This window comes from Perca flavescens, chromosome 2 (genome assembly GCF_004354835.1).
Source record: "Perca flavescens isolate YP-PL-M2 chromosome 2, PFLA_1.0, whole genome shotgun sequence".
Classification (NCBI taxonomy): domain Eukaryota; kingdom Metazoa; phylum Chordata; class Actinopteri; order Perciformes; family Percidae; genus Perca; species Perca flavescens.
In genome coordinates, this window is record NC_041332.1 from 30,924,705 (window position 1) to 31,044,899 (window position 120,195).

Below are 120,195 nucleotides of genomic sequence, written 5' to 3' on the forward strand. Positions count from 1 at the left end.
CCCAAGAGTGAAAACTGAAAGTGTAACCAGATTCTGTAAATTCACATGCTGCTGCGTATATGTACGACAATAACATACTGTATATACTGCAGAACTGCAGAGGGGTAGTCTGCTCGCAAATGCATATTATATTACTCTAAACAAGACCAGTATCAGTCTTCTCATCTAACCCACACTTAGTTTTTGTGCATTTCCCAGGATAGTTCAACATGTTGGCTACTTTTTTACACTTCGGTTTTTGTTAGGATTAAACAAAACACAAAGGCATTCCATGTTCACTAGCAGGCTTTAGAGGTGCCCGGAAAGGTTTTGTTACCTTTGGACGAGTCTATATCGATTCAATTCAATTTTATTTATAGTATCAATTCATAACAAGAGTTATCTCAAGACACTTTACAGATAGAGGAGGTCTAGACCACACTCGATAATTTACAAATACCCAACAATTACAGTAATTCAAGAGCAATCATTCAGTGCGACAGTGGCGAGGAAAAACTCCGATGACGTTTCATTTCCAGGATTTTTCAGGTGCCGCCGGAAATTCTTCCGGATGTCCCTCATTTCGGCCGGATGTCCGTCACCTTCCACTTCCTTTGTGTTGGCGTTCTAAACTCCGGCTGATTTCTGAGGACTATGGTTAACTGCTCCTCAGATCTCTGCAGGGTAAATCCAGACAGCTAGCTAGACTATCTTTCCAATCAGAGTTTTCTGTTGCACGACTAAAACAACTTTTGAACGTACACACGTTCCACCAAAACAAATTCCTCCCCGAGCCTATTTTGCAGAGGCACCGTGGTTCCGTCCGGAGCGTAGCGCCGCTCAAGACGATTGTGATTGGTTTAAAGAAATGGCAATGAACCAGAGCACGTTTTTCTCCCATCCCGGAATGCTGTGTGGACTAGCCAGACCCTCCTCCGCAGCGCTGTGGAGGAAGGTCTGGCAATGCGAGACTACCTTTGGACAGAGCTAGGCTAGCTGTTTCCCTGTCTTCAGTCTTTATGCTAAGCTAGGCTAAATGACTGTAGCTTCACATTTAACAAAATTGTGAAACACTTTTCTGTTTTGACAAAATATAAAAAGACAAAAATGCAATACACTAAAATAATAAAAAGACACAATTATCGTCAGTGCCCCTTTCTCTTCTTGGGTGACTAGATGGACTTTAAAAACAGGCCTAATAGGGCGAACAGTATGTTTACAGTACATTTTGAATGCACTACTGTGATCCATCTGGGGACCTCTCCAGGGACGGCCATCTTATTTGGCTTATGAACCAGTGAATAACAAAGAGCATCGAAATGCAACCAAGTCTGAGTCAAATGAAGAGTTTATAAACGAAAAAGGGGGTTATTGATTTCCCTGAGGACATGATGGAGGTTTGCATGCAGAGACTAATCTATTTCTCACCTTTTACTTTTCACTTGCACGCTCTCTTAAAGTAACACCACCAAATAAATAATGCAGTAATGTTAACTCTACCAAAAAGGTTGTGCCATATATAGCACAGTGTATTCTTGTGTCATTTCTTTTTTCTTTTTTTTTTCGTTAGGTAATTACGGAAGCTTCTACAACCAAGGGGCTCTGCTAAAATAATCTCCTGCTTTGCTTGAGGCAGCATGAAGACTTTATTTTCAGAGCACAGCAGTTTGTCTCCAGCTGCAGGGGTGATGTCAATTGTTTATTATTATTCTCATAATGTCCTCATGTCATTATCTACTCCCGCACACTGAAATTGTGTCAGGTACATTGTGTGACAAAATAATGCCCAAAATATTAGTTCTTTGGGTAGTAGTTCACTTTGCGATAATGCGTTCTCTTTTTGCGCACAGGCACATCTTAAGAACAGGGGCCACCAGCTCTGGGAGGGTCAGTGGCTTCACTTGAAGACACTACAGCAGGGTGGATATTGAATTATTCTAATCTCTCTCTTACAGTTAAGCTCTGCCTCAGGATTCAGATTCTACAGATTGGTTGGTGGGAGAAACAGATACCTGGGTGCTCTGTTGCTGCAGGCGCACTAAAAATCATCCTAATCTTGTCCTGATCTCTCTCCAGTTTCAAGTTGCAGGGGAACCTACAGCTTAAGACATTAGTCACAGGGGAAAGGAGAAGTAATTCACTGAGCACGCCAGTCTGTGCCCATTTCCTAACATCTCTCAACAACACGAGTGCGATCTTCAGCGGATTAATATGACTCCAAGAGGAAATTGAGCCTGCAGTGTGTTACATGAGAGGAAATGTGCAGCATACTGTATATACTTTCATAACGAGGCTTTTAGACAGAAGACTGGAGTGTCTTTCACACCAGTATGGCACAGGAGACGAATGAGCCAGCCTTCAAGCTATGACAATATACGCAGTCAGAGCGACATAAAGAAAAATCTCCAACAAAAAGCCTCCTAGATGTTATTCCCTCAGTGCCTCCTGATTTCAAGTTGTTGTAGAATTATCTCTGTACAAGTAAATTTAACTTATTATTACGGGACTGGCTGTGTTCCCCAATGCAAACACTATCCTCCCCATGCATATAAAGGGTCTATAAGGCACTAAGGCCTTACCCCCCCAGCAGCCAGGACTGCAAACACTAAGGTAAGATCAAAGCAGTGGAACCAGCCCTGGGCATCATCTGACCTGAATTCAATTAAAGCTTTACAGGCAGATCAGAGGGAAGGCTAAAAGAGAGAGGGAGAGAGAGAAGGAAAAGGCTGTTTCAGATACCTAACATTGTCTAGGACAAAGGTGGGAGTGAGATAGAGGGGAGACCAGGAGAGGAGAGAGAGATGATACATTACACACTTGCTCTCTGACACACAAGCTCAATCTTTCCCTCCCTCTCTCCCTCCCTCTTTTCCTTCTCTCTCTCTCTCTCTCTCACACACACACACACATGCACACACACCAAACCAAACCCATAGGTCTTGTTCGTTTACTCAGCCTGTGGGCAAATGTGACTTTAATGAGCCAGTGCTGAATGGACATTAGGCAGAGATTCTCACGCTGGACCACTGGCTCCAACAGCACCCGCTCTGCTCTGGCATTTTTTGGCAACCACTTCACAGCACGGTGTCAAGTTTAGTTGTTAACCACATGTTAGAGGAGTCGAATGGAGACATTTGCTTCTCTGATGCTCAAGTGTGCTGACTGATCACTATTCAAACTACAGTACACGGTGGTTTCTTAAAGGGTTCGAGAACACCAAGAACACGATCCATAATAAACGGAATGAACTGAGAAAGCCATAAAACAAATAAACACGCTGTGGGGTTGGTTGCTTAGAATTGTGGAGAGAATAAACAGGGCCAAACTGTAGGCAACACACTGAGCTGTGCATGCAAGGAATGACTGAGGCATCCGTGACGTCAGAGCTGAAGGTGTAAGACCCTGGATGCCTTTAGGGAGATCTGATACATCCCTACTTTCAAACTTTGTGGTTTTTCAAATGACTTTCAAGGGCTTTTGGTATAGGCTAATAAAAAAAGACCTGCAACCAAATGTGTTTCAATTGCCGTTTATAAAAAAATGCATCCAAATAGACTATGCTGAAGGATTAAATATAATTTAATATGGAATGGAATTGAATAATTCCATTAGACTAAGTGTTATCATGCTTGACAAATAACCAGATAAGCAGAAAGCCAAAGCATAAAGGCTAATAATCACAGACATCACTTTCTCCATCAGTTGTCGGTGTGACTTCCTTTCCCTCCGTCCTCCTCGGTAGCTCTGTCAATTATCCGAACAGCAGTAGCCGATGACGGCAAGAAAATCACGACTTTGTCATTTCTTTACTTTTTTTTTTTTTTTTTTTTGGTCTTCTTGCGCGCTCCTATCAGGGTTACGATATTTCCGATATCACCTGAAGGCAGCAACCGCACGCAACTCCACCTGAACCGTTGTGGAGGAGAGGAGCGAGGCAAACCATAGCCTACAGCTCTCTACTGTATCAAGCCACCAAGTGGGATGACTCTGAGCGCATCGGAACAGAAGGCTCTGAAAACTGTGAGGGACTGAAGAGGAATAAGGTGACGGATTCTCACAAACAGAAGCCTACCTCATCTGAGACATGCTCGCAAAGAACATTTCCCGAAAAACTGCCAGGATTTATGTGAAGTGAAGTTTGGAGCGGCAGCCGGGCGATCACCCAGCTGGTCTGGTGAGTAGCTTTGAGTAAAATTAGAACACATTGGCTCGTGGTTTTTGTGTCTAAATGAGGCTTTAAATGACTCTTAAAACTTTGTGCTCAACTCGGAGCACATTTTAAAAGAGTGTTTCTGCCCGACTTGTGCCAAACAACCAAATGCGCAAATACGCACGCTTAGCGCACTCAAACGCACCTGCACGCACGCACGCGCGCGCACGCACACACACACACACACACACACACACACACACACACACACACAGGCAGGAGCAGTACAAGTTGACAAGTTGTCAAGCTGCATGGAGCACACAGGCTTTCTGCAGGCGCACCAGCTGGATCGCTGCAGTCCGGGCGAGAGCAGTGAGACAGCGCCATCAATCGCATATCAGCCACACTCCTGTGCGCCTGTTAGAGGGAATGTAGTGCAGATTTTGGTCTGAGAAGCAGTCAGGATGGCTGTGCGACGAAAGGGGTTGATGGGATCAGCGCCTTCATGGCGAGTGTATATTTCCACCATCAGTCAGTCACCCTGCCCTAATGCCAAAATACAGATCCATGGGGCGCACCGCTGGACACTATACATTTCCAAGCCCTAACCCAGGCTAATAAAAAACGATAACATGAGAAGAAGATAATCTCCAGAATTGATAGAAAACGCCTGAATTGAAACCACACGCGCAAGGAACTTTGTATTTGCAATTTAGCTATTAATCATGGTGAGGGATGCCCTGAACTGCGATTTTATTTGCAAAATAGACTTTATCCACAATGTTTTATTGCTGACAACAACATTATGATGCGGGTTCACGGATCAAGTTTCAACACAGCGAGCAAAAAATATTGTCTAATTGACACTATATGTGTTTGTTTGTTTGTTTGTTTGTTGTGCTTGCCACCAGCTTAAGGTCAGAATACTGGACTCAGCTTTTTTATTTGTCACAAAAGAGCCTAGTCACGGCACATAAGTGATTTGGGCTGCAGCTGAGGAGGTGGATATTGGATTAACGTTAGTCCCATTTGAGCAGGGCGAGGTTTTGCCCTTTGTAAGGATATCTCACGTGCCGTAGCCTAACGTCAAGAGGACCTTCGTGTAGGTTATTAAAAAAATTCTTATGGTAATGATAAACAAAGATGAAGCAAAATACATCGAAACAAAACTAGAATTCATAGGGAGGAAAAAAAAGTCCCAACAGAGTCACATAGGGCTATTTCTAAATTAGCCTACATCTCTAAATGTCAATAACAATTTGAGCAGAAAATACATTACAAAAAAATAATGGCAGCTATATCATCTACTCAATTTTATAATCAACATGCCGTCACAAGTGGATGTGTAGGGGTTTAACAGTGTTGGTGATATAATTTATAATTTCAGTAAAAGGACACTCCTATGCTATTGGGGGTCCTAATTGGTTACAAGATTATGATTAATCTGATTTAGTTGAGCACAGGCTTTTGGCCTTTTTTCAGAATGTTATATATATATTTTTTTTATAAATTACAATGGTCAACCACAGCAAATCAAAGTAGCCTAGTGTACCCTGGTCCTGGGTTCACACAGCGGAAAGGTTTTATCCTGCTATCAGCCGGTAAGTAGATCCGGACGTGCGCAGCGCGGAGAGATACCAGGCAGCTCCAGTGTGGGAGAGAAAGGGAAGGAGTGAAGGAAAAGAGAGCGGCTGCCCCGGTGGTGGTAGATGGAGTAACGGAGAGGAGACAAGTCCACGTATTACCATGCCGAGATTTGGACTACATAAACTACATGCAAAACCTCCAAATATATGAGATTTATACTAGAAAAGGTACGTGAATTGTTGTCTTTGTACGCGGTGGTCCTTTAGCTCCTTTAGCGTTTAGCTTCGGCATCTGTAACGAGTAAAAAAAAAAGTTGAAATAGGTTAGGTCGGCTATTGTGAGCTGCGGGCTGTGAAAGAAACCAGTCGCCGCTGCTTTCACTACCTCTTTACGGGGAAGTTTAGCCTCAGCAAAACTATTGGTTTAGTGTCGTTTTGGACAGCACAGTGGCTTTTGTACGTTGTTATTTACCTTCACATTAGTTAATGCGTTGTTTTACGTTTTGTTGGAAAACTGTGGAGTGCTTTTTTTCCCCAAGCCAATCTCTTGCTCAGCGCACGGCTACCATCGTTCCATGAAGCGAATGGCTTTAGTTGGGGGATGGGGTTTGAAATTAAACAGTCTGGAGGCACCTAACTTATTTTCATGTAAAATTGTTTTTTTTTTCTTTTCTTCTCAGTGAAAACAGGTCACTGGTTAGAGGTTGCAGAGAAACAGAATTTAGCAAATGCTAAATATTGTGTTGTAGGCTATGTGTAAAAAAAAAAAAAATAAAGCTGAAGTTTTAGTTGGAATTTTTACAATGGTCGCCCACAAGCAGATGGTTCTTTTGTACCTGCAGGCGATAGTCTCAGATTTAAGGTATTTTCAGTTAGACTCTGTCACTTATTAACCCCATATAACGCATTGGTAACTAAACCCTGCACACGGGTCATTTTGACACGCCAAAAGTACATAATGTAGGTTTTATACTCAGCACTTTTGCGCAGACATCGCAACGTCTTGCTTTTATTCGTCTTTGTACGGACTCCCCAGCCAGCGCGAGACGTTGTAAAGCGGCTGTAAACGGGTGAATCTGCAATGTTAAAGCAGTTTCACAGTCATAACTCGATGACATAGAAAGGAGCACCCTTGTATTTGATTTACCACGGCAGCTTTTCTTACTAGCAGGAAAGTACATTTATTGTATTAGATAGTTGTTTTTTTGCTTTTGTAATTATTATTATTTTTTCTTTAATCCTGAGTGGGTGAGCAGAAATGCAATTTTTAATGCATTTGTCTACACGGGGAAAATAATGCAGCATTAAATGTGCAGTCTTACATTGAAACTACTTTGAAAAGGAAATTAAAGATTTACAGATGTTCTTATTGCCAGCTCTTTCTCTGAGCTCATTAAGCTGATGTTTGGATGAATGATGTTCTTCTGTTATTTAAGTGCACATATGGCATCTTGCATTGTGCAGACATCTTGTCACCTGACTGACCGCTCTGCTCTATCTTATTACCATATGGAAACCTATTTGGCTATTTATCAGTTCGGCCATCACTTGTCATGACATTTAAAAGGAGTCTGGGAAGGTGAAAGCAGTGATGAAAGGAAGACAGTTTTCAGCATTTACATCTTTTCATGAGGGATGATTGTAGAAAATGCTGATTTCATTTGGTTATTTGCGATTTTTTTTTTATTTGATTCATTGTAATTACAATTAGTTTGATGTACTAAAGGCACTTGCACGATACCGTGTTATGATACTAACAATTATGTTTTCTTTGTTTCCAGGTGGTTCTGTGAAGATCACGGTACGATAATGGGTAAGCACTTGGTTTCACTGCTTGTGCTGCTCCTGCAGCTCCTCTGTGGCTGCGCAGGGAACCAAAGGATGGCGAGGGCGCCCTCCATGCAATTCACCCACTCTGTTTACAATGCCACCATATATGAGAACTCTGCTGCTAAGACTTACTTGGAGAGTCACACCAAGATGGGGATCTATATCACAAACCCAGCCTGGGAGATACGGTACAAAATCATCTCTGGAGACAATGAGAACTTATTCAAAGCAGAGGACTACCTGCTGGGAGATTTCAGTTTTTTGCGAATAAGGACCAAAGGAGGCAGCACTGCCATTCTGAACCGGGAGGTTAAAGACCACTACATGCTGACTGTTAAAGCTTCAGAGAGGAGCTCTAGTTTTGAGTGTCGCACTAGAGTTAAGGTGCAGGTACAGGACACCAATGATCTGAGGCCTCTCTTCTCGCCAACATCCTACAGCATCTCGCTGCCAGAGAACACGGCCATACGCACAAGCGTGGCCAAAGTCACGGCCACGGATGCAGATATCGGTACCAACGGAGAATACTACTATAGTTTCAGGGAGTGGACGGACATGTTTGCCGTTCATCCAACAAGCGGTGTAGTGACACTGACCGGCAAACTCGACTACTCTGAGACAAAGCTGTACGACTTGGAGATCCTTGCAGTGGACAGAGGAATGAAGCTGTATGGCAGCAGTGGCTTCAGTAGCATGGCCAAACTCACAGTGAGGGTGGAGCAGGCCAATGAGCACGCACCGGTAATCACTGCCGCAACCTTGGCCCCCTCAGATGCAGACCATGACCCCACCTTTGCTATCGTGACAGTGGAGGACAGTGACCAGGGACCAAATGGCGAGATAGCCTCATTGAGTATTGTGGCTGGTGACCCTCTTCAGCAGTTCAAGGCTGTGAGAAGCAGCCCCGGGAGCAAGGAGTATAAAATAAAAGCTGTCAAAGATGTAGACTGGGACAGCCAGCCTTTTGGATACAACCTCACTTTACAGGCGAAGGACAAAGGCAGCCCCCCTCAATTTTCATCGGCTAAATTGGTACATGTCACTTCTGCACAGTTCAAAGTGGGCCCTCCTGTATTTGAAAAGGCCGTTTACAGAGTCAATCTAAGTGAATTTGCCCCTCTTCAAACACCTGTCACTATGGTAACAGCCGTGCCAAAGTATCCACAGCTAAAGTATGCCTTTAAACACAAATCTGACAGAAACAGATTTACTATCAATCCCGATACTGGCTTGATCAGCACTTCAGGACCAATCAATGCTGATTTTGCCCCCCGGTTTGAGCTAGACGTGATCACCAGTGACAAAAACGCGGCAACTAAAGTGATCGTTGATGTGATTGATGTGAATAACAATGCACCTGAGTTCCAGCAGACATCTTACAAGGCCAGTGTCGATGAGAATGTACCCATAGGGACCAGTGTGGTAACAGTGAAAGCCACTGATTTGGACACAGGCGATAATGGGTATGTGACCTACAGCATCACCAATATGAGCCCTCAGCCATTTGTCATCGACTACTTCTCTGGTGTCATCAGTACCTCGGAGGTCCTAGATTATGAGCTCATGCCAAGGATTTATAATCTCAAAGTCAGGGCGTCAGATTGGGGATCGCCTTACCGGAGAGAGGTGGAGGTATCAGTCACCATAACATTAAATAACCTGAATGACAATAAGCCCTTGTTTGAAAATGTAGACTGTGAAGTGACTGTGCCAAGAGATCACGGCGAGGGAGAGCAGATAACAACTGTGTCTGCCATAGATGCTGATGAGCTGCAGCTCGTACGGTACCATATTAAAGCTGGGAATGACTTGGATCTGTTCGAACTGAACCCAAACTCTGGCGTGCTTTCCCTGAAGCACACGCTGAGTGAGGGAGAGGCAGCTAAGGTTTCCTTTCATAGTTTACGAGTCATTGCGACGGACGGCGAACGCGAGACTCAGCCAATGGTCATGAACATAACTGTCATCACGGCACGCAAGCCCGTCCAGTTAAAATGTGTCGAAACTGGTATCGCTACCATGTTGGCTGAAAAGCTACTTCAGGGCAGCAAAATCCACACGCAAACCGAGCCGGATGACAACTTTATGGACTTTCACTCAGTCAACCGGTACGCTCCTCAGTTCGCAGAGTCTTTCCCTAGTGTTATTGAAGTTAAAGAGGACCTGCCTGTTGGGGCCCGGATTGTCCATTTGAGTGCCACGGACTCAGACAGCGGCTTCAATGGTAAACTAGTGTACGTTATTTCGGGAGGGGACACAGAAAGCCGCTTCAAAGTAGATATGGAAACCGGTTGGCTTTTGGTTTATTCTCCTCTTGACAGGGAAACGACAGACCAGTACACCCTCAACATCACAGTTTATGATCTTGGCTTACCACAGAAATCCTCATCACGCCTCTTGGGTGTTAAGATCCTAGATGCGAATGATAACAGCCCTCAGTTTTTGCAAGATTCGTATTCAGTTGAAATAAGTGAGAGCACAGCTGTCGGGACGGAAATCATCCAAGTGGATTCGACAGACAGGGATCAAGGAGATAATGGAGTCCTGAAGTATTCCATTTTGGGAGGCACAGATCATTTCGCGATCCACGAGGAGACCGGCGTTGTGACCGTGACAAAGCCGTTGGATCGCGAGCTCCATCCGGTTTATGTCTTGAAGATCGCCGCACGCGACCAGGCAGTGACCGAGCCACAGTTGGTGTCCACAGTGCCTCTTAAAATTACCTTGGAAGATGTGAACGATAATCCACCTAGATTTGTCCCCCCTAACTACCGTGTGAAGATAAGGGAAGACCTTCCTATCGGTACTGTAATTATGTGGCTGGAGGCTCACGATCCCGATATCGGACCTTCCAGTCAGGTACGATACAGCCTCATTGACAACGGAGACGGGAATTTTGAAGTAGACAAACTCAGCGGCGCCGTGCGGATCGTGCAAAATCTAGACTACGAGACAAAACAGGTGTACAACCTGACAGCAAAAGCTAAAGACAAAGGGAAGCCCATGTCCTTGTCGTCAACCTGCTTCATTGAGGTGGACGTAGTGGATGTGAACGAGAATCTCTACAGGCCTCTGTTCCGATCATTTGTGGAAAAGGGATTTATAAAAGAGGATGCGCTCGTCGGGACTTCGGTGATGACCGTATCAGCTGAAGATGAAGACAAAGGCCAAGACGGACAGATTCGATACTCCATACGAGATGGATCTGGCCTGGGGATATTTACCATAGATGAGGAAACTGGTAAGTCTCTTTTCTCTGTTCTCTGTTACTGTAGAGCCGTGTGAAACTTGTTTTTGTTGTTTGAAATATGGATGCATGAGCTGTAAAATAGTTTGCATAAGGAAAGTTTTATGCAGCTAGAGTTTATTCAGTTCATTTCATTGTGTGGAACAATGAGGTAAGGGAGTCTTCCAGGAGACGGGTAAGGTTCCTGATTCCAGTCATTTTTTCTCTCTTGACGGAAGAATTGACGGCAGGAGCAGATGGACCAGCTGTCTCTCAGACCTGTGTGGACATTCTTGAGTAGTTTTTGTGGTATTAAGAAGTTTCTAAGTGGTTTCACCTCCTCTTTTTGCAGCCCTTCTCTTACTGTATTAATACATACTCTTTTTTTTTTTTTTTTTTTATATTTTTAAATACTACCAATTTAGAAAATGGTCATGGTTTGTTGGTGCTAAGATTAAAACCTGTAATCCTGTAATTCTAATAGCATTTACAAATTTGAAGTTTTTTTTTTTTATACCAGCATATGAAGGCAGGATTTGCTTACAGGTTTCTTATTATGCTGCAGGAAATATGTTAATACTTGCTCAGCTGCCCAGAATGATTTTAACAGCTGACTCAAATTAGCTCAAAATAAGCAGTCTGGAATTCTAGGAGTTCCTACCCAAAACCTGGCAATCCCCTGATTTGGATGTTTTGGACTTGGCTTGCTGCCCTCCTTTTTAAAACTTAGTAACCACATTCTCGAGCAGCTTAATGTGACCCACCCCCCCATTTGAAATTACATTTTTTCTCTGCATTATACATATTTAATGTCTAAATGAGGCAGCGAATCTTAATGCATAATACATTGATTTCTCTTGGCACGTGTAACCTCAAAGGTTTATATCTACCGGTACATAGGAAAGCTGGCAATGCAACGTATTAGTGTGCTGCTGACCTGTACCGTTCTAAAAGTGGTTTCTATTTTAAGTTTAATGTTTATTAAGAATCCAATATATGTGAATTATTCAATAAGTTGACAGGAAGTCTCCTCTGTGAACCTGTTGGGGAAACACTTACTTCTGTCTGGTACATTTAGGATGAGGAGACTAGCCTTTATGAAGGATCTGTCCTACAGGGCTGTGTGTCAGCTGTGGTGTGTCTGTGATTGTTTCTGTGGTAGTGGTTGGATTCTGATTTGTAATGAGATTTTGCAGACGTGCTGCGAGCGTAAACTAGTGACTGTATTTGCCTTCGTGCAGGAATTACAAGTGCTGCTTCGTGATGTTGTAGTCCAGTTTTTTCCTATTTATGTACTAAATTGACTGTAATGGAAGTTGAATTTAGCAAGGAATAGTATAGATTTAAGATGGACTGCAGTGCTAGAGTATTAGCCACATGCAGGCCAGTGGTAGTCCATGTCAAACTCAAAATCTTGTGTAGGGTTACAGACACAGGGAGCCTGGTCTGATCTTCTACTTAATCCCAGAGGCCTATATTAAGTGATTATCAGGGGGTGCAATGATAGGATTGTCGTGGGTTGGGTCCTGTTATTATGGATTACATCTGAGGTCAGTAGACAACTAAATACAGCCAAGGTGGTAATGCCCCTCCTATGATTTCACTAGATGAAGTGTGTGGTTTGTAAGACTGCCATATATGCATTTAGACTATTTTTCTTCTAAAAAGGAAAATATAAGCAGGGGTGCACTCACCACTATATATTCAGTTCTGCAGCTGCATGTTGTGAATCTAAACCAGAATGTTCTAAAATAGTTAAAAATTGGAAAACAAATGAAAAAGCGGTGTAAGGAAAAATGCCAGGAGCCACACACCTTCAGTCATGGAATTTCTTTTTTAGGGTGGGAGGGAAGACTGTTCCAAGTCTTTTCCTGTTTTACTTGCCGTTTGTAAATCTAAACCCATGCAGTTTTGTTTGTTATGCGTACATCAGTTTGTTGCATGGTTTTTATCTATGCTGTTTTGTTGGGTTTGTTCTATCACCAGAGTATGAATCACTATTCTTAGTTTTAGATATTCCTCTTACAGTGGCATCCACAATAACACAGTAACAATACTAGTTTGTGGGTAACAAAGTGTTTCTGTGAAAAAAACATTGCACTCTGTGGTGTTTGATGCTAGAAGTAGGCTTAGTGAGTGATTCTCCTGGAGTAGGCGTAGCTAACAAATCTGAACATGGGTTGTATTTTAGAACAGGCTTGCTACCCACTTGACTGACGTTCCCAAACCACACAAGGAACAAACAGTGTTATTTGTTTGTGAGACATTGCGATTCAATTTAAAAGTGGTGATTGCTGTTTATTGAATGCCATCATGTTCTCATTTCCATCAATGCTGAGTAAAAGAAACCCTTTTATGCAAGCTTCTTTACCAGATATGGTTCCTTTTCTGTCAGACTGCTCGGGGAGTCCATGGCAACTGTTTGCCTGGACATTCTCTGTGTTATTAAAAGCTCTGTGGTCACTGGCTCAGTGCCATCTTAATTTAAACTTACTCTTATCAAGACTCTTTTCTGGGCCCTTCCCATGCTGCTGTAGACCAAATTTACCATTCCTCGCTTTAATTGGAAAACTTGCTAATAGTTAAAGTGAATTTTGACTGACAGAGACCTGAAAGACTCGGAGAAACAAAACGGAACTTTGATGTAGCCTACTGAAAGCACTCAGCAAGTGCTTATGTTTAACGTATTAACCAACTTTAGAAATAAAAGATGGACATTTTGCTGTTGAATATACAGTCCAGCATTAGCTTTTAACCATGGGTTTATTCAGCCAATCTTGAGAAATATATCTGCATCTCATAGTTTGCAAGACGTTTGAGCTCCTTTGCCACCCACCAGTGCACTTTGTTTCTCCACCATTTTATGCTGGGGGGGAAGCATACACTTTACTCGCGATGAGGGCTTGTATGCCAAGTGGCTGGCTACAGTTTTACATGTTTGGGCCCTTGAGGTCAACTGATATGGATTTTCAAGGGCTCATGCCAATTTTGAAAAGGCAAGTTTGGCAAATGAACAATGTATTGTCCTCTTCAGAATGGCTATAAAACCATGGAAAACTACTTTTAAAGATAGCTCTTTTAGACTAGACACAACCTCAGCTGACAGTATGGCTGCAGAGTAATCCAAAAGAGCACTGCATATTGTATGTGGGTCTTTAGTGAAGACAGTTGTGAGGATTGTAACTCCTTGTGCAGGGCCCAACTATAATATCGGTCTTGCACACAAAAGCTAAGATCAGTAGTAAAAATATCAAAGGATAGCCTGCACGAACAAACACTTCCAAAAGTTGCAGTAGTATCGAGATGAGCAATGAAACAATTCTGATCATGATGAAGCTAATCAAGTCTCCACTCCTCTAAGTACACACCTGACTCACATCCCCCCTGACACACCTTCAGACATCAACCAAAAGGATGAGGTTTTTTTAAAATGTATTGCCAATGAGTAACTGCCGTTTCATTTCCTTATGATGGGATGACTAAGGGAGAAATCAAGACACTGAGCCCTAACTGATCAAAAGCTCAGACTAGACAATTGCAGAAGAATGGGAAAGTCAAAGGGGAAAGAGCCAACTTCACATAAGGCCTTTTTCAGCCCATTTAGATAAACCATTGCACAACTTCGTCTCAGGCGGCAGGATGGGGGTATTCTTCAATAAAATGTTTCCTGAGCGTTTGAATTGAAGGATGTTGGACAGTGAAGTCCTTGGCTTTGCTAAACACTTCTTATAAATGAGCACTAAAACAGTAATGGGAAACGTGTTGCAGGGTGTGTTGGACGGCTAGCGAGGAATGATGGGCTGTGTAAAGGTGTAAAGGTACACTGCTGACAAGTGAAATTTTTTTTCTAAATCACACGAGGTCCCTAGATGATACTAATGCCGTGCGAATAGGGCTTTAGATTAGTTTAGCTACATAAATGTTAGGGGTGGCACGGTTTTAGGGTCACGGTTTTCGGTTCTGTACGGTTCTTGTTATTTTTTCTTTTAATCTTTAACACTCCAGAAATATACTTCAGCATATGATATATAGTTGAAATTAGCATATTGAATGCATGTTGCACAATGCTTGCACACAGTGGCAGTTCTATCTATTGTTTTATTTCTGCTGTCATCATAGGTAACATGAAATCCAAAATTTTCCCACACACCAGACTTATACGACGCTGGCGCATCCTCCAACTCTGGGCAGCCTTCCTTTTCTCTCCCACCTGACGCGACCTGCAGCACTCCGCCTCTCAAAATCTGACGAAAATCTTTTACACTGACCTTTGCCGATCAAAAAAACAGACAGATTCAGCAACGGCCTATTTCTCACTTAAAATGTTTTCAGAAACACGTTTCGGTGAACTATTTTCGTAAAATACGAGATTATATTCAGAACAAGACGCCATTAGAGTCTGTTTTGAAATTTTGGGAGCAGCAAGACCCACGTGACGTACGTCCAATCAGCTGCCATGGGTTGCGTTCGTCACGCTCATCCCGCTCGTCATTTCCGGTAACTACGGCAATAAGTGGTTAGTGCACATTAACAGTGTGCTGACGAACCGTGCGACGCACACACGCTTTGAACCGAGACAATCGAACCGAGACAATCGAACCGAACGGTTTGGATGTTTTTTCGTGAACCGTCCCACCCCCTAATAAATGTAGATATACATTGTATGCATTAACACCCAATCGTTGAGTGAATATCAACTAAAGTAGGCCACAGGACCAGTGACGGACTGGCCATCTGGAATTTGGGCAAATGCCAGAAGGGCCGCACCCCTATGGGCCACTACTGATAAAGTTATTTTATGCATGCAGCCGCAAGGTGCGTGGAAACATTAACTCGGAAGGCAGAGTTAGAAATTTCCAAGCTAGGTTGTTGACAAAAACAGGGCCGGTGTGTTGCAAATGCCAGGGCCATTTTTTGATCCCAGTCCGTCACTGCACAGGACAATCAATTTGTGCGTCTCCACTTGAAAGTAAAGAATAACTCAAGGCTATGTTGCCGTGGAGGTGATGGTATGGAGCTACAACACACAACTCACTTTGAAAATGTGCTCAAAAGCAAGTTGTGTCTCAGTTTGAAGTGAAATTATAATAGCACAGAATGTTCAGTCTAGATGAGACACAGACGTTGATTGTATAATGTATGCATTGCCCTTTCTTGTTGGATAATATATTCATTGCCCTTTCACTTGAATCTGTTTGCAGCCTGTGCTGTAAATGTGGTCTCTGTGAAAGCAAATGAAACAGTTTGATGCATAATGACAAAGTCCTGTTAGTGTGTTTTCCATTCCCCCCCAAAAAAAACTGCCAGTCCTTCACTTCTTTCCCCATTGTTCCCCATTCAAGGTAAACAGATTCTTGACAATAATGAAAAGACTTATGCTTGTATTTGTTTATGGTCAATCTTTTGGCATCAAAAGTGAGAACTGTTGCCCTCTGTCCCTTATTTTCCATCCAGTACCTATATGTTTGAGATAAAAGTGGGACAGCAAAGTGGCACATGATTCCAAGTAGTCTTTGCTTGAGTGCTGTTACTGTGGAGACGGGACCAGGAATGTGCAGCGGCACAAAGTTGATTGTAGGTTGCTAAATAGAAAACACACTTTCCCTAGTTAAAAGTATGTTGTTCTCTCAGTCCATTAAATCTTTTTAAAGAAACGTAAGGCTGCCTTGTGCAGAGGATGTGCTTCATTATGTGTTAATTCTTGTCATGCTAACACTATCATGAATTAGAGCTATACTCTCTATGTACTGTGGATAGTACTGCAGACTTTTCACTTTTAAAGCAGTGTTTTTTTTTTCTTCAATGGGCCCCAAGGAACATTCAGAAGTCCATAATGACGTTACCTACATTTGCTTATTTAATTTAGTAAAATTACAATGCTCAAAACCCGGTTTCATTAAACGGTTTGAGTTTGTTGTTATTTAATACTTGAAGCCACAGGTGCTAAACAGAACCACTGCCATGAACAGCATTGTATAGCATTACGGAGTACAAACAGAAGTGATATTTTGAAAACATTAGCATCTTTATATCGAAACAAATTGTGACATTTTCTGTGACATTCACATCTGAATCGTGAACCCCTACTCTTATCCTTTTATTCAAATTTCAGCAAAGTCCTATTTCAAGCATTTCATGCTGTCTGATACTTGACAAGAGCCCTGACCACAAATACATTAAGGTGTAGTGAAGTGTGTGTACTTACATACATTCCCCTGTCTGTCAACCAATAATTTGTTGACAGACACTAAAATTGGAGGGGGGGGGGCAAATTGGGGGGAATTTTTTTAAATTTTACCTACATTTATTTTTGCCAAATCTCTTAAAGATTAAAACTGTAGGATGTGGACACAGCAACATCACCACCTTCACAATATAATATAACCCAGAGACTTCTTTGCCTTGCTAAACAGTTTGAAATTTGGGGAAATTTGCCTGTTCACTTTAAGGCCGCAAGTTAGGCTAGATGAGAAGATCGATACCACTCGTGTTTGAATGGTTGATATGAAGCTACCACCATCAGCCGGTTAGCTTAGCTTAGCTTAAAGACTGGAACAGGTGGGAACTTTATATCTTGTTTGTTTAATCCGTAGATAAACTAAAGTGTAAAAACACCAGGTTGTGGTTTTACAGGGAGTTGTGTTTCCAATGTTTTTTTGGCTGGGCATAGTCTTGGAGTTGTTGTAACAGTGACGTTGCCAGGAAACCAGCAGGGACTCAAGCTATATAATAAATTAATTAGTAAGCTTCAGAGGTACTAGTAGGTGGATTTTGTCACCATACCTGTTTTTTAAGCTTATAGTGTTTTTTTGTTCAAACTTTTGTTGCGTGTGTTCGAGAGGTAGCCTAGCCTATCGAACTGCAGTCACGTTCTATGGTGATTGGCTTCGCTTCCTGGGTGGGAAGCCAACAGGAGATAATTTCCTGGTCAGTGCAGGGCAGATGACATGAATCTAACTCATATGAAGGGAACATTTTTTTAATTTGAGCTCAAAGTCTACATCCTCCTTCGGCCAGCTGGGGTTACCATGTACAATGGGAATATATATATATATATATATATATATATATATATATATATATAAAGAGAGAGAGAGAGAGAGAGAGAGAGAGAGAGAGAGAGAGAGATTTAGAGTAGGAAGATAGAAAAATATTTAGAGGGGTGGGGGTATAGATATGAATGAAGACGCACCCTGTGTTTCCCTCTTTGTGACCAAAGGCACAGGCAGAGAGCTAGGAGGTATTAGAACTACACCTACATAATACTGTGATATTGAATCAAGGAGTATTGCTCTAAGGCCTGTTCAAAGGCCTTTGCAATAACGCTGTTCCCAGTAACAATGTAAGCTTTGTATCGTCAGATAAGTCCCAAAAAGCTATCTCAACTGGAATTAATAGGCAATTTTCTTTTAAATGAGGAACGAAAAAAATATACAGACATGCATCACAGCAATGTAACAAGTGTATTGACAATCATTTTTCAGTCTCTTTCCAAGGCCAAATGCTTGTCATGTTTTCTCAAGGCACCCTTTTACATTATGGCTTATTAAGAAATTCAGAACTCATTATCTGTTAAAAAAAACAACCAATCAAAAACTATAGGATTACACTGATAGACTCAGGAGTGTTCTCCATTGTTAGGCTGGTGAAATGATGGAGCTTGTCTTGAGTACCATGTTCCATTTAGCCAGCTGTTGACAGCCATTTCTCTGTCGGTACTGACAGTATACAGCGTGCACAGTAATGCATGAAGTAGAAATGGCTCACTGGCTCAGTAGTCCGGGATATTGAAGGAGATAAGATAGACATGGCTTTTGTTTGATACTGTATCACCATTGTGATTATCTCTAGAGGCCTATCAGAATGTTTTATGGGCATTGTGTGCCCTTCAAACAAAACAAGAGGAATTGAAAAGAGACTTACAAGGCACTGTTCTTACAAAAAGTAAAAATAAAACAACAACCTTGATTTAAATGGCTATTTCATATTTAAATCTTTAGTACATTAAACATAGAACTGGACAGCATACCCACACGTAGCGGCACTAAACAGCCTTCTTTAGGGTAAAAAACAGAGGAATTAAGGTGAGCGAGAGAGAGAGAGCTATGACACTTACTGTAAGCCTGTTCACAGAAATGCATGTACAATAGCCTATTTTTTGCATGCAAATGTCACATGAAACGTATGGAAAACATAACATATAACTCTCACCATGATCACTTAAGATGATTTAAAATCTAATTCCAATATAAACGTCTCGGAAAAAGAAAAGTATTGCTAAAATAATCAGCCCAGTGTAGGGCTGGGTATCGTTCAGAATCTTTCGTTCCCAAGCCAATTTCGATACCTCAGTTTCGATACCGATTCCTGTTGAAAATCCATTTCAACATCAACAAAAATACATTAAACACAAAGCTTTTATTTTCCACCTTAATTGTGAATCAAAACAGTTATCAAAATTAAAAAAATCTGGTAAAACTGCTCACTCAGAGTAACATTAATAAAAGTGCCTTGCCTTGCAAGCTCAGCCTGTCAGTCAGGCATCAGGGCAGAGAAACCACCGTGGCTGCTTGTAAGAGGAAGTGTAACATCAACAGCACCGCGACCGCTTTCGGCTCACCATTAATATCATATCGCAGCAAACGCTGTCTGCGTGAAGTTTTAAAAAACTGTAACCACACTTGAAACCAACCGTGACTCTCTGTGACTTCAACAAAACTGCAGACAGTTTACTCCGTCTGCACCTCTCCGTGTGCGTGTGTGTGTGTGTCGGCCGGAGCTCCGCTCTGTGTAATATGCAGAGAGGACAGATAAGCTTGCGCTTACGAGCTCAGACGCTTTTGGAACCGAAATTTGGCACCGAAAGATAAAGAATTTTTCGATACTCATAGGATTGGAGTATTTTATTCAATACCATAAAAGTATTGACGTTCGGTACCCAGCCCTAGCCCAGTGTAAGTTCAAACTTAGCTTAGTTACAACGCGTTTACTACACATTGCTAAATTAAAATGGGTTGCACCACACAAAGTAGTTCTAATGTAGATATTAGTTGTTACTAAGTGTTGACACCCCACTAACTGCCAGGTGTAACGGTTGCATGGCTAACCGAATTAGCTGGCAAAGCTAACGTTAGCTCGCTAATATGGAATGTGGTCGACACATCAAAGTGCAGCTGAAAAATAAACAACTTTTGTTTAATTACAGTACCAGTCTAAAGTTTGGACCCACTTTCCCATTCAAGTGAATGGGAAAGTGGGTCCAAGCCTTTGACTGGTACTGTTTATGTTACAAAAACAACACAAGGTACCTGAAATAATAGAACTTTATGCTAGTGACGTTTTGTTAAATTACTTAGCTAGGTTCGCATAATCAAATATTTCTCACTCATGCTAAACTGCATGAATACTGCAAACTCATCTTTATTTTGAAACTAGCTAGTAATTAACTAACAACTTTGGAAAGACACACACTTAGCAAAACCATTACACACAAAATTAGTAACAGACTTACGAATAGACTACCCAGTCCATATGCATTTCTTTATTTACAGTAACTTACGGTTTTAAGAGTTTTTTTTGCCTTTGACTGTAAAAAAAACTCATCATATTGCACCGCTTTTATGAAATCCATGCTTCAGACAGTGCTTTGAATAATACAAAAACAAAACCTTGGACCATACTTTTTAGATCTATGACATTTTCAAAAGGTTTCAGGCATTGCAACAAGGCTTGATGTGTTTGAAGCACGGATCTTGGCTACAGATGTCTGGGATGATGTGATATTAAGTTGCTGGCTAACAGAAAGCTTACGTTAGGACTCTTTCTATTACACCGGGCCCTACAACGTGGTAGTGGAATTTGAAGCATTTTGCCCAGGACTGTGGAAAGAGAAGAGGGGATAAAGCACTGAGAAAGTTAATGTAAGCATGTGAGCGAGAGGCCTGAGAGGGCTGAGGAATGTGGGGTAGGGGTGAGCGGAATTACCGGTGGTAGTTCAAAGCAAACCCCGATTTTTCTGCAGAATGGACAAGGAAGTCCTGGAGTACGTTGAACCGGCAACACGTAATCACAACCTTTTGGGGGAATAATCAAATGCAAGTTCCCATAGTCGGGGTGAAATGAGAAAATCAGCACGACTGCCAATCTGGAATTTATGAGTCTTAATCTTGTATTGACAGCATATACTATATTTAGTACACTACTTTGTTTCACTTGACAACTTGTGACACGCAGTGAACAGTTTCGAGCAGATTTTCAAAAGCAAATGTCACCCTCTTCCAACTGTGGCTTCACTGTTACTGGAAGATGTTATAGAAGGAACTCATTATGTACAGGGCCTTGATTTAAGTACACTCATATATAAAATACCTGTTGGTCTTGATCATTTGAAATCCTTCTTTGGCTGTCTGAAGGCTCCACTACACTGCCACTGTGCTCAAGTAACTTTGAAGAACAAAGCCAGAGGGAAAAGAAAAGAGCAAGGAAAAAAAAAAGCGGAAAGCAGTTTTTTTTTCTTTTCTTCTTGTGGCCTACGGGCAGGTTTTGCTCCTGCCTCAGTGGGTAGGCTAGGTATATGGAATAGGTGTGGCAGCTAAATTCTTCACATTCATCTTTCATCTGCTTTGTTTGTAACTAGTCAGCCAAAGTCCGTGGCAGATAGCTTTTCATACTCTGTGCCGTTTTACACATTTTAGGTCAAGTTGTTCTGTTTTTGAGTCTCTTCAGAGATAATCATGGGCAAAATAAATTTTTAGTGTGCAAGTTGGCATTGGCATTTAGTTTGAAAAGGCGAAACTGTGGACAGTAATGTTCCTCTTGCAGCTGCAGTTGTATTCTTGTTGCAAGTTTTTAACTGCAACATGTGAAGTTATCTCCTTTATGCTGACAGAATCAGGGTGAAGAACTGGGAGCAAAACGCATGACACTGGAGAAAGTGGAATTGTTCTGCTAGGCTGGTTTCTGCCAGTCAAACACATGAGCAGTCAAGCATGGGCTTCTTCCTTGGCACAGGCGCAAAAGATTTCTCATACTTTCCCAATTTGTCTCTTATTTTCTCTTGTGCTTTGTCTTATTAGCACTCTGCTCTACTGTACCTGCTCTCCTCACACCAACCAACCCCTTTAACCATTTTCACCTTCATTGTTATCTTTAACTTTCTCTATTTCATGTCACCTTTTTCACCAGTTCCCCCTCTACGGGTGTCCCGAAAACATTTATCTTCCTATTCTTTTGTGTTTCTGCTCTGGATGCCTCACATTCACATCTGCGTTTCCTACTTATGTCTAACAATTGCTATTTCCTGCACATGGTTTCTTTCATTAGATATACACTCCAAGTTGTCAGCTTCAATAAGATCATAAATTAGTCAATAATGGATTATTTTATTTCTAAATTATTGTGAAAAATATCAGTATTTTTATTACATTTTTGTTAGTATCTGTTACACTGTTTCTCTCTGTGTATTGTCAGCTTCAAGCCATTAGTTCAACTATACAAAGTCATCTACTTTGCGTTCTTGATGTACTGGTCGAGGTTGTTTTTCGCCATGGGGTCCTTGGCTTTAGGAAACATTAGGGAGTTACTTATTTTCCCTTCCCTGCTTACCCCTCTTATTACACGCCTCAAGCTAAGTTGAGAGCACTATAATGATGACTAATAACAAGAGAGGATCCCAGGCCGAAAATGCAGGGACGCCAAAGTAAAGCGGGGCGAGAGAATAAATGAGCTATGCCACCAAACTCCCCTTCCGTGTTAAAATTGAGAATTTTGTGAGGAGCCATTTGGAGTGTTATCTCTTTTCTGAGAAATCTGTCTTTACCCAAGGCAAAAGGTGCTGCACTCCTTCCTCGCAGTTCATCACCTTAGAGTGGGTATACAAAGGCAGCAGCAGCAGCAAAGTCTATGTAAACTATTTGAACCTTTGAAATGTGTCCTTATGTGTATGGTTTTGTTGAGGCTCTCTTATCTGGGCGACCAGTTAGTGTGTTATAGATTCAGTCTAGAAAAAATGGACAATACCCATAACCGGTAATGATACGGGTGTGCTTAGGCCATCATTCACTTTTATTAGTTTACAGATAATAATACAATGAAATAAGCCATACATTTCCATTTCACTTATCAAGGTTATAGAGGTATCGCAAATACCACAAACATGAAAATGGTTGTTATTTAAAAGGTTGTCAGGGTTTCCATTGCCTGAAAGATATCTATGTGTTTATGTTGCCCTTCGCTGCCTTATATTGTTATTTGTGCTTGTTGAAATAATGGGACCTTACATGTGCAAGTAATTCAAATAATATGGTGTTTTTTCATTATCAACAGTTCATTTATTTTTATTTTTTTACAGTTTTGCCCTCTGAGGATTTTGCTTTTGTCCGCACTGTTTTTTAACAAAAGAAAAACATATGAAAATGTTAAATGCATAGCATCAATCAGTTTGTTTACAGTGATTACATTGAATAACCAATCAAGGTAACTGCTATATTATGGCATCCACATGCCTAACAAGTCCCTCTTTTTTGTTATTGTTAGATAGTCTATATTGCTTTGCATCAGGTTCACGTTGTGACATTTTTCCTGCTTGCATTGAATAATTCAAAAACCGTAGTCTGGTTATAATTGAATTATTAGTGGTCAAGTAAACACATTAGAAACACACAGCCTAGGCTTCTAACTGAAACACCCCTACACCTATTTAAACACACACATTGAAAAGGTGAGGCCTTGTAAGTGGGCCCGGGTGGGAATGAAAAGCACTAAAGCAAATTCACTTCTGTGAACTTTGCTGTTAGCTTTTCCTCAGAAAGATCAGAAAGAACATTCACGCTGCTTGCCAGTTTCTGCTTTTCAAACATTTTAACTAGTGTTCAAGTGGAGAGGTCAAGCATGTATGTCTGCATCCAACAGAACATTGTTTTAACAGTTAACCAATTACATAGCATTTTTTATGGCATTAAAACGCACCTTGTTGATACAAATTTTTTTTCTTTTGCCGTAGTGCATTGGGACATAATTACTCAAAACCTATATTCTCAGTCAGTCCCATCATTTCACATATCCCCCTTAGTTCTTTCAGTTTGCCAAACTGACCCATCCTCCACTTTTCCATTTAACCATTGTCAACTTATACAACTCACAGGTCTCTGAAAGCTCTTTTGTTTGCGCAGCTGAAGGCTACAGCCCCACATGGCAGTAAAGAAAAAAAAAAAAAAAAACTTCCCTGCCAGTGAATGTAAACAGGAGAACACTGACTGGTTGTTGTTAATGTACCACCATGACATGTTTCAGCCTTCAACCAACCTCCTATATCTGCAGTCTCAGCGGCAGCTGGCGTTCCAGCTTCTGTTCTCTTCATTGCTACAAATCGATCTCAGAGGTCACTGATAGTGCAGGCAGTGATGTAAAACTCGTGGCATGTGTTGCACATAAATATGTTCCCTGACATAACGCAGGCTTAAGACTATGTTTACGTCTTTTCCATCTCTCAGGTGTTATCCGAACACAAGAACTCTTGGATCATGAGACAACACCTCACTACTGGCTCACAGTCTACGCGATGGATCGCGGCGTGGTGCCGCTCTCTGCCTTTGTCGAGGTCTACGTCGAAGTGCAGGACGTCAACGACAATGCACCGCAAACCTCAGAACCGGTTTACTACCCTTCCGTCATGGAGAACTCCCCTAAAGATGTGTCAATCATCCAGATTAATGCGGTTGATCCAGACGCCAAGGCCAGCGATAAACTCACCTACAGGATCACCAGCGGCAATCCCCAGGGTTTCTTTGCCGTTAACGCCAAGACAGGTAAGATTGCTGTTACTGTGATGGAAATGAATCACTATAAATTGCTTCCTCAGAACAGGAAGTCCCTGCTCTGACTCATGAGGACATATTGTATTCCAAGAAAAATGATAACCTTGAACATGGCTGCTTACTTGAGAAAGAAACCTTTAACAACTACAAAGAGATCAGCTCATACTTTAAAGGCTAGCCCTATGTCCAGTGTACAGTCTATCTAACCATCTAAATGATAAATATTAAAAACAATAGCTTGTTGTACGATCGCAGGTCACATCTTATTCTTTTCATGTAAGCAGGGATCAGTCGGGATATAGTGACTGAAGCCAGCGACTACTTTAAATGTCACAAATGTAGCAAACATATATAAAGAATGATACTACATATTAAATGACTTGGGGCCAGGTTTTGAGATGTACTGTAGGGCATGGCTGACAGGCTAGTGAGCTGCTGTGAGGTTCCTGTTCCCTTTCTTGTGAAAAGGGAAGAGCAGTGTGAACACCATATGTTAGCCCAGGACAGGAGTGGCTTGAGCCTACAGGGTTTTTTTTTTTTCACTCTAAAGTGTATTCTCATATGGTACTCTGCAAATGGTGTGATGATTAATATTTCATTGGAGTCTTTTAAAGTTGCTGGAGCCAGCTATGTTTAGTTGAATAGCAGTGAAAATACTTCTAAAAGGTGAAAAAAAAAGAAGCTCCATGTACTCTACGTAAATCTTTTCAGATTTATTCTTGCAATGCTGGACTGGAGTGTGATTCCATTGAAGAATGTATTCTACACGTGTGCATAAACCCGCTCAGAGCCATTAGCTTTGTCAATATAGAACTATAAAATAAATCAAGAACAATAATCAGTTAGTGTGCACTTAATCAGTTAGTGTGAACTTAAATGGCAACTTCCATTTTGACTAACACAGATCACAGTAGCAACATGAGGTGGTTAAACTCTGTATGTCTCTGAACGTGCCAGTTACTTAATTAGTTATTCTTTCTTACCTAGCTTAGACGCAGCTTTGAATGCAAGTGCTCATTAAACTGAAATGAGGAATGGGCAGCCGAGCAGTTGCTCCAGTTTGTCCTCACTGACGTGTGTGTGGTCCTGTTTCCCAAGGTTGTCACATCAACAAACGAAAGAGTTATTTTCGTTGGAAGTGGCAATGTGAATTTTTCTGACCAAATAAGGATTTCTCATGTAGCATGCCTCCCAAACAAGCCTCACTGTAATGCAGGGAACTCCCCAATGGACAGGAAAAGAAAGACAAAATAAATGATGTGATAGGTATGCGCACACATAAGGTTGGTGTTTCATCTGCATGCATGACAAGATCAGCTTACATTATGCTGATAAGAACTCGGGGAGGCTGAAAACGCAAAGTGAAATTGAATATTTCTCTTTTGACAAAGCAGTCATACATAACGTAGGCAGACCTAATATCTTTACAATCATGTGTCTTCCAGATATATTCTTTTTTTGTGTGTGCGTGTGTGTTTTTGCCCTTCTATGGACGAGGAACCTGTGACAATATGGGACCATACCTAGAAAGGAATGTTTACACTGAAGCAGCTGATCTTGAACTGAATGGCATGGCATTGCCTTTTGGTATTTATTTTTGCTGAATAAAATTGCATCTTTATCTCTTTTCCCAGCGAAGATGAGTTCTTCGTAAAATATGCTTTGATTCTATTGCATACATAGTTTTCTTCATCCAGGCCTACAGTGAGTTATCACTTATTCAGCAGATGAAAGTCTTCTTAGCTCACATATCTGAAGTAATTATGAAGCGTAGGGTCAAATCCACTGTGGGCAGAAGCTCTTCGTAGTAGAATTGGCCGTGTCTTTCCGTGGTTCTCTTTTTCTCGTCAGAAGAGCTCTCTAAAAAAAACTGGTTTTACGGAGGACACTGAAGCATTAAAAAAAAGAGCCATTCACGCATATCAAAGCATGTTAAAACTTTTAACAGTGGGACACCGGAGCTCCTTGAGTCAAGTTAAACAAAGAGTGGGTTGGACAAAGACAACTTAATTAAATCCCTGCTTCGTTGCTTTGATTTTCTTCCTTCATTGTTTGTGAAGATTGCAGCAGAGAGTCGAGGAAGACAGGTGGGTGGGGAGAGAAAACAGGGAGCCAAGTGTAGCTGCTTACTAGAGAAGACAGTGATTTATGCAGAGTGCCAGTTAAAATGACAGTAACATGTTTACTAGCCAATGTTTTTTAGTTGAATTGAATGTCTTGAGGAACGATTACAAATTATATTTTATTTTCTATATCTGTGGTATTAAACAAGATGAAAATAGGCCTGATATCTCTCCACATTATCAACTCAATATGGCATTCCCACCGCATATTACAGGTTTTTGAAAATGTTTAAATTTACATGTAAGTCTCTGTAATTACATGTTCTAAAGTTGCATTGGAAGCATAGGCCCTTGGCATATCTACAAAGCTCTACAAAGGGGTGGGAAAAAGGAAAAGACGTTAAGGCCTATGTTTTGTGTGTGGGTTTTGGAACGTGCATGTGTTCCAAGCTAACTAGCTAGCCTTCTATCATGGACTACAGCCCTGTGCATACACTCAAGCTTCAAACACATATGAAGACTTCGCTTGACGCCTTGCGTGGCGTTGGATGCCTTTTTCCCGCACAGACCCACATTGACTCCGGAAAGCCCAGGATGAAAGGCTTAGGCCCACCTTATTTCTGCCAAGTAAACAAGTCCTGCTGTTTTGGCTGTTCTCTGACTTTAGTTTGTCATTAAAGTGCAAGGCCAGCTCTTCTCTCTAGCAGACACTACTGCAATCCCAACGTCAGAGAGCTTAGAACTTAACGTTTTGATATAGCTTTGCTTTCAAGGGGATTGGAACAAGTAGAGAGAAAACGAGGCAGAGCCACGTGGGGTGAAAATTGTGGCAGTCAGCTGGATATGAATTAAGTGTTCTAAAGCAGTATGAGATCAGTGAATTTGAATAATGCTGTTTGGGTCTGAAATTTTCAAAGATGAACCAGTGCTCAGTTGTGTGATGGCACAGATCCCATCCCACCCACAGACATGACAACGGTTGTTTTAGGCTCCCAAGCCTTGATTTGGTGGCTGAGAAGAATTGTATTCCCTGGATAAAAGACTCAGCAGGATATGGGCTGAGACAGACAGATAGATAATCGCGTGTGCTCTATGTAAAATGTGTAAATGTATTTAAATGCTGTTTATTACTTTGGGTACAAATTAGAGTGAGGATGGTTTGGCCATACACACACACACACACACACACACACACACACACATACACATTACTTTAGACAGCCAGTCTACTAGTTGTCTAGTTTTATTTCCTGTATGAAGGAGTTGTCATCTGAGGTTGTTGACATGAGTAGCCCACCTTTTCTGTGGGAGAGTGAGCAGTGTTCATTACCTGGTGAATCACTCTCTCTCTCTCTCTCTCTCTCTCTCTCTCTCTCTCTCTCTCTCTCTCTCTCCCCCTGAAATGCTGTTACTGTACTTAGACGTACTGGACTTTGAGCAAGAGCTCTTATGCCAGAACACACAAAGGGCAAAGAACACACACACACACACACACACACACACACACACACACACACACACACACACACACACACACACACACACACACACACACACACACACACACACACACACACACACACACACACACACACACACACACACACACACACACAGGAAGTTTGGTTTGTCATATCTAAGTTAAGGAGAGAGAGCTGGAGCAAAGATCACTCCGATAGCTATCTTATCTTGCTGAATGGTCATTAATCTGCTTCCTGTTGTATCTATTCTTCCTTTCCTTGTGTAGTATAAGTACTTTCTAAAGCTTCTCTAATTGTCCCAGTGTTGTCCATTGACTTTTTTTTCAAACATAGCTTAATTAGTCTGTGGTGACCTGACCTATAAGATTTTTGCTCAGAGCACCGAAAGCCTGTTGAAAACTCCACCGTATAATGATGGCGCCTCTCTGGATTCGTCACCAGACAATGGTGTAGTTATAGCGGACAAGGGCATGCCTTTAATAGGATATGGCTGTCTATACCTGATTATGTTGGCCCTTTTAATGGCAGCTTTCATTCCAGTGGTTATGCCCAAATAAAGAAAGATACACCCAGGTGAATTCTTACAGTCGTATTGAACAATTGTGGCCCATCCTTTTTCTTTGCCTGCATCCAGCAACTCATTGTCATCAATTTAAAAGGAGTGCCGTGCGTAATGCTTTGGCAAGCTTGGATACCTTTGACAGGTTTTATGTGCATTTGTCACCCCTGGGGTTGAATGAAAAGGTAAGGGAAAACAGCCACTGGGATTGCAGCTGCAAATCATGCATTTTTTTGGTGGGGCTTTTATCAACTTTCAGTAACGCCTTCTCTGTTTGAGGGAGAAAACACACACCCTTGTGTTTTCAGTGGTTTACCAAAGCCCCGACCACTATTAGGGGAAGTGAGATAGGAAATGGATACTTCCAACAACTTCCTGATGTTTCCGGTGATTTGGGGCCAAAACGATTGTTACAGCTCTCAAGAGAGATTGTGAAAAGAGAATGTGAAAATGAAAAATGTCTGATTGTCCTCTTAAAAACTTCAAAGAGCAGCCATGGTGGCTTAGTTGGCAAAGATTCAGTGTCACCACAGTATCTTTGAAACACATCCAATAACGTGACCTGATCTTTTTAATCTTGTCATTGTGGGTGTCCAATGTTTTCATTGAATCTTGCCTTATTTTTACGAACATGGAGCAGATACTTTAAATGAAGAAAATGCTATCAAAAATTTTGTGTGAAGATTTTCATGAAATTCCTGCAAAAGGGAGAGATAAGCTAACATTTACTCACCTCTGAGCTTTATAAAATCCCCACAGGAGAACTGTGATTTATTCAGTGCTGATAAGGCCCGTGTAACGCTTATCAGTTCAATTTTCTAAGCACAAACGGACATTTGGAAAAACAGAAAAATGGGTTCAAATATCCAATTTTTCATTTTTTTTCCACCTTGACAAATTAAAAAATTTGATCTTTAACCTGTTTTTCCAATTTTCTGTTTTTTATTCAGCGGATCAGAAATTGAGTCTGAGCTCCAATTATTCAATACTGCAATGGTATTCTCTTCCTCTGCTTTGCGGAATATGCAGGTCATTAACTGCATATGGACCAAAATGAAAAACTGATAGACTTTGTGTCAGAGGTGCTTGCAACTGATGGTTTCGAGTGGGGGGCGGGGCGTAGCTAGGCGGAACGAGGAAGAGAATACCATTGCAGTATTGAATAATTGGAGCCCAGACGCAATTTTGTAATTTTCTAAATTTCTGATACTCTGAATAAAAACAGAAAATTGGAAAAACAGTTAAAAGATCCAATTTTTTAATTTGTCAAGGCGGGGAAAAATTGGATATTGGAACCCATGTTTCTGTTTTTCCAAATGTCCGTTTGTGTTTAGAAAATTGAACTGATAAGCGTTACACTGACCCATCAACCTCATGACCTACATGTAAATAACAAAACAAGACCTGACCCAGTTTGTTCTTTCTGTGTAAAATGAAGCCTAGTAACTCTGACAACCTATTTGTTCCATTAGCACAGATCAAGTGACACCTTTTAATTAGACAATTGATTGGTTGGTTGGCTGGTATTTTGAAAGAAAGTTTTACTTGACAATGGCAAACCCGTCTGTGATTGCAGAGGCATCACTCACAAGACAGTGTATTGACAAATCTGTCACAGCAGAGACGCACTGCCATTAGTGTTACTGTTACAATAAGGTTGAGTAAGTTGAGCCAAAGCCTACAGATTAAACTGACATTATGATTACAGTGTGCAGTGTTTTAGTTTGAATTTTGTATCTCTTAAAAAATGTTCCTGATCAATTGTTAATGTGGAAGTGCAGTGAGATACCTCTGTTAAATGGACCAGGTCGCTCTTGTTGGTGCACATCAAAAAGCCTCACCTACTGTACTTAAGTGAACCGTACACACAAGCACTTAAAAGGTGAAAGGTGTAAAATTGCCTTGAAAAAATGAACAGTACAAAGCTACAACATGTGGACCACTGTGTGTGTGTGTGTGTGTGTGTGTGTGTGTGTGTGTGTGTGTGTGTGTGTGTGTGTGTGTGTGTGTGTGTGCAAATGTGTAGGCAGCAAAACATTTGACTGTATTCTTTTTGTATTCTTAGTATACTGTTGCCTTCAAATTGGTATATGTAATACCTTGTAGAGACCTGGTCAAACCATAAGTTGGCACAGTAAGTAAGTTAGTAAGTAAGTAAAGTTTATTTATAGAGCGCATTTCACAGATAAAAATCACAAAGCACTTTACACAGTGAATGTCATTCGTGCATCCTCTTAAAATATTTGGTTCTAGAAGTTTTTGTGATGTAGTGACTATTCGCAAGGCTAGTTGGTGAACTCGTGTTGCTGGCAAGCTAACACGCTAACCAGCCGGAAACATACTAGCGTTAGTTAGAAACAATAGCTCTTCAAGCTTCTTTGTATTATTTCTATAATGCAGTTTACTCCCCCAGGGCATTTTATTCTTTGGGTTGTACATCATTTCATTCAACAAAGAGTGTTACTGAAAAGGGAAGTTAAGCTTTTGAAGCTAACGAGCGTGCTTACTGTCAGTTAGCAGGCCCCAGTGAATTCAAAAGACGCAATTACCATCGACTCTCTTTCTTCAAACCATTCCTCTTTTGTGGAGCAGTTCAAACTCCAACAGAGGAGGTTAAATAAAAGTGGATGGTGCAACACAGCAAATAACCTACATTAACCTCCTCCATTTTGGACCCCTTGGCTCTTCCTTTCCCTCAAAGGTCAGTACTGTCAAGACACATTGCTATTGCTCAACAGCACCAATTTGTGGGTCAAACTCAACCAAAGTTAAACTCAGCATGAAAGATTTGCCCAGTTTTACTTTGCCTTAGCAAGCGAATCCACCTGTCATTCACTGTTTTAATGCGGGTGTGACCAACAGACAAAAATTGTAGTGTATGTATTTTAAGGTAATGCATTAATGTGCGTGTTTATGTATGAACTCACATATCTGTTGTAAAAAATGTGTTAAAGGACTTCATCCACCAATGAAAATTGTGCATATGTGGTCTCTCCATGCGAGTTCTACAGATCCTTGCTCAGGATTATATTTTGCATCAATTATCTGCCCTTCTAGAACTTGCTAGTTCAACCTTCAACATTTTTATGCTCTACTATAACCAAAAGTATTTGATTGACAGGTGGGCAGTGTAATTGGCCTTGCACATGTATTCTTAAGACATGACCACAACTATACTACTTAGGTGGCTTTACAAATTCAAAAAAAAATTGACTGATGAAAATTGACAGACCAATGTGAAATCTATGAGGGAGAGAAGGGAAAATCATTAAAACAAGACGCGTAACAAATAGCTATCAAAACCAAACTATCTGCCTGCGATCTCAACATGGGTACATTTCTCCCACACGGCCTCTTACCTATCTGTGATGCCTTGTCTTTAATACCACCCAGATTTTATGTGTACATATCAGAATTAACATCCGTCAAAACTACCAGTTAGTACGATGGTACCTCAGCTGCTCCACTGCTTCCAAGCATCCCATCCATTTACACAACTCCCCACAACATTCACTTTCACCAGCACTTGGGAACCTGAATCCCCCATAGCCCTAAGTCTTCCATGACGTGCTTGTCTTTTCGGATTACAAATAAACCTTGCATCTGTGAGGTGCTGAGATATCTCGATCCTAATGCAAACAGAGCTTCCGCACTAAATGCCTTTTACTCATTTTCACAAAGACCATATGTATGTATTAATGTGTTTGTATTAGCTTCTATGTCCTCTTGTTGGAGGAATTCTGTGTTTCTGGACGACAGAACAGGATCCCAGTTGGACTACACTGCCATTTAAATGGCATGCCAAGCATTGCTTTTCTTCTCAATAAAATACAACAGTCAGTAGCTCTCGTTCAGCAGCATTTTGGAGAGTCGGTTATAAAGAAAGCGACAAACAGCTCCTAGTTTAATGTACCAATCAATCCCTTTTTAAACTCCCAGAGTCCTTTGGACGTTGGTCTCCCACTGTTTTCATTCAAGAGAATAGATGGCATCACAAGCAGTGAAAACTGATACTTTTCACAGTGTTGTTTTAAGCTTGAGTAGCAGACACATGACTCATAATGAAGCTGTGAATATTGATATAGCTGTCTGGGGTTGAACGTTGGGTTTCGGGATAAGAAATGTTGCACTCTTTGGTCATTATTTTCCAGAAGAAATAGCAAGCATTTAAATAATTAATTTTCAAAACATAGTGTCAGTTCACAACAACAGTACTAAATATCTCGTGGACTTTAAAATTGCACAACAAGTCCTGCCACTGCAGACACCCAGCACATTCCCGATTGTCTAAAGTTATGACTAAATGTGTGTCGTATAAATATGTGTGTCACTCTAAAGACTGCTAATCACAGCAGTAATGCCTGGGTACGAACCGGCCCAACAATGTCCTAGACTCCTTAACTCCCTCCAGGCCTCCATTTTGGAGCAGCGGTTGTAGTGCTCAAGGACATGGTTGAGAGTGCCACCGCTGCTTTGCTGTTGTTTTTCTCCCCCTCTCAAAACAGCATGGCTATAATTACTGTCGGGCCAGCTCAGCCCACGCCTGAGGATGGCTTTTGTGTGTGTGTGTGTGTGTGTGTGTGTGTGTGTGTGTGTGTGTGTGTGTTTTGTGACAAAGGCTGCGGGGTTGGAAGTACAGACTTCTCTGGTGAGCTTTGGCTTACCAAGTAATCATTTTACAGTTCCTTAACATTTAGAGATAGAGAGGTATGCACCTTTATTGGCTGGAACACTATGGCCACCATAGATGATTGCGGAATGAGTTTATATAGATTTGAAGTTTAGAAAGTTTAGATTTTTTGGAAACAAGCAAGATCAGTGCTTGCATATTGGAGTGGGCGGCAAGTCCCGTGGTCAGAGATCTGGCAGCGAGCTGGCAGCATGCCACACAAAAATGGAAACAGAAGCAAACAAAAGCAGTTTTAAGCCACAACACAACATGCATCAAAATAGCTTTACTCATCCGCAGTCGATGCAAACATGTGTTTTTGCATTTGAGATGTTTGATTCTACTCCCAGACATCTCTACATCTCGAAGTGGATGCTGGTTTTATGCTCCATCCAAATCCTAAAATACTTCAACTTTTAAAAATACGAGAGAGCAGTAAAATTGAGCTTGCGGTTCAAACAATTTCACCAAGAGGCCATGCCCCCAAAACCGCTAAGCTGACTATTGTAAAGCTGATAATAGAGTGAATTAATCGATCAGTTTGTTGACAGAAAATAAATATGCAACTATTCTGAAAATCGATTAGCCTGATGGTTTAAAGTCATCTTACCAGAGAAAAATGATGAAGACAATATCTAGTTAACATATAGTTCCAGGTTTCTCCAATTAAACTAAATAGACTCCTCATTAGGTTTTAGGACATTTTTAACAATTGTCTGGAATTTTATGGACTAAAACAATGAATCTGTTAATAGAGACAATAATTGCCAGATTAATCACTAATGAAAATAATCAGCCCTAGACTACTCGGCACACCTGTGGAACACACTTTATGTGATGTGAAAAGTGGAACCTTGGACAGACCATATGATTAAAGGCAAATGCTTACCACATGACGGACTGTCTGTTGCATGTGAGATGTGTATAAAGAATACACAGTCTGGCAGAGAATGTTTCCGCCCTGCTGGGAGAAGGTCAGCACCCTTCTGTTGCCAAAGGCACAATTGCACCTGGAAAGGACAGCCGTACACGTTTGATATTAATGACACCTTGTCAACTGAACGGCTTCTCTTGACAATGGGATTTCTGCAGGGTGTAGTTAGTACATGAGACCTGAGGTACCTGTTGCTATTTTAACTTCAACTAACCACAGTGCACTAAGGACAAAATCCCTTTTCACTTCCTCTTTAGCTTTTTTTTTGCTTGCCCATGCACTCTTTCCAAATTTCCCATCCCTGTTTTCAGCTGGAGGTAGCAGAGCTATTTTTTGTGTCAGGCGGATAAAGAGAGAGAGAGAGAGAGAGAGAGAGAGAGAGAGAGAGAGAGAGAGAGAGAGAGATTACACCTCAACCAAAATATGCAAGAGTTTTGAGCAACAGTATACCCATAAACAAAAGGCATTCAGCGATGTGCTACCTGTGTCATTAACTCATCTTCCGGTGTGCCTGCTGTTACAGCATCAAGGTGTAAATTATGTTTGTGAATTGGGACTTCTCTGCAGTCTTTAGCTAACCCAAATTCCTATTCACCAGAGTGGGTTTGGAATTAAAGCCAGGTCTTTTTTGTGATTTCATTGGTTTTGCTGATGCTATGTTTGTTGCAGTGCTGTGCTTCTGTCCTGAGAGTATACTGTTTACATCACAAGCACTGTCTCTGTTATGATACTTAGCCAAGCGTTGATTAGGCAGCTGATTTGCAGAGGAATTATAAATCAGAGACTCGCTGTGGTTAGTATTCTGCTCTATAATGCATGCACAAAGGGAGAAGTTACCTAACACAGCACACAGGGGTGCTTAAAAACATGATCATCCATCAGCTTCAGCCTGGCTAAAGCACATGAATAATTAGTCAGCGTTGTCAGTTTTAATGTGGCACAGCAGAACTATTAGCTTTGATGGTAATAATCTACAGCTCGCTCACTCATGTAACCCATGCTGATCCCCTGCAAAACTTTCTGGCAGACATCACGCAACACTGCAAAGAGTAATTCCTGCAGGTCGTATAAATTGACCGAACTTAATTTGTGTTGCCAGTGTTGACACACCTTTTATCGCGGTGAGGCGGTGTATGTAACTTTGTTGAGAAAGAGGGGTGGAGGCAGGTTTTTTTCCTTGTGGTAATTAAAATGTGTCTTTCATATGAATATGAAATTTGCACCTGCAATGGTTGCCATTTCAAATGAATGTACAATTAATATTTAAATGTGTTGCCCAGCAATATGTAGCTATGTTAGATAAGCAGAGCAAAGAAATGAGTTGCATCTACAGGAAGTGTTTATAGTATTTTTGTTCCCAACATAATATCGGTAGACCTATATCTCTGCAGCTCACTGTGAAGATTAAATAAAGCCTAGGAAGGAGAGGATAAGAAAGGGGGAGAAAAAAGGGGGAGCAAAAGCGCCTCGCTCATATGCCTCAATTTGCTGTGCTGAAGGAGGGCTATTTCAGGACCTGTAAGTTGTGGCCTGCTATTCTCGTTGCAGGCATATGTGCCATTGATGGGTTTGGGTTTCTGAAATCCTTTGCTTTATGCTAATCAGGCGCAGTGTGGCAAGCAGGCGGCTCTGGTGCGGTTGAAGTTGGCATGTCTACTCTACACTCAGTGTCTCTGCAAAGTTGCAATTATATTGGTAGTGAGAACAGAACGCTGCTTATAACGTAGCCATGTAGCAATATCCTCCCCCCTCCCCCCCTTTTTCTTCTCTTGTTTGTGAATTTGATTCAAAATTGGATTAGCCAGGAACTAAAGACTCAAGCTTGTTTTATTTTCACTTTTGTCAAAGCTTGGCTCAACAAAGTCCCCTCTGTGCGATTGATCTTACGCAACGATCAATCCTCCTACTTAAAATGAACGATGGAGCTCAAAAAGACCGTTGGAAACCCTTCAACTTGCAGCAGGATCTTTTTCTAAAGTTTCCTTTTCTCTGTTTCAAAGAGTCCTCAGTACCGGGGGTGACGTCGGACTATTTATTCAGCTTGTCGAAGAATTAAAAGCAGGGTGTCGAGTCTGTGCTGCTGTTTGGAAACTATTTGCAGACCTTTGTGATATTTCACATATGTAAGGCAGTGTGGTGGGCTGTCTGGCAACGGGTTTGACCAAAAACAGGGAAGACCTACCGGGAGAGCACTCCTCCAGATGCAAACTTTTAACTCATAGGTGACTGATGAGGTAACCAACAGGGTTCCGATTATGTCACCCAACAGTGAGTGGGAGTTTAATTAATTGAATATTGCTTCATTGCCCCAGTGTTTTCTGAAAGTGTCTCTTTGGCCCACCATATAGCTTACTGACACTGGCTATTTGATGCCGATATCAATATTTGAGAGTTTAAGAAATCCAATATATTGTCAAACAATATATTGGCATTTCGGACAAGGATCCCTACAATTTGGTTATTAAAGAAGTGTGACCATGATTTGTGCTGAGTGGGACATGCTCGCTGATAGTTTCTAAGCTACCAAACATCTTTGGAGTTTCTGTTCTGTGACTCATTGTTTTAATCGGCCGACATACACTGACATCGATATATATATATCTGCAATAACAGTAGCCTCTGTTCAAGCATTTTCAGTGATATTTAGTTTGTGATTTAATGATTGCTTTGTCATTATATCTGCAATAACAGTAGCCTCTGTTCAAGCATTTTCAGTGATATTTAGTTTGTGATTTAATGATTGCTTTGTCATGTCAAATATTTTATAAAATAGAGCAGCAGAAATAGATTTGTTGTTGTTTCATGTAATTACTTCTATATGCGTATAATTCATATTATTATTGCTTGTCTCCACCAGGTCTGGTTACAACTACTTCAAGAAAACTGGACAGGGAGCAACAAGACGAGCACATTCTTGAGGTAAGCGCTTTACTTTGTCAAATTTTCAACTCTAAAGAAAAAGCTATGGACGGGTCAGTGGCAGCCTCTCTTATTTCTGTGAAAATGAATTACTGTCATTATAATTAGAAAGAATCTACATTTTCTGTCTCAGAGGTTTGGCATTTTCAGCCAAAGGCTAAGTGCCACATGTTTCCAACAAAAACAAGTCTTCTTGTATATGCAAGAAAAGGTCCCTTTGGAATCATTTCACCTAGAACTGATTTCCGGATGGGGTAGGAAGGGGAGGTGGAAGGTGTGTGGGAGATCCTGGTGACTGTTCCTTTGTTCTTTCCCACTGTTGCGTCTCGTGGATGGAGCAAGCTGGGACAGGAAACTGTTGTCAAACCATCAGATCAATGTCTTAACTTGTTGGTTTTAAATTGAGCTGGGCTCTGTTGTCTCCTGATCTGTTGTCCTCCCCTCTTTCTCGCCACAGATCCGAGGTTGATAATAGGCGTTTTAATTGTGTTTCCGGTGATGACAGGGAGCAGATTGGACGCCTTTTAATTATTGTTAGAAGTTAACACGATTCAGTGATCACTGGGTGATGGTTAATGCTGGTACATCTGGTGCCAGAGCAGTGTTGTATTTCATACTCTGATTGTACATTACACTGCACTGTTGCATTACTGGGGAATAAGGCAAGACTGTGTTACTTTAAAGTGCTCATATTAAGCTCATTTTCAGCTTCATAATTGTATAGAGGTTATATCACAATAGGTTTACATGGTTTAATTTTCAAAAAACACCATATTTTTGTTGTACTGCACATTGCTTCAGCTCCTCTTTTCACCCTGTGTGTTGAGCTCTCTGTTTTAGCTACAGAGGGCGACATCTCACTTCTGTTCCATCTTTGTTGGGAGTCGCACATGCGCAGTAGCTAGGTAAGGACTACTAGCCAGTCAGAAGCAGAGGATGAGGGCGCGCCACTCTAGCAGCTAGGCGAGCATTATAACGTGTGTTACAAAGTGACGCACGTTTGTCCCGGAAGTAAAGGCTGGACTACAACAGAGCTGTTTGGAGCAGTTTGTGAACAGTGCTTTCTGTTGGAGATGGTAAGTCCCTTTGGGGTGGACTTTGGGCTTTTTCACTTTGTAAACCTATAACGTGCACAAAAAAGATATATAACACAATAAAGGGAAAAAGCCCAAAAGCATAATATGAGCACTTTAAAAAAATGTTTTGCTGATGAATGAAATTGATTCACCAAGGTTGCTAGAAAGAAACAATTAAATTGAATCTTGTGGACTACACCTTTTGAATGTGTGAAGACTATTGGATATCATGGTCAAAAAGGTTCCCATGCACACCCAAAGCTCCTCCTTCGAGCGGTTTGCTCTCGACATAGAATTGCTACTTTCAACATGTGGTTGAAAGCTGTTGCACTACTAGGTTGGAATTGGTGTCTGATTCAAAGTCTTTTTGTTTGTAAAAAGACAAAAAAAAAAGCAGAGTTCAAGAATTTTTTCATTTGTCTAATGACAAAATGCCTCCAGACAGACATTTGCCAACCACATTAAACGCCCAGCTCAAACTCTGGTCTACTTTAATGTTGTGCCAAATTCAACACGCCTATTCTCTTCATGCTAATCGTTCTTTGCTTTTCTTTGTAATGTGTATTGCTAAAGCGTACAATGGTATCAGATACTGTAACTCCAGTGCACAAAGAACCAACATTTTTCTGAAAAATAACTAATAAAAAGTCTCTCTTGCACATTCCTAGTTAATTTGAACATGAGTTGGAGGGATAATTTAAAGCAAGTAACTTTTGACCTAAATAGGTAGAAAGCGGCTGAGTGAACACAGCCTGGAAAGAGCTGTGTCACCATGGCAACTTTAGAAGTTTGTGCGTGTTGGTCACTGGTTATTGGGAATCCAGCAGGAAGCGCTTTATTGGGCCAAACATTCATGGAGCAGCACAGACCTGTAAACCCTACATTTGACCCTCTCGACACACACACACACACACACACACACACACACACACACACACACACACACACACACACACACACACACACACACACACACACACCTTAGTGTATCCTCAGGGCAGCTAATCAAGGGATAATCATGACTCAGAAGAATATATATGTATGCGCACATTCCTTTGTGTGTGCACTGGGTGCTGGCAGAACAAATCTAATCAAAGTCCTAACCAGCGTTGAAATTTTTGTACGAGCTTGTTGTAGAAGAAGAAATGCAACATGTGGGGCCATGTGGAACATGTGGAGCAATTAGGGTGGGGGCTGTGTCAGCATTGTTTGCACCAAATGCCAAGAGGAGGTGGAGGGAGCACAGGGGGCCTTCGGTTTTTATGATAAGAAGGATGGGGGTTGGTAGTTGTCGTGTGCCTGTGTGTGAAAGAGACGGCGAGCACAAGGTAGAAAGGCAGTGGGGGGATTTGAAAAAAAAGGCAAAGCTGCTCCTGATGGTCTGAGTGTTGGCTCTAGCGGCAGGATGAGAGACCTCCGTCCCAGTAAGGAGGGGGCTGGGTAAAAGTGGGACATGCCAGGACATGCTTAGGATTCAGGCCTGGGACTGTAGAGAGAACATTTTAATGGAAAGGCAGAGGTGAATGGGCTGTTCACATCTGTTGTCTGGATCCTATCCCAGCATGCGGTTGGCAAGGCGTACCTGCATAAGTTGCTTGTCTGACCTATTTGACTAAGATATTAGATCCTACTCAGTCTATTTTTTCTGATTAATCATTTAATCTACAAAATGTACACAAAAATAATAGACAGACTTGCCTAATAAGTTGATCTGTGTAGTCTTTAGGTTGGTTGATTTGTCTGACCAGCACTCCAAAATCTAAAGATACTGAGTTTTCAACACTTAACCAGAAATCCTCACATATGAATCCGAATCCAAATCAAATTTATTGGCCAAGTATACTTACATACACAAGGAATTTGACTTTGGTATGTGGTAACTCTCTATACATAGACAAATAGTAATATAGACACATACTGTACAATAGAGACAACAATATACATATAGGCACATATCAACATAATATACAAAAATACAAATATACAAATAAGACATTATATCAAGACAAGTGTGTACTTGGGATGTAGGTGGGATGTAGAGTATAAAAAGTAATAGTGCAAAGTAGTGTGCAAGATGCATATTGGAATGATAAGTTTAGTAATGTGTAGAGAAGTGGGTGAGTGGCCAAAGTGGGAAGCTGAAACCAGCGAATATTTATTTATATTTTTGTCTTAAGAAATGATTTCAATGATTAGTCCACTATTGATGGTCACTTATCAAAATAGTATCAACAATTAATCAACTGTCACAACGTTGGACACCATTATATTAAGTGACAGCTAATGTATAGCCCTTTTTGACCAAATATTTCCATGCACAGCACTATAAAGCCAAATGGACCACACTGAAGAAGTAAACTACAGTAGGAATTAAACTTCCATTATGAGCATTCCTGTTTGGGTTTCCACTGCATATGAAGAACTATGAGGAGTGGGTTTATTCAAAAAATGCTTTTGATTAAACTCCTCATAGTTTGCCAAAAGGTTTTTGGTCCCTTAGGAAAGGTCCTGCAGTAGAAACATCCTAGAAGTAGCCATTTTGTACCAATGAGATATCTTTTAATTTTTTTATTTTCTCAAAGTGCAGCAGGCATTAGTAACTCCTCTGAAATGTACGTTTGACAATAACTGTAAAAGAGAGTGAGTTGCTCTATGTAAACATGACACCTTGTAAACATCTGCTTTCTAGTTTCACAATCCTGCACAATTTGTCCTGATCCCCGCGTTATTTTAGCTAACATTGAATGCTTAAAACAACATTACTTGCATATGGTCGTTCAGAAAAAGGTTTTTGCAATAGATAATCAGAACATAATGGATTGGCTCACTTGACTTGACAGCAGTGCTATACTGATGCAGTGAGACACACTCCCTCTGGTGTAACTTCTCCGTCTTTTGTGTGGTTTGCCTGATTACCAAACAAAGGCTTTTGATGAAAATGTTCCAAAGAGAGATGGCGTAGTGATGAATAGTGTGCATGCGCACAGTTACACACATAGCAGTTTTGTTGAGGTACTGTGCTGGGACATTTCATTTCAATACTTAATAGGCCTATTACCACAAAGAGAGTGCCTTTTCTAGGTATTTTACATAATCAGTCACTATACTTCATATATAAAGCTCATGTGATCCTAATGGAAATGTTCAGTTCACAGGCCAGGATGGGCACCAACATATCCGCCCTGAGAGAAACATCCCATTTAGTTAATTCCGCTCATGTGAATAACACAGACAGCTGCAGACACTGCGAGAAAAACAAAAACACATTACTTTAGTAATTGAAACTATAGCACCAAATGGTGTGTGCCTGGCGCTGGACTCCTGACTGGTTTTAGTGAAGCACTTAGCAGATGGTCTTAAACGACTGTGACATTTGTTCTGCCCTTCTACAGTAGTTTGCAGCTTGAAGCGAGAACTGCTCAAATCTATGCCAGCGCTCAGACGCGCAGCAACCCTTGAGCCCATTTCTCTAGGACTAGATGGAAATTGTGTTTGTTTAGGTCAGGCTGTGGCTCTTTGCTTTTGATTAAACTTTTCCAACTGTGCAATCCAGGACACATGCCAGCATTAAATTATGGCGCATATTACAAAGCAGAAGTATGCCACCAGTAACGCTTGATGTCATGGCTCAAATTAAGGCCCCAATAATGATTCAGTTGTGCGACACTGTCTTTTATACTCAGTACTTCTGGGGTTTTAAAAGCCCCCGGCCTTTAGCTGAGTGCAGTAAGGCTTAATGGTTATTAGCAGTGCAAAATCTTTGTTTGTAAGTTCGACACACAGCAGCAGAGTCAGTGCAGCTGGTGCTATCAGAGTGAAGAGGTGCAGCTAATTAAAAATAATTAGCTCTGGTGGGTTGTTCATATCGCAGCCATGCAAGTTACTGTTGTCATGATCACAGGCAAACATATTAAACATTATTTCAAATTAGGAAAGTTTTAAATTCACCACAACAGCCTCTAGATTAAACAAAACCTGAATACACCAACCCATCAGTGACTCCCCAGGGGCAACAGTGGATCCAGTATTATTTTAGAAAGTAAGAAAGTGTCTTTTTTTTTGTTAATTTAAATTGGCTCTTTTACATTATTTCATTTCCAAAGTGATCTGTTCATTACATCACCGTGTGCAAAAGAGCTGATACTGAATGTATACTCCCCTGATTGATTTGGGTGCTTTTGACCGTGCACCTTTATGCATAGAATTTGATTATTAAATCCTTATTATTTGGTTAAAATTGGGGCTCAAGAGTCTACAAGCCCCACTAGTGTCATGCTGCACTTCACATTCAAGCAGACCAAGTCATTTGTACCAAACAATCACACAACCAAGGGACCAAAATTGCTGCTATCAAAGTCATGCACTCTCTCTCTCTCTCTATCAGGGTTGAAAATACATAAAACCCAATTTAGTCTTGTATTTCCCTGCTGGCGAATTTTGCCTTACAAGACTCAGAGATTTGTATTGGTAGTTTATTAAAAAAGAAAAAAATCCCCCTTTTCACAACATCAAACCACTTTTTCGTCAGAGAAGTAGCATATTATATGGAGTACTTTATGACCAAGTATTTGACTGGATTCATACATTATGCCGTGGAGATTAGATTATTAGGTCATTGGGTAACAGACTGTTTCTGATGTATATTTGCATTTTTAAATGAAGAAGGTGTATTGGAAAAGACTCCCTGCCAGCAAATCTCATAAAGAGTTGGTAGAAAGAAGTGGAATGAAAGCATGATGAAGGGGGGGAAAAAAGCACTCTCCCCGTTTTTCATCTCTTCTTTGATTCCTCTTAGGCTTTGGAATGATGAGTTTCTAACACAGCTGTCTTGATCTTGACACTTTTGCATGATGTTCAATGATTTAGCTGGAATTATCAACCTTTTTAAGGTATTGACTGCTTCTTGTTCCAAAACTCGAACATTATAACTGTTGAAGGGATTCAGGTCTTTACTGTATCTAAAGAAAACCAAAAGGGCATAAGATAAATTGAATGGATTTTATAGTTCACTGCATCAGATGATATTTGCTTCCTGGTTGTCAGCCTCAAGCCTTAGAAGCCTCCGTACGTCTTGTTCTGAAGAATTTGTTCTTTCTCCTCAGATCACAGTCACTGACCATGGCATTCCTGCCAAATCCACCACTGTCCGCGTCATCGTCCGAGTTCTTGACGAGAATGACAACAGGCCGCTGTTCCTGGAGAAGATCTACAAGATCAAGCTCCCGGAGCGGGAGAGGCCGGAGAAAGACCGAGCCACGAAGAGAGACCCGGTGTATCGGGTCATTGCATCAGACCGTGATGAGGGACCCAATTCCGAGATCTCTTACAGCATCGAGGAAGGAGATGAAAACGGAAAGTTCTTCATCGAGCCCAAGACCGGCCTGGTGTCTTCCAAGAAGTTCTCTTCTGCTGGAGAATACGACATCCTCACAGTGAGTATCTAATCCCAGGGTTTCAGCGTGTCTTCAGCCTGACGGTCTCTCAGTGAGCAGTAAATGTTTACAACGGATGCTTGTTTATTGCTTTACTGATTTATTCTCCTCTTCCTCTCAAGTTTTCTTACCCCATTTGTTTCTCCACCCTCCCTTTTTTTGTTTTTGTGTTTAAAAATGTATATAAAAATACTAGGGCTGTGCAATTAATCGAAATTTTATCATGATTATGATTTCGGCTCCCAATTATCACAAAAACAGAATAATCGAGAAAAACAATTATTTAGCTCATTACGTTTTGCAAGTAAACTCTTATTTTCTCTTGTGTTCTGAATGAAAAAATAGAGTTTAAATAGGAAAAGTATTATGGCAAATTTCACAGTTGTATGTGTTTTTTTACTGTTGATTTATTTAACTTTTTCCACTGTTTTTTAAGTTCAATGATTGCAACATCTTTCCAGAAGTCAATGAGTAATCGTGTTAAATTATCGTGATTTCAAGATTGACCAAAATAATCATGATTTATATTTTTCCCCATAATCGAGCAGCCCTATAAAATACACGTAAAAGGTAATTGGTCCACACACATCATGTTGGTCAGCAAGTGAAGAAGGAAATTGCTTGAAAAAAGCTTCTACTTTACACTTTAGGGAGCATGTTCCAAACGGCAGTTCATACTATCCAATTAGGATCTCATTGTTACAAGGATGTACAGTATTTTTGCTGTATTACCATGGTCTTATTACTGTGGTGCCTTCTTCATTAAGAGCCACATTTATCAGTCATTGATGGGACTTCTTTGTGGCCGCTAACAACCATTATTACAGTGAACAGCTCTACAGCACCAATTTCTACTCATCTTGGCAGCTGATTTTTAAGTATCTTAGAATAACTGATATGTAAAAAAAAAAAAAAAAAAAAAAATGTTATCTTTCAATCTTCCACCTGTGTGACAAAGAGCAAGAACTTGTCTCTGTGTAGTCATCACAGTCGGCTGTCCAAACCGCCGAGTACTTAACGCTAATCTTTTTTGGTTTAAACTGGTTTTCACCTAGATTTTATGTCCCCACACAGCCAAAGTTGTGTCTCCTACTGCAAGAAGACACTGCCCACCAGAGTTTACAGTAATTGAAGTCCACACAAAAGGTTGAATCACAAAAGAATACCACACAAAAGGTGTTTTGTTATTTGAAATGCTTGGTTCTCTTGCCATGTTGATAGCTCAAAGTATAGAAAAGCTTTTACGATTGAAACACAACCACTTCTGTGAAGTAGTGCCATAAATCAGTGCTTATACTTTACTACAATTTAATATGGTTTTATTGGGAGTATTTTAGCTGTAAGCATTAACTTAGCAAGCTACATAACCAAACATTTTACTCCTGAAGAGTGTCAGGCAGAGGACCTGCCAGAGAGCTGCACAGAAACTCATTTGCAACAAAATCTTGCGTAACACTGTGTAACGTCTTTCATTCCCCGCCTCTCTCTCAGATTAAAGCAGTCGACAATGGACGCCCTCAGAAATCCTCCACTTGTCGTCTGCATATCGAGTGGATTCCCAAGCCAGAATTGCCGGCCGATGCAGCTCCCCTGCTTTTCGAGGAGTCCCCATTCACCTTTTCTGTAATGGAAAGCGACCCTGTGGCGCACATGGTGGGGGTCGTCGCCACAGAATCCTCCGAAGTTCCAGTGTGGTTTGAAATCACAGGTATTGCCTCCTTCACATGGTTCTCTGTCGTTATATGTATGCATGCATACTGCAGAAAAGCTCCATGTCATAGAAATGCATTGTAGGTGGAAAAGCTCTTTTTAGGACTAACATAGTGTTTGTGCGTGATATGTCTGGGTAATATTGAAAATGACTTTAAAGAAAACTGTAATTTAAAAGACAATATTGTTTTATAGTACAAAATATATTATGAGTTTAAGTTGTTCATCATATTAGACCGCATGGCAGTGAGAAGTCAAATTTTAACAAACATTTTCAGGTAAAACTCTGACTTCCTTAGCCAAGTTGGCTGCCTTACAAAGCCAATATGCATTCAATACACATATATATTTGGTCAAAACTGACTGAAAAATTATCAAGCCATAGAAATGTATAATTTTTGTGAAAACAGTATAGTATTGTCACAGAACGTAAGACAACTAGACAGCTAAAAGCAGTAGAGGCACATCAAGTGTAAGCTAGCGGGGAAGATAGCCACGGCTAGCCTTAGCTAAAGCTAAAACTAAATGTACTCAAAGATGTTTCCCTTGCTGTATTCTGTAACTGAAAAATATCCATTTTGATGAACCAACATATTGATAATTCAGTTTGCTACTAAATGCGGAGGCTGTAGATAAATCCAGTTATGGTGGAGAACAGCTAAACTTCAACTAAACTAGCGTAGCAGCGTGGCAGTAGCTGCAATCTAAACTTTTGACTCAAGTGGATTCCATGTGAATTATTTACTACCTTAAAATATTGAATTAGACAGACATTTAATTCCTATAATTATGGACTTTTTTTTTTTTTTTTATGATCTAAAATTGACAAAAAAGGTGAAAGAACACATTTTGGCCTTAATACTGTGATTCCCCCTGAAGAGTGTAAAAAGGCAGGTGCAGTGCAGCATTTATGGCAGTTAATGTATGCAGGTTCTTCATCAACCTAAACATGCATAAAATGAAGGCAAAACCAGTTACCAGTCAGCCAGTTTTAAAGCTTATCAGTTTCACTGTTTCTGTATTACTGCACTGTGTCTTTGTAGAGCAGATTAGATTACACAATTGAATTGAATTAATAGCTCATATTGATAGTTGTCCTAGCTTCCCCGTGTGAGCCAAGTGAGATTTAGTATATTGCCTTTCATTTTTAATTGGCAGCTCTGTTTTGAAGTGTTAAAATTTAATTTGTCCTCTCTTGAATGTGTTTTCTTTTTACATTTTTGAAAGGCACTTTGTGCATGAGAAGACTTAAATTGACTGCTTTCAAAAAATGCTTGCCTCTTCTTCCTTCCTGCCAGCCTGTCCTCCCTTTAATCAATGTCTGACTGACACGTCTCTTTTCTTCTCTTCTCTCTTTCTGTGCTCTGCTTACTGCTTTCCTCTTTTCTCTGGAATGTTCTGTTTGGTTGGATTTTTGCAAGACGGCATAGAGGATACTGAGATGTTTTACATCCTACAGATGGCTTGTGACCACAACTGTACAGCAGAAGGTAGCTGCTGGGATTTCCTAATAGGCTGTGCTGTATTAAGAGATCATCCTTTACTGTGTTGGTGCTGCCTGTTGGCTGTGGTTCAATTGTGTTGTGCCGCTGGATTGATGTTGTGTCACATTTTTTCCCCTAAACCTGTGACCTGATTAAGAGTCTCAAGGGAAGAAAGGGAAACCTCCTCTCCTTACCTTGTGTGAATTAGAGCTCCATTTTATATCCACTGTTGTGTGGTTGGTCCTTAAGAGTTTAGCATCATGGTATATAAAAGGATGTATTGTGGTGTTATACAGGGCTGCACAATATATAGTTTTTTTTTTTTATCGTCATCGCAATATCGACTTGCGCAAGACTGCGAGACACAAAACAGATTTTTTTTATGTTAGTTGAAAGAAAATATTACTAGAAAACCACACATTAAAATGTAATGTCGTTCTTTTTTTAGTAGTGCCTTTTATATTCAGTTTAATGGTCAATTTGTTCAATAAAAGAACGTTGGAAACGATTCCTTTTGAATTCAACAAGCAGTGTGTTGTATTTGAGCAAAATACTGAAAGCAGCCGAACTGAGTACACTTTAATATCCGTTTATTTATCGCAAGTAATATCGTTATATCGCGATATTCAACAATGTCATCGCTTATTGCATATGTGCAGCCCTATTATACATTCATCACTGTTATGTACCCATCCTGTTTGTGTTAGAATGAATTGCATGAAATAGCTATTATGTCAATACTTTTTTAGATCGACAACAAATCTGTACTGATAGTTAATGATATCATCAACATTACTGTATCTATTCATTATAATCTTTGACATCAACAGAGCAACAAAAAAAAATTGATGTTTGTATGCCCATCTCAGCGCCCCCATTTTGTGTTTGTGTAACCTTGCTACATGCAAACAACTAAGCGATGATTTGTCACTAATCTTTTGTCCTTCCTTGTTTGTACAAAAAAAAAAATATAATTCCACAGGTGGTAATTATGACAGCCGCTTTGACGTGGGCAAGGCCAGTGGAACCTTGATTGTTGCACGGCCCCTGGACTCCGAGCAGAAATCAAATTACAACTTGACGGTGGAAGCCACAGATGGGACACGAACTGTCAGCACCCAGGTAATTGAAACACTAATGAAACGGTTGGAAGCTGATGAGGCAGTTGTCATGGTTCTGTTTTTCTCATGTGAGAAATAGCAGGAGCAAAAGGACGGGTAATGAGTGAAGCATTGGCCCAACTGTCCTGTTAGTTGTGATGTGTTTACGTTTGTGATGCTCTCAACTGGCCCCGGAAAATGACCTGACTTCTAACTGTTTAGTGTGGCCTTGAAAAAAACTGGAGAGATAACACAAAAAATATGGTACAGTATATGATATGGTCAGGCTGTGCTGTTAAAAGACATCTTTTATTGTCTTTTGCTGCCCGTGTGGTGTGGTTAAAGTGTGTTTTATCACCAGACAGGGAGATAGATTGACACTTTGACATTGTTGACATTTTGGGAAATATTCTTATTTACTCTCATGGCGAGAATTAGATAATACCACTCTCATATCTGTCTATTCAATGCAAGGCTACAACCAGAAACCATGTTTAGCTTGGCATTAGGACTGGAAACGGGGAGACTATGTTGGGGTTATGTGCAGGGCTATTTTTTAAATATTTTGGTGAAGTGCTTCGCTGGGTAACTGGCAACCTTACAGTGATGAAAAGACTTGCAAAACTTTAGAGGTGGTAAGGTAGCTACCCTTTCTGACAAAGCCAGGGTAGCTGTTTCTCCTTCTGTCCTAGTCTTCCTAGTCCTAAGTTAAATTAACCATCTCATGGCTGTAGATTGATATTTTGGATTGATATAAAGCAAATGAGCATATTCCCTCAAGCTTTTTATTTTAAAGGATTTTTTTTTGAAGTGGGGTTGTATGAGGTATTGGTTTAAGTATGCTTTATTTAGAATATATTCAGTGCTTGACATTGCTGTCAGACAGCACTTTCCGGTGAGGAACTGAAGCCATTATATCTCTTTAAAGCCACCAGACTCTCTTTGACAAAAGCAGTCATTTTACCTCATAGAATATGGCAGTTGCTGGTCGACTGCTGGTGTTTTAAGGGTTAGTTCGGATTCAATGGAATGAACAGTTTTTATAGAAAGAAAGAAAGAAAGAAAGAAAGAAAGAAATATTCTAAAGCAGACTTAATGAATACTCTTTTGTTGATTTGAGTTTTCAAACCATGATAAGGGTAGTCAGTGTTCCTCCTCCTCCGTTCTCTCCCATCTCAGTTGAGCATTGAACTCCAGGAATCTTCCATTGTCTCATTCCTGACGCAGAGCTTCTGTGATGATGGTGCCGTCTAGCCAGAGTTTTTTTATTTATTTATTTTTTTAAGCATACAGTACATTCTTGAGCCCCCTTCACTCCTCCCTCTGCTGTGGTTCTCCCGCTCTGAACCTGTGAATCTTCTCTGAGAGAAACAGATTGCCTTGGTATTTTCTGAAGAGACTCTAAATAACTGAATATATTACACTCATACATATACAAGTATGCTCATTCTACAGTCCGGAAACTGCCAAATCAACTGAAATGAGCTTATATGCAGTAGAGGACAAGTATTAGAACCCTATGTGAACCATTTTGATGAAAGATGAAAGCTAAAGTTGCTTCCAAAAACTTCCAAAGCAGTTGCAAACTTGCATTTTAATATATTATGCTAATTTAATCCTTCTTGCATATCTCTTGCTCCCCAGCTGATACCAAAGCTGAACTGCCATGATAAAAGCTTTTAAGCATGCAAGTTGTCTTTGGTTTTTGTTGAGATGGTCATGCCTTGTCCATGAGATTCTGAAGTTTTTTTACATGGTAGTTTTGGGTCATATGGGATGGTGGCATTCAAAATGTTTTGTCCTTTGTCCTCAAAGCGGTGCTTCAGAGAACTGTAGCTGGAAAAGAATCTATTTGTTGTCACTCCAAATGAATAAAGCCTTTCATCATCTGGCTGCTGTGCTCCACTGAGCCTTGGATGAAGCGTCGCCTTCACTGGCATTTTGCAGCTCATCCGAGGAAGCAGCACGCCGTTTCATTTAGCGCAGAACCTTAAAAAACAGCCACAGTACCTATTTTCTCAGCCATGATTTTCTCTCCACATAAAGCACTTTTCTTTAAAGCCCTGGCAACAGACACTTATGTAAAAGAGTCTCAGCAATACTGCACGCTGTGACATTTTAAGTCAAATTAATCACATTCAAAGGTTAACTTATTCAAAAGATCCAATTCTCAGGGGGAGCTTGATTCTCAGTGGGGCCGACTGTACTGGCAACCCTTTCACATGACAGGGAATGATTTAATTTAGTTTGATGTTTAATAGTGATGTTATGAAATGTCATTTACACCAAAAACACCTAGACTGCCTATCTTCAAAACTTACAGCAGCATACTTTGCACACTACCTCAAATTTTCCTCACGTGATCACAAGTTTGACTGTTACTGCTTGATGATCCGCTTTATTAAAATTCACCTCTTCAAGCCATCACAGCTCATTTCAACCATCAGTTTCACACAGGAAAATGGGTCAAAGAATAATCACTTGTACAGCATATCAGATAAAGCTTATTTCCTGCAACAGGGCACTGTTTCGCTCTGCATGCTCATGCCTTTTTAATGTATTATTAGAGCTGTGTCTGATAGGCTCTCTTGTAGATGAGCGCTAGTATCTAAGATACAGTCCACTGGACCCAGCTGATCGCTGTAGGTCAGCTGTTTTCCATAGAGGGAACGGATTTACTGAATTTGTATGCTCCATAAACCAAACTTGTGACATGATTTAGGCCAGTTGCCTGGAATATGCTGAGAGCCAAATAGGTGACTGAAAAAGGCATACAGTATTATCATCAGAGACTTTATCAATCCCCAAAAATGGTAGGCTAGTAATCTAAAGACATCCCTGAAAGTGGAAATGTATTTTTTTATTATTCTTTTCCAGAAAACAAAATCCTAACTTGTGTTGGTCTGTATGCTTTTATTGTTTTGAAAATCACAATTTAGGTGAGAAAGAACCATTTGTTTTCAGTGTAGTATATCCTTCATATTTTTTTTATTACAGTTTTTCTTGATTGCTTTGACCTGCTTAAAGAAACTGGGTGTTAACGCTTTCTCATTGGATTGACACATTTTCCCCACGCTTTTGCAGAACAGTTAACACGGATGTCATTCAAGCAGTCCAAACTCCATTGTTTTAGCTATGGTAACCAAACAGAAACCATCTGTTCCTAACTATTAGAAACTACCTACCTGTTTGACACTCCTTGACACAAATCTTCAATTAGCAATCAGTCAGCAGGGTTAGGCCATGTGGCCCCATCGTCAAGACAGAAGAGACTGAGTATCAATAGTGGCTATTTCTTATACTCTACAGTAATAGATGTTTATACTTTACTATAATATATTTTATTTTTATTTTCTTAATTTCTTATACTCTAATATATTTTATTTTGGTTTGGTTTACATGTATTTTGTGTAATATTTAAGAAGATAAGAATCAATGGAATCAATAAAATTTGCATCAAATCATTTCTGATTCTGGATCCAATTCTTTGCAAGAAGGCAAATTTGACAACAAATGGCACTGGCATGAAAGCTCCGTACAGTAATAGGCTACAATGACAAGCAATGGTGCTCTGATTTGCACTGAGTGCTGTATTTTGTATTTTGTTGTCCACTGTGTAATGGTTGATTGGAAGAGCTCATACACTTGTTTGCAAGTTGTGTTGTTTGAATGCAAAATTTGCTTTTGTTGCATATTTTAAATGTTTTGGCACGGTTAGAGCCTTTTGCAAACAAAATGTTTCATTTTGACCATGAGTGCCACTGTTTCGGCCTGTGTGTTAACTGTTTTGAAAATGTGGAGTTTGAGTTGACTGCTGTATCAAAGCAATCAAGAAAAACTGTATTTATTATAATCTTTATTTCAATTCAATTCAATTCAATTTTATTTATAGTATCAAATCATAACAGAGTTATCTCAAGACACTTTACAGATAGAGTAGGTCTAGACCACACTCTATAATTTACAAAGCCCCAACAATTACAGTAATTCCCTCAAGAGCAAGCATTATAAATGGCTATTGCGACAGTGGCGAGGAAAAACTCCCTCTTGGGAAGAAACCTCGGCAGACCCAGACTCTTTGAACAGGAGAAACCCATTAAGATTAAGGAACCTATCTTGCACCCAGCGCAATTGCCTTGGTACAACGACGCATGTATCATTCCTATTTTGCACCCGATGCACAGCAGACTTTTCCCTCCACAGACGCACGTCGGTAAATTAGGGAATGAACTTGCGTTCGCGGGGGCGGTTCATTAAAAAGAGGAGGCGTGTTCCGGCGCAAATGTTCCCTGGTGCTATTTTACAGTTTCAGAAAACAATTCCACCACAGACGAGGAAAAACCTAGTCTAAAGTCAGTGGCGCCTTATTCAGATGCTATTTTAAGGGCACATGCTTGGCCGTAATGTAGAGTGTATCTACACGGACCCAGCAGTTCCCATTTTTGCAAACCATACATAAATACAAGGAAAAAATATGACCTTGTTTTACACAACATTTCCATGAATCATGGATGTGTTGATGGCATAAATGAGGAAATATTAGAGGACTTAAGGAGTGTGATGTTGAACTGCATGGGCCGATGCCACTTAACCCAAATGCCCCAGCAGCAGCACAGGAGAGGAGAGACAGAAGAGCTGCATCGTCTGTAGTGAGGTAATCCCTGTCTAATGTTAGACTACATTGCAAAAATATCACCATGCAGTCATAACCTCGTGATTCAGTGAGAGTGAGCCCAAAACATCGGAAAGTATGTTTTTGTGACATTTCTTTGTTTACATTTTGTCAAAAAGAAAAATCAATAGCAAACGTCGGTCTCCTTGGCTGTGAACCGCTCCTGGCGTGCGCCCATGGATGTATTAAGAGCGTGCGCCTAGCAACTCCGCCATTATAATAGCAATCCACCATGGAACAAGTGCGCCTACTTTTAAAGGGAATGTGAGATAACGCTCTGATTGGTTTATTGCACGTTATGCCCAAACCACACCTATGAGTAACGTAGCTACTTCAGACCAACCCATTTTAGATTGTCGGGCGCAAGCGTCATTAATCCCGCCGGTATAATTGCAACAGTGCCCCAGATCCACCCACAAAGCTACTTGCGTTTGGCGTTCGATACTTGCGTTTCAGATTTTTAAAATAGGGCCTTAAGAATCTCTTTTTCAACGGTGACCTGGCCAAGACATGCAGCAGCTTATAATAACATGTAGTTACAGACAAGAAACACGAGAGGACATAGTTAATAGAACTGTAATAAAGCAAAGCAATTCGCATTACATCAATTTCAAACAGCCAATTTTGTAACCAGGAAAAGTGATTGAAAACACTGACATCTTAAAGAGTCTGCCTCCATTTCTTTCACATTTGATATATCACATACAGTGTCGGTTGACTTGCACATATTTGCGGGGGAGCCTTAAATGTCCTGAGGATTCAGAGTACTGAGTGCTTCATGTTTCAGGAAATCTATCTGAGTGTTTTGGCTACTAACTTGTTTATCCGATAACATTGTTCAGCATTGACAGTATTTGCTCTGTCAGCAGGGCTTTTAACAGAAAACTGTAGATGCACCTCTTGCAGAGAAATACATGTTTTTTTTTGTTACAATGAGTAACCAGTGGGGCTATGGTTTTGAAGGTTGTGTCAAACCACACTGAAATGTATTCATTTACTTTTTAAGTTGCTAGGCTCAGCAAATAATATGAACCCCTTGTACAGAATTAGGCCAAACCGTTGAACACTTGAAGACATTATATAATCTGTAGATTGTTACATAAAAGACAGATGTTGAGTAATCAATTGTCTCTGTATCTGTGTTTGCAACAATCCAGTAAGAGACAATTTTAGTAGGAAATCAAATGCAAAAGAGTTGTTTGTTATTGAATATGAATTAGTTTTCCTTGGGGACAGCATTTTTACCTTTAAAACAAGTCATACTGAATTCCACTGCAAATTAGATCTATCCGATCACGCACAATGTCAGACTTATCTATTCCTTAAATCAAAGTCATGTGGAAGCTGTGCCGCCAGACAGTATGGCCTATTTTCTCTATCCTTGGAATGTTTTTTTTTTCTCCCTTTTTGTTCTCTCTCTCACTCTCTCTCTTTCTCTTTTCCTCTATCCCTCTTTGTCTTTCTTTCTGATTTTCTCCCTCTCCGTTTTTTCAAGGAGCTCCACATTCATTGGCCAGGCACGCAGGGATGATGATGATTATTCTGTTTAGGTAGACTAAAATGCAAACAAAGGCGCTGGACCTCTGTGGGTAGTGGGCTGTGTTAATCCTGTTTTGGGAACATGTTGGAGTGCTTGGTGCCAGTGCCCTGCCTTCGCCCAGAACCTGCCACCTGGCAGGGGGGGCTTCCTCTCCTACGCATGGCACAGGAGGACAATGAGCACAATGCAAGCCCCTATGTGTCCTTTTTTCTGGATACACAACACACAAAAGGTGTTTCGTTATTCAGAAGGGTTTTCTTTTGTGATCTCTTAAGCACGCTTTTCTTTTTGAATTTTTTATTTATTTTCAAATGACAGTGACAAACTGTGAGCTGAAGATTGAAACATAATGTTAACTCCAACCTGCCTGGGGCTCCAGTGGCAATATCAGTATGAAGCTCATGGTCTGTGGGAGGTCTATGGGAAACAGTCGGCCTTTCTGTTATGTGCTTTCCATTTGAACGCTGTAATTCCATGAAGGCGTCTCTGAAGGATCAGCTGATGATGTAGACAAGGGGTGTCGCATTCTAGCTCGGGCACCTCATAGCCAGGAGCTGCGCCAACAAGGCAGGCTCGGCATGCAGCCCAGCCTCCCTTCCCCCATCTCCAACTATATGACATCCTCCCGTGGCCATGTAGAAGTACCTCAAGCTGTTCTGCTCACAATCTGTTCCTGGTCTGCTGTTTCTCATGTTATCTCAGTCCACATTACAAAGACTCTCTTTATGTCTCACTCGAAGGCTTACCTTATTCAGTCACAGTTATGTTTTCTTAACTTACAGTATCAAAGCTGACTATAGTATCTAGGACTTATTTTTTTAATGCATTTTATTCTGTTTGTGTATTTCTGTCATTGCCACCCACAACCTGTCTTTTCTAAATTTGACCATTTCCCTGAGCTTTCTTTTGCTTTTTCACCGTCACTTCTCTTTCATACTCTCATCTCACCCTCACAGCACTTTTTTGTCTTTAGTATCTCCATCTGTCACGTCTGTGTCTCAGTCTCAATCTTGTTCCTCTTCAGATTTCCCAGAGGAAGCCATATACAAAGACTACAGAGTTTTCTTCTACACCAGCATTTCTGCTGCAGTCAGGCTGTATCATGCTGCTTTGTGATGTTTGGGGGCAAAGTTCCTTTGAAGTGTTGTAGAGCCTCCTTGCCAAAGGAACAACCGAGTTTGTGTGCATATAGAGGCTGAATAGGCTTTTGTGTGCTTTCTAAACCATCTGACATAGTACATTGTGGATAGATGTGGACACTACTGACCAGGTTCCATTCCTTTCTGCTTCTTGACAGCACTATCAGCTCTTGCCACCTTCACTCACTATTCACAAGACGTGTTATCTGACCCTGGCCAGATTGAGACACATTGGACAGCCTCTTTGTGTGGATGCATGTGTGGAAGTGCAAATTTTATGAGCCGGTGTGTGGGGGTGCATGCATGTGCATCTGTGTGTGTGAAAGATGTATCGTGAGACGTCGCGGATGTGGTGCTATATGATGTCTGGCATGACATGAAAAGACATGCTTGGAACGAGATAGCTTGTCATCCCGCTGAGGGTGGAACATACACTAGAGGCCCTATTTCATACGCTGTTTCAGGGTAAATTCCACACAATTGTATTTATTTTACATTACGCATCCTGATAAGCAGTGCGACATGGGTCGCTCATGACACATGACTTGTGGCAAACAGACAGTTTTTTTAGCACTGACAGACAGCATGCATCCCAACGCTCCCCCTGCAAGATGACATCTGTGAGCTTCAGCAGCATTGCCAACATCACAGCACACAGCAGATTGTAAATGTTATCAGTGCTGTCAGGTTGAGTCTATATTTGTCTCTGATATAGGCTCAACAAACAGTATTATGACAAAAAACAACAGTGGGCATTTGTGTTGACCAGAGATCTGACAAATCCTGGTCAGCTAGTGAGTTGTCAACTGGTTAGAACTTTTGTGACTACAGTCCCCTTCACTGTTCCTGCACCAAACAGCTTGGCTTTGCCTTTTTCCTTGCGGGACATCACCCCCTGGTGTTTGGTATGCAGGTGTCTAATCTATGCTGATCCCTTTGTTCCTCATGTTTGGCAACGGTAGAAGCCCCTTGCTGGTCTGGGAAGCAGAGATGGCATTCCAGCAGCTCTCCATAATCCTCTGTCGGAAGTCCACTAGACGAGTGGCTGGTGTTGATAAAACATGCTCCCAGTGGAATTTTACAGTTTGGGGATGTTAGATTCTTTGCTGTCCAAAGCAAGAAGCACATGTGTAGAGATTGGTTCCATGGATTGGAGTCTGAACGGTCGTTTGTGAAAACATAAGCAGAATATTATATCTGCTAAACAGTAACACTAAAACATGTTTAACCATCCTAAAACGTATATGACTTTTAGACATCTTACATATTGTTAATATCCACGCATCGGCTATCTAACCTATAACAGTTGACAACTCACTGTCGAATGGTTGATTACACACGTACTCTCAATTTAATAACCCACTCCTGTACGTAGCTCACAGTTCATTTGGATGCATTGTGGCTTTTCAGCATTGATTTCTTGTTTTCACTGTTAGCAGCATCAAGTTGCACTTCAGTTAAAATATTGCTTTTGCCATCAGGTGTATGTATCGATTTGGTCCATATCAACATAACGCTGCGCATTACTGAAGAGCATGGGAGGACTTAAAGTTAATGTTAAATGTGTTTGTGTAAATTTACACTCACACTAGTTTTCTGGTTGTTATTGGGTTTTTTGGAGTATGTAATTTTTGTTTTTGCACATAATCCTAACACTAACTGTAACCCTTACAGAAACTTAATCCAGTTTGGGGACCACTGCTTCAGAATTACCCTCTTCGTGCTTTTCATCAAATAAAATGTTCAACAGTAACTTGTAAAACTTGATATATTGTTTTGACTGATACAGCCATCCAGTTGTCCTCTCTCAAACATGGCCATCCCAAGTACAGAATAGCCGAATTAGACTCAGATAATAGCCTCAAAAGTATTTTCACATGCATGATTTGGGAGATGATGTAAATCCGGTGTTAAAAATGTATATTCTTTAAAAATGTGATTTTCTCCAATAGGTGCTTATCCGTGTCATTGACACCAACAACCACCGGCCACAGTTCTCTCAGGAGGTGTATGAGGTTAATGTCCCTGAAGACAAACCAGCAGGGACTGAGGTGCTGCAGATCAGCGCCGTGGACAGAGACGAGAAGAACAAACTGACCTTTACTCTCCTGAGCAGCACCGATCCCTTCAGCCTGAGGAAGTTCCGACTAGACCCAGGAACTGGCACGCTGTACACCGCTGAGCGACTGGATCATGAGACCATGCATCGTCACATCCTCACAGTCATGGTATGAATCAATGAACACTGACAATTTAACGATAGCTTGATAAATTATAAAATGTTCCTACATATGGTTTAATGGAGTTTATTTAGGAAATGTTTGCTTCATTGGAAAAATTAAACATCCGATTAATTAAGATGTTTTTTTTTCTATGCTTTTCAAAATATGAATAATTTGCTGTTTTATTATGTTACTATTGAAGTATGAATTATCGCTTGAGGGCTCTGACACTCTTTGTCTGTCACCATTTCTTCCTTTTCTTCCCCCCTCCTCCGTCTGTCTGTCTCTTTCTAAATTTTACTTCTCTAGGTTCGAGACCAGGACATCCCAGTAAAGAGGAACCTTGTGCGTGTTATTGTCAATGTGGATGACACTAATGACAATGCACCCTGGTTTATAGGCACACCTTACTCTGGCCGTGTGTTTGAATCCGCAGCCGTAGGCTCGGCTGTGCTCCAGGTCACAGCTCTTGACAAAGACAAGGGCTATAACGCAGACATTGTCTACAGCATTGAATCAGGTAAATGCACAAAAAAGTTGCTGTGCCATTCTGTTGAGCCACAATTTCCCTAGTTTCTTTTCTCATTGCAGAAAGCTTTCATTGTAAATGAATGCAAATGAAATCAGCTCGTAAAAAATGCATGAGTCATCTTGAGTACTGCTGCCCACTGGATCTTGATTATGAATGGAATACTTTACAAAGAGTAGGAGAATATTGGAGACTTTGTCTAGAGGATCTCCAAATACGTGAGAGATGGGTGGATCCCCCCTCAGAATTTCCCACGATGGATTTTCTCCTACAATATGCTGTTTTATGAGAACAAGAAACATGTGGCTATTAGCTTTTTGTTTGAATACATGCATATTTGACATAGCTAAAATGACTAGTGTAATTGAATTGTTGCTTGCTTTGTTTTGAGTGAAACTGATGGTTTAGAATGACTGGTTTGAAAAGGCATTTCTGACAATTTCTGCAAATGCTTATCAACCACATCTTCCTGGTACAACACGTAGCAAAATTATTATTATTATTATTTTTCTTTTTTTACCATATATGTTTTGCATTAATTACCAGGCACATGGATCAGAATTGGAAAATATTTATAGTACAGCTACATTAATATGTTCTTCTTTTGTTGTCTATTTCTTACAGGAAATGTTGCAAACTCATTTGCCATCAACCCTGTTCTTGGGACAATTACAGTAGCCAAAGAGCTTGATCGCAGCAGCAAGACCCTGTTTGAACTGACCGTTAAAGCATCTGATAATGGAATACCTCCACTGTCAACTACAGCCATTGTACACATTATGGTAACAGTTTCTGACAATGCGGCCCCCAGATTCACCGAAAAAGAGTTCTCCGCAGAAGTCAGTGAATCAGTCAATCCAGGAAGTTTTGTGAGCTTAGTCACAGCCGACAGCCAGTCATCCGTTTTCTATCAAATAAAAGGTGGCAACATCAACCACGCATTTGATATAAACCCTAACTCTGGAGTGGTTGTGACCCAGAAAGCTTTAGACTATGAGACCGCCTCTCAATACAGGCTCATCATACAGGGCACCAACATGGCGGGACTTTCCAGCAACGCAACTCTACTAATTCATCTCAAGGATGAAAATGACAATACTCCAATCTTTCTCCAGAGGGAATTCAAAGGAGTAATCAGTGAGTCGGCCCCAGTCAACAGTGTTGTTCTGACCCGTGAAAACACTCCTTTTGTCATTCGTGCCTCTGATGCTGATTGCGACCAGAATGCCATGCTCATCTACCAAATTGTCGAACCTTACGCACATAACTATTTCGCTATTGACTCAAGCACCGGAGCAATCAGAATCACAGCAGCTTTGGATTATGAACAGAGGAGTGTTTTCCGCTTCACAGTCCAGGTCCATGATCTAGGAATGCCACGGCTATTTGCAGAGACGCCAGCCAACGTGACCATTGAAGTAATTGATGTTAATGACTGTCCACCAGTTTTTAGCCAAGAACTCTATGAGACAACCGTCATAGTGCCAACTTACAAAGGGGTGGAAGTCATTAAAGTCAATGCTACAGACTCAGACTCTAGGCCTAACTCCAAACTTATCTTCTCCATCTCTGAGGGAAATATTGGTGATAAATTTAAAATTGATCCAATCGCAGGCATAATTTCTATTCAGAATGTCACACAGCTCAGGAGCAGATATGAATTAAAGGTCAGGGTTTCCGATGGTAGATTTGCTACTGTTGCTACAGTGAAGATAAATGTGAAGGAAAACAAGGAGAGTAAGCTGAAGTTCACCAGGGAGTCCTACAAAGCCCACATCCAAGAAAACCTTTCTGAGAAAAAAACACTAGCTGTCATTGCTGCTGTTGGGAACCAGGTGAACGAGCCCTTGTTTTACAAAATTTTGAACCCTGACAGCAGATTTGAAATCAGCCGCACATCTGGAGTAATCTCAACCACTGGGATTCCATTTGATCGCGAGGCACAGGACACATTTGATATAGTTGTTGAGGTCACCAGAGAGGAAAAATCTGAAGATGGGGCTCACATTCTTGTAACTGTGACAGTGGAAGATGTAAATGACAACAAACCTATGTTTGTGAACCTTCCCTATCATGCCCTGGTCCAGATGGACGCGGAGGAAGGCCAGGTCATCCGACAAGTCACTGCAGTGGACAAAGACATGGGCCCGAATGCAGAAATCCATTATCACCTGAAGGAACACCAGGAGCACTTTCAAATTAGTCCCTCTGGTGAAATCGCCCTCAAAAAGAAATTTGAAAAGGATTCGCTTAACACAGACTTTGTCGTCGTTGTTATGGCAAAGGATAATGGAGAGGTAGCACTCACAGCAGAAGTAGAAGTGCCAATAACCGTGGTGAACAAAGCAATGCCTGTGTTTGAGAAGCCCTTTTACAGCATTGAAATCCCTGAAAACATTCCCTTACACACACCTGTGCTTCATGTACAGGCCAATGATTCTGAAGGCCCTCGTATTGTGTACACTATATCGGAAGGAGATCCTTTCAAACAGTTCTCAATTGATTTCAACACAGGTGTTATTCATGTGATTCAGCCTCTGGACTTTGAGACACATCCTGCCTATAAATTAAATGTAAGAGCCACAGATTCTCTGACTGGAGCACACTCTGAAGTGTTTGTTGATATCATACTGGAAGATGTAAATGACAACGCCCCTGTGTTCCTGTCTAAGGCGTACTATGCCAATATTTCAGAGGCCTCTGTCATTGGTACATCCATTTTGCAAGTTGATGCCAAAGATCCTGATACTGGTAATAACCAAGAAGTATTCTTTCAGCTGGTTGAGGAAAAAGGGAAGAGTTCAGATTATTTCACTATTGACCGTCAAACAGGAATAATATCTACAGCCCAAGTTCTTGATCATGAGGAGATCCAGCAGCACAAGTTGAGAGTCCGCATTGTGGACGGAGGAGTTCCTGCCCTATCGAGTGATGTCATTGTGACGATAGACGTTACCGACCTGAATGACAATGCTCCAATATTTACAGAGCACACTTACAAAACTACTATTAGTGAGTTAGCCCCACGTGGACACTTCATCACCCAAGTCCAGGCATCTGATGCTGATAGCTCAGACTCCGATACGTTGGAGTTCTCCATTATATCCGGCAATGAGGATCAGAACTTTTCCATCGACAAACACACAGGCGCAATTGCCGTTTCCAACCACCGTCGGCCACATATGCAGCCTCTTTACAAACTCAATGTATCAGTATCAGACGGTGTATTCAGAAGCTCAGCCCTTGTCATGGTAACAGTTACTGGCGCCAACTTCCACAACCCCACCTTCTCTCAGGTGGACTATGTGGTAGAGCTTGTTGAAAACTCACCTATTGGTACCTTGGTAGCTGAAGCAAAGGCGACAGATGATGACGAAGGCATTTATGGGCAAATAACATACCAGATTGTCAATGACTTTGCAAAAGACAAATTTTCTGTCAATGAAAATGGAGAGATTTTCACTCTTGAGAGCCTTGATCGCGAAATTACAGTTGAAAAGGTTATTCCTATTTCTCTCGTAGCTAAAGACGGCGGTGGAAAAGTAGGCTTTTCTATAGTGAATGTCATTCTCACAGATGTCAATGACAATGCCCCACAATTCAGGGCGGCTGAGTACAAAGCCACTATTGCATCAGATGTCCCAAGGGGAACCTCTGTGGTTAAAATTGCTGCTTCAGACATGGATGAGGGAAGCAATGCTGACATTGAGTATTCAATCGAAGCAGATGTTGAAAATGTGGAGGAGAACTTTGAAATCCACCCAACCTCTGGAGTCATTACAACCAAAGAGAGTCTCATTGGACTGGAAAGTGAGTTCTATGCATTTTTTGTGAGGGCGAAGGATACTGGGAATCCACCCAAACATTCTGTTGTACAGGTATACATCAGGATTGTTGCACCAGAGACACCAATTCCCAAATTTGCTGAACCACATTACCGCTACACAATTGCTGAAGACCTTCCCATTGGCACAGAGATCGATGTAATTCAGGCTGAGAGTGAGCAACCAGTCGTTTACAGCCTTGTGAAGGGCAACACTCCCGAGAGCAACGAAGACGAGGTTTTTGTTGTCGACAGAGACAGCGGGGCCTTAAAGCTTCAGAAAAGCCTCAACCATGAGACGACCAAATGGTACCAACTCACTTTGCTTTCCCAAACCAAACATGAGAACTATGACATAGTGACATCTGTAAATGTTAACATCCAAGTGAAGGACCTTAACGACAACGAACCTGTCTTTGAGTCACACCCTTACGAGGCTGTCATTGTGGAAAACCTTCCAAGTGGGGCTCAAGTGATCCAAGTCAAAGCCACCGACCAAGACTCTGGAACCAACGGCCATGTCGTCTACAGCCTCGACCCCAAGCAGAACTCGCAGGAGATCTCCGAGCTGTTTGCTATTAATAGCGAAACCGGATGGGTGACCACCTTAAAAGAGCTAGACCGCGAAAAGATGAACAAATACACAATCGCCGTCCTAGCCACAGACCAAGGCGACAAAGTCCAACACGTTAACGGCACCAGAGTGGAGGTAACTGTCGCTGACGTGAACGACAACCCGCCCCGCTTCACTGCAGAGATCTACAAAGGCACAGTCAGTGAAGATGACCCTCCGCCCAGCGGAGTCATCGCTATACTCAGCACTACAGATGATGATTCCGAGGACATCAATAAACAAGTGAACTACTTTATCACAGGTGGGCATTTATTATTATTATTATTATAAATATTATAAGTAAGCCCAGACAATTTACATCCTACTCCTTTGTGTAACAGTTTTTCGTAAACAGAGTTAAGGGGGGATTATCTGTTTATGCCACTTAATATGATGATAATGTCTCATCTTTGAAACATAACACAGTCCTATTATCTGTTCGGAGTCTTGAGTTATCGCCTAATCTGCCAAAGCTCAAGGCAAATATTAAGGTCATCATAATACAGAAATATATAATTATCTGAATAATGCTTTGAAATAGACTGGGAGGGAATACTTCCTCTGGTGCTAATTAGCAAGTGTAATTAACGAGTCTGGGAATATTATCAAAAGGAATCCGAATGCAGCATTAATTCATCTACATTTTCTGTTGTTTCTTGGTTTGCAGGATTGCTTGTGTACCAAACATATTTGATTTAGAAATAAGGGTTTGCTTTGTGAAGATAATTTCAGTAATTATTGATAGATATTTAGTGGAATGCAGTTTAAAATGCTGGACAGACCCATATCCTTGTGTTTTTTTAATGACTGCTGCTGCTTTGCTGCCTCTGAGTTGTTGATCATTCTGAAGTGCTATATTTCTTTTTAACACCAAACAGGAGGGGACCCACTTGGCCAATTTGCCATCGAACACATTCAGAATGAATGGAAGGTCTCTGTCAGGAAGCCCTTGGACCGTGAAGAGAAGGACAATTATCTCCTTAACATTACTGCCAGTGATGGCATCTTTACTGCCAAAGCCGTTGTAGAGGTCAAGGTGCTGGATGCCAATGACAACAGCCCTGTATGCCAAAAGGTAAATTCCATTTTTTTCTCTCGACTGTTTTGTCATTTCAGCACTTAATTTGCGTTTGTTGTGCCCTTTTCTTGCTGGTATTCACTATCATTTCTTTCCCTCTTCCATTTTCCATCTGTCCCCCAGTCTCTGTACAGCGAGAGTGTCCCAGAGGACTCCCCTGCCGGCAGGCTCGTCTTACAGGTCTCTGCAACAGATGCCGACATCCGCTCAAATGCCCAAATCTCTTATGAGCTCCAGGGAGTTGGATCTGAATTGTTCATCATTGACTCTGATACAGGTGTGTGTCTGCGTTTTAACAAGAATGGATGCAAATGCTTAGGTGTATGAAGAAGAGTGCTGATTGTGTGATGTGGCCTTCTGCTTCGAGCCCCAAAATTAATTTTTTTTTCATGTGTGTGTGTGTGTGTGAATCATTATTAGCAATAGAAGACGCAAGCGTGTTTTCTTGTGCCCAGTTGTTATTTACTTATTCATTTTTAAAACAGAACATTTCCCTGCGGGGCAGATGAAAGACCCACAGTGGCACTAAGGTTGCACACTTAAATAGAATTTATGAGTGCTATACTTCTCTTGCCTGCAAATAATTTCTTCTAGGAGACCCTCTAAATCAGAGATTCCATCTGGCTGCTAGGATGAAAAAAAAAAGAAGAAAAACAATGCCAGTTAATCACCACCAACCTGTTTTTAAAAGAAAATGTTAAATTAAAGTACGAAATATACTAAGCCAGTAGATTTAAACAGCTATACAATATTTCTACTGCTACATACAATCCCAAAATAATGTAAAAAACGTCAAATTGTCATGTTTGATATGCTGAGAGACTGACACCAAGGCAACGATATCATCCAGCTGTCTTTTGGCAACTCTTACTACTGAGTTTCTAGCAGCAGTGCTACCGTTATGGAGAGGGGATGTTTTCTTTCTTCAGTGCAGACAAGTAGGATTATTGCAGATGAGGACCGCCAAGAGGCTCTGGAGTTTTCCAGAGAGGTTGTGGTAATGCTGGCTGCCTCACATCCAAGGGTACTTCCAAGCTGCTCTCAGCTGCCAATTCTGATGGTTTCCTTCATCCCTCTACTCTCTTTGCCATTTTTTTTCCCCCTCTTCTTGCGCTTCAATTACTTATTTGTTCCCCTCTTCTCTCCCCTGGAAGCCATCGTTTGTTTGGATGTTTTTTTTTACTTGGTTAGTAGACAGCAGACAAAGGGGTTACAGTGCTTTAGAGTATACGTGGTTTGACTTATATACAGTCTTATATACATTAACTCAATCGTCAGATTCATTGCTTACACAAATTTTACATTTGTCTGCAATGTTTTTTTTGTTTTTTTACTGTTCTTTAAATAGCAAATTGCAGCTTTCTACTCCCCAAAGAGTGTATGTCTTTATTTGTGTGTATTTTGCTCAAAAATCTTCTGTCCCACCTTCAGGGGAGTTGAAGACGTCACAGCCCCTAGACCGAGAGGAGCAGGACAAGCACAAGTTTAAAGTGCGGGCGGTGGACGGGGGAGGACGGTACTGCGAGGCTGACATCCACATCACAGTTGAAGACGTCAACGACAACCCCCCTCAGTTCTCGTCCGATCCCTACACCATTACTGTCTTTGAGAACACAGAGACGGGCACTTATGTGGCAAAACTGCTGGCAAACGATATTGATACTGGTGAGTTTATTCTCAGGCACAATATGGGTCCATTACCTGAAAAATCAAATGTACAACAAGGAAAGTGAATCCATTACCTACTACATTATAACGTTCGCTAAGCCCTGCCTTCTTATGTACTGTCGCTACGCCTGTCAAGCTGTCTGTTCTGTCACAGCATTGTGGAGCTTACAACAATAACGGGCGCAGATTTTATAGTCAAAATATTTTGTAATTTGTTTCAACAATGGATCCTTGATTTCAGACAGTGGAAAATATAAGCAGGCTTCAAATTTCTAGCCAGCGGCCATCCATTTATGCTGGTTAAAATGACAATTCATCAAAGCGCTGTCCAATGGTTGACAGGCCTACAATGCCTAGTCACAGTTGGTGAGCCATGATTGGACAACTTTAAATATTAAAACTATTTTAGGTAAACCTTTGAAAGCTCTTGCTCTTCACAAATGCCGCTACATCATGCTTAAATGCCAACAAAGCCATTACTTCAGGTCACAATGAAAATAAAAAGCACATGTGATTCAAAATGATTATAGATAGCATGCATATGCATCTTGGCTAAATGCTGACCCACAATGCACGGGCTATTATCTTTCCTTTATTTAGAGGGAGGGATAACAAATGTGGAATTTCATCAGTTTCAAGATCAAACCCTCAAATTAAAAGCTCCATTAAGCTCTAATGAAATTCCTCTCCCTTCAAGCTGAATTCTCAAAAGGGCTGATTGCAATTTTCCATTCGCCTGGTGCAAAGCCACAGGGCCACATATTCATCTCCGGCATCTTTACCTTTCAGCAAGCATTGCCAACCACTGAGAGGCTCACATGTGGATAAGACTGAGAACTTAAAGCATGCAGTTAAACAGTCATTTAGGCTCCTTGAGACTTTATCCAAGAAACTATTGGACCTGCTGTTCCAGATTACACCTTTACTTTAGTGGAACACAAACCATTCTGGCATGTTCACTGTCAGAGAATCGCCGCCTTCTCTTTCTATTTCTTTTTTCAGTCCCGTGTTTTGGGTGGACTGACAGCTTGACAGTATGAAAGGGATGCTAGAATTGGATCCCTCAGAGCGGAACTTAAAATGGTGAATGGAAAGCGCTGGAATTAAGACGTTTCTTCCCTGAGGCTTTGCTTGCACACAATTTGCTTCATTTTGAATATCAAGGATAAGGGTAGTTGAAGGAGGGGTGGAGAAAAAAAGGTGCTTCCTGCAGTTTAGCCAGGGGCAATAATTATTTAGAGTTACACTTTGTGAAGCAGATATGGATTTGATTAGTATTTCTCTCACATGTGTGGGTATCCAAAAATGTGAGAGTTCTTTTTTGTGTGTCTGTCTAGTATTTTTTGATTTAGGTGCTAGAGCACAACTGGCAGATCCCAAGCAACATGTAGAATATACAAGAAGAATTAGATGTTGTAGCTTTGACCCAGTTCACTCAGGCTTCAGTCAACTGTCTTAGCAGGCAACCATCAAATTGTGAAACATAATGTAACTCTCCGAAGAGAAAAGAGTCGCTTCATCCATCCTCCATCGATAGTTGTCTCTGCATATCTCTGTGAGGACTCGTTCTTGGCCCCGGCTGCTGTGTGCCACTACATCAATAATTTGGCTGCCCATTTGGCTGGAAGATGTTTGATACTTGCCCACATTGCTGCTTCTCAGTTCAGCCTGCTGTTACAATCTCGGAAAAGGCCGTACTTATCAGTGCGGGGTGGTTTTGAACCAGACAGACACACAGATCCAGACTGGTGGCCTTGATCCGTGATAAACCAAAGTTATGCGAGTACACATTCCTTCTATGATTCTGCTTTATCCTTTTATCACTCCCCCTGGACCCGAGTGTCTCTCCTGTGGAGGAATTTAATCATTTTCTGCTTCGTCCACCGTGCTGCTGCACCAGATTCATATATGTTCCTGACAATCTTGCCTTCAATACTGTAAAGAAAGATGTCTTAAAGTGCCAGCTGTCCTCAAAATGAAATTGTTTCTGGTTTGTTTTTAGCAATATTGTAGAGATTTACATGAATAAAAGGTGCTAAACATTGTCTTTAATATACTGCTGCAACTAAGATTTTTTTATTAATCCGCTGATGATTTTCTTGATTAATAAGTTATTTGCTTTGTCTATACAATAAAAAAAGAAAAAGAAAATTGACAGCTCAGAGTAGTGCTTTCAAATGTCTTTTTTTAATTCAATCACAAACGATATTCAGTTTATTTACTATCATATATGGCAAATAAGTTGCAGAATAATGTTCTATCAATCGACTTATTCCAGCTGTACCTTAATATTAAACAGTCCAATCATGGGACTGAGATGGGCATACAATCATAAACATACTTGTATGCGGCAATACGGCCAATCGAGATTCAGCACAGATCACTTAACCACCAATAAGCAGTTGTCTCAAGGACGATCAGACCAGATAAAAGTGATGGGAAACCATATAAGCATGGCTCCTCGTGGTAGTCTCTCCTGCACGATAATGACATTCCCACGGAGGACGGGGGCACTTACCTGATAAATGGGAATATAATAGCGTATTCCAAATGGGGGCCACCTGCAGAAAGGCATTATGATTATTATTGTGATCCGTCTCTGTCTCGTTGCTGGGAGCGTCTTGCTAGTGGGAGGACATGAGTTATGAGGATGGCATGGATTAGACGTTTACAGCTCCTGTTTTTCAGAGGCTGTGTGAAAGATGGATGTGTCGGAATGAGAATGGAGGGCGACGATTTGAATCATTCAAGAATCAATACATCAATATAAGAATCAATATGCTTGTTACGCCCTGTCCTTACCAGTGTATTTCTGTTGATGTGGCTATTGATCTTATTGGTGAAGATAACATTTTACTTAGCAGTTTAATCGCTGCGATGTGGGGTACAGGGACAGGGTGTAAACTGAGAGGTATCACATGTTAACGAACCGGTATGATTGTCAAAAATTTGATTCACGTTGTAAAAAAAAACAAACATGAATTGTCCTTTTTTCTGTCATCCCAGGTCTTAACAGCGACATCCTCTACTCATTGGGCGATTCTGCTGATGGATATTTCTCAATTGACGAGCACACAGGTGTTATTAGCCTGGAACGCCCCCTAGACCGCGAGGTGCAGTCGACATATGAGCTGAAGGCCCGCGCCAGTGACCAGGGCTCCCCGCGGCTCTCCTCAATTTGCCAGGTGGTAATCTCCATCCTGGACATCAACGACAATCCCCCGGTGTTTGAGCACCGCGAATACACGGCTACGCTGTCTGAGGATGTGGCGGTGGGCACACAGGTGCTCAGAGTGCAGGCCGCCAGCCGGGACATGGAGGCTAACGGAGAGATCTCTTACAGCATCATCAGTGGGAATGAGCACGGCATGTTCAGCGTGGACCCCCGCACTGGTATGTGGTAGCATGAAATAGACAATTTTATATTCTTCTAAGTCAGCTTTTAATGTGCTCTTAGCTTTCTCCCTAACGACGGTGTAAACTTTAGTATTACTGCAGGGTCTTTCCTGACTCAGAAAGAGCCTTTGGGGGCGGGTGACTATGCGACACCAAGCATGATCAGTTTGCGTACAGTAAAGGCAGTGAGTCTGTGTTACGTTATTTGACAGAAATCAATGCATGTCCCTGTCATTTTTGACAATTTGATAAACAAACCTGTCTGTTTTTCTTAAGTAAACGAAAACTTCCTCTATGCAGGAAAAACCCTGGTTACTTCCAAACAAATATTGAATTAAAAGAAAAAAACTTTGATAAGTTTACTAAAGGAAATTATATTTTTAGTGTCAACAGAGGGGTTAAAGATACGTTGTGCAGTCTTTGACCAGTGGTAGCAGTGTTTTTTACAAGAGGGTTCCTGTTATCTTTACATGGTGTACACGCACACAAGGAAGCACATTCCTGCTCAGGTTCCACACTATTGCACCGATCAACACTTGGTGTCGGCAGCGTGCAAATAAAGCATAGCAATGGGCAAACAAAGGTAATGAAGAAGAAGACTGCTAGCAAGCAAACATGAATGTAAACAATGCGCAACTAAGCTATGAACAAAAATCTGCTCTTTGCAAGATTTTCAGGAGGAAGGAAACATGTTCGTCAGGTTTGTTGTGCTTGAAGGATACACACAATACAGGGCATTTGTTTACAAAAAAGTCCACAGGGCACAGGGAGTTAAACATTAAGAGCTTCATCGCCCACGCCATCTAATTGTTGTTGAGTCTACACAGTCTGCATTCCTGTCGTAACATTATTACCATGGCATCATGCTAAATTGCCGTGGGGACAAACAACCCAAAAATTGCAGTGTCATCTAGCAATCCCAAACACCTTATCTTGCATGTAAATATTTACAAAACATTTGCAAATTAAACTGCAAAGTGTTCAACCATAACTGAATTGCACTTAAATTTCCGACTGAACTGTGATTGGCTAGCTTCACAAGCAAAACGTTTGAATTTCAAATGAGAGTCAATTGCGGATGCCGAATTTGACTTTTGGTTTGCTGTGCATTTCAGCTGGAAATGTTTGCACGTAGAGTTCAAAATTAGTTGATTAGGATAAACCCCTTGAGATGTATCATCTCCTTTTCGAGGGGAGTCCCTTTGTTACAAACCAGTTGACAAAAGTTATGGCAGCAGCAAAAGAAGGAATGACTCATGAATGATTTGGCGCACTGTGGTATCGTAGGGATTTAAAAAAATATATTTAAATAAGATATTGGTATTGAAGTGTGAGTTATTGTGACATGACAGCAGCTCTGCCTACCTCCCTACCTCGCTGACTTTCTGCTGTCTCTTTGTCCTCAGGTGACATCTTTGTGATTGAGGGGTTGGACTACGAGGTCTCCCATGAATACTACATCACCTTAGAGGCTACAGATGGTGGCTCGCCACCACTCAGCGACATGGCCACCGTGAACATCAACCTGACGGATGTCAACGACAACAGACCTGTCTTCAGCCAGGACATCTACACAACCGTCGTCAGCGAGGACACGGAGCTGGGGAAGACTGTGATGGCGGTAAGAACATACACGCTATGCTATCTTCAGGGACATGTTGGAATACAATGGTTGCTTGTTGTGGGGCAGTAACCCGTAATTACTGTAAAGCTGCATGCTGGGTGAAAGACATTTTCCTTCTCTCTCTTTACTTCTTCCTCTATTTAGATCTGTCAGTTTGTTTACCCTCTCATCGTCTATTTCTCCCTCACAGCCTTTTTTCCTCTCTGCCCATTACTCACTGCATACACTATCTCATATCTGCACCTGTGGCAAATCACCATCTGGCGGAACAGCTAAATTAGGACCGATGCTCTTCATGCTCAATGCACCGGTGTTCTCATGCATTATCTGACACACATGCTCAAACAGTTTAATTGAAAGGCATTTGACTCATTAAGCCCCTATCCTAGATAAGGCTTTCTCTACCTTTTGCATGTTAAATGTTTCTCTCCATCTATTTCTGTCTACGCCCCACCTCTCCTCCCTCCCCTAGTAAAGGACCTCTGCTTGTGGCAATTTATCTGTGTGTCTAATGTACCTGAATATAAATTATCCATCAGAAAATTAGATGTTAATACCTGCCGTTGTCTCATACTTGTAAATCTTCACTGTCTGCAAAATTTCCCCGGGGGATGCCTTTCAATAAGTGACGGTTGGTGGCTTTTAAGACTGTGTGTGCGTGTGTGTGTGTGTGTGTGTGTGTCTGTGTGTGTGTGTGTGTTCCTGTGTGTTTTTTGGAGGAGGTTGCTCAGGAGAAAAGATAGGTTGTATGCATCTAGGGCTGCAGCTTTTAATTATTTTAGTTGTCGAGTCTTCTACCGATTATTATATTGATTAATTGAGTAATTGGATAAGACTTACTTACTAAAAAACAATGGTAATTAGTGGTTCGTTCAGCTGAACATACAATAGGCGGTGCCCTAACCCGCCAAAAGGACATTCACACTAGGCGATGCAAGAAAAAGGCTAGGAAAATAATTAAAGATCCATACGCTTTAAACAAGTGAAGAGCACAGACCAAAACACAAAAGAAGAAATCACTCTCTTCTTCTAAATGTGGCAGATAATTGTGTGTTCATGTAGGAACCTATCGGTCAAAGTAAGAACCTTCAGGAAACAGGTTTTTACAGCCTTTACACATATTAACATATAATATGCAAAGGCATTAAATTGTCATTCGAATATTCAGGGATGGTTGAGTGATCGTTGTTTTGATTGTTTGATTGATCCAAAGGTGATGGCTGAGGATCTTGACGGGCCGTCTTACGATCACGTGCGGTACTCCATCGTGGACGGTAACCAAGGCAGCCCCTTCACCATCGATCCGGTCCGAGGAGAGCTGAAAGTTGCTCGCCAGCTGGACAGAGAGAGAGTAAGAGAAACAGCAGATACAATGCTGACTGTACACACAGAGCTTAATCCACCGAGGAACCAATTGCAGAATCCAATCAGAGTCATGTCAGGCCTAATAGGGAAGCCTGTTTACTGAGCTCCACTGCGTTGTTATTGCTTACAAAAGCAGCTTTGCATGTATGGTAATTATCTCCCCCGCTTTTCTTCAGACTTCAGGGTACACTCTGATGGTGGTAGCCTCAGACAACGGGCTGCCCGCCCTTTCCAGCAGCGCCATGATCAACATAGACATCTCAGACGTCAATGACAACCCGCCGCTTTTCTCCCAGGCCAACTACAGCCTCATCATCCAGGTGAGAGGGGGGGAAATGGGTCAGTATGGAGGGCTGGTTAGAAGTAGTGAGGATGAGAATGAGGTAGATGGAAAGAGAGAGGGACGTGCAGGGGGCATTGCAGTGGACACAGAGAGAGGGATTAACAGGGAGGAGGAATAATGGGTGACTGTGCGACTAGAATGTCAAGAAGCAAGTAGGAGGTTGGAGCAAGAACAGAGGTAAGGACAGGGGAGAAAGGGGGGGGGAGGGAGGGAATTAAAAGACAGAGGCTGCATCTTAAGTATGAGAATTCACATAAGGGATGGAAGGAAAAGGCTGCGAGGCAGGAGTGACGAAGAGTGGGAATGTGCAAGATGCAGAGCTGATAATGGGTGGTTGGCTGGAGTGGAGGGAAAATGTGCAAAAATGAGAAGAATGAAATGCATCTGTATTCCAGTTTTAGGAGAAATCGAAAGATAATAATTCCAAAGTTAGGACAGAAGATAATTTGTTTCCAATTTTCCTGTCTGTTTAGAAAAGTGAAAAAGCAATTTAAAAGATACTTTGAGGAGACACTGCACACATTGTACACAGCTCAAGCACTTCAGGATGAAAGATTGTTTTGCCTCCGACAAAATCCTGACTAGCTTTATTTTACTTCCTATGGTTCCTTGATCAAGTTAGGCACAAAATCACACTAAAACAGAAGAAGAAAGAAACACAGGGTGTACACACTATACCCATTGCTGGGACTCATCAGAAGTATGGTGGATCAGCCGTTAGACAAGCACAGCTGACAAATACCAGCACCAGTAGAAGAAGATTAAGCGGTCATAATCTGTATTTTTATATTAGCAATGGATTGAAATTCCGGGATTGTTCAGGTGCAGTTGGAAATTCCGCCGGATGCCCCTCATTTCCGTCACCTTCCGCTTTCTTTGTGTTGGAATTTTAAACTCCGGTGGATTTCTGAGGACTATGGTTAACTGCTCCTTAGATCTCTGCAGGGTAAATCCAGACTATCTGTCCAATCTGAGCTTTCTGTTGCACGACTAAAACAACTTTTGAACGTACATTTTCCAACAAAACCAGTTCCTTCCCGAGGCTATTTTACAGAGGCACCGTTGCTCCGTCCCGAGCTTAGCACCGCCCATGACGATTGTGATTGGTTTAAAGAAATGCCAATAAACCAGAGCACGTTATGCTCCCATCCCGGGAATGCTGTGTGGACTAGCCAGACCCTCCTCCGCAGCGCTGTTGAGGAAGGTCTGGCAATGCGAGACTTAGACTTGAAATAAATAGGAAAGCTTTGGTTTTTCCATTTTCCGCTGTTGTTTAGTTTCTGCACCGTTCAAATTTCTCTTACGTCAGCAATGTTCTGTGGGTGCATATCTTACCTTCTGAAAAACATTACACTGTCAAACATTACAGAGCTGAAGAGCATGCAGAGAACCACCTCCTCTCTTCACGAATATTTACCATGCCTCTCTTGTATCCCGCAGGAGAATCGACCAAAAGGCACAAGTGTTCTTCAGCTCATCGTAACGGATCGGGACGCTTCCCACAACGGCCCACCATTCACCTTTGCCATCGTGGATGGGAACGAGGGCGATGCTTTCCACATCAATCAGCAGGGAGCTCTTGTGGCCGTGGGGGCGCTGAATAGGAAAAGTAAAGAACACTACCTACTTCAAGCTCAGGTGAGTCACAGCACCGATGAGAAACCACAGTTGAGAGGTTGTATTGATTTAACCGTCAAGCCACAGCAACCTGATCTATTTGTCTTCCCTCTTTTCCTTCTCTGTACCTTTTTCTCTGTCATGTTCACTCTAGTCCACCCCCCCCCCCCCACCAACTAGTCAATGTTTGTGCCTCCATGTTTTTAACCTTTTGAAAATGTATACAATATAAAGCTTTTCACCATACAATAAAGCTGCTGCATCAGAGTGCATCTCACAGGAGAATCATAAATCAAAGACTGCTTTGAGTTGGCACGGTCACATGCGTTGCTAGGTGTTGATGTGTCAGGAAAGAACAGGGGAAAGAAATGAGTGGGCAGATGGAATACGAAATGTAAGTGTGATGTCTTGTTACGTGAGATGCACACTCAGATTTGAGTCACATTATGTTGTTCTTGCAGAACAGATGACCATGCCTGTGAATGTTAAAATGCATGATCTGTAGATGATTTGTTGGCTTTAATATCCGGTGCACCTACAGTATGTCGATGCCGTCGACCTAGGGATATCAGCGAAAGAGCTTGATTGCCCTCTGCTGTTTGAAAAATAAAGCTTGCAGATCTGAACTTAACAGTGCCCATTATTTCCTCTTCTCATTCCTCATGCTCAGGTGTCAGACAGTGGCAGACCTCAGCTCTTTTCCACCGCCTTCATCAGCGTACGCATCATCGAGGAGAGTGTCTACCCCCCTGCCATCCTCCCGCTGGACATCTTTGTGACAACCGCCGGCGATGAATACCCCGGTGGTGTCCTGGGCAAGATCCACGCCACCGACCAAGACGTCTACGACACTCTCACCTACAGCCTCGCGCCCTCTTCCTCCTCCCCCTCAGACGAGAGCGGCGCCTCGTTTTCAGTCTCCGCCTCCGACGGTAAAGTCATCGCCCTACGACCACTCGACGTGGGCCACTACCCTCTCAACGTGACGGTGACCGATGGGCGCTTCACCACGGCGGCCGACGTCACCGTGCACATTAGGCAGGCAACGCGTCAGGCTCTGGACAACTCTATCGCGGTGCGCTTTGCAAACATTGCCCCCGAGGAGTTCGTCGGGGATTACTGGCGCAACTTCCAGAGGGCGCTGAGGAACATCGCTGGAGTCAGGAGGAGTGAAGTCCAGTTAGTGAGCCTGCAGCCTTCAGAGCAAGGAGATCTGGATGTGCTGTTGGCTCTAGAGAGATCTGGCAGCCCCTACCAATCTCAGGAGGTGAGAACAGCCACAATTACTTTTTTTTTTTATGTTTCTACATGTTCATTTGTAGCTACTGGTACCAAACAGGGGTGGGACGTGTTATCGATACGGCAATATATCGTTGTTCTTTTTCGTGTGATACAGAATCGATATGCTGCTGCAAAATATCAATATTTTGATTTAATAAAATAAGGCGCACTGAATAGATTTCCCTTCTCTCAGCGTCGCTACTTCATGGCTCCTTGAGGTGGCGCTCAACACATGAATGAGGGAAACTTAAACATAATTTAATTGTGCTTCTGTTCTAACAGTTTGGACTTGTAGTGAATAAAGAAAGAAAGCCTGTACTTAAACTTTTTTTACAGACATTTTGTATTCATAGTTAGACCGATATCGCGATGTATCATTATAGGATTGTCTAGCAATTTATTGATTATCGCAGAATGGCTGTGTGGTGATATCATCGGTATCGTGAGCCATGTATTGTGTATCATATGGTATCATGAGGTACCCTGTGATTTCGCACCCCTAGTACCAAACTTGTACATAATCATCATAAACATTGATTCATTATTTAGTCTATAAAGTGTCTGGAATTTCCAAGAGCCCAAGGGGATGTCTTCAAATGTCTTATTTAGCCGGACCAACAGTCCAAAACCCAAAGCTATTCAGTTTGTGATGACATAAAAACAAAGAAGAGAAAAGCTGATGTTCGTTTGTCTTCAGGTCGTTTTCCGTAAGCTGAACTCCTCTGCGGCTGTGATCGAGGAGATGACGGGGGTTCGGATCGTGCGGGTGGTGCAGAAGCTGTGTGCGGGTCTGCACTGCCCGTTAAGCTTCTGCGATGAGGTCATCTCTCTGGACAAGGCCGCCATGTCCACTTACAGCACGGCTCGCCTCAGCTTTGTTACCCCGCGACACCTGAGAACTGCCACCTGCCAGTGTGAAGGTACACACACACACACACACACACACACACACATGCACATTTACTGTCTGTGAGAAACTCCCATTCTAAGGGGAAGTATGTTGGCATTTAGGTGGCAGATGTCCCGTGTTGAACAACCTGTGTGAGAACAACCCCTGCCCTGAGGGAATGGAATGTGTGGCAGATCCAAGAGATACTGTGTTCAGTTGTGTGTGTCCAGAGGGCAAAAAGGGCAAATGTTCCGGTAAGACAACCCACCCTTTTATTTGTGTTCCCTGATGTTTTTTTTGTCCTTTACCTGTCTCCAGCTTCTCCCACTTGTGGCGATAATTCAAATACAGTAATTTAATGTTGATGCTGCATGCGTGTCCCACCTCTTTTTGATACATGTCTGTTACTTCCTGTCAGATGGCCACTCACTGACGTTCAGCGGCAGCGGCTATGTGAAATACCTTCTGATGGAGAACGAGAACAATGAGTTAATGAAACTGTCTCTGAGGTTAAGGACCTTCTCCAGCCATGCTACTGTCATGTACGCTAAAGGAACCGACTACAGCATCCTCGAGGTGTGTGTGTGTGTGTGTGTGTGTGTGTGTGTGTGTGTGTGTGTGGGTAAACATATTTGTCCAGCCTTATTAACAGTGCATTCATTACTTCAGCGTCTTTTAAACTAAAATGATAACCTCGCTTATACATAATTAAGTCTAGGCTGACTGTCCCTCTGCATTTCTGAGCTTGTCTCTCTATTACTGCCAAGCATTTCCATATCAGAAGGGCTTAATAAACACAAAACTGACCCGCCCTCCCATGAGACCACCCTGCCATGTGTACCAATCAACTATGCTGAAGGGTTCAAAAAAGATATTTTTAAACCTATTTCACATAAGGGTGGATGGGAATGTGGTGGTGGGTTGAAGAGAATCTCACACACGAGCTATTTTAGTACTGGGAGGGAAACAGAAAGCAGCTTTCCACACATTCCTTTTCTGTCTGTCTGGTATAGGAGTCTGCACGCCCGACTTTAGACTAAAACCTGGCTAGCTAAGAGGCAGTTATTGTTTATCAGTCATATAATGTTTTGAATTTCTGTCCAAACTGTTAATTAATGTTTATTAACAAACTAATTATGTTTTATTTAGAGGCATGAGCAGAAGTTATACTGTTGTATAAAGATAATTTCCTGTAAACCTAGTAGGCTATAGCTGGAAGACATTTGTTTGCTCTTTAGCAAGATAATATTAAAAAATGATTTCATGACATGGTAATAAATCGATGCAAACTGTATTTTCTGATAGTGAGTGATTTATTACAGTGTCGGACATTGATTTATAGCCGTGACTTGATGATTTGACTACGATTTCTCCGCCCAGGTTTTAATCTTGTGAAGTGTTAATGAAACAAGGGAAACTAAGAGCAGAATTGATGAGACGAATAACCTCCTCGGTATATGCTGGATGTTGATCGTGTTCTGAACCTGTGTTGTTTTTTTCGGACTCTGATAGATTGTGAACGGCCGTCTGCAGTACAAGTTTGACTGCGGCAGCGGGCCCGGCCTGGTGTCAGTCCACAGTGCTCAGGTTAACGACGGCGAGTGGCACTCTCTCACACTGGAGGTGGACGGTAACTACGCTAAGCTTGTGCTGGACCGGGTGCACGCCGCCTCGGGCACGGCACCGGGCACCTTGCGAACCCTCAACCTCGACAACAGCATTTACTTTGGCGGCCACGTGCGCCAGCTCACCTCGGCTCGCAACGGGCGCAGCCTGCCCGTCACCAACGGGCTGCGCGGCTGCATGGAGGCCATCACTCTGAACGGCCAGGAGCTGCCTCTCAACACCAAAGCACAGCGGGCCTACGCCGTGCTGGAGGACATTGTGGACGTGACCCCAGGCTGTGCACTCGCGCCGGCTGAGAGTTGCTCCAGCAACCCCTGCGCCAACGGCGGGAGCTGCAACTCGCTGCCTAATGGAGGTACATAATGTCCTGCTCAGCTCATTGCACTCGGAGTTTCACCGGAGGCGCTTAAAGGGAAACCCACTGGCAGGCGTCATGCGGCAGAGTTTTTGCCGGCTTGTGACTCCTGGGGGAGTAGACCCGGTGCCGTTCATCTCCATGTTACTGCCAGCGCAGCAATGACACAAACCTGGTTCAAAATCAGCAAAGTTTTACCTTTTAAGTCAAATTTCAAATTGTCCTTTTTCCGTATCTGTACATTATCTCAGGTCTCGGCAAGGTTCAACATGAGTTTTAATTGTGCCCTAAATTCCTTGTCTATTTATGTATCAAACTAGCTTCCTCTTTACTACTTGCAAACAGCTGTAGCGACTGAATAGGTGAACCTGTTATTTTATTCGAGACAGGCTATTGGAGACAGGCATCTTTAATCATAGTTTTGCAAGACCTCTCCCTGTTTTTCGGATGTGCTCTTATTGCTGTTTGTTTATACTTAGTGCTGTTTTCGATTAATGCAAACTCAACATTTCTGCATCTGTATCGCATTAAAAACCTGCCAGCGGTTCAGGGTGCATAATCCCTCACCATCACTGGAAGGCGTTGTTGTTTAGTCGTGTTGAATTTCAGTAATCAGCTGAAACAAAACAAAAAACTGTGTAGTAAGCATGTAATTGGAATATTGGAATTAATGCAAATGATGTAGAATAATGCGTGGCTTACGCATGTGGCGTACCTGCTTTAAGAGAAAAATCACCTCCAGCAATTCTTTCCAAACTGACTTGGATTGGAGTATTGCGTTGGAGTATTTACAGTAGTTCAAAAAGCATCATTGTCTTCATAAGTCTTTCTTTCTGAATTTCACAGGCTACTTCTGTAAGTGTCCTGCCTCTTTCATGGGCACCCACTGTGAGATTGGCATAAGTCCTTGTGCCTCCAACCCCTGCCTGTACGGGGGCACCTGCGTACCTCGTGCAGACGACTTCTACTGCCAGTGCAGAGGCCAGTACTCAGGACAAAGGTATTACATCCTCTTTGGTCTTGATTGTACATAGAAATAGTGAACATCTTCCCCGAGCTTGCAGCAGGGATGCCATGTTGGTAGAATGATTTTGCACGTGTGTCTGTGTGATAATGATGATGATGATGAACAAAGGCAAAATTATCACTGTACTTTATACACATCATTTTGCTTCTAATATCGAAACTATGTCTGTCTGTATGTATTTGGAGACCGGTAATCTGCCTTCATGAATTATGTCTTATGCATTACTTCACACTGTAGTATATCCTGCAGCCACGTAAAACTTATGTTCGTAAAAACACCTTTCAGAAATGTAGTCTTTGTAGAATTTTTTGAGGTTTCTTAAGTGAACTTTTTTTTAATTCAGGTGCCAGTTGGGGCCGTACTGCAGAGACAACCCCTGTAAAAACAGTGGGAAGTGTATTGACAGCCTGGATGGTCCAGTATGTGAGTGTGAAGCAGGCTTCCAGGGAGACCGGTACGTACATGTTGCAGGGTTTCTGCGGGGTCTTAAAAAGTCTAAAATTCGCTGAAGATTTGTGTTCTAAATCTTAAATTATTTTAAACAAGTCTTAATTTTCCTACAGTACAGGCCAAAAGTTTGGACACACCTTCTCATTCAACGCGTTTCCATTTTATTTTTATTTCTATTTACATTGTAGATTCTCACTGAAGGCATCTAAACTATGAATACTATGAAACACATGGAATTATGCACTTAACAAAAAAGTGTTTTTATTAATAAGGGAAAAAATTCCACTAATTAACCCTGACAAACACTGACGAGACCTCGTCCCACCCTGACAAAGTTTGCAGAGTTATCAAAAAAAGCAAAGGGTGGCTACTTTGAAGAATCTAAAATATAAGACATGTTTTCAGTTAATTCACACTTTTTTGTTAAGTACATACTTCCATATGTGTTGATTCATAGTTGTGATGCCTTCAGCAAGAATCTACAATGTAAATAGTCATGAAAATAAAGAAACACATTGAATGAGAAGGTGTGTCCAAACTTTCGGCCTGTACTGTATGTCAATGTAACGCTACCTCTAATGCTCATTGAAATGTTCCCGCAGCGCTTTAGAATGTGTGTTTTTTTTATTCTGTGGTGTTGTAGTTTTTCTGTTGCTAGTCCAAATGTATTTCTTATAACATATATATATATATATAAACTTATATTACAGCCAATCTAGACACCAGTCCTATAATGCCAATGAGGAAAATGGGGAATTGTTTCAAAAATGTTTCCGGACTCTGACATCTGACTTTATTTTTGATGTTGTGCTATAGGTCTTAAATTTCATTCATAATGGTCTTAAAAATTCTTAAATTTGACTTGGTGAAACCTGTAGAAACCCTGTGTTGTGTTTAAACTCATGAACTGAACTCACTAAATGGTTTAATATCTCCAGCTAGTCAAGTCTGATCTCAGCAGTTTGTAACACGCCTCACTAAATCCCAACGTGTTGTCCAGGTGCCTGAGCGACGTCGATGAGTGCATCAAGAACCCCTGTGCCAACGGCGGCCAGTGCCAGAACACGTACGGCGCCTACAAGTGCAACTGCTCGCTGGGATTCAACGGAAAGACGTGTGAACTCCCCGCCGAGGTCCGCAACGACTTTGTCTCCACCTCCTGGAACATCGGCCTGGAGGAGGTGATCGGCATCGTGGTCTTTGTGTCCAGCATCTTCATCCTGGTCCTCCTCTTCATCATCATCCGCAAGAAGGCTTGTCGCAGAAAGTCAAAGGCCGGCCACGACGACAAACATCTCGGAGGTTCAAACGTGCCTCACTCCTTCCTCCAGAGGCCCTACTTTGACGCCAAACTCAACAAGAACATCTACTCGGACATCCCGCCGCAGGTCCCCGTGAGGCCCATCTCCTACACTCCCAGCATTCCAAGCGACTCGCGAAACAACCTGGACAGGAACTCGTTTGAGGGCTCGGCCATCCCGGAGCACCCGGAGTTCAGCACCTTCAACCCGGACTCTGTGCACGGACACCGCAAGACCGTGGCCGTGTGCAGTGTAGCGCCCAATCTCCCCCCTCCCCCACCCTCCAACTCCGTCTCAGACAGTGACTCCATCCAGAAGCCAAACTGGGACTATGATTATGATGGTACGTTCTCATCAGCTTTAAGCCGAGTCCATTTTCTTTATATACTATAGTGCCAAATCACGACAGAAGTTATCACACGTCTGTGCCAACGCAGGAGTTGCATTGAGTTCCAAATTACTATCAGGACATTTATCGCATTTAAGAAAATGAATATTGAATTTAACAATTCAAAAGTATCATTCACTTTCAGTGGAATCCAATCATAAAGATAGTTAGTGAAATTCTGGGTAACACTATTTTATAGGTCCCTAATTATCTAATAGAGTTCTTGGAAGTTTCCTGTTCCTGAATTGGTTCAAATCTGGTTAAATAGTTTTTTTTTAAATACTAGTTTAACTTTGTCTCTATTTACTCTATAGTTTGTACCGAATGATGTAGCTCTTGCCAGGAAATTTACTTAATTTGATAGCAAATTCTGTTTACCAAATGAATTCCAAACTAAATTTAAAGAAAGTTGTGGTTGTACATATGACAATAAGAGTTTTGCCTCATGCATAACAGTGGAGCACAGTTAATTTAACATAAATTTTTGCATACATTTGCCATATTTTATTACTTTGACACCAGAAAATATACGTGTTTGATATTGATTTTCTACTATTTAAATGTAGAAACATCCCATGGAAATTAGTAAACCAGCAACACCCTACAAGGACTTGTATTTTTGTCTTGTCAAAAGTGAATTTGTTGTGCATCCCATACAGCTTTCTATATTCCATCCATATACTGTGGGTTATACGCTAAAATGAAACTGTGCTTTGTCTTCCAGCCAAAGTGGTGGACTTGGACTCATGTCTGACCAAGAAGCCTTTGGAGGACAGTGCTTGTCACCCGTACAACACCAGGGGCAGCATGTCTGAGGTCCAGTCCCTCAGCTCCTTCCAGTCAGAGTCCTGCGACGATAACGGTACGAAGCATGTTAAATCTATCACCCTCCGTCATCGGAGAGAAACTAGACAAGACAGCATAGTTTGCAAAGTACCATGTTTTATAACACTAGAGCTGCACGATATGAGGGCAATATGCCATGATGTTACTTGCGATAATGAAATTGATATTAAAATGTACTCCGTTCTGCATTTCTGCTGCTTTCAGTATTCTTCTAAAATACAAGAAATTGCTCGTTGATTTTAAAAAAAAAACGAAAGGAAATCAAGGAACATTGAATTAAACATAAAAGGCACAACAACAAAAAAAGAACAACAGTAACATGTGCCGTTTTCTACTCATATGTTCCTTCAATTACCATAACACAAAAACTCTGTCTCTGGCGACGTGATATCGTGGCGACGATAAAAAAAACGACATATTGTGCAGCTCTATAACACACACACACACACATGTATGAGATGTTATTCTGCATTGATGACGATCTATTTCTTCTTTTCTTTTGTCTGATCAGCGTGCAGGGTTGTCTTGTCTTGTAGAGCCTTGTGGATTTCGATGCTAACTCTTGTTTCTTTGCACGCTGCTCACAATGGATGGCCCAAAATGGTGGCTCCGGGGTCACATGTTCTTTTTCTCTTTCTTTTTGCTGCGGGGCTTCAGCTCCCATATGGATCAAATCAGTCCACAGATCCAGAACAAGGTTTTAAATAGAGGGGGGGTCCAGCCTGTAAGTCCTCAATCATTACCGGTACAGACGGAAGCAATCACAAGAACTTGCCCTGTGTAATTCCCCCGGGACTATATCGATACATCAAACCATTCCGACCTGTTTTCTGATCCGCCGGCTCTCACTTCACCGGTGTTCAAAAGGAGTTTGATGACTTACCTAGAAGGCACTTATGTTCTGTTTGAAAATCGCTCCCGAGGTCATTGACTTTGACAGATGATTTTATTTTATTTTTTTCATTTAAAGCATGCCTTTTCTTCTTTTCTTTGTCTCTTCTTTTTTTGTTTCAAAATGTAGCTACAAGCGGATGTTTAAAGCAAACCTCAAGGAACATATCACAAGGGTATAGACGCATACGTTGTGTTCTCCTATAATTTCCTCTTCATATCTCCCTTATTACCCCGTCATTACTGGGATATCACGGTGGGGATTGTGCTGCTCCTAAGTCATCAAAACCTTCCATATCTTTCACGGGAAATGCAAATGAATCCGAAAATTCAATTAGTTACTTGAATATTTCCTAAACACATCTTTTCTGTTTTCCTCATTTCCCCAGTTTGTTTTCCTAAACACACACACACACACACAGGCGTGTCGGGGTTGGAAATGCGTTTATATCTCCGGGGAATTTCACTGATTCTTCCATGTGTACTGTCGATGGCACCCCGTAGCATCTCAGTATGTTGTTGTTGTGTGTTATCTTGCACAAAACAAAATCCAGACCCTCCCCCCTCACTGTGTCGCCTTCCACCATCGTCTTGTGCCCAGCCATGAACCCCCCCCCCCTTTGACATTCAGTGAAAAAAAGTGTCCAGCAACCAGGACATTTTTGGACGGGAGTTGTGTCGCGTGTGTTGGAATCACTCCCACCACCATGCACTCCATATGTGTTCTTTTATTCTTTATTTTTTTTACATTATAAAAGCATTTGTACTAATGCCAGATCTCTTCCACCACCCACTCTCCCCCCCCTCCTGCTGCCTCCCACAAGCCTCCATAGTGACTGTAATCCACCTTGTCAATGCCGCCGTTGACACGGTGGAAGGAGAAGGTACTCTTTTATTGCTTCCATCTGCCAGTAGTTTTTGTCCTCGGTGTTGGGATGTGAAGTGCAGGTTCCAGAGCTGCCATTATCTTACACTGACAAGACCTCGTCCCACCCTGGCCTGTTCCTTTTTTATTTTTATTTTTTTTTGATTCAGCTTCTAATTAAAAAAGATATGCAAATACTAAATTAAACAGGCACATAAGTGTTGCCTTCAAGACTCCGTATTGATCTTTTGCCAAGTTTTGATTATACATCTCATGAAGTCTGTTTAAGAAAATGGCAAACCTGTTGTCCATTAATTATCCTGTCACTCTCTTTATCATTATTGTGACTCTCAGTGTTTCGTTATGTCCCTCATCCCATTTCATTTCATTTCATTCGTGGTCTAAAGCTTGATCCATGCTTCTACGTTAAATCCACGCCGCAGCTACGTACTTAGGTACGCGGAGACACGGACCCTACGCCGTAGCCACACACACGACGCACACACCAGCGCACAAGTATAAACATCAGGCCGCTTACGTAGGCTACAGCGAAAGCTCGGCGTGGAGTCTGCGCAGAAGCATAACTCAAGCTTCAGCCGATTGTTCTTTCCTCTCAGGTTTTAATGTGACTTGTTGTTTCTCTCTTTTTCCTCCTTCTCGCCTCATATAAAGAGTCTTTTTTGGCTCATGATCTCAAGAACCCAAGAGGTGACTTTTTACATCTTTGTTTGCCTGACGTTCATTGGTGTTCCCCCCCGATCCCCAGCCTTTAACTCTTAACCACTAACCCCGGAGCTTAATGAGAGGGAGAGGGTTAGACCTGCTCTGTGAGGCCAAGCTGGTGTGACACCGAGCTTTCTCTCTCTGCATCAGTGCTGGCCCCTTAAGGTGTTACGTCTGCCTCTGTAAAATGATTTATAACCCCCTAAAAAACATCCACACGCATGGCTTTGATGTTGTGACAACACTGAAATAAAATGTGAATTTGAGCCTTATATGTTCAGTGACTAATTGGCAATTTAACTGATTGGATGGAAGTCTGTGTGTCTGTTAGTGCTGTTAATAGTACTAGATAATTTAAAGGACAAATCCGACGCAAAATGAACCTAGGGGTTAATAACACGTGTGTACCAAGTCGACCGTTCTCTGGGATATGTTTTCATGCTAATCGAATGTGACCAGTTTTAGCGCAAACCGCTAATTAGCTTATAAGGCTAGTCATCGGAGCAGAGGGTAAAGTAAAAAGGAATCGCTATTTCTATACCACGAACACGGCTCAAAAGAGCACCACACTTCCACGGTAGCATCCCTATATGTAAACCGAAGCATTGAGAAGACAGTTTATTAAAAACATAGTTTATAAAGACAGTACCGTTCACGTATACAGGCGGGCGCCATTTTTGGGAAAACAGTCCCGACCAGTCGAACCACAAACGCCGTGCTTGTTACTGTGTCACTGGTTGCACGGCGTTTGTCGTTCGACTGGTCATGACTGCTTTCCCAAGACGCCGCCTGTATGTCTTTCTAAACTCTATTTTGAATCAACTGCCTGTACACTTACAAAGTTCTCAATGCTTCGGTTTACACGTTGATGATTTGTCCTTTAAGTCACAGTGAAACAATAAGTGCGTCTTTAGCTTGAATACTTTGACATACAACCACGTGAAAGAGAACGTGTGGTATAATTACGAGTGATAAAAATCAAAGCTATAGATTTGATATGAAGCTGCAGAGAGATACTGAGCACTGTAGGTGCTCTGAACGGATCGATGATTAAGCACAAATCATTTTATATATATATATTACAGAAAGAAAAAGCAAAAGGATTTTACTATGAAAATACTCAACGCAGATGTTTTGTTTACACATATCTTTGGAAGATAACAAGATATAACTGAAGAAATAACACAGGGAGACAGAACAGATCTAGATCAATTGTTTATTTCACTGTGTCTATAAGTCTGTGAATGTGTCTGCAGTGTGTTAAATAGTTGCTCTCACAAAGGGGTGTGACGTTCAGTGTTCATTAACGCAAAACTGATTGTGTTGGTGTGACGTATTGTGCTACTGTTGCATGGTGTGGTTTTTTTTTTTTAACATTAACGTGATGTCGTGTGGTGAATGTTAACAATTGTACTGGATGTGAGCTTTGGTTGGTGCCGAATACTAAAGCGTGTGTTTGTGCTTTTGGGGCTTTTCCTTCTCCAACAGGATATCACTGGGACACATCTGATTGGATGCCAAGTGTTCAACTTCCTGGAATCCAGGAGTTTCCACAGTATGAGGTTGTGGAGTCGCCCGCCCCTCTGTACAGCGACCCGAGCGCCATCGACACCGACTACTATCCCGGCGGCTTCGACATCGAGAGCGACTTCCCTCCGCCGCCGGAGGACTTCCCTGCGCACGACGACCTGCCGCCGCCACCGTTGCCAGAGTACGGCGACCGCTGTGACACTCTGCGGCCCACGGGCAGAGATTTCGACCCGTCTGGGACCGGTCCGGGCGGCCCGGCCGGGGTCCGCCAGCGCCCGGCCCTGCCCCAGCTCTACAGCCTTAACCAGTACCTGCCACAGCACTCCTACCCAGGCGACAGCGGCGACGGCGACGGCCAAGGTGCCACTTCCACCTCGGGCACCGCCACCCCGGCTTCCACCATGGGCGCCGGCGGCTACAGAGGGGGGTACCCTTTAGGCTGCAGTCGGGACCTTGACTCCTCGGCTCTGGACAACATGTCCATGTCTCTGTACATGTCCACAGCCTCCTGCTCGGACATGTCGGCGTGCTGCGAGGAGTCCGAGGCCATGATAAGCGACTACGAGAGCGGCGACGAAGGCCACTTTGAGCGGCTGTCCACCCCGGCGCTGGACTCCCAACAGCACACTGAAGTCTGACACTGGATCCAAACAAAAGTGCCTGAACCCACAGCTACACCTTATGTTAACCCCTCACACACAACCCACACTGAAACATGCACAGTATGTGTACACGGAAAACCCAACACACACACACACACACACACACACACACACACACACACACACACACACACACACACATACACACACACATACATACACACATACATACATATACATTCACACACACAATGAATTGGTTCTAAACACGGGGGTTGTTGAGACTGGTTGCTGAGAAGATCTCATGAAGCTATAGGAGAGACTCTGTAGCATCTTAACATCTGCTCAGTCCAACTTCTGTCCCTTTGAGTTGGCGGTGCCATCGCTTTAAGTAACTGTCATCATACACCGGAAGTGGATCGTCCGAAGGGACAACGTCAATGTAAAACAGGAAAAGCATCACGAGAAGAAAAAAAATAAAAGAATATCTCTGTTTCTATAAATACAACCAAGCAAAATGTTTTTTATACAAGTCCTCATTTTCAATGTAAATTTAAATGTACAGTTTTGATTTCAAAGTTTACTAGGTTTTGTAGATATTCTATGCTTTTATTTTCAAAAAGAGTTCAATGGTGTGACATTATCAGCCTTACTGTGCTTACATTCACAAAAAACAAAAAAAGGAAACGTTAGAAAAAGAGTGAGAAGAAAAGAGCGTGGCTTTTCCAAACTGTGTACTCGTAAAGTTTATTGTCTCCTGGTCATTTCAAAAAGGGTCTTCAATGAATGACTGCATATTCTTGTTGTATTTTTTTTTTTATTTTTTATTTTTTTTTAATTTGTTTGTTTGTAAATTTTGACTTTGGAACCTCTTTATTTTTCCACCAAGAAAATGGGACCCAATATATTTATAGTGCAGAGTTATCCATGGACACGGGACTTTTTCAGGTGTCTATGTGTGTGTGTGAGCAATGCTATGGTCTTGTTAAGGTTTTTATTGAATACTGCCACAAGCTCACGCTTTCCTACTGGCAATAAATTATTCCTAAAAAATAGCTCTGCTGTCTGTGTGCAATTATTTAAAAACTGTATTCATGAATAGAAGTTGTTCAATAGTAGCAGTAATCTGGGTACAACACATTTGTTTGGATGGCTGGAATAGTAATACAAACGGGTCACTTTTTACTTTAGTTCTTTAAAATGCTGTTATATCTTTAGACAAAATGATTAATCCACTATTTGAAAAGATTATTGGCAGGCAAATCAGCATTGGAAATTTATTTTTAGTTGCAGCCCTACAATCTATTGCAATATATGTGACAAATTACTTCTTTTTTTTTTAAATCGTATATACAGTGACATCATTATATTTATCAGAGCAACAAACTGTAACTTCTTAACAAGCAGCGGCCAACTGATGGGTCGTTAGAAACTCATGGCATGCAGCCAAAGATACAACACTCAAAAGGTTATTTAGAATTCTTGTAGAGATCTCATAGTTTTCACACATACCACATATGTCAGGCTGAATGTTGGGACAATGTGAATAAAATAGTACAGAAGACAGCTAGAATATTTCAGTTTGATGGAATGCTGCGGCAATAAAATTTGGTTTTGAATGTTTCACTCAGTGTTAACACCATTAATCTTTAATAAAGAACAAGCTGATCCAGAGTGTATACAGGACATTCAGAAAGGATTCAGAATCCTGCACTCTTTGTCATGTTGCAGCCTTATGCTAAAGTAGTTTTAATTAATTCAGTCTATAATCCCTCAATTCCCCATAATGACGAAGCAAAAACAGGATTTTAGACATTTTTGCAAATGAATACAAACGGAAACATCACATTGACAGCCCCCGCAGGTATTAAAAAGAGAAAACTAAAATATAAAAAGTATTCAGACCCTTTGAACATGAGGTGTAGCCCAGGTGCCTCCCATTTCTCTTGATCATCTTTGAGATGTTTCTACACCTTGATTGGACTCCACCTGTGGTAAATTCCATTGATTGGACGAGTTTGGAAAGGCAGCTGTCTAGACATGCCTTCACAGCGCTCTGTGCATGCCAGGAACTGGGGGGCTGGTCAGGGTTGAGGGAAAGATAAACAAAGCAGTTTGTCATTATGGGGGGAATATTTTTATGATTTCAGCATAAGGCTGCAACATAACAAAATGTGAAATAAACAAAGAGGTCTGAATACTTCCTGAATCACTGCTGTCAGATTGTGTGGACTAAGATGAGTTAATGTTGAAGTAGTCTCGCATTGCCAGACCTTCCTCCACAGCGCTGCAAAGGAGGGTCTGGCTAGTCCACACAGCATACCGGGATGGGAGCTACGCGCCGGACGCAATAACGGTGCCTCTGCAAAATAGCCTCGGGAAGGAACTTGTTTTGGTGGAACGTGTGTACGTTCAAAAGTTGTTTTAGTCGTGCAACAGAAACCTCAGATTGGACAGATAGTCTAGCTAGCTGTCTGGATTCACCCTGCAGAGATCTGAGGAGCAGTTAACCATAGTCCTCAGAAATCCACCGGAGTTTAGACTGCCAACGCAAAGAAAGCGGAAGGTGACGGACATCCGGATGAAAATGAGGGACATCCGGCGGATCTTCCGTCGGCACCGGAGCAATCCCCTAAATTAATTGTGGTCGAGATAGACTAATGTTAAAGTATCAGTACATAAGGGGAAAGTGTATCCAGTGGAGATGAAATGATGAACTCTCCAGGCCAGCCAACAGTCTGACAGCTCTGTGTCACCTCCCTCCTCTGACTCCCTGCGGCTGCTTGTATCAATAAACCCTGGTTGTCTCACACAAGGATGATAAACTAACATGGCCCTGATACCTCCGGGCCTGGTGCACCATTACACTCATTGTGAGCTCTGTGTTTCGTCACTGTGTGGCTCTCTGCTCTGTGCTGACCCGGTCACAGCTCCACACAGGACTGACTGTTCTTCCTCCTGGGCTCTGTACGTAGTGCACTTCAGTCAGGACCACTGAGTCACTCCACATCTCCAGTTATTGACTGACTAGTCTCGCATTGCCAGACCTTCCTCCACAGCGCTGCACAGGAAGGTCAGGCTAGTCCACACAGCAATCCGGGATGGTAGAAAAAAACGTGCTCTGGTTTATCGGCATTTCTTTAAACCAATCACAATCGTCTTGGGCTACGCTAAGGAGGAACTTGTTTTGGTGGAACGTGTACGTTCAAAAGTTGTTTTAGTCGTGCAACAGAAAACTCAGATTGGACAGAAAGTCTAGCTAGATTTACCCTGCAGAGATCTGAGGAGCAGTTAACCGTAGTCCTCAGAAATCAGAGTTTAGAATTAGAGATGGCCCGATACCACTTTTTTGCTTCCCGATACCGATTCCGATACCTGAACTTGCGTATCGGCCGATACGGAGTACCGATCCGATACCAGTGTGTCATATATTTTATTATGTTTTAACAGCTGTATACTACTATCCCTGTATGGATGTGATATGATTTCTATCTTTGTTGTCGGTCTGGCTCAGGTTAAACTCTTTGTGAAACATGAACAAACACAAACAATGAATGCCGTAGAACTTTCTTTTATTCTCCAGTTTGACAGTCAGTTATAACGGAAAAAGAACATAAATAAACTACTTTAATGTAGATTTTCTTTAGGGCTTTATTACGTGGTATCGGATCAGTGCATAAACTCCAGTACTGTTATGGTTTTGGTGTTGTCTTAGTTTAGTAGTCTGTTTTCTGTGTTGTCTTTTGCTCGGTTTCCTGTTTTATTTTGTAGTCTCTGGTTTTCTGTCTTGTCCACTTTACTTCCTGTCTTGTGTTTCCCTCCTTTTTGATTGCTTTGCCCAGCCTAATGTGTTCCACCTGTTTCCCAGCCTTGTGTCACCTGTCTTGTGTTATCTCATTACCCTCTGTATTTAGTCTTTGTGTTCCCCTTGTCCAGTGTCAGATCATTTTGTGTGTTTTGTGTCCCCCAGTGTCAGCGCTCCCGGTTATTCCTGTTTTTGGATTCCTTGGTTTTTTGATACCTTTTGTCTTTGTTTTTGGAATCGGTTTTTGCCTGCTGCCGTTAACAGGACTCCCTTGGTTTTTTTGTGTTATATTAATAAATCCTCCTCTTCAAACGTTCTCCTGCCTGCCTGCCTGCTCTCTGCATTTTGGGTCCGCCATTCCGTACTCCTCCCTGCTACACCTGACAAGTACTTCCCGATGCCGATAGCAGCGTTTTAGGCAGTATCGGAGCCGATACCGATACTGGTATCCAACACAAAGAAAGAGGCACCTGAACAGTCCCGGAAATGAAACGTTGTCGATGTAGACTATTGGCTGACTAATGTCAAGAAATATCCCTCCCCCTGTGGCCGGGTTGGCTCGGTTGGTAGAGAAGGCGCACGTGTACAGGGGTTTACTCCTCGACGCAGGGGCTGCGGGTTTGACTCCGACCTGCGGCCCTTTGTTGCATGTCGTTCTCCCTCTCTCTCCCCTTTCGTGTCTTCATCTGTCCTATGGAAATAAAGGCCTAAAATGCCTGAAGGAAAAAAAAAATACAAAAAGACCTATCCCTCCTCAGCCTCTCTCTAATGAATCATATCACCAACATGAAATATCTGTAATACTTTATGATGAGGCAAACTTGATTGAAAGTGTCTTAGTAATGTGTGGCTTTTGTATGGTATTGACTAATTTAACTACTGAAATTATGCTCCAATTAAACATTTGTGAGAGCAACTTTTGGGTTGCCAGGTTGGGAGAAATGCATTAATGCATTTATGTCTCTCCAATGAACTACTATCACATGATGAAAATTGTGGTCCTGCTGTCTCTTGTGTGCTAGCGCCACTGGGGGACATCAAAGTTTAGACATTTTTAAATTGCACACATACAGTAGTGATTTTAACAGCATGCTTGATGGATTACTGACTTACTCACTTCATAATAAGCTTTTAATCTGCAGGTATAAATCTTAAAGTGTGATGGATTTCTCCGTCTCTAATTATCTGTCAAGCCCGCAGTTAATAATATTTAACTAAATACGTCAGAGCCATGCTGTTTCCAGACTGTTTTATAAACTAAGCTATAACGGTCTCCTGGATCCAGCTACATATTTACTGGAAGACTTCATCTCATCTAACTCTTCCTAATTCATATGGATACTTGTTCTTGAGTTTGTTGAAAATACAAAGCAACGTAGGCTGCAGGAGGATAATAAACACAAGGCAAATTGAATTTTTACAGGCAAAAATAGTAAATTTAAAATTTAAATAAAAAATAAAAAAATGTAACATAGGTTACATAAAAGTAAAAAAAAGAAGGTGGAACCAAGTTGGAAAGGTCATGCTGTTTAATTCCTCTGGCTTCCTCATTTCTCACCAAAATTCTTTTTTGTTAATGCTACATTGTGTAAGAATTTCTGAAATTGTCTCTGACAACCTACTGAGTATTACTTTCAAGCCCTTCCTCCTACGGAACCGGAAATTAGCTCTCTCCATCGTTTATACACAGCTGTTCTGGCCACTCCAATATTAACTTTGGTCTTGTTGCTTTGCCTGTCGCGTTGTCGTTTTTAATTCTCTTTTTTGGTTCCCTGGCGAGTATCCTCTCCCCCTGGCATTCGTCACGGTGCCACTAGGTGTAAGAGGGCGAAATGCGGAGGTATGTCCCTCTTTGGCTAATGTATTTTAAAGATGGAGGTGCTACATGGTTGCCGCCATTTGAGCGAGTCGCTCGTATGTATTCTGAATTATTCTAAATGGCAGATTCTACACTTACGAGAATACTTTGATTAGTTGGTGGAAGTAATTACACATGAATGAGCACATATTTGTGAAAGAACAAAGGAGTTTTTGCTAAGAATCAACTCAAAACATTACACAATGTATTTACACAATGTTTAAGTTTTAAAAGTAGAACCCTTACAACTTTTGGGTTAGGGGTTAGGGGTTTGGGTTAGGGTTAGACATCCTGGCTGCACATTTATTTACCCTCCAGTATATTTAATTAGGTAAAGTCTCATTGAGTGTAAGTAATAAGAAAAGCATCACATCACTTAGATTTATGCAGAAAATGTGCTCAGTAATTCATGAGCTGCTTTCCCAGTATACAGTAAGCGGTGTTGTCATATCGTGCTGCTTCTCTCAGCATCAGAGTGCCAATGACATTCCTGGGTTTAAGAATAATTAGCTCTCTGGTCTATCACTTCATTTGTCACCCCAAAAGGAGGCTGCTGCTAAGACCGATTAGAGGAAATGGACAATTCTTTCTCAGTTGGCTTGCAGAATTAAAAAGCATTTTTTTTAGAAACGGCGCTCAGGTTTCACATGTGGACTAAAAGATTCTCCATAGTCTGAGAGCTATAATGTGAAGAAGAACATACAGTACATCCCAAACTCTAGGTTGTATTCGAATCACTTTGCAGCCATTCGTGCTGCTTAATCTCATGCTTGGTGGATCCAATTAACTCTGGATATGGCACCAGATGTTTTCCCCATTAAATAAATTAAGATCTTCAGACCTGTTAATGCATTATTCATAATATGGCATCAGGAATGCAGTACTGTGGGAAAGGAGGTTTTCCACTTCAGGGGATGATGGGGGTTATTAGCTTTCACTTGGGAGGCTGTGAGTCTGTAATACTGTATGAAAACCACAAGATGGCTGCATATGGCAACTCATAAAAGCCGGTAGGAGGACAGGGTGGTTCTGAGTTCCAAAAACAGCGGAGCAACCTGGAGTCTCATCAAATGAGTTCACTCAGTGGATCTTTCTGGATGAATGGAGGAACACAGATCAGCCAAATAAGCCGATTCATGGATCAGTTGGTATGAAAACCTGTACAATGTAAACTTCAAATCTCCGTTATTTCCCCTCACACTGCTCTGTCTACCAGTAAGTGATGAAACTCTTCTCTGCCCTTTAAAGCCAACAAGCCACTTTTTTTTAATATTATATTTAGTATTTTATTTTACATAAACAGTGTAAAGATATGTCATACATACATCTCATTATTCATATTCCAGATCCTTCAGGCTAGGACACAGACAAAAAATTCCATAATCATAAACAAACATATTAAATTAAAACAAACTAAATAACACAAAACTATACAATAAACTAAACTAACAATACTTTCATATATATTCCACTTGTCAGACATATTGGTTCCCAAAAGACATAAACGAGGTGAAAGAGGAACAGATACATTTAAACACTGAGATATCATCTTGGTAACAAATTTCCAAAATAACCAAAAGTTCACATGACCAAAGCATATGAAAAAAAGTACCTTTTGTATTTCTTACAACGCCAACGAAGGAATGATATTTCACTGTTCATTTTATTTAATTGCTCTGGGGTATAATAGACCCTGTGCATTATCTTAAATAATGCTAAAAAAGCCACTTTTTAAAAATTGAAATAATAGGTCCGTATACCTTTTATACATGTATGCCATTCACGTACTTCATAAAACTCCTCACAGAAAGTTAGAACGGTCCGTATAAGGCTGTGTTTGGACAGCAAGATTAGTGTTGCATCAGTCATATTGTAATTTGCTGTTTGCGCAGACTGTGTGCACAGGACTATTTCTAAATGCAAGCTGAGGTTCCTCGGACAAAGTGCAAACATTAAATACCTCAAATATCAAGTCGAGTCAAACAGAAGTGTCTGAGAGAAACACAGAGGGTGATTAACAAGGAACATGCTGTTTAAACAGTACCGACTGTCTGTCTGACTGAAGGAGAACAATAACGTGCCCGGTCAGTTTTCAGAATTATGCCGAGAGCCCCCCCCCCCCCTTCAGACCCAGAAATGTCGGATCTACACAAAGAGACTTGGAGGAGATATTAGCATCGACCCACCACAGCTGTCTGCCCCGACGTTATTCGCCACAGACAATGCACACTGGGAGCCGCCGCAAGAAAACACCCTCTCGTTGACCTTGTTGACCTGGTCACAACAGAAGCAGCCGGCGAGAAAAACCCAGTGGAAGATTCCTGTCATGTCAATTTGAGCTGCGTCAAATATCTTGAAGACATGTTTCATTGTGGAGGAACCCTTTCAGCAGTGCTGTGTTTTTGTGTTGCTAGAATAATTACTTTTTCCCAGGAGAAATGTAGCACTAATGGTAGGCTATTATTAGGATGAACTTGGACACACTTTTAAAAGAACAGCAGTGCAAAAAGGCATACGATGAATACAAGTGGACTTTCTGACTTAAAGGAGGCTTAAAGGAGTTTTGTCAAGTCTGAGAAAATAACCCCGATGATGCACACCCAAGCGATTTTCGCTGACGATGAGCCGAGTGAACATGCAAATTCATTCCCTGACATTAGATGGCGCTTAATGTAAAACAGAAATACGCCAGTACACAAGGTGGCGATTGTCAAACGTTTGTGGGAAAAAGTTACAAGCCATGAAAGACAATGTACATGAAAGACAATTAGTTTTTTTTGGATTGCTTAAGCACGATTTTCAAAACAGGGCCCGTGTTTTCAAAACACTACACACAATTAGCACAACCACACACCCAATTAACAAAACACTACAGATCCTTTGCATAATTAAACACTCTTGTAAAAACTATACACTTTTGTTTAAAAACCACACTTTGTTACCATGTTATGAAACGTTTCACATTACTATACTCTGTTTGCACAAGTTACACTCTTCTGTGATAAACCTAAAACACTTTTAGCACTTCTACTTCCCTATGATTAGAGTAGGCTACCATCAACAAAGTACAAATATAATGTAAATTCACCAAACACTACACAAGACCAATGTTGCAGACTGAAGAAACTCATTTATTTCTCAACACGCCCAAAATGTTGACATGGAGATTCATAATACTGTAACAAAATGTCACTTTACGTATTGTACTGTAAGTTTACTGTAAAAAAAACAAACACAACAAAACTAGACATTGTCTCTTCGCCTAGCTGGATCTGGCCAGAGAATTTCATCAACATCGCAGGCAATGTTGTCATTAGCAAGACACCTTGGAAAGAAAGGTCTTGAATGACGAATCCATCCTTGCATTGCTGCTACCTCCATCTGGTCACAGGCCTCCTCCATGGCTTGGATGAGGGCTACCTCAGCCTAGAGATGGAGATCATATACCTTCCACCGCCATGCCGAGAAAAACTCTTCTATAGGGTTGAGGAATGCAGAGTATGGTGGAAGATATAGGACGGTGAAATGTGGATGTTGCTGAAACCAGTTCTGAACCAGAGCAGAGCGGTGGAAAGACACATTGTCCCAGACAACAATGTATTGCATATGATCGATTTGATTTGCTGCGGTTATGTTGTGCAATTGGTCCAAGAATGTAAGTATGAGTGCTGTGTTGTAAGGGCCCATATGGGCATGGCGGTGGAGGACCCCATTCTGTGTAATGGCTGCACAGATTGTTATATTACCCCCACGTTGCCCTGGGACATTGACTATAGCCCTGTGGCCAATGATGTTTCTTCCCCTCCTTCGTGCTCTCGTCAGGTTGAACCCAGCCTCATCTACGTAAATGAACTCATGCTGGATCTCCTCTCCATCCATTCGTAAAACTCTCTGAAGAACAGTGTCAGGCAAAATCGTGTAGTTCAGTGTAGATGTAGTATACATATTACAGTACAGTAAAAGATTATGAGACAGTATGCAAGATCACACTGCTAAAGTGAATACCTACCTCTGCATAATCATGCCGCAGTCGTTTCACCCTTTCGGAATTGCGCTCGAAAGGCACTCGATAAATTTGCTTCATTTGAATATGTTTTTTTTTTAGGATGCGTGCCAGTGTTGATGTTGAGACCTGATGGATATCGTTGAAACTGACGTGGTCATTGACAATGTTAGTTTGGAGCTGATTGAGTGTTATAGCATTGTTGGCCAAAACCATGTTTACTATCTCCCTCTCTTGCTGTTCTGTGAACATAGGAGGCCTTCCCCCTTGTCGTTTCTGACCCTCAATCCTATGTAGAAAAAAAAAACAGTATACAATAGTACAGTAATTTCACAGGAAAAGGTAACAGAAGTGCTGATAGTGCATAGAATACAGTACTGTAAGCAGTTACTGAAACCGTGCAGATGTGTTTGATATGATATTTTTACAATACCTATTTTCCAGTCGAAATGTTCTTATCACACTTGCCACTGTGTATCGGCTTAGATTTGGCTGTACTCGCAGTCCAGCCTCCCTCAGCATCAGGCCGTGGTTGACAACGTGGTCAACCAGTGTTGCGCGGATCTCATTTATCAGATTCAGTCCTCTTTGAGCACCTTCTTGTCTTCCTCTTCCTCTTCCTCTACCTCCAACATGGCCTCCATCTCTTCCTTGTGCTTTGGTATTGCAAGGAAGTGACTTCATGATAGATTTTTGTGTGTAATGTATGTTAAGTGTGTTTAGTGTTTTGCAAATCACTGTGTGTAGAGTTTTGCAACAAGTGTGAGGTTGACAATGTGCTTATAGTTGTGCAAATATGGGCTGATGTTTTGCTTCTTGAGCGTAAGGTTTTGCTAATAGTGTACTACTTTTAATTTTAGTGTGTAAGCTATCCAAAAAAACTGTAAGTGAAATGAAACTCACCATCAAGGTCCATTTGCTCTGCAATACCAATCCATAGCAGTTCTCTTTTGTCAAGATTTTTGTAGTCGCTGTCGCGTTTGTCATAAAGTGCTTTATGTTCCGACACCATGGATGTATTAGTCCAACACCAACGAGACCAGCAGCTCTACATTCATATTGCCTTGCAACTTCCTCGTCTTATTTCTTCCCGGCAGTGTAGACGCTACTTGGCGTATATCTTCTTCGCCGTTACGTATGTGTGCTCGGCAGCGCCGGCCCGAGCCTTTTGGGGGCCCTAAGCAGAATTTGATTGGGGGCCCCCCCCCCCCCACCACGCGGAGTCACCTGTGCTTGACGATTATTGACACAAATGTCACGCTATAATGTTACATTATAAATGAATGCAGTGAGGTTTATGAACTACTGTCCCCCCGGGGCACGGATGCATAAGGACCCTCCCCCCCTATTCTATTTGGGCAAAAGTGGATGCAAACGGCGAGGGGAGGTCTGGGGGGTGAATTTGGTAGATGTGATTTCCTGTATCCTGCTGCATTTTGGGGATGGTCAGCTAGAGAAGGGCAATACCTAAATTTGTTCAGATTCATAGCCTTTTGCTTTTTGATTTATTAAGGTAGTGACTTCACCCAACTACTTGGGCTTCAGGGCCAAACAATACTGACATACTCTGTGTTAGTAGGAAGTAGGGCTGGGCGATATGGCCTCAAAAAAATCCCTGATTTTTTCACGAAGAATCTGATTCATGATTTAAATCGATCCCCCCCCACTTAAAATTAATCTGCAGATGACAAATGACAAGATCTCACACACACACACACACACACACACACACACACGGGCATGTATACCATTATGATTATTCATGCCAATTTTATGTAAATATTGGTTTGAGTGTTTTCCCTATCATTGTATTGGGGGGGCGCCCTCTGTGAAAGAGTGAAAAAATGATATTATGCTATATATTGAACAAACCTGTGAAACGACATTTTCCACAATAGAAACATGATTTAAATGAGAAAACGTACTGTTCTAGCTATAAAAATGGCAGAATCACCCACAGTGCAAGATATTTCAAAAACCGCTTCATACACGCTTCAAGGTGACGGCAATATGTTGTTAACAGATATTCACAAAGATGTATAGCCCAGCAACAATATATCTAAAATAACACCTTTTGGGAGTACCATTCATGATATATAGTAAAATATTGAAGTTGTGGGAAGTTTATATGGCTTAAACTGTATGTTTCATCCGTCCCCCTATGCTGTTTCATGCGTCCCAGAAGACAGGTGTAGGTTGCTAGTGACAAAATATTAGCTTTCAGTGCGATACGATCGCTTTGTAAATTACGTTTAATTAAAACGTGTTTCAACTGTCCCGGGTACAGAGCAGAATGAGCTGCCGGTCATTTTGGCGGATATTGCGGTTAAGTAAGTAATGAAACGAGTAGTTAAGAAAATAACTAATGTTAGCCACTGTCGCTGCCGTGTCGCTGCCATATATGTCAATGGTCGCTGCCATGTTGTTTGTGTATCACTATGGCAAACGCGCGGGGGGAGGGCTGGGCCCATTCGGAACTACGGGAGCCCAGATGGGACCGTCGGCGAATGTTAAGAGGGAAAAACAACACTCGGTTGGGGGCCCCCTAGTGGCCAGGGGGCCCCAAGCAGCCGCTTAGTTCGCTTATGCTTCGGGCCGGCTCTGGTGCTCGGCAAGACCGTTTTGTGTTGTGTTTTGTTGTGTTTTACTGTAACTTCAGAAGCTCCAGACACGTGAGCAAAAGCGGCAATCTCATTGGTCGGATACTTTTTGACGCGGCGCGTCAAACCAAAAAAACGAACCCAAGGCGTTTTTTACAAAATGACGCTTTTACGCGTGGCGTTTTTCGCGTCGGTGTGCACACTCACATTGGCGCCCTTTGTTTAGTCACGAGGCGTTAAACGTTGGCGAATATCGCGTGCGAAATTCGTCCCGGTGTGAACAGGCCTAGATGGGCTTCTCTCCTTTTTCCTCTTCATCCCTCCTCCTCCTCATCCTCCTTGTTGTTGGCCCCTTCTCTCCCTCCTCCTCCCCTTGCTCTCTATTGTAGTCATCCATTGTTCAAAACAGGTAATCTGACCTTTGACCTATGTATACTAAAGCAGTGATTGGTTAGTGTTCAGTTACGACATAATGTGTTTGCAAATGTGAGGAGTGTGTGTGTGCCCTGGTAAAAATGTGTAGCATTTTGATTGGTTGTGTTTAGAAAAGGAAAGCACGTCACTTCCTGTTAGATTTTTGTGTCTTAGGGTCTGTCTCTAGGTAACATTCAACACACAAACTGGTTTCCATGGACTCGTCACTAGGCTTCCTCCACTTTGCCGTTTAAACAAAGTGGAATAAACGTATAGAAGTCCAAATCTACACAAAACCTGCAATCAATTAGTAAGCTGACATCAAATGTGGCATTTAGGAAACCTTTATTGCAACCTTGGCACAGTAAAACGTTTTTTGCGTCCTGCTGCTCCCATCGTCAGCCAGGTCATATTTTTTTTACTAAAGCAGTATATGAAATCAGATGTATTACCTACCACCATTTAGTTGTTTTGTGTTGTTTAGCTAAGATATTTAATAAAATATCTGGTCATGCCAGACGTAATTATTCCACTCATTTTTTAAACAATGCAATTATCCGTTTCAGCCAACAGGGGGGCAGCTCCCCCTGCCCCACAGCAAACTCATGGGTCAGACCCATCTGGTAGCGAAGGAGGGCTGAGACTAAGAGCTATATGGAAAAATATGCACCAAACAAGCCACTTTGAAATTTTGCTGTTTCATGAATACAAAAGTTGGGTGACTCTGGACTAAAAAATTTGGGATGACCCTCCCCTCAACAAAAAATAAAAAGACATGACCCTCCCCTATTTTCCTCCGGTGGTCCATTCCATAAATACCAAACGGTCCCTTAGGTAGAGAATTGTGTGTAATGTTTTGAAAAAAGTGTTTTATGCAATTGAAAACTGAGTGAAAGGCTGAGAAATAGCTTATGGTTTTGGAGATTTGCTGTGTAGTTTTGCACTTTGAGTGAGAGGTTTCAAAAATCGTGTGACATGAAAAGATTTTGTGTGTAAGCAGTTGGAAAAAACTGTAAGCTACAGTATGTAAACCAGTTTTAAACCTATCGTAATCCCTGGAAAATGCATTGTCACAGAGCTGAACACAAAGCTAAGTTATTTTGAATGAGAAGTTGACTTTTTTTTTTTACATGGTTTTCACATATGTAATTAAATTATCTGAGACATGTAGGATTTAATATTAGTGGAGTTTTGGCCAATTGCAGCGACTAAAAGTCAAAAAATCTCATCTTCACTTTTATCTTCTATCTTGACAAGAGATGTTCCGATCGGCTCCGATACTGCCTAAAACGCTGGTATCGGTATCGGGAAGTACTGGAGTTTATGCACCGATCCGATACCATGTAATAAAGCCTACGTAAGAAAATCTACGTTAAAGTACTTTATTTATGTTCTTTTTTTCGTTATAACTGACTGTCAAACTGGAGAATAAAAGAAAGTTCTGGGGTATTCATTGTCTGTGTTTGTTCATGTTTCACAAAGAGTTTAACCTGAGCCAGACCGACAACAAATATAGAAATCATATCACATCCATACAGGGATAGTAGTATACAGCTGTTAAAACATAATGAAATATATGACACACTGGTATCGGATCGGTACTCGGTATCGGCCGATATGCAGGTTCAGGTATCGGAATCGGTATCGGGAAGCAAAAAAGTGGTATCGGGCCATCTCTAATCTTGACCCTTCATTGTTTATTATGTCTCTTGCAAGTCCCCCAACTTTATGGAAGTTTAACAGTATATCACGGGAGGAGCTGAGAAACCCAATCACTGTTTTTTAAATAACAATCCCAAACACAATATAAATAGGAACCCATAAAACATAAAGCATGTGACTGCAATCAGTGGACAATGAATTATTCAGTTTAACTCCCCAGGAGGAGAGAATCTATTAAATTAAATAGTATCAGTACATAAGGCGGAAAGTGTATCCACTGGACTGTTGTTTTTGTTTTTTGGTATTAAATTAATAACAAAAATAAACAAAAAACTAGTCTCCCTCCATTCATGCTAAAGTAAACCAGTTACAGTATTATTTGTTTTGCACAATCATGTGATCTGAGAAAATGTGTGTGTGCGCATGTGTGTGTGTGCGTGCGTGCGTTAGAGTGAGACACACACAGAGACCACTGACCTCAATAATCCTCTTTCTACCAGCATACACAACTCTTTCCTGGGTGGAGCTCAGCTGTTGTCACGGCAACCGGCCGAGCAGAGGAGGAGGAGGAGGAGGAGGAGGAGGGAGCAGCGGCAGATAAAAGCAAACACTCTTGTTTCTCTATGGGATGTAGTGATGACCAGTCAAGCGGCAGAGACATGCCGGGGCTGTGTAGGGACCACGCTCATTACATTACTTCTGTCTCCTCTCCTTCATTTTGCTGACAGCTCTCTCAAATGAGAGACTCTGGCAGGTGTGTGTGTGTGTGTGTGTGTGTGTGTGTGTGTGTGTGTGTGTGTGTAGGGAGGGTCCTCTCGGCACCCTCCTGTCCTCATCACAGTTGAATCTGCACTTTTCTTCCCCCACACACAGCACTTCTCTCCACTTTCCTTTCTCAACCTAGTCACTACAAACTCCGCTCATCTCAGCAATCTTCTGGTGTATGACCTGGGTGGTTCCAACCACAAGGCCATCTCCAAGAAGATGTCTTCACCGTCCACCCTAATGAAGCCCAAATCTGCTTCAGAAACCTGAAAAACATCAACCTAGAGACAATGGCATCCAACCTCCAGCATCTCCTTTCAGTAGATTGTTTATCAGCCATGGAGTACAATAACACCTTCAGGACCATTCTGAATCATACCCGGTCAGAACAGTCACTTTCTCCTGATCAGCCCCCTGGTATACCGTTGAGTTACGAAAAATGAAGGCAGCTGGGCGTGCCATTGAGAGGAGATACAAAGCCACAGGTCTCACTGTGCACAAGCTCGCTTTTCAGGAACACCAAAAGGACTACTCAAAGTCACTTACAGAGGCACGGTCACATTTCTACTCAAATATCAGAATGTCAGACAGCTGTTCTCCACCATCAATCATCTTCTCAAACCACAAACCCCCTCACTTACAGAAACTACAGAAGAGCACTGTAATAATTTCAATTTCAATTGAATTCAATTTTCAAAACAAAAATAGACTCAATTCATTCTACCTTTCCTGGATCCTCACCACTACCCGCCCTGACTATCCACTAGCAGCTTGCAATCTCCGAGCCCCTACACTGCTTCCCAGAAATCTCACAGCAAGAGGTTGAGAAGATAATCAAAAGGATGAAACCCACCACCTGTGTCCTTGACCGCTTTCCTACAGCTCTAGTGTAAGCAAACACCTCTGCTCTAAGCCCTCTGATTACCACTGTAAAAAACCACTCCCTCCAGTCTGGCAACATTCCATCTGCCCTTAAAACTGCCATAATCAAACCACTCCTCAAAAAACCCATCCGTGCTCCAGATGTATTTGCAAATTACAGGCCCATTTCCAATTGCCCATTCCTCTCTCTAAGTACTGGAAGAATTCCAGTCTGGTTTCCGCTCTGCCCACAGCACGGAAACAGCCCTTGGTTAGAGTCACAAACGACCTACGAATGGCAGCTGATGCTGGTTCACCTTCCCTCCTCATACTCCTCGATCTGTCTGCTGCTTTCAGCACTGTGGATCATGGCATACTCCTCAACTGGCTACATCAAACCACTGGACTCACTGACACTGCTCTTAACTGGTTTAAATCTTACCTCACTGACAGAACAAAGTACGTTTCACTTGGTGAAGTGCCAGGTCCCACCAACATACGGTCACCTGCGGGGTCCCCCAGGGGTCAGTCCTTGGCCCCATCCTCTTCATCCTCGGCCATGTCATTAGCCGCTATGGAGTCTCGTTTCACTGCTATGCTGATGACACACAACTGTACATGAAATCGGAAACACGCACCTCTGCAGCTCCACCAACATCATCTCCGTCTTCAACAGTCACCGCCTGTATAGAGGAGATAAAGGTGTGGATGAAACACAACTTCCTCCAGTTAAACAGCTCCAAAACTGATGCAATTCTTGTTGGCACCTCACATCAAACCCAGTCTTCTTCCATAACCGGCATAACTATCTCTGGTCATGACATATCCCTCTCCACAACTGCCACCAATCTTGGTGTAAGATTTGACCCACAACTCACCTTTTGAAGCCCAGAAATATTGCAAAACTCCGTTCCATGCTCACCTTAGCAGATGCTGAAAAACTGGTCCACGCCTTTGTCTCCTCCAGACTGAATTACTGTAACACACTCCTCATCGGGATCCCTAACAAAAGCCTGCAAAGACTGCAGTATTAAAGTATATAATATAGTGTTTATAGTATTATAGTGCTGCAAGGATCCTGATGAGAGTGCGAAAATACGACCACATCACACCCATTCTCCATTCACTTCACTGGCTTCCCGTTTCCGCCAGGATTGAATATAAGGTCTCCCTCCTTACCCACCAGTGCATCTATGGAAATGCCCTCCCCCCTCCTATCTGAAAGAACTACTCACCCCTCTAACTACAACTCGATCCCTCCGTTCAACAAACTCAAACCGCCTCCTTCTCCCCAGGACTAGGCTCAGCACAATGGGTGATCGGGCTTTCTGTTCTGCCGCTCCTTGGATCTGGAATGCCCTCCCCGACCATCTGAGGGCACCTCAAACTATTGAGACTTTTAAAAAAGGACTAAGACCATTTCCTTTTAGCAGAACTTATGAGTTTTAATTATCCCTGCAAGTCGTTGCAGTATTTGTATTTTATATCGATGTTCTTACCATGCTTTTATGATCTTACCTGTAGCACTTTGGGATTTGCTTCAAATGTAAAGTGCATAAAATCTATTATTTTTATTAAAGGCCAAAGAAGAAAATGACAATGTGGCATTAAGCAAGCGTTCATACTGTAGGTGCGTCCTGTGCCGGAGCATCATGCCGTTTACTCTTTAAGAACATTTTCGTAAATGTAAACCCTTGTAGCGGTAGTGTGCTTTCCTAAAAGCATGAGAGTTAAAACAAAGCATAGTATCCGCTGCAGATTGGTCTCTTTCCCTCTCAGATGCCTGTTCATTTACTTATCTTGTAAGGGTTACATGTTCTTTGCTTGCTTCTCTCTCGTGTGAATGACTGATTTATGAACTGCTTCAATTATCCATTTGATAAAAGTTTCATTGCTCTCAATGCTAATAAAGGCACAGTTGGGAAAACGGTGAATAATGGGCTCTGACACGGAATAGGAGGTACATAGAGGAACTGTCAGCTACTGATTCACAGGAAGGCGTGTTTTGGTGTGCATGTTTAAAATTAAATCATTTTTGCTCATATATATTATGTTATATTCTTGTTTTTTTGTTAGACTTTTTATTTTTTTGCTGTTATAACGCCACTACGTTAATGTTCTCCAGGGGACGTAAGATTTTGGTTCTGTAGTGACTAAAAGGTCGGTCCTATCATTTGAATGATGAAATATGTGTGTGGGCGGGCACTAATTACAGTTTGTGATGAACAAGGGCCAATGAAAAAAAGACAGCGAACACTAGCTAAATTTAACAGTTGATTGATGGTGAAGTTCAAATTGTATTTTCTCCTTGTAAAACCATGGATGCATTATAATAACTGGATAGTGGATCCCAAAATGGCGCCTATTCAGTTCAATAACAATTACTTGCTTGGCGCATACAGCAAAAAAGTTTCTAAAGTTCCAGGTCCGGGTTTACTTCTGCGATATGTGGCCCAATGAACATATGTGGCCCAATGAACATGCGTAGTTCTTTTTCTCCTGCAGGCCCCGCCCGCCAGTTCCCGCTCACCCCATAGACTTTACATTTTGCTGACGTCACAGGTTTTTTAAATGGCTTTTCTCGGTTCAGGGAAGGTTTTTCAAATATAAAAAGTCCATGGATTTCAAATTTAGAATATAAAAAGTCATAGTCTACCTTATTTGCAGTTTGAGGTGTCCTGTCAGTTTTACAGCTTTACAGATGTCTCTTTTACAATGGTGGCCAATGGGAAAAATGCTTGGGCCCCAGGGGGGATTTTAATTGCAATACCATGAGTGACCACTGAAAGAAATTGGCTGCGAAGGCTGAGCAGCAGCACCATATCCCCTTGCGTAAGAAAACTGACAGCCGCAAATAGCGTGACCCTTAGTAAACCAGTGGAATACATAATCAGCCTAACAGTCCTCCTCTCATTTGCTCAATCCTCCCTTAAATGGACATGCAATGAGGAGAGAGGCGCAGCTTGCAGACACTCACAAAAATGACATGCAACTTGCGACTCAGCCTTCTGTGCCTGCTTGATTGACACCGTAAATGTTGTGGGGCATAATGCGTCACATCTGCCTTAGACTGCCCTGTATTAGTGGCTCAGCAGGGGTTAAATAACATCAATAAAAAGTAACGTCAAGAGGGAATCAGTGCTAACATTTCTGAGTGGAAGCTATTAACCCAGCTTGCTATGGGGTGCCGTTTGTAAAGCGGCTCCCTCTGAAAATAACAGCAACATTTTGTCACATTTAGCTTCAAACAATGTTTAAAAAACTGGTATGAATTTTTGAGGGTCACTTTTTAGCACATTTAGAACAATATTTGTCGACTTAGAGATATTTTAAATAGTTAAATCTAAACATTAAATGTTACACCTAAATGTTAAATCTAAATCTAAATGTTAAATTTAAATATAAATCTAAATATTAAATCTAAATGTTAAATCTAAATCTAAATCTAAATGTTAAATCTAAATATTAAATCTTAATCTAAATCTAAATGTTAAATCTAAATGTTAAATCTAAATCTAAATCTAAATGTTAAATCTAAATATTAAATCTAAATCTAAATCTAAATGTTAAATATAAATGTTAAATATAAATCTAAATCTAAATGTTGAATCTAAATGTTTCGGGTGAAACTAAATATTTAGCTAATATGCAAATTCAAAATACCGGTAACCGGAAGTACCAAAATAAAAGCTCGAGGAGGTCAGTGTGTGTTTATAGTGTCAAATAATGATTGACAAAACATCTCATCCGGGGAAATGGGCTCTTGGACATGGATTATCGTGATAATAACTACCTAAATAATAAACACGTTTGGAGAAACTGTATTTGAAGAGTACTTTGAGTTTTTAGTGTCACTTTTATGAAGGGGGCGAGACTTATGACCTGTAGCCACTATAGCCAGCCACGAGGGGGCTCACTTTGACTGATCTGTCATGTTCGCTTGCATGAAGGCCAGCAAGAGCCTGACCAGGTACGGTAGTGTTGGCCATGGTCGCGCTGCGAAAATGTCCAACGAATCGGCGTTAGCCGAGAACATCGGCAGAGCCGTCCTGGCGGCTATTCAAACTTTTTCAACAGCGACAGCAACCGCCTCAGGGCCACCACAGGCCAACTCGGTAAGTAGCTATGTTTTCCAAATCACGTAGCATTGGATTCTTGTCAAGGCTAACTTAACTTAACTAGCTAACGGTAGCCAGTAGAGATTTGCTACTAGCACCAATGCACTTTATGTGTAGCACATTTGTTTCTATAAACCCTAAAACTCACACCTTTTAAGTTACGCAGTGGGATGAACTCATGAGTAAATGTGAGTTCAAGATTATGTGAAGATGTTCTGACCAGCAAAGCATAAATTATATAATTTAGCGTTACAGCTAATGGAGACTACTTGTCACCCCTCAGGCCCACAAATGACACTGTGAATTGTTGGTCAAATGGAAATCTGCCTCTGTCTTCAGTCAGACATCTCACCTTGGCTTACCTGCTGGCCTTTACTCACAAGATAAAACCGTTCTCTGTTTGGCTAGAGAGAGAGCAATGCTGATGGAGGACAGAGGCAGTCACAATGATAAAGACATTTAATTTAATGTGAATGAGTGTATACTGTAAAAAGCATAAAATGTATCTCTTTGTTTCTGCATTTTCCTGCTTTTTTGTCCTTTGCCAATCTCAACACTGTTTTTTTGACTGCTGGGCATATAAACATTAAAAACACATGAAATATAATGTTGCTAATATTTTGCTAATGTCTCTTCAGGCTCTCACCACCTACAATAACCCACCGGGGCCAGCCACACCCACCACCTCCACTGGGACATCATACCGCTCGGTATACTTTCATACTCATGTAACCTAAGTGGCTGTTTGTTGGTTATTTAATTTGTGTGGTGTAATGTTTCGGCATTAGTTCCAATCATGGTGGCATATTTTACACAACACCAGCATTTTGATTTAATAAATTGCTTATTGACAAAAAAAAGGTTAAGGAACCACCTAGTAATCGATCAATCGTATAGAGACCCCATGATGGGTTGATGATACTACCAGTTAGTTGGTTTGCATCTACAGTTTGCATTCACAATTAACTAAAAACGTATTTCTCTCTTGTAATGCACAGGTGTCTGTGTTTCCATTGATTTCAGGTTCCATTTCCATCAGTTCTTCAAAGGCCTGCTACACACTCACGTTTTGTCAGAAAAAACAAAGCCTGCAAACACTATACAAGAGATGTTGTGTGCTTGCTTTTTTCTTCAGCATCAACATTCCGCATTCAAGGGGAGACTCAAGAGCAAATTTGGCAAGAGATGGCCTTATTGGGAAGATCTCCTTTACATCTGACTGGTCTGAAGCACAACTTAAAGAAGAAATTACTGCCATTTTCAGAAGAACGTTTGCATTGTCTATGGGCCAGTCATTCCCATTCGAGTATTTGAGTACAGTCAAGGGATGCAAAAGACTAATGAAACCAAACGTCTCGAGCAGTTTTCTTTGGGGTGGAAAGGAAGTTGCCTCGATTAGTTCAGCCACTTGTCTCTATATAATGGCATTAATACGCAAACCTGTACAGGTAAACAGTTTATATGACAGTACAGAGTTTCAGTTATGGGCAACATTCAATGTTTTAGAAGTAAAAATATGTATGTTGCTTATTCTGCTTCTTTACATAAATAGCATATCCTTTTTTTAGGTTAACTAGCATTGCCACTGGCTTGATGTATTATATATCACACATAACATACTTTTTTCTCCAGGAGGAACCTGAGGAACTCTCCGATAGTGACTTTGAAAGTCCTGTGGGCTGGAGAAGGAGAGGTGGGTCTGAGAATTTGAAATGTTTCGCAACAGGTTGTAGGCACAGTCAACAGTTATTTTCTTATAGCAATGGGTTTATCATTTATTTATACATTTTTTTTATTTATTATTATTTCTGCTCATCCCAAAATTCAGATATGGGTATTTAAATTAAAAATGTTAAGTACTTTGTTTCCAATTACTGATATATATTTTCCCTTCTTTTGTCCATAACATCATGTAATTTAGTTCATACAGTGTCACCTTCCACAAGTGAAAGTGAGCTCATCAGTCAAGGGAGTGAAAATGACAGACTGCAAGAAAGTCCATCGCGTCAAAGAAGAAGTAGGTTAAAGCACTTGTTTATATTATGTTTTCTATGGGCTGTATGGTAACTTGGTTCAAACCCCGGTCTGTTTGTGTGGGTTTCCTGCACCATCAAAAACGGGCACATTTAGGTTAATTATCCAGTCAGTTCCCTTGACCAAGGCACTGGCTCAGAATCTGGAGTTGGTTCATGGGCACTGTGCTATGGTTGCCCCTGCTCCTGGGATGGGTTAAATGCAGAGGACAAGTTCCACTGTACAAAATTGTATGTGTGATTAATAAAGTATACCCTTGTCCTTGACAACTCAGTAATTACTGCTTTATTTACTGCAAAAGTTAAGTTCACACTTTAGGATTGTAGCTCTGATTTTTCCACTTGCCGAGAGCAATCAACAAACTTTAACCTAATGTAATGTAATGTATGATTTACACCCCCACCCCCCAGTCATGAAGTGTGCAAACCACAACACTCCTGAGTACAAGACAGGCGTGTAGTGTGAACAGTACAGTGATCTTAAGACTTTGAAAGTCCTGTAGTGTGACCAAAGCTTAACAAAAGCCAACCTGACAGAATTTAAGCACCAGTTCTTTTATTATAATTTTTTTTGTCAGCCTCAAATGGATCACTGTAAGCAACCTGTAAACTGTATTTGGATTGTATGTCTTGATTCATCTACCTACAATTCATAAGAGGTGTAGACTGAGCTTAGTAGCACAATTCAGTCATTTGTACTGAAAGGGAGAGGCAACTCTCAAACCTAGCTCATCTCATTCAGTTTTGCTTCACCCTAAATCCTTAAAGGCTGCCTTTTAATTTTTTTTTTAAAGGAACCACACTTAAAAATGGAATTAGGGTTAAGTTGCACTTAGATAAAATGAGATTAACATCATTACAAAAATATTTCCCTTTGACCTCCTTTTCTTCATGCAGTGCGGAGTACAGTGCCTTCATCACCGAGGGAAAGTGAGGCCAGATGTCAGGAGACAGAGAGCAGCACTCAAGAGAGTGAAAGTCAGGGCCAGGCAGGGGACCCGAGACAAGTGTTTCCTTATAATGTGGCAGAATTTTTGTAAGATATTGTTTGGGCTTCATAGAAATACAGCAGGGTAGATGTTGGTCTGTTTACATTATGAACCTCTGTTATAAGTTTTTCTCTCTCCCTTGGATTTCTGCTGTCCCTGTTTATATCTGTTTGCTCAGCCCTGTTTATCTGGAAGAAGATGAGGCTCTTGAAGAGGCAATTCAGCGTAGTCTACTAGAAGAGTGTGATGGACCTGCTGTTAATACTTTAAAGTAAGAGTTACAAGTAATTTTTTATCACGGCTTGTTTACACCTCTGTAAACATCGCAAACAACATCGAACGTCATTATATCATCGTGCACTGAAGGTGATAGTGGAGTAAATGCACAGATAGCCAAAGGTCTGTTTATCTTTGTCATTTTTAATATAGGTCATCTGAAATGCTGAGCAAAGAAGAAATTGCAGGCCTTCTACAAGCTCACAGTGAGAGAGTTATGACATTGGGAACAAGACAGATCTATATCAGTCGAGCCAATGTTTGGACCACAGCCTTACGTGTGTTTAAGAGACCCAGTTTTGCAGAAAGCTGTGACAAGCTCTATGTCACATTTGCAAGCGATGAACATGATGCTGTGGAAGATGCTGCTGACCTTGGGGGTCCCAGACGAGAGTTTTTCCGCTTACTGGTGAAGGCTATCTTCCAGGACAGTGGAGCTTTTGAAGGTTTTTTATAAATATATCTATGTATATATATATAATATATTTTGTGGCTACCTGGCAAAAAATATTGGTTTGTAAATGCCAGAGTAAATAATACAGAATGTGCTGTTTAATTTATTTAATCTTTCAGGCACACCAAATGGATGCACACCAAGACTGAACATGCTCCACTTGCAAAATGGAGTGTATCGAACCATTGGCAGGATGATGTCTACAATAATAGTGCAAGGGGGTGAACCACCTGCATTCCTGTCCCCGAGTGTAGTGGACTACATTGTGTCTGGGGACATCCTTCAAGCTCATGTGACACCTGATGATATAGGTGACCCTGATTTAAGGGAGAACCTCAATAAGGTAATGTTAATGTTCTGATCTGAAGACTATTGTAGTAAGCCTTTGCTTTTTTTTAATATTCCACAGCAGTACAGTTACTTTTATTTTGGTGGAATGCATATTAAAATAATTAAAGATTTAATTATTAATTAAATATAATTAAAGATTAAAAATAACTAAAAATTCCAACTTTTCTTGTCATAGGTAAGTAACCATTAAGTGAAATGTACAGTCTACATAGTACTTCTGTAAATGTTGATTAAATGCAGTAATTTGAGAAAATAACATTTGATCTGTAATATTTAGGTTCAACATGCAACCTTGCAGGATGATTTGGACAAAGCAGTCAGCTGCTGTGACTCATGGCGATATCAAGTAGAGGGGCTTCCACTCACAGTCACCATGGCCAACAGAGATGTGTTTGTGAAAAATGCAGTTCTATACCATACTGTTCTGCAACGGCAGAGCTGTCTTGATCAACTCATTGATGGCTTGTCCCACTATGGAGTAAGATTTACCTCACAGTTCTGTATCATCTTTGGTTATCTTTATGGCCTTTCATTTATGGTGTTGAATTTCCCTCCAGGTTTTAGCACTCCTGAGAGAGAACCACAGCTTGCGTGTGCTGCTTGACATACCAGGAGAGGACAAAGGTCAAGAAGCTGATTTTGTAGCTGGTATTCTCAAGCCAAGCTACTCCGTACTGGGGAGCAACAGAAGAGCTAAGGAGGAGTTGATGGTGGTCAAATTTAGGGAGTTTCTCCAGTGTGTTCAAAGTAAGTATGTATTTGTAATTCAGTATATTATACAATAAGGCAATCCAGAGAATTTACAGATTCATTTTATTCTTTACAACTCATGAAGCTATGCCTATCTAATTTTTATGTACCACAAACAAGAATACAGTTATCTGATTGCTTTTCAGAATAAAATTTAGCTTTTTCACCAAAATACCTACAGTATACAGTAATCCATTAGTCACTCAATTATTCACTAATTCAGGCTTTCTTAAACCTGAGTATTTTCCAGTCTCCAAGTCAACACTGGTTTCTCTTTCATTTTAGATAAAGAGCTGAGAGACACATATGGGGACAGGACTCTAACCGACGATGAGGAGGCATTCCTGAAGACTTTGAGCCCTGGTCACATCCTGGCGTTTGCTACAGGGGAGCAGCAAAGTCCCAGCCATTGGTTTTCATCCAACTCCTAAATTAATATTTATTCATGATGAAAAAAAACATCTTCCCATTGCGCACACTTGTGCAAATGAGCTTCACCTTTTTGTGAACACAACAACAATGGCTGATGATGATGAATTTAACTACTGCTTCCTAGTAGCACTAATGAATGGATCTTTATTCAGCACCATTTAAACAACGAGAAATTTAACAGCTACCATAAAAGCACAAGGCATATTTTTTGCAAGCACAACTGGAGCATAAGTGTACTGTCCTAGTTTTGATTTTTACTGTAAATCTACTACTAATTTACTGAAATCAGTTAATTTGTAAAAGAACCGCTGCAGTGTAATACACCACTGTTTAGTGCAGGACTCCCCATGTTCGTCAAACCTGTGGTGTTCTGTGTACCCTCTGCCCCCCTCATGGTAACAACCCTAAAACTTTACACTACAGCCCAGTGGTTGATTGTGTCCATATTTGTAAGTGTATTTCATAGAGGACATAGTTTGTCCATATTATAAAGCAGTGGTTTCAATTGCAGTACATAAGAAAGCTGAAAATAAATACTTCAGCTCGTGTTTTCCCTTCTTGCTCCACATTCTTTGCTGTTTTTTTTTTATCTTGTCATCAAATTTCCTGTTAAGAGCTCCTTTGCAATAAAAATGCAACATTGTGATGTACACATTATGTAAACACATCTATCACTTTCTGATTTCTGTAAATCAACAGCCAGCCATATGCAATCAGTATAGCCTAATGAAAAATAATACAAAAAAAAATGTTATATGTCCTTTGAGTTCATCATAGTTTAAGGACTAAGGTTTGGCTGTATGTATTAGTATAAAAGGATTGATAGAGCTATCAGCTCTGGTTTCCATGTGGTTTCTGTAGTTTTTGATTATAAAAACTCTATTCCTGTTTGTGGATGTTAATTACAAAAAGTGTTTACCTCTGTGAAGACTGTATCTGACCCTTTATTCTGTAAAATGTACTGTATGATTGGAAGGATATGGAATCGGTCATCAGAGTAATAAATCACTAATGTAGTTACTTTAACCTTGTGATATGTGTTTTTTAACAATGATTGATTAATTTAACTACCAGTTTTTTTTATACTGAAACAGTAGTGAAGGAATAAACTATGTACATTTACTCAAGTAAGGTACTTCAGTAGAAATTTGAAGTACTTTTCAGATTACAATTTTTAATTCCCCTCCTCACCATTGAAAGCCATTTATATTCAGATTTACTGATGTTGAATGTTTTGTGATAAACTGAAGAATGTATTTGTTCATTTTTTGAAAAAAAATCCTTCTATTCCTACTCAAGCACTTTACAAAACCTTTTGAATTAGCTGCAAAATGCATCGTCACAAAGCTGAAAACAGTTTCTTTCTTACCTTATGAACAGCCATCTTCTCAGAGATACATAATAAAGATACAATAGTTATGTATGTAATGTATAAGATAATAAAACAATGACAGGTATCGTTTTACTTTACTGAGTAGTTTTACTTTGCATATTTAGGTAATTTAAAAATCAGGAACAATGTACTGCAATGTAGTGGAAGACAGTTTTGTATCAATACATCTGTAGAGCCCTGAAAAGTATTTCACTGTTCTTTCACATAACGAGTCATCTTGTATTTATCCACAGTACCATTGCTTTTGGCTTGACAGAAAACTTAACAGTTGCCAAAGTGCATCTGTAGCCTTTTTAACATTGACATCAAGTATGTGCCATCATGTCATTTTTTAAACATCTACACTCATGTGAAAAAAATTAGGACACCCATGCTAAAGTTGACTAAAAAGAAAAATAATAAAAAATAAAAAAAAATCACCTTTTGGAAATTGATCTTAATGCCTTAATTAAAAACATTTGGAAAAATCCAACCTTTAAGGAGACCAATTTTCTTTGTGAATGAATAATGTATTGTAAATAAATGTTCTTCCTTAAAATACAGGGGGCATAAGTCAGTACACCCCTATGTTAAATCCCCAGAGGCAGGCAGATTTTAATTTCATGGATCCAGGATACTATGCATCCTGATAAAGTTCCCTTGGCCTTTGGAATTAAAATAGCCCCCCATCATCACATACCCTTCACCATACCTAGAGATTGGCATGGTTTTATTTCAGTTAGCCTAATAGCTGGTTTGATTTGCATTGAGAGATGATTTTATGGAAAGTACCCCATGCCAATCTCTAGGTATGGTGAAGGGCATGTATACAATATACTTATTATTTATTTATTTACGATACATTATTCATTCACAAAGAAAATTGGTGTCCTTAAAGATTGGATTTTTCCTCATTTTTTAAAATTAAGACATTAAGATCAAATTGCAAAAGATTTGTATTCCTCTTTTTAGTCAACTTTAGCATGGGTGTCCTAATTTTTTCACATGACTGTATATGCTGGCAAGAGGCTTTAAATCTTGCAGTTAAATCTTGTTACCTAGTTGTCCATGTTATGCTAAGATCACACATTTACAAGTTTATCAAAAATAAACTGTTGTGTTCTCTGAAACAATGTTTTGCCATTGTTGTTGTCATTTTGAAGAGGGTTAATGGCATCATTCAGTTCTTGCAAATCCCTGTCATTCAATGGGGAAAATCCTCTTTGAGAGTTTGGTGAGGAACAAAAAAACTAACCCTGCTGTTGAGAGTTCTGGGTTGTGAAGATGAGGCAAATCATTGTCCAGACTAAAAAGCTGAACTGGTGTTCTATTTCCTTCAGATGACATAGAGTGATTGTTAAATCCAGCTTTGAATTCCTCCAAAGTGCGGTTGATTCTGGGTAGAAAGACATAATGGAGACAAAATAGGTCTGTTGCATTGTCTATGTCTAGGATACCCAGGGATTCCAGTTCATAAAAAATGGGTGCATAAATATGGCTGCAGTTTTTGTTCAAGTCTCGGTTAAAACGCTCGATCCTCTGGTTGTGTACAGAACTTCCTGTTAAAACAGAGCCTTCCCCCCTGCTTGCATGCATGTCCTCCCAAATCTGAACGTTCTCTCCTCCGTGATCAGTCCTGATGTGCAGTGGTCTGCCAAACTGTCCAACAGCTGCAGTAAAGAGGTCTCTTACAGTTTCAGCATGATTATTGTTGGAGCAGTGAAGAAACATCAACATCCTACTGTAGCCGTCTATGGCTCCATGAACAACCAATTTCCACCGAATCAACTTATGGTTTCCGTCTACATGCCATATGAAATTTGGATGTGGGACAGAGTATACTCGCCGAGCTATTGCTGTTCTTCTCTTGGCTAGGACACCAATTGGGTCCATCCTTCGCAGTGAATCTCTTACACGTTGTCTTTGAACCACAATGTTTTTGGAGCGGAGATGCCCCATAAGCATCACTTCTCCAACATTTGGGTGTTCAGTTTTTATTTGTGACACTTCAAGATCCAATTGTTGATCACTGATGCTCTTAAATTTTGACGTTGGGATATTATAGTCTTGCAGTAACTTGTAGAAAGTTGGCCTTGAGATTGAAAGAATAGATGCCGCTTCTGTAAAGGTGGTTTTCAGTGAAAGAACATGTTCAAGCTCCTCTTTGAAATCTGATGTCTTCCTTGGTAGTCATTCTAGAACACAGCAAAGGATATGACATTTGGCATGTTTCTATAACAAACAAGGGTTATTCAAGAGAATTATAGACATAACAGATGAGCATTCACATCCACTCATTATCTTTCTGACTGAAGAGAATTATAGAGTGTACTGTACATTTATTTAAGAAATATTTAAATAAAATGGACAATCAAAAGATGAAAGGTTACAGAGAGGTAAATGAGAAATAAATCAAACAAATATGAACATGAATATTAATGAGTACTTACTGACAGACAGGTCACTGGAGCAAAGTCTGTTGTTGGTAAAGGTATGGTAGTGCTGGTGCTGGAGCCCTGAAGAGTTTTGAAATATAAACAAAATACCAAAGACATTGTTATCTTGTCACATGTTATTGTTGTGTAAAATATGCCACCATGATTGGAACTAATGCCGAAACATTACACCACACAAATTAAATAACCAACAAACAGCCACTTAGGTTACATGAGTATGAAAGTATACCGAGCGGTATGATGTCCCAGTGGAGGTGGTGGGTGTGGCTGGCCCCGGTGGGTTATTGTAGGTGGTGAGAGCCTGAAGAGACATTAGCAAAATATTAGCAACATTATATTTCATGTGTTTTTAATGTTTATATGCCCAGCAGTCAAAAAAACAGTGTTGAGATTGGCAAAGGACAAAAAAGCAGGAAAATGCAGAAACAAAGAGATACATTTTATGCTTTTTTACAGTATACACTCATTCACATTAAATTAAATGTCTTTATCATTGTGACTGCCTCTGTCCTCCATCAGCATTGCTCTCTCTCTAGCCAAACAGAGAACGGTTTTATCTTGTGAGTAAAGGCCAGCAGGTAAGCCAAGGTGAGATGTCTGACTGAAGACAGAGGCAGATTTCCATTTGACCAACAATTCACAGTGTCATTTGTGGGCCTGAGGGGTGACAAGTAGTCTCCATTAGCTGTAACGCTAAATTATATAATTTATGCTTTGCTGGTCAGAACATCTTCACATAATCTTGAACTCACATTTACTCATGAGTTCATCCCACTGCGTAACTTAAAAGGTGTGAGTTTTAGGGTTTATAGAAACAAATGTGCTACACATAAAGTGCATTGGTGCTAGTAGCAAATCTCTACTGGCTACCGTTAGCTAGTTAAGTTAAGTTAGCCTTGACAAGAATCCAATGCTACGTGATTTGGAAAACATAGCTACTTACCGAGTTGGCCTGTGGTGGCCCTGAGGCGGTTGCTGTCGCTGTTGAAAAAGTTTGAATAGCCGCCAGGGACGGCTCTGCCGATGTTCTCGGCTAACGCCGATTCGTTGGACATTTTCGCAGCGCGACCATGGCCAACACTACCGTACCTGGTCAGGCTCTTGCTGGCCTTCATGCAAGCGAACATGACAGATCAGTCAAAGTGAGCCCCTCGTGGCTGGCTATAGTGGCTACAGGTCATAAGTCTCGCCCCCTTCATAAAAGTGACACTAAAAACTCAAAGTACTCTTCAAATACAGTTTCTCCAAACGTGTTTATTATTTAGGTAGTTATTATCACGATAATCCATGTCCAAGAGCCCATTTCCCCGGATGAGATGTTTTGTCAATCATTATTTGACACTATAAACACACACTGACCTCCTCGAGCTTTTATTTTGGTACTTCCGGTTACCGGTATTTTGAATTTGCATATTAGCTAAATATTTAGTTTCACCCGAAACATTTAGATTCAACATTTAGATTTAGATTTATATTTAACATTTATATTTAACATTTATATTTAGATTTAGATTTAATATTTAGATTTAACATTTAGATTTAGATTTAATATTATAGAATTAACATTTAGATATAGATTTAGATTTAATATTTAGATTTAACATTTAGATTTAGATTTAGATTTAACATTTAGATTTAACATTTAGATTTAGATTAAGATTTAATATTTAGATTTAACATTTAGATTTAGATTTAGATTTAACATTTAGATTTAATATTTAGATTTATATTTAAATTTAACATTTAGATTTAGATTTAACATTTAGGTGTAACATTTAATGTTTAGATTTAACTATTTAAAATATCTCTAAGTCGACAAATATTGTTCTAAATGTGCTAAAAAGTGACCCTCAAAAATTCATACCAGTTTTTTAAACATTGTTTGAAGCTAAATGTGACAAAATGTTGCTGTTATTTTCAGAGGGAGCCGCTTTACAAACGGCACCCCATAGCTTGCTACTTATAGCTTTTTTAATTTCCGAACTGAATACAAACTTGACAGCATGATGGGTCCACTCAAATGTTGAAAAGGAACGGACGTCTGAAATAGCTAACAGTACGAGATGAAAAAGGATAAAAAATGTCTTGTATCAACGTTCGTAGGCTACAGGGCTAAGACGTGCTCCAGTCACTATTGGTTTGTAGGTCATGACCTGTCAGTACGGTGTAGTGTCTCCTAGCAAGGCTGGCCCTAAAATATTAGTTAACTGCTGTCATTATTATAATGTTATACTAATGAGCTCTTTGTACTTTAAAATGATATGACACAAGGCAATGGGATGGAGGATAATGGAAGTTAGAAGGCAGCTCAGGATTATTATGGCAAATACTTTTGGGATGTTGTTGAGTAGTAACATAATAATGTTGTAAGCCAAAGAAAGGGATGAAAGATGAGAGACTGAAAAGCAAAGTCAGGGTTTGATTATTTATTACTTTTTTGAACATATTAAAATTTTGAATAAGTCCCAGGATACGTATTTCGGTTATATACTGTAACTGTTACACACACAGCCTATAAAATAAACAACAGTTTCACTAACTGTATCCCCCTTTGTCATTTTTGTTGTTATGAACGTGTATAGGGTCAAGTGCAAACAACTAACAATTGAAATAATAATAAAAAAGACATAGTCCCACCAATAATCACTCATATAATTACAATTTGGCATATCTAAACAAAATCAACAATTACCAGTCATACGCCTTAATGTTAGCGATTGATTGCGGTTACACCGAAATTATGTAAAAGAATTGACAATTAGACAATTATGTGATACTTGTTACAGGCCTAACTACGTAAAGAAGTATCCTCATGGTGTCTGGAAGAATTAGCGGTCAACTTTGTGATGCAAACTGTCCACAGCTGTCCGAGGCGGTCTCCACCGCATCCACCGGCGAGGTTGTCTGCTGCGTGTCTGCCTGACATACGCCGATATTATGGCCGACATTTAACGCGCCAGTCCTCATCCATACAGTGGTATGCATCATGTAGCTCTACGCTGTGAGCGCCGTCTAGCAGAGAGCCACAAATTTAGCGGAAAAAAGAGCAGCTTAAAACGCAAATTGCTAACGCAAAATTTGCACTAGCAACTAACTAGCAGCAACAAAATAAATAGTTTTGCCTATTTTTCTTTTACAATGCAAAAAATCTTTTTGAATTCCTTTTTTATGTTTTTGTTTCAATAATATTGTTTTTAACTATCAAAAATCTTTAGTAATTCTTTTTTTATTTTAGTTTGAATAATATTGTTTTTAACTGTTTAACTGTAACTGATTATTAATGGGTCAAAATTCTTCTTGTCAGTTAATGATGAAAAACTTTTTTTTTTTTTTTTACAAATTATGTGTTTGGCTCTCAACAGGTCTAGCTTAGCACTAGCAGCAAGTAAATAATGTAACAAGGCTTTTTTAGTGTGATGAATCAGGACATGAACTGAAACAAACTGAAACCAGGTCTGCATCACGTTGTTTACTAAATAGACAAGCACACGAGTAAAGTCAAGCAGAAATCAACCAGTGACGAGCGAAGAGACAACACTGTACTGTATATCGAGACAATTTTTTTTGTTCAGATGTTTCCCTAATCTTTGCTTTTTATGGGTACTAGGATGGTACTAGTAGATGTTTTGCAAGTATACATTGCTTCATTTTTAAGAAGTGACGAGCCAAAAAGGTGGAGAAGCACTGCTGTATACCATAATACCTATAATAACGGGGACTAATTTGGAGGACTTGATGACATGGGGTCTGTCACATAGGCTAGACAGATAAATAGATAGATGGATGGATAGATCAGTCTACAGATGATATTTTTTGCAGTATATCCTCAGATTAGTAGGCAAAAATAAACCCTTAGATGAGAGTTTCCACATTTTATTATGACAAACTGTCTGTCTCTGAATGGGCTGCAGAAGTGTTTGTGGGTGAGGGTGGATACTGACTACTACTTAATTAGTATGTCGGTGATTATAAGTGTACATTGTGGGAGGGTCAGGGGTTTCACTGAAGTAATATATGCCTGTGTGTAACAGAATACAATTCAGTGTTAAATTACATGTATATCTACAGTACAAAAGGTGACCGTGAATGGGCTGCAGACGTGTGTGTGGGTGAGGGAGGATACTGAATACTACTTAATTAGTATGTCAGTGATTATAAGTGTACATTGTGGGAGGGTCAGGGGTTTCACTGAAGTAATATATGCCTGTGTGTAACAGAACAAAATTCAGTGTTAAATTACATGTATATCTACAGTACAAAAGGTGACCGTGAATGGGCTGCAGACGTGTGTGTGGGTGAGGGGGGATACTGAATACTACTTAATTAGTATGTCAGTGATTATAAGTGTAATATATGTGTAACAGAATAAATTCAGTGTTAAATTACATGTCCAGTACAAAAGGTGACCGTGCCATTAAAGTGGTGGCTCTGACACTGGGGAACACGCTTCCTATTCTCATAAGTTCGGTGTTCTCTGTTGACGCTTTTGAAAAGCAGCTGAAGACTCACCTATTTAAGTTGGCCTTTGTCTTGTGTTTTTAATTTTGTTTGTTTTTAAGTTTTTCTTAACTATTTTTATTT

At 41.1% G+C, this 120,195-nt stretch overlaps 2 protein-coding genes across 3 annotated transcripts; both read left to right on the forward strand.

The window, feature by feature from the left end:
- The first annotated feature begins 5,804 nt into the window (after positions 1–5,804).
- Positions 5,805–87,470, forward strand: fat1a (FAT atypical cadherin 1a). 2 transcript variants are annotated; one of them, XM_028590569.1, is made up of 29 exons: positions 5,805–5,943; positions 7,497–10,786; positions 24,262–24,576; positions 37,149–37,210; positions 43,389–43,718; positions 45,210–45,426; positions 47,895–48,034; positions 57,316–57,591; positions 57,895–58,105; positions 58,739–62,812; positions 63,429–63,625; positions 63,752–63,905; positions 65,060–65,293; positions 68,303–68,689; positions 70,099–70,313; positions 71,530–71,667; positions 71,858–72,001; positions 73,465–73,662; positions 74,312–74,908; positions 75,620–75,842; positions 75,934–76,065; positions 76,230–76,387; positions 77,324–77,792; positions 78,639–78,792; positions 79,163–79,273; positions 80,270–80,913; positions 81,683–81,820; positions 84,233–84,268; positions 85,772–87,470. In XM_028590569.1, exons 2-29 carry the CDS (start codon positions 7,525–7,527, stop codon positions 86,449–86,451), a joined length of 13,896 nt encoding a protein of 4,631 aa, XP_028446370.1. In that variant the 5' UTR covers positions 5,805–5,943; positions 7,497–7,524; the 3' UTR covers positions 86,452–87,470. The 2 variants fall into 2 exon arrangements, with proteins under 2 accessions (XP_028446370.1, XP_028446376.1); XM_028590575.1 differs by lacking the exon at positions 84,233–84,268.
- A 20,199-nt stretch (positions 87,471–107,669) lies between these two features.
- Positions 107,670–111,785, forward strand: LOC114562865 (G2/M phase-specific E3 ubiquitin-protein ligase-like). Its single transcript, XM_028589519.1, has 8 exons — positions 107,670–108,194; positions 108,423–108,518; positions 109,702–109,794; positions 109,953–110,245; positions 110,373–110,596; positions 110,882–111,082; positions 111,162–111,351; positions 111,640–111,785. Exons 4-8 carry the CDS (start codon positions 109,963–109,965, stop codon positions 111,783–111,785), a joined length of 1,044 nt encoding a protein of 347 aa, XP_028445320.1. The 5' UTR covers positions 107,670–108,194; positions 108,423–108,518; positions 109,702–109,794; positions 109,953–109,962.
- The last annotated feature ends 8,410 nt before the right edge of the window (positions 111,786–120,195 follow it).

What these genes read in the sequence shown, in the direction of transcription:
- fat1a (XM_028590569.1), top strand. Translation starts at nt 7,525, where the DNA reads ATGGGTAAGCACTTGGTTTCACTGCTTGTGCTGCTCCTGCAGCTCCTC. An exon ending in AGTGAACTACTTTATCACAG is followed by an intron (nt 62,813 to 63,428) that starts GTGGGCATTTAT and finishes AACACCAAACAG; the next exon opens with GAGGGGACCCACTTGGCCAA. An exon ending in CAGCGTGGACCCCCGCACTG is followed by an intron (nt 68,690 to 70,098) that starts GTATGTGGTAGC and finishes CTTTGTCCTCAG; the next exon opens with GTGACATCTTTGTGATTGAG.
- LOC114562865 (XM_028589519.1), top strand. Translation starts at nt 109,963, where the DNA reads ATGCTGAGCAAAGAAGAAATTGCAGGCCTTCTACAAGCTCACAGTGAG. An exon ending in ATGGCTTGTCCCACTATGGA is followed by an intron (nt 111,083 to 111,161) that starts GTAAGATTTACC and finishes ATTTCCCTCCAG; the next exon opens with GTTTTAGCACTCCTGAGAGA. An exon ending in GTTTCTCCAGTGTGTTCAAA is followed by an intron (nt 111,352 to 111,639) that starts GTAAGTATGTAT and finishes CTTTCATTTTAG; the next exon opens with ATAAAGAGCTGAGAGACACA.